This window comes from Aulonocara sp. 'chitande type north' Nkhata Bay, linkage group LG15, assembly GCF_057382095.1.
Source record: "Aulonocara sp. 'chitande type north' Nkhata Bay isolate Kocher_YH1m ecotype deep benthic linkage group LG15, A_spYH_male_GT1.1, whole genome shotgun sequence".
Classification (NCBI taxonomy): domain Eukaryota; kingdom Metazoa; phylum Chordata; class Actinopteri; order Cichliformes; family Cichlidae; genus Aulonocara; species Aulonocara sp. 'chitande type north' Nkhata Bay.
In genome coordinates, this window is record NC_141358.1 from 35,061,528 (window position 1) to 35,177,194 (window position 115,667).

At 40.8% G+C, this 115,667-nt stretch overlaps 7 protein-coding genes across 12 annotated transcripts; 3 read left to right on the top strand and 4 right to left on the bottom strand.

The window, feature by feature from the left end:
• Window positions 1–1,812: 1,812 nt before the first annotated feature.
• On the bottom strand, window positions 1,813–11,629 carry arrdc2 (arrestin domain containing 2). Of its 3 annotated transcripts, XM_086263109.1 has the most exons (8): window positions 11,521–11,629; window positions 10,445–10,699; window positions 4,739–4,956; window positions 4,538–4,640; window positions 4,200–4,456; window positions 3,948–4,110; window positions 3,453–3,613; window positions 1,813–3,182 (listed from the first exon to the last, which is right to left on the bottom strand). In XM_086263109.1, exons 2-8 carry the CDS (start codon window positions 10,695–10,697, stop codon window positions 3,129–3,131), a joined length of 1,209 nt encoding a protein of 402 aa, XP_086119235.1. In that variant the 5' UTR covers window positions 10,698–10,699; window positions 11,521–11,629; the 3' UTR covers window positions 1,813–3,128. The 3 variants fall into 3 exon arrangements, with proteins under 3 accessions (XP_086119235.1, XP_086119232.1, XP_086119233.1); XM_086263106.1 differs by lacking the exons at window positions 10,445–10,699; window positions 11,521–11,629 and adding an exon at window positions 6,288–6,738; XM_086263107.1 differs by lacking the exons at window positions 10,445–10,699; window positions 11,521–11,629 and adding an exon at window positions 6,297–6,736.
• A 6,437-nt stretch (window positions 11,630–18,066) lies between these two features.
• On the top strand, window positions 18,067–20,111 carry uba52 (ubiquitin A-52 residue ribosomal protein fusion product 1). The gene is made up of 5 exons (XM_086263110.1): window positions 18,067–18,201; window positions 18,630–18,741; window positions 19,131–19,217; window positions 19,525–19,627; window positions 19,950–20,111. Exons 2-5 carry the CDS (start codon window positions 18,639–18,641, stop codon window positions 20,041–20,043), a joined length of 387 nt encoding a protein of 128 aa, XP_086119236.1. The 5' UTR covers window positions 18,067–18,201; window positions 18,630–18,638; the 3' UTR covers window positions 20,044–20,111.
• Window positions 20,112–20,645: 534 nt separating this feature from the next.
• LOC147313509 (homer protein homolog 3-like) lies at window positions 20,646–74,335 on the bottom strand. Its single transcript, XM_086263111.1, has 11 exons — window positions 73,932–74,335; window positions 69,995–70,040; window positions 46,139–46,295; window positions 43,862–43,993; window positions 43,246–43,353; window positions 37,202–37,210; window positions 34,392–34,528; window positions 31,742–31,898; window positions 27,506–27,616; window positions 26,495–26,575; window positions 20,646–25,157 (listed from the first exon to the last, which is right to left on the bottom strand). Exons 2-11 carry the CDS (start codon window positions 70,015–70,017, stop codon window positions 24,972–24,974), a joined length of 1,101 nt encoding a protein of 366 aa, XP_086119237.1. The 5' UTR covers window positions 70,018–70,040; window positions 73,932–74,335; the 3' UTR covers window positions 20,646–24,971.
• Window positions 74,336–76,587: 2,252 nt separating this feature from the next.
• ddx49 (DEAD (Asp-Glu-Ala-Asp) box polypeptide 49) lies at window positions 76,588–84,814 on the top strand. Its single transcript, XM_086263116.1, has 13 exons — window positions 76,588–76,852; window positions 77,036–77,159; window positions 78,124–78,209; window positions 78,582–78,703; window positions 78,939–79,126; window positions 79,581–79,721; window positions 79,979–80,054; window positions 80,354–80,430; window positions 80,616–80,713; window positions 80,802–80,876; window positions 81,213–81,301; window positions 81,486–81,557; window positions 83,017–84,814. Exons 1-13 carry the CDS (start codon window positions 76,738–76,740, stop codon window positions 83,185–83,187), a joined length of 1,434 nt encoding a protein of 477 aa, XP_086119242.1. The 5' UTR covers window positions 76,588–76,737; the 3' UTR covers window positions 83,188–84,814.
• Window positions 83,272–97,395, bottom strand: LOC147313511 (regulator of nonsense transcripts 1). Of its 4 annotated transcripts, none has more exons than XM_086263113.1 (24): window positions 97,004–97,395; window positions 96,486–96,628; window positions 95,737–95,826; window positions 95,191–95,358; window positions 93,568–93,748; window positions 93,319–93,480; window positions 92,778–92,871; window positions 92,505–92,603; window positions 92,225–92,333; window positions 91,842–92,001; window positions 91,466–91,584; window positions 91,199–91,363; window positions 90,969–91,083; window positions 90,391–90,534; window positions 89,921–90,134; window positions 89,679–89,796; window positions 89,313–89,469; window positions 88,886–89,028; window positions 88,491–88,665; window positions 87,689–87,767; window positions 87,437–87,601; window positions 86,841–87,061; window positions 86,105–86,227; window positions 83,272–85,804 (listed from the first exon to the last, which is right to left on the bottom strand). In XM_086263113.1, exons 1-23 carry the CDS (start codon window positions 97,172–97,174, stop codon window positions 86,108–86,110), a joined length of 3,312 nt encoding a protein of 1,103 aa, XP_086119239.1. In that variant the 5' UTR covers window positions 97,175–97,395; the 3' UTR covers window positions 83,272–85,804; window positions 86,105–86,107. The 4 variants fall into 4 exon arrangements, with proteins under 4 accessions (XP_086119239.1, XP_086119241.1, XP_086119240.1 ...); XM_086263115.1 differs by lacking the exon at window positions 92,778–92,871 and adding an exon at window positions 92,904–92,988; XM_086263114.1 differs by lacking the exon at window positions 92,778–92,871 and adding an exon at window positions 92,901–92,988.
• A 1,772-nt stretch (window positions 97,396–99,167) lies between these two features.
• Window positions 99,168–107,774, bottom strand: LOC147313512 (pyroglutamyl-peptidase 1-like). Its single transcript, XM_086263117.1, has 5 exons — window positions 107,623–107,774; window positions 105,856–105,908; window positions 104,746–104,862; window positions 103,916–104,148; window positions 99,168–103,056 (listed from the first exon to the last, which is right to left on the bottom strand). The coding sequence occupies exons 1-5, from the start codon at window positions 107,654–107,656 to the stop codon at window positions 102,861–102,863; spliced, it is 633 nt and encodes a 210-aa protein (XP_086119243.1). The 5' UTR covers window positions 107,657–107,774; the 3' UTR covers window positions 99,168–102,860.
• Window positions 107,775–109,058: 1,284 nt separating this feature from the next.
• On the top strand, window positions 109,059–112,768 carry lsm4 (LSM4 homolog, U6 small nuclear RNA and mRNA degradation associated). The gene is made up of 5 exons (XM_086263118.1): window positions 109,059–109,202; window positions 109,728–109,769; window positions 110,130–110,228; window positions 110,708–110,888; window positions 111,887–112,768. The coding sequence occupies exons 1-5, from the start codon at window positions 109,200–109,202 to the stop codon at window positions 112,000–112,002; spliced, it is 441 nt and encodes a 146-aa protein (XP_086119244.1). The 5' UTR covers window positions 109,059–109,199; the 3' UTR covers window positions 112,003–112,768.
• The last annotated feature ends 2,899 nt before the right edge of the window (window positions 112,769–115,667 follow it).

A 115,667-nucleotide genomic window follows, 5' to 3' on the forward strand; every position in this document is an offset into this window, starting at 1 on the left:
TTTGATACAGCAGGTGCTGAAAATACTTTTAGTGACTCATCGAGACAAATGAGAACATTGACTCGCCTGAAACGATTTCAGGAAAACAGCGGACGGCACTTCTGTTTTCTGTGTGGAAGAGTTTGTTTAAAAAAACACGCGGGATCACCAAGAGGTCACTGCAGAACATCAGGAAGACATCTGCATGTCACATGCTTCAAATCATTTCAACCTCAAATACAAAAGGTCATTCTAACTTTTAATTTAAACTGTGTTTCTCTTCTGTTCTGCTTTACATTCTCCATGGATTCATATTTTAAAAGCCATTCCTGAATAAGTCCATCGAAATTAAGGTGAAAACATGGCTGAACTTATCTGTTTACAAGAATGAGATTTAAGTTTCCTCATGCTGGAAAAGGTTAAACAGTTAAATTCACAACATTTCGGAAACACCCTGTTTATATTCAGTCGTGTGTATTACAAGACTTCTGCTAGTAACTTCTTTCATTTACAGCTAGAAGATGTATGCGGCCAGTGCATCTTCTTTTCATCTTTCTTCTTTTTTTCCCAGCACAAAGTAAACTTGGTATCTGGATTAACTCTAGGCCTTCAAACATGTGTGGTGACGTATTGGGAGAGCTGAAATACATGTTATGCTTACAGCCTCAACTCTTATTTAAGTGAGTGAAATATAATTAAAGACAGGTGTCCAAGCAAAACATATCTGTGTACACAAGCTCGCTCAAACAGAACAAGCATTGTCTGTGCACACAACTATATTAATATTGCTGCTGTCACGAATCCTGCCTGTCTGGACTTTGAGCATGTGGTGCAAACATGAGAGGGGTATTTTTGTTTAAACTACTGCTTTATCTTCTGCTTTTTCATTAGGATTAGTGCTGAACGTAATCTTTGCATCCACTTGTAAGGTTGGTCTGATGTTTTGGTAAACTCGCGATTAGAAAATGGTTTTACTTTAATTCTACTCATTTGAAAAGTGTGAAGCTTTTCAGCCGCACTACTATCCTGCATCCACACCCATCTGACGTCCCTCTGTCCTTAATTGCTGTTTGCAGAAGAAACCCTTGAGAATTTCCTCTGATTTGGCTTTTAGCCATGATTATAGCTATGCTCGTTCGCTCCAATGTGTTACATGTTTATGTGGTGGAAAAAACAAACCAAAAAAAATAAAGCAAGAACTAATTATTTGTAAACAAATTACAAAGTGAAATCCGCAGTGTGGTGTGACTCCATTTTTATTTTGTGGAGCTCCAAAGGCACCGAGAAAAGTTCGATTGCATAAGTGCGCAATAGAATAAATGTCACTGGCTGAACTTCAGTCTGTAATTATCAATTTGAATCACTGAGCCTAGCTTGTTTCTCCACTGAACCCTGCCCTTGGCAGTAATATAGCTTTGACTCATGGTGTTGGAGATGCTTTTCCAATTCACTGGCACGCAACATTGCTAAACAGAGACTCTCTATTATTTTCTTTAAAAGAAGAAGAAAGAAGAAAAAAAGCGGGCGTCCTAGCACACGTACCAGTCAAGGCAGTCGTAGCGCCTAAGCTGTGGAATAATTTACCCCTACACATCAGACAGGCTCACACTGTCAATCCTTTTTAAATCTTATCTTAAAACGCATTTTTATTTATTGGCTTTTAATACAGCATGAGAGTTATTTGTTAATTCATATTTGGTGTTTGCTTTTAATACTCTAAGTTGTTTTATTATGTATGTTGTATTCTTGTACAGCACTTTGGTCAACGCTCCTGTTGTAATTAAATGTGCTATATAAATAATTAAACTATTAAGGAAACACTGAAGACAAACATCTGTTCAAAAATTGTTTATTAGAAAAAACAATTACAAAAATTTGGGCAATACTGTGAATCAACAATTGCACTTGTATAAAAAAATAATACATTCGTCGACTTCAGCCATTGTCACACAGCTGAACCTGAAGACTTCTGAAACTCCTTTTTTTTTGGAAGTTGAGGAGAAACATAATCCTTGAGAAGGTTTTTTTTTTTGGAATGTTCTTTGTCCCTATGTTTCAGTGGTATCTCCACCTAAAGGCTTGACCCACAGCACCGAGGCATCTGGCTCCCACCGAAAGATTCAGTCCACACAGCTCGGAGGTCTCCACTCCTCCTGTCCTTTTGTTTAGCAGCTGGGAGAGCTAATCTACGAGCCTTGTGCAGTTTTATAAGCAAACTGGAACCCCCTATTTTATTACCACTGCATTATAACACCATAGCCATCTAACACTTCAGTGCCTTAAGCCTTGTGTTAACACAACAAGGCTCTTGGAATACATCTACATACATGCTGACTGCTTCTTTTTTGTTCTAAGTTCTTGCAGGATACATTCAGCTCTATCCAGCTCTGTCCGAGAGAACAGCTCCCTGAAACTCTCATGCAAACTTCAACTGCAGATAATTAAGGCACACATATTTTTTTCCCTTTTACATATTGTTACCTGCATGCATAAAATACGTCTACATCTTCTTTTCTGACTTTTCTGCTCCACCGTCACACCTACAGATACAGTATGCGTTCGAGTAACAGAAATCACCGTAGGCACACAATGCATAGTGATGTGTGTTTTAAAAATCTCAGGCATAGGGAAAGTTGGAAACTGAGGGAAATAATTGCACTTCTCTCTTTACGCCACTCAAAGATGACAGTCGGCCATCTTATCAAGAGCGCCTTTTTCAGACATCTGAATGCCAGGTTCAGTTCCAACTTTCCGCCTGGTGAATATCAAGTGATCTCAACCCTTCCCAAAATGTCCCAAATTCCTTGAAAACACAAAAAAATATATAGATATCTTCACGTTAGGGAATCGTTGATTGGGAGGTATTTGTAGCTCACCACGCAGGGAACCAAAAGTCACTTGGGAAGAACAGGAACCAAAGCAGAGAAGTTGCTTTCCTTTCAGCCAGAACAGGAAAGCATCCACTTTACTGGACTGGAAAAAGTGGCACCTCCTCCACTAACATCCAGTTCCTGTGAGCTCCGTCTCCTGGCGCTCCAGTCAATCTGTTAGCAAGTGCTATTAATCAGAGAGACATAATCCGGGAGAAGACAAATCTCTTGATTTGTTTCGTTAATGAGGCTGCTTGAAGCTCAGGCAGGGCTCTTGGTTCAACATGTCATGCAGCGAGGTCTCATGTTGATGGGCTGAGGGTTGGGGTCAATCTGCAGGAAAGAAAAGAAAATCAAAATGCATCAGATGAAGGTTGGGCAAGCAGATAATCCAGTGTTTGAATAAAACACTCTTCAATTATGCTCAACCTACACTCTGCTTACACCCACAGATTTGTTTCCATTTAGCTATTGTTACACAACACAGCTGAGATCTCAAGGTTTTGGTAAGCAGGGAATAAAAGGCCTTTATATGTAAGCTTTTATATGTGCCACTCAATCGCAGTAAACAACAGGAGTCGCTTCCAGCCAATGGTGACTCACCTCGCTGTACATTGGCGGAGGTCTGAAGCGAAACTCTTGGACAAAAGCCATTAGGGGTCGCTCCAGGATCCCGCTCAGGTCTTCAGCCTGTTGTGAGGCCACGGCGTTGTGGCGCTGCTCGGCCTCCTCCTCGGTTACCACAGAGCTGTAATCCGGAGGAGCTGCAGGGAAAAAACACAGGCAGGATGAGTCCACTCGCGTGACACGACGGAACAGCACAGGTCCAAACATCGAGCTGCTGACTCATGACTTCATTTTGAAAGCCCACGTAACATTAAGCGCCTTTGGCAGTAACAAACACTGATCTGATCCAACATGAGTTTCTGTGGAACCAAAACCTTTGTTTGTACATCTGACTCATGCAGTATTTTGGCTTTCTTGTCAAAGAAAAAAGTGGCATGCTCTAAAAATAATACTGGCAAAAAGAAAGAAAAACTTGTTTGCCATATGGGGAGTTTTTCCTTTTCTTCCCATAAAGCAGTACGGGACACTTACGCTCTGGCTGCTCGGGGATGGCCATGCGCAGCCACTCCAGGTTGACGCTGTACTGGCTGCTGACGCTGGATGTTCGGCTGCCGAAGGGATGGAGGGGTATGGTGCCTATGACCAGAGGCAGCTCGAGACACAGCTTGGATGTTCCGGGTACATCAACACAAACCTGACGGGAGGAAAGAGAGTTTATAATGCTACCTGGACTGAGTGAGGACTCAGAACTGCAGCAGCGCCAATGTTAGGCCGGCAGCTTACCTTCAGCATGTACTCCACTTTGATGATGCGGCACTGCAGGATGGACGGACCTACAGGTGGGATTTTGATGGCGCGGCCGTGCCAGGTTTCCCGACGTTTGGCACCGACGATGTCACCGCAAAGCGTGGCCACGACGGAGCGCTTCTGCTTCATGGTGCCGCGGGCGATGAACGTCTGCGTCTGAATGATAAAAGCTTTGGGGACAACAGATCTGGAGGTAGAGTTGTCGAACTCGGCAAAGACCGGTATCACCTCGCCTGTGGAGAGAGAAAAAGCACGCTTAGAAAGATGAGACACTACAAAAGTTTGAGCACATGGGAAAAGCAGAATGTGCGTACCTGGTGTGTAGCCTTTGCGGTCAATCTTTGCAGTTACCGACACCTGCCCAAAGCTGCGGTACCACGCCCGCGCCATTTTATCCTTCGTACCCGCCTGTGGTGCCTGGAGATTATAAAAACCAGTGAGCAAATTCCATAAAACCCTCAAAATGCATAAATAAATAGATCCCAGCGATTAAAGGTGAAGTCTGAGGCACTTACCAGTAAGGCTGGTGTGTTAATGTCGATGGGCTCGATGACTGTAAATTCCTTCTTGATTTTCCTGACTGTGGCCCACGGCCTGTGTAGCTTAACTTTGACCCAGTAACGGATGCTGCCATGTTTTCCCTCGAAGGAGGTGACCAGAGTTTCTTCTGGCAGCTGGAAGCTGAATGGAAACTCGTGTTTGCCAGCAGGTAGGACTGTCACTTCACCGTTATCTGAAAGAAAGAGGGGGAAAAAATTCTAAGTCAGTCACCTGTTCTTTCATTTTTTTGTTAATTTCCCAAAACAATTTCTATAACAGAGGTGGTAGGAGGAAATTTTACAGCGCAGACGATCATGTAGCGCAGACTTTGTTTTATTTGATGATTTAATGGTATGTATAATGTATACTTCATATAACCTGCATCAGCTTTGCTTGACTGTGGAAATAAACCTCAACTTGACAGTAGAATGCGCTCTGATTACCTGAAAGCTTATTTATTTGGCAGCAAATACCCACTTTTAAAATTATGCATCACAACAGACACAAAAGTATTCTACATGAATAACGCTTGTTTCATAGGAACAGTCCCGTAAGCCTGTGTTTCTCTGCAATCACATGGTTGCTTTGCTTGCTCAGAGGGGCGGTTCCTTCTCTATTGTGCTGACTGAGAACATGTTTTCCTCGAGCGATATCACACAGCTCGTCTCAACTCTCCTGGGTTCTCTTCACTCTTGCAGCACAAATCCGGGGACTGGTGTTTTGGTTTTGGTGAACCTTTGTTAGATGAATACTCCGATTTCATTTAAACAACACCAACAACATGTCAACTTCACGGGTCAAGTAGGCTGCAACAAGAAAGCCTTTCTCGTGCTCATCAGCAAAATCCCCCAAAGCAGATTCAGCTGATATGTGCTGCATGATGTGTTTTCTCATTGCTGGCTGCAGGTTTTCACACAACATGCAGCCGAGCATAGAGGCTAAACTCGGCAGGAAAACAACAGAGAAATCGACAAAGCCCTTGGCTGCCCATTTCCTGCCTGTACTTTAAACCAAAAACAGCTCTGTGTCCAAATGAATGAAGCCAGAAACCTGAGGCAAAGTCAGCATGCAGAAAAGAAGGAAAAACAAGTCTGGATTTGCTTTCAATTTGGAAAAGCCAGTCTTACTTCTTTTATTTTTCCCCACAGACGTTTTGGGGGTGAGGAAGCAGCTGCTGCTCTATGTTCTTTATGTACATGCTCACGTATTCTTCTTCAAGGAAGTAAAAGAAATGAACCTGAATGGTTTTCTTTTTCATTGCCAGCGTTTACACGAGTTGCTGTTCTAGTTTACAAGTTTATAAATCATTCGTAACCAATGCAAAGTCTCCGATCTAAGGTTAACTACAGAAGTGGGGGCAGTTAGACTTTAACTCATCCCAGTCACCATCTACGCAAACATCCTGAAACACACTATTTTAAGTCTGCAGACAATCTGTCCCCACACAGATAAGCTGTTTTCACAGTTGTCTAGACCGCTCGATCACAGAGAGGACACTTTGGCTGCTTGAGTTGACAGACTTACTGGACTGACCTGCCTGCAGCAGCACCTCTCTGCGGTTCAGGTACTCCACTTCGTCGCCGTAGTTCTGGGTGTACGCGGTGCTGGAGCCCGCCGATCGGGACTCGGTCCAGTGCACTTTTGCAAAACCCTCAGCGTGAAGCTTCAGGGAGTCTACCCGACTCTCCCCGGACAGCTCCAGCACCACCCGCCCGGACACAACATCCCCACTGCTGTACACAGGAGGACAGTCCACCTCCGGAGAGTCGAAGACTATGTCAAACTTTTTCAGCTTGTCGAAAATCATTTTTTGCAGGTTTTGCGACTCCTCTCTGTTCTCAAACGAAAAGAAGTGAGAGATTCCTTTATTGTTCCTTCGCAGTGTGTTTAAAGGGTGCTGAGAGTGGCTCTCCAGGTTGCTGCCGCCTACTCTCGTGTGCTCGAAAGCTCGATATGATGTTCACTTTCGGACGGCAGCCTTTTTGCAGGCTGAGAAAGTGGGCGGAGTCTACGGATCGTTATGTAAGGCCTCAGGAGAGGGTTGAAGGCTGGGCGATGCTGCCTTCAGGAACTCCTCCTCGGCGCTGACCCTTCAGACTGCTGCTGTTGTTGTAAATAAGACATAGTCGAGACAGCTTCTTTACTCCGTCAACGTAAACAAGAAAACCTATCAGGTTTCAAAAAAGTGGACAGAACTTGAACTTCCCAGGATTCAAACAGCACATCTGGTAAACAGCAGGCTAAACCCACTTCAAATGCAAAAGAGAAACAAGTGGTGCGTCCGTGTTTTAGGGGGTTGTTGTTGGTCTAATTTGACCTCTTTTCTTTTTCTGCGTGTTTACAAGTTGACCTCCTGCTCCAGGAGGACGCAACAGGTATGAAACCACAGGGATACGTGCTCACAGCAGGGCCTACGAAATGATGTCAGAATTAACACGAGACTGTAATCATGATGAAAATGAAACTGAAAACAACAGCCGCTCATCTGGCCTGCTTATCAAATAAAAAGTCCCGGCATTACGTTCCATTTTGTCGGGCTGTTAAGGTGCAGCAATTCTCCCACACACAGGCACAGGCACACACACACACACACACACACACACACACACACACACACACACACACACACACACAAAAACGTCCACATTTCCAAACTAAGCCTGAAGGAAGCATAACAAACACGCAGGCTGGGTGTGGAGGCGGTAGAGGGGAAAACGGGGCCTGGGGATGATTGATGGTTACAGGTTCTTAGAAGAAAACAGGCTTACTGGGTATGCCTCGGTCTGGGAGAGACCCTGGGAGGCTCAGGGTAGTTTCAGTCGGTACCGAAGCTGTTTACTCCACTTCTCCCCTGTCTCTTTTAACATACTATTGCAATTCAGTACAAACACAAGCAGCAGTTATTAAAGAAAATAAAGAAAAGTCATAGATGAAACGCAAAGAAAAGCTCTGCGACAGTTTAATTATGTCATCAATAGAGACTTCTTTAAATTTAACATTCGGCTCCAAAAATGTCCGAACAGAGTGATCTGTGCGCAGAAGTGGGGGTTTTAATCCGCCACTTTTGCAGGTTCTCTTCATTCAGGTCTGCTCTGTGAAAAACAAACTTGTTTACGTCTTTGTTCCCGGGACGAAGAGTCAGCTCTCTACTGCCACTTACCGATCAGCTCAAGCCCAAATTTAACTTGTAGCAAACAAGTTGCATGCAAGGAGTTCCGATTTGGAGTAAAAGCAAAGCCAGCACGCCATCTGCTGGTAAGCAGGAGCAAAGCCGGCTGTAAAGTGCTCCATGCTTTAATGCAGAAGGCCATGTGGCTTTCTGCACATGCCTGATAGATCACCCCCACTGTGCAGATGACTCTGTATGATTACTCTCGGAGGGGGACCAAAGGGGCTCCTCTGTGTGTGGAGCTGCTCACTAAACAAATATACGAACTAAATTACGACACAGCAAATATCAGTTCTATAAAGTTCTGCGTTAATTCACAGACAACTGGAGAATAATGAGCCTTAAAGAACACTGCAAAAAGAATGGGGAACAGCAGCAGCTGACAGCACGGTAAAGAGGGCGGCGCCAAGGAGAGCCGTGGCTTGGTTTCCTTGTTGCCATAGTGACGTAGGCTGCATTTTTTAAAAACAGCCCCCCTCCACCCCACTCGTTCCCCCCTCTTCCTTCCTTTCTTTCTCCTGTCTTCTACCTCCTCCTCTTTTTTTTCTGCTTAGACCACATACAACATCCCACAGCTTTAATTAAATGTATATTTACTCCTGTTCTAAACTCACCAGGTATAAATAAATAAATAAATGTATAAAATCTAAAAAAGGAAATAGGATTTTGTTCTTGGGAAGATGTAGGACACATATCAGAAGGTTAAGGCTGTGCAAAAATAATTAGCGCTGCTATTTCCTGGAGAGGTCCTGCAAATGTCATTTACAGGACAAACCTCCCAGCGTCTGTGCCAGTGTAACATTATTCTGTACAAACCACACCAGTGCAAAATATACACGTACAACTCGTGCAATAAAGTTTTAAAAAACAAAATAAAACTGCATTTGTGTGACAACATTTATGAGACTTTTTTTTCTTTTCTGTGGCTATTAGCAAAGCTAAAGCTGTACCACCAGGTCCATCTTTCATACACAGGTTCTATGGCTCTACACCTTATTCACACTAAACAGTTTTTTTAGGCTTCACTGCTACAATGATCATTAGGACCAAAAATTGTCAAATCCTCACAAAACTATGTGATTTCACATAGTTTTGTGAGGATTTGACAGTTAAATTGCTTTAAATAGCACACTTCATTTCATGTAATAAGTATGGTGGGATTTAGAAGTTCAACATGATGAAATAACCACAGATAACTCTCCTGTTTGGCTAATTGTAAATAAATCAACAATAAAATAAAAAGTGTTCTTCCAAAATTGATGAATGAGATGAGGAAAACTACAATGAGTTCAATTGGAAACTTGTTCTTTTAGTGACATATATGACTGAGGTGCCTCCATAGTGTAGTGGTAAAAACAAATCTCTTGCGTTGTGTAAGGAAAGGCATCAGGTATAAAGTAGACAGTGATATATATGATTTAGGATTAAATGTAGGCTGTAGAATTAATATGAATGTAAAAAGCATGCTAAGTGCACCTTTAACCACAGAGCAGAAGGCGCAACTGTTGCAGCAGATAATGATGCACTGTCTGGAATTGCAATTTCAATTCAACTGCACTGCAGCCGCTGGAATCTAAAACTACTGGCATCTACTTATCTGCCCAAAATATGGAGTCAAACACAGCATCCTATGAAACATTAACCACTGTGTTTATTTACACTGCTACGATGGCCTGTGCTCTCTGCTTCTCGATGCTGTCTGTGCTCAGAGAATTCAACACGTTACAGTACCACGTCCAGTACAACGTCATACCCAGTGAACCAACTGCATATGTTTGGACTTTACACTAATGGGTTTGTGTTTAATGTCAAAGATTATGCTATCTGGCAGATATATCTGGTCGCTCACGCAGGTTTCCGCGCAACACATTTGGCCCAGGTGGCTCCAGTTTGCAAACTGCATCGACTACAAGATGCAGTGTTGACCAGCTGGCACACAAACAACAGATCAGCAGTTTAACACCACATTATTCGGCGCAGAGAGAACACTTTTCATCCACCAGGTGCAACATACACTGAAATACAGTTGTTACGTTTATATTTAGCAACAGAGCCGCAAACTGCAGAAACTTTATTGACAATAAGACTACACAGCTACATTATGGGACAGAAGAAGTAGAAAAAGAGTATGAGAATGGCATCAGGTTCAACACAAATAATACAAGTGTCTTTAAAAGTGCTGTCCTGCCCTTTCCAGCAGTCGCAATTAATAGTTTGTGTGTTCACCACTACTGTCACTGCATCGAGTGCATCACAAATTAACTCATTTGCTCACTCAGTTGTTTATTTTGTTAAATATAAAGAAGAATGGCAAAAAATCTACTTCTCACTTGCAACTTTTGCATTATGTGTGAGCCTAATAGTGTGTTTGTGTCTCAACAGAACCTTGAAAAAAAAGACTGTGGAAATTCACCTGGGGATATTTTACAGTCAGAGTGAACATTAACCACTGTACAAACAGAATACTAATTACTCCATGTCAGTAATATTATCTGCAATCTTTAATACTAACCTCTGATCAGATGCTGTCTCTTCCTAAAATAGGTGACTTTAGAGGTGTAGTCATTATAGACGGAGTTCATGCCACGGTTTTCCAGCCAGTGTGCTGTGGCTACTCCTCGTCCCAGCACCTTCATGGAGTGTACTCTGGTGGCCCTGCGCAGCTCCAGGACCACCTGGCCAGACACCACCTCCCCTCCAATGAACGCCGCATCAGCCGGACCATCCAGCTCTAGGGTGAAGGACTTTATGGAGCTCAGTGCCATTTCTACATGCGAGGACAGAAGAACAGCACATAATGTGCACACACTGTTCACCAAGGTTGAATAGGTTGCCACAGTAATGATGCAAAAGTGTGCAAAACTGTTTTTTGGGTGCTGTAAAAAATATAGGTCTACTGCAAATAGAAACAGTCAGGCAGAGTATATATACTGTAGCGTGTCAGCTGGAGACATGAATGCTTCTAAAGCTTCTGTAAACACTAGGGAACCATGACACAATGAAATTATGCATGATGTCCTACCTGCCATGTTTAAAGGCTGAATTTAAACGTGTACAATGCATTAAATAAAACTCGAATCGAACATACAGTACTGCAGTTTTTCTTTCAGAGTTATTTGTAGGGTGGGGTTTGGGTGGTCTTAATTAGGGTGTCGGCCAAGATAGCAACTATTATGCGGGCTGTTTCGGTTTACAAACATACTTCATAATAATAAAACGCTCCAGTGTTTCTGCTCTTTAAACACAAATCAGGCCTAATGGTTACTTGGATGGTTTTAGTTACCTGTTTGGCCACGATGCATTTAAATTCAGTCAGCAATATTACAAAAACATTTCCCTATATACACCAAAGCCACATCTGCTTTGTCGTGCTATAATACTGTAGTAACAACCAACACATGTTTTCTGTTTATCGTAATGCATTTGGATCAAGACAAGTTCAGCCTAATATTGTTTCCATTATGCGGCTGCTACGTTTCAAATTTATAAGTGTCCAGAAGAGCAGGTTAGAGTTAAGAACAGGAACTGCGTCTTATTAAAACAGCTGCGACCGCTGATGTGACGTTTAAAAGGCTCCTACTAACTCACCGACGGAAGATAAGAGACGTAGAGGTCCTCGCGAGGGTCGACGTGCTCAACTGCGCGTTCGCTCTGACTCAGTGAATGTTAAATGGGAGCCCGGGCTTTATGAACGGGGGCAGGTTTCAACGCCCAGATACAAGACAGCTCCGTGCTGTACTCCAATGAAGAAGAGTACATGCTCGCACATGCCCGCCCACTTTGCCGCTGAGGAGGAGGAGGAGGAGGAGGAAGCACCGCGTGGAGTGTGCTCGCTGTACATCAGTTAACAAGGTGATTTTTCCCCGCTGTATTTACACAGTTTGTAGCATACTTCACCCGTGTTTATGTCTGTATATAAACAAGGTTTAGGTTAAGGATAGAGAAGGGTTGACTGCAGGCTTTTATTTTGAAGGCCGTGTGTATTTTTCATTTGAACTATCAACGCTTAGTTCTCTTATTAGTTTTTCTATTTGCATTATAAATACCAAAAAGTGTGTATTAAACTTGAAATGTAAAAGCCTCTCTGTGACAGTTGTGAGGCAGACGTGCCTGGACGCATGTCAGGCGTTTAAAAAGGAGGAGAACAAGGGCAATGAAAAGTGTTTTCTTGTTTGCATCTCAGTCATGTGCCCCAGCTGAAAGATCTGCTCACATGTTGGTCTAAACTTGATTAAGTTGTGATATGATCATATTACTCACTCGGTTTTTTTGTGTTTGTAGAGTTTCGTCAATTAATGATAAAAATGTGATTATTAATAAATCAAATCAAATGTAAAAAATAAAAACATCCTTTTCAGCATTTTCTGTCTAATGTTGTATCAGCGCAATATGCTGTATATTCATTATTTTCATGTATTGGGCTTACATGTCTACAGCAGTTCAGATAAATCAGTGAAATCATAGTTGTCCTTTATAAGCACTCGTTAATATTAAACTTCTATGTCTTGAAAGCTTAATTATTAATCATTTCCATTTACTTTAAGTGCTGATATTTTCTAATCTGGTCATTCTGGAGTTTAATCTGATATTGCTCTGTCTCCCTGGCTGGCCTGCTAACTTTCCAGCCCGTAACTGGACTGTTGCCTTTAAATGGTAAATGGCCTGTATTTGTATAGCGCTTTTCTAGTCCCTAAGGACCCCAAAGCGCTTTACACAACCTGTCATCCACCCATTCACACACTGGTGATGGCAAGCTACAATGTAGCCACAGCCACCCTGGGGCGCACTGACAGAGGCTGCCGGACACTGGCGCCACCGGGCCCTCTGACCACCACCAGTAGGCAACGGGTGAAGTGTCTTGCCCAAGGACACAACGACCAAGACTGTCCAAGCCAGGGATCGAACCGGCAACCTTCCGATTACAAGGCGAACTCCCAACTCTTGAGCCACGATCGCCCCATAGCCACGATCGCCCCATTTAAGGTTGATGAACTCTATAGCGTCAGTTTGTTTACCCCTACTTGCTTCCATTGCAGGCTTCTTATTATTACTATTATTACTATTTTATCATCAGGGCCTGCTTCTCTGTGTCAAGGCTGTGTATTGCTACAACATGGATTGTTTTTATGGAGTTTTGTGGTCAGTCATGCTTGAAGGAGGGGATGAGAATATTTCTCCAAAACACACGGTAACCTTCTTCTTGGCAGTCAGCGTTGACAGTGTAAACAGGGTGGAAGCAGGACAGTCGGGTTCGAGGCCGCTTTAACTCTGCAAGATATTGCAGATGAGGCTAAAGGTTTATGTTTAAGCCATCTAACTGCTAAAGCCGCACTTGTACACTGACTCAACATTTCACACAGTGCTAGCCTGGGTAAACATTTATTTATTATGATCAGGCCAGCAAGTTCATGGGAATTCTTCTGCAGTTCTCTGAAAAACAAAAAACAAAAAAACACCTGAACTTAACAGATTTGTAATTTTTAAAGAACTCGAGGATCATGGCAAAAGATTAACACGAGGATACATTTGAACAACAGTACATGTTTGTTTTTTTGTAGAAGCTTGCAGAAAACGTAGTACCTGTGTTTGACCTTTTTAATCATTCACACTGCTACATGAAAACAGTTACGTGAAATTTTAAAACATGGATTTATTCATTTTTAGAAGCCTTTAAAGAAAAAACAATAACAATATCAGTAATAATCACATATTCTCTTTAACACTCTTTGTTAACAAAAAATGCTATTCTCAGTCACATGACGCCTAATGAGAGACGTGACTGCAGCCTGTGTGATGCAGGTTCAAGGGTTTGATTGCGTAGTCCTCACTGCTGGTGGTTCTGAAATGCTGCTGGACCAGTGGAAACCTGATGTTGCTCTATTTAAACAACAAAGATCAATAAACAGAATAATCAATATTATTTAATGATTCACAGGATAAGACAAAAATGGAAGGAAATAGAATGTATATAATTAGTGCAGTAGTCTTGCCACTAATATTATTTTTACTAATTTGGGAGCAGATATCACAATCCTGGCTCCTTCACACAATAAAGGGGAGAAATTAATTTTTGCACCGTGTTGATTGACCGATGCAGAGTTTTCCTGTTCGTCTTTAAAAGAAGGTAGTCGTACTTGGTGGTGCTGAGGCCCAACCCTTGTTCTGTCAGACACAATGAAAATGTTTAATATATTCACATATCTCTTTGAGCAAGAAAGAAAAAGAAAAGAAAAAGAAAAAATAGTAGTAGCATCAGATATAACACAGGAGGATCATTACATCAAGCTTAACATAGCAAAATACATCATCATCAAATGTAAGTCCAGGCTCTATGAGTCAAGTTAACCTGAAGTGAAAAACAACCATTCTTTATCTGTTAGTGAATGTTTAAAATACAAAACTAAGCAGGAGGTGTGCTATCTTACATCAGAGAAGGAGATTTTGTTGGTGGGGACTGACATCCTCTCAGCCATCCCTTGTGTAGAGAACTAACATTTTGTGCTTTTGAATCCTAACAACTGGAGCTTCTGGGAAATAAACAAAACAGATGAATCCAGGCAGATAAATGAAGACAGAATAATATAATAGCCTTGCATTTTTATCCTAATATCGTATCATAATACTTTTGATTTTAAAAGAAACTTTTAGTCGCACAGTCATCCTACAGATCATTCAGGTGAAAACCTGCATCAAACTGTAATCCATGACCTCACTCTAATTTTATTTTTTTTAGACTTTTTACTAAGACAGAAAGATTGGAAACATAATATACAAAAAAAACTCAAAAAGATAATCTGGTTTTAAACTTGTAGTCAAATATTAACATTTAAACACTGAGTATAGCAGATGAATGCAGACCATCATCAAGTAAAAGTGTTCCTGCTGAGTCATGTCTCCTCAAATTAGACAAAGAGTTCGTGTAACAATGAGCATAGCCTTTGGATGCCAGCCTCTTTCTTGGTATCCAAGGGCCATGAACTTTTGCTTAGCTTGATTTAATAATTCCGGTGTTGTGAATTATTAGTTACCAAGAATGAATACTAGGGAAAAAAAGCCTGTGTGGGCATGGAAGAATATTCTAACCCAGGTTGTGGTAACAAAAGTCCTCCCTAGCTGTGGAGGACCAGGAGTCGGTTGAAGCAGTGTTGTGCTTGCTCTTTCACCACAGGCTGCCTGTATCAAAAACATAGATAATTCATTTATTATTTGTGTAGTGGGGAGTCCAGAAACTAGTAATAATTTTCGTATTTTGCATCATTTTAAAATTACCTTTGAATCAACTGGATGTAAATGTTACTGTACATCTTAAATCTCAAGCAGGACTACTGCATCAAAAAAGAGCTATAAAGAGAGGCACCAGGCACTATGGCATTAATTGCTTCTACTATTTGACATCTTTGTGTATACAGCCGATCATGTGGAAGGGGTTTTCCAGTGAAGCAGAAAGGTTGCAGACCTGCAGACACCGGGCTGACTGAATGATGTAGCGTGGGTCGTCTGTCTTTCCACAATCTTGACACGATCAAACCCAAAGGCACTGAAGAGGTGTGCTGGAGGGAAACAAAACAACAGCCACCGTTATGATTTGTGTGCTGATAACACCCATGTCCTGGAAAACTTCATGAAAAGGTCAATACTCTTTTCACTTCTGCACATCTACTTTAAGTTGACACTCAAGGTCAGACTATGCACACAGCTGACAATAGACCTGAGAAAATGGGTTCCCTGGAGCAGATGAGGATTTACAGGGAAGACACTAAATTCAGTTATTAATCATGACCTGCAGTTATGGCATTGGGTGCAAATGTATGAGAAACCTGTGGGTAATACATTTATTGCATGTAGTTGAAAAGCTGTAGTCAGTGTTAGGTTATTTTACCTTTATATTATTTTATTGTTAATTTATTGCTAATTTTATTGTTAATTAATTACGACTTTTATGTGACCTAAATCAGGTATAAGGTTGAAAAGTTCAGTTGTGAGAATTTTGAGAATTTCAATTTTTTCATGGAAATTTCTATCAGAGTAAATATTTGTCCTACTAGAACAGTTTATATCAAGCAGTTCAGATTATCATCCCTGCCACGTCGTTATCAGAATATAAAGCTATCATTGCGATGTCTCATGACGTAAGAGATGCTGCACCCACTTTATTACCCGTTTCACTGATTGAGCAGCCCTGCTCCAAGTTCCCTGAAAGGTGTTGTTGTACTCGGAGACAAAGCTGTGATCACACACGTCCCCTTTATTTGTGGGACTCTGTCTTTTACAGAGAAATTAATGATTTTGTTAAACATTACATTCTCCTGGATTCATAGATGAGTGCTCACAATCACAAGAGGTCCCATACGTGTTATTTGTTACAAGGTGATGACATTGAAAGGACGGCATTTTGAAAAGGTTTACCTTCTTCTTGAGTGTAAACACCCAGATCTGATTAATATTCATGTCAGTCAAATGTCACTTTAGCAAGGAGTCCATTATCTAATGTGGATTTTTCAATTTTACCAGAAAATCCAAAACAATTAATCTGATTATATTTTAATTGTGTATATTTTACTAAGCTAGATGTTTAACTGTAGCTTTAACAAAAGGAGAGCCAGAGTGTGGAATGAAGCTCACTCGGATGGTGCTTTCCAGAAGCTTTTCCACATGCTGGATCCTAATGGTGGTGAATGTTGGTCGGATGGGTCTCTGAGGGAGTTGTAAGGAATGAGCCTGGAAATTCTGGGCATGCGTGGTGAGGTATTCAGCTATCCGAGAGTCTGTTTCCATCTTGAAGTTAGTTTTATGCATGGCACGTGGGATCAGGAGAATCTGTGGCAATGAGTGATGCTGGTAGGACACCGCTGTCTCTGTGAAGTACTCAGTGTACCCCAAGTCCTTGGCATGCCCCTGGGCTGGGACAGGGTGATGACATGGCTCTACCTTAAATTAAAATGCTGGAAGTCCTCTTGGAAACAGGTTGAGTATGCATCTGGAACGTTTCTGTACAAAAATGGGATGTTGGTCGATGGGAGCAGCTCTTTCCCCATTCGACGGGCTGAAATCAGTGTTTTCTCCAACAAGACAGTCATACTTAATACCACAACTGTCCTACTTGAGTTACTGTAAATTGCTTGTTTAGCATAAATATGATTCTGAAGCAGGTAAAGAAAATGCTGCAATGCTTCACCAGAGAAACGTCTGTGCTGTGGAACATGGTAATGTTGATACTGCTGCTTGCTGCTCCTGCAGAGAGAAAAATAAATACTGTGGTGTCCTGTTACCTGTCGAAGACAGTGAGTGGAGTGGACACAAAATTATTCAGCAGGAAGATGTATTTCCATAATAAGGATATGTAAAATGTCTGTGTTATTTTAGGTATGAGAATTTTCCAAAACAGAAAAATGCCTTGCTGAGGACACAGTAGACTCCTCTTTGCCTTTTCAAGGTGGCGTTAATTCTATAAAGTCTTGTCTATTGGTACCATAATACATAATCATAGATAATAAAAATGCATTTGGCACTTAACTCATTTTAAAAATATGGGCATAAGCTTAACGGTCTATGTTTTGAAATGATTAAAATATAAAACAAAATAATCCGTCTTTGTCACAAAATAAGCTAAAAAGTTTATTTTTCACAGCTGTAGATTACCTAAAATGTCCTTTTGCAATACAGCATGATCATTTCAACATTACAGTGGAACATAGGCTTTAGGGAGCATTTTAAATAACGAGAGCTCAATTAAAATACAGAATATATTTAAAAAGCTTTGATAAGACACAAAATTCAAGTTAGATATGGAAATGCATACATTTGAAAAAGCAGCCTCTTTTTGTTTCATTCATACGGGTTGTCGGTGATCGCAGTCACTTCCAGTTCTTCAACAGCAGGTGTCCGTCAAAGTTCATTTTTGACCACTCTGAATCTTCACAGGCTCATATAATTCACAATGAGAGTCGGCACTCTGTCAATCGTTATATTCGCTTATTTTATGCCGGTATTATTTAATTAACTGATTTGTATGAAGTGTCAGAGCGAATTACACTGCTTGCTCCAGTTGTCTGTTTATAAGCCTCCGTGGTGTACAGATCTGATTATTACAGCTAAATGAAAGGGGAAATATCTAAGATGTTTTCATAATGAAAAAATAAAGTTTTAAAAATGTAAACACTTTGACTTCAAATCACATTTTATTCTCAAAGAGACAGCAAATTAGGAAGTGACGTATTTCAGCGTCAGCCTCTTCCGCTCTCTTTTCGTTGAGGCTCAGCTAGCGGCCGGGTGGGTAGAACGTTTTGTTCAGCAATATTTAACGTTTTTAAGATTATAATAAATGTTTGAAGTTGAGTAAAACAATATCGCTTTCATCCTTTAATGACAGCATGTATGTTTGATGTAGTCTTACATTAGTTTCAACGAATAAAATTGACATAATTGTGATTAAATTCCGCGCTGACGATAAGCATGTGGCAAGGCCTGCAACGAGCCTCTTCTGCTAGCGCTTGCTAATGTAATGCTAACTTACCAAAAGCGCCGACAGTCGGCAAAATGATGAAAAGACTTTATTTATTAGGATAAAAGTTCCGAAATCTTTTATGATCTAGCTTTTTTATTCATCTCGCAGTCGATTCGGTTTTTACTGTGATCAGTCAGCGAGCTAAGTAGCTACACGGCTAAAAGTAAAGCTAACGTCATTTTTCTGTGAACAGCCTGCAAACATGCAGATCTTCGTGAAGACGTTGACGGGGAAGACCATCACCCTTGAGGTGGAGCCCAGTGACACTATTGAAAATGTCAAGGCAAAGATCCAGGACAAGGAAGGTGAGCTAACTCGTCTAAAGTGACGTTTGTGACTTCTTGAAAAATATTTGGCTGCTCAAGATGTAATTGGTCTACACCTTAAAAAGGGACAATTCGAGTGTGCCAGACTCTACATTTTAATACATGAAACTGCGAATTGGTAGATATTTAGTGTCCAGAACTCTAGTGGCTGTGGTTTTGAATTAGAAACGTGGGTTCTTTGCCTTTAAGACTGTTATGGTTTAGGGTACAAGTTGAAATAGGTTTGCACTCAAAATCACACATTAGACCACAAAGGTGACATAGATGGACTTGTTTGGAGCAACCTGTGAAGTGATTTAGCTTTAGATTCTGTTGTAGTTAATGTTCATGTTAAAGTGCAGATTGGTTGACTAGTGTTGTGTTTACAGGAATTCCCCCTGATCAGCAGCGTCTGATCTTTGCTGGCAAACAGCTGGAGGATGGCCGCACACTGTCCGACTACAACATCCAAAAAGGTAACGGCTGTGTTGTTTCTGAAATTGGCAGTAGCACACAGTAGACAAGCTGCCTATTATATAAGCGTTATGAGAAAGTACTCATTAAATTTGTTTTATATCACAAATGCACTTTGCTGCAGTTGCCAGTAGTTTGTATATAACACCATTTTGGATATGTAGCTATGGTATGGTGTCATTATTTCTGTGTTAAATGATTTTTGATTGACTTTTAAATAACCAAGGTGTGCATCAGTTTTCCTGGTAGAGTAGGCTTTCTGTTTAAATATAAATTTGACATTAACATGATGTATTTACTGTTCACCAGAGTCTACTCTCCATCTGGTTCTGCGTCTGCGTGGTGGCATCATTGAGCCCTCACTCAGGCAACTGGCCCAGAAATACAACTGCGACAAGATGATCTGCCGCAAGTAAGTCCAGTCCTAAGTATGAAAATTTGATTATCCTCAGGCCTGCTCTTATTTCTGTTGATATACATTTTAAATATATAATTCAGTGTTGGTAGAGGACCTTATAAACTACATTTGGAGGTCTTTGTATATATTTGAATTGAGAAATAATCAGGTAGATAGAATTACTTTGGTTTGGTTGCACAGTGCTTTAGTGTCACCTGAAATGGCAGTTGGGAACAGCTGACCTTAGTTTTTGGCTGAAGTGGGTTTTCTCAGGATCTTTTTCATTTCTAAACCCTGAATGTTTTTAAATTGGTACGCTGACCTTTTTGTTTTGCAGGTGCTATGCCCGTCTGCACCCCCGTGCTGTCAACTGCCGCAAGAAGAAGTGCGGACACACCAACAACCTTCGTCCCAAGAAGAAGCTGAAGTAAACATTTACAACTAAATTGGCACTTTGTGCTATTTTGTGTTAAAATAAATGTAGAAAAAAAACTGCTGCTTGTCTGATTTGTGTTATTTAATGAACATGTAAAGGTGTGTGTTTGTTAAATTCACTTGAAAAGTGACCATAAGGCTGTGCTGGCTAAATTAACAGCCAGGAAAAAGTAACCAGATTAACTGCAGTAAGGTGAAGCTGGTGTAATTGACTATTGGGATTTAACAAGAGCTTCCAATTAAGTCCTGGGATACTCATGAAACCTGCTTCTTGGATCTGGTTTAGGATTAAACTTAAGATCTGTTCCAAAACTAGATGATGATAATTTTGTGTAGTTTACAACAAAAGGTGTCAATTGACATCAATGTTGGGCAACAAAATACGCAGCTGGTGTAGTGATTTAGAAGTTAGTGTGCAGGTTTTATCTGGCTGATGATTAAATACAAGCTTTCTCACTGATTACTGTTCTAACCCAAGCAACATGAAGGGAATAGTGAACTTGAACTATTTCATAAATAAAAAAAGTGGAAATGTGAGGATTAACACCAGGTTTTTGGGGGGTTTTCATCACACAAGAACCACAGCAGTGACTTTGCATGACAGTTTTAATGTTTAAAACATTTATATACAAATCCCATACAAGCACCTGCTCTCCTCAGATTCAGTTTTCGTACCTTGTACTTCACAACACTTCAATGAGACTAACCTGAACTAAACTATTCTGAGGTATTTAGTCATACTGAAAGGTTAAATGTGTCAGAAAGCAATGAATGATGGGTAAAAGCTGACATGAGATGAAGATCAGTGTCACTCATAAATTGGCTGTTTGTCGATTCCAGTTGTGGCTTCTGTTGGACATCTTTGGTACTGCGATCTCTCAGAGCGGGCAACAGATGGTTTTTTTAAAAAGTCCTTATTCCACCGTATTTTCTGAGGGATCCACACTCAAGTTCAAAAATATATCCTTCAAACATCTGGTGATCTGCATTTCACAAAATGTATCGTGAGACTTTACAATAAGGGGTATCAAAGTGTATTATTAACTCTTCAGGACAGGCATATTTGAACAGAACCATAAAGTGCAGTAGTAAAACGTGGTTTATCATTGCAGCCACAGATGATGATGATAATAAAACACCAAATCTCTAAAAGGAGACAGAAGTGCAATTTAACTCAACAGGTCCTGAAATATGAGTTGGATTACTCCTTTCATGTTATGTAGCTACACAATAATACTGCACATTAGTCTGTTTTAAGACCACTGATTATATTTTGTATCATAATCACGTGTTGTGAAATGCTTAATTATCCTTATTCTAAAAGGAAAAAGTATTTAATCTCGCAGCACACAAGAACTACGCCTGTGTTAACACAGTATCATTGTGCAGCACTCAAACAGGAATAAGGCCGTTTGAAGTGTTTCTGATGTCATTCATGTGGAGCTTATTGAGAGGAGCTGCTAGCCTGTTTTCTTCATGCTTACTAAAGGCTGGTAGCAAATTCGCATAATCTGGTGGAGCGATGACAAAAAATGCGTGTATCAACTATTAACAGGCAATTAAGCTAGAATTTTTTTTATTGCTAATTTGTTAATTGTTGCATGTAGCAGCTGATGTTAGAAACCCCCAGACCTTTTGTAACTTGTCAAAGTGATGAAATATCAATCTTTATACCAAGTGTTAATGTGATAATAGCAATATAATGCAGAAATGTGTCATTATTAACATATTTAGTACATTCAGAATTAGAACTGCTGCAGCAATTCTTTTGATTATCTGCACTAAAACTTAAGAGAATCCTAAATCAGTATATCATACACACTGGCAGCTGAACATGCTATAACACTAACAAGGAAAGTAAGAGGGGGTAATAACGGGATGCTATTACCTTATATTGTAGTTTATTACATTAACACATTTCACAATTTGACATGTTACGATTCTGGCAGTCACTGCATCACCAGCTGCAAAGACCTGCACCTTATTTGTACCTAGACTATTACTGTCATACGAAGGAATCAATAACTCATTACAGGGCAAGAAGCAAAGATCGATAGATATTGTGCATCAGAAATTCTCATACAGCACTGACAGACAAGTCAATTAAGTACCAATTTACTAAAACTTATGCAGTTGTGCTTTTAACTGGAGCGGTCCGAGGTTACACGCACACATCCTCGCATGTTTCACCATTTATGTGAGGACACTCGTGCTTAGCAAAGCCTTAAGGGACATTTCACCTCAAAATAAGATACATCAATAGTTTTATTTATCCATCTAAATCTATTTGACCTCAGCTGTAGACATATCTACTTTCTCATCTTACTATAATACACAGATTTTATTATCATATGCAAAATTTGTTTCCTCCAGCTCCTCCTACACGACCAATACTTGAGCACCTAAAGTTGGCACACAGGTACATCCTAGGAAGGTTCTTATCCATATCACATGACAGCCACCTAGTAATGGGTTAAAACAACCTGTTTTTGTTTGTTTGTTTGTTTTTAGCATTTAACACCTTATAAAAGCATCAAATCTTATTATTTCATAACAATAGCATCTGATTTATATCCAAAAAGTTTCAGTTGTTTATGATATAGTATAGATTGCCTGGCAATCAACTAGCGACAGGCTTTTAAACTGACCTGATTTTAGACTTTACACACCTGTAACACAGCAAACAATCCTACAGCACAGGCATGTGCTAGTTAATATAACGGAACTAAAAGGCAGTTTTACCTTGTGAGCAGATTGATGTAAGATTTATATTCTTTCTACTTAACCAAGCCTATCAGCTGTATCACTGGATCTACCTGTAATGAGAAGTTTCTACTCATAACAGTGTGACAGCATGTAAACGTTAACAGCAGCCTCCTCAGCTCTGTTGTAAACTTGACTAGCTGCAATCTTCGTTTGGTTGGTGAGTGCAGTTGGGCAGAAAGAAACTAACTCCTACACAAACCTGCTCACACCAAAGTACCAGGGTCAAACGTTCTGCTATTTCTTTGATTTCAAATGCATTGTTTGTGTTTGTGGTCATTATGTTCAAGAGAATGCATAGATGCTTCTAATCGTCACCCTCACCAGAGCAAAAACATGTACATTTTGGGGGTAACTGTCCCTTTAAAGTACCCTTTAAAGTTGTTGGGGTCGTTCCAAATGTCCTCACATCAATGGTTTTGAACCAGTATTAGTAAACACACACACACAGCTTCACATTTCTTGGCAGGTATGGGGCTTCTGCAGAGCTCATGCAGGGCTCTTGTAGTGATCTACTCTGCAGCTCCACCGAGCCTCTCTCTAGGGTTATTACTATTATGGTAACTGATAGTGTTAAGCAACAAGGAAAAAGTACATTAAGCAGAATTGTTATATAACTTTGTGAACACGGACAAATGTAAACAAAATAAAACTTGGCACACACGTTGTGAAGTGCAATCTCAGTGTCCGGGTGGGAAAACGGCACGTGTACAGACCAGAGCTGCTGATATTACTCTCCATAACAAACTCAGTTCCTGCAGCTTGAATTTTGCAACATTTGTGGCCGTTTTCTCCATCCTAACTGCGAGTAACTCATCGATGAACATAAATAATAGAGTAAGTGGTGAGAAAGAGCAGTCCTTATAAAACATGAACAAAAACAGTTGTACGCTGGCGATGGAGGAGACAGAATGGGAGCAGGTTGTTGCATCTCTGAGTTTGTAGATGTTCGGGCTGGTGTCAGACCAGTCTAGGCTGATGATGGTGAACTGGAGCAGAGTTTATTCAGGGCCTTTGCTTCCAGAAGCTCTTACACAGCTCACACTTTTACCGGGTGCATCTCCACAGTATCAGCAGAGGATCGTCACTTTTTAAAAGCAGACATGACAAATACGTACATTTAAGAACTGAAAAAAGCGAAAACGCTTCTGCCAAAACTGCACTGAAATAAGCATTTATGGAAAGCCACTTTGTTTCTATGACCCAAATATGGAGGTTTATGAAAAGTTTTTTATGTTTAATGTAGCTATAAAATATAAAAGCAGATTATATTTGATTTCACAGCTCTCCCAAGGTTGATGAAACCCTTGCTCTTACAGCGCTGCAGTTTCATGGTTCGAGGGTTTCAGACTTCCTACTTTCCCTGTCAGGTAAAAATCTTCCTTCAATATCGGCCTTTGCAAAATTCTACGATAATCAACTCAGGGTGTTATGTACCATTAGGATGAAATGCTTCACCTCTCTTCTTTACTACTGAAAAATCACAAGGTCAGACTTTGACAAAATCCACTTTCGGACATGCACTTCTTTCCATTTACCGCACGGCATTTGAATGCATCGGTTTACATCCAAATGAACACTGCAGTAACTTTTCTATGTTGCGACTGCAATCCTACTAGGGTGGACCGAGTAACATTTACAGATCACTTTAGCATAGCAGAGGGAAAAAGAGGACAGGGCTCGCCAAGACGCGAGGTAATCTGAGGAATGCAATGTGGAGGGCGATGCAGGAGGCTCAGTACAAGATCTCTTTTTACTCAGTAATGTTTCAGCATTGGCAGAGTGTGTTTAAGTCACTAAAACTCTCCAATGCTCCATGTATTGCAAAGATTGCATCACTTTGTGGGTGCGTCTGAGGGAAGCTATAATGTAAATCTGACTCATGTCTGAATGAGGAGATAAAAAAGTCTGAAAAGTGCTCATTTTTATGGCACCAGCAACAGGACTTTTATATGAATGGTGTGAATGGCAAACAGCACAGGTGGTTTGCTCTGCACATAGCACCTTTAAGAGGTTTCCAATGCTGGACTGATGGTGAAAAACAAAGAAAGTTCAACTATAGTGTGTTTGCCTCCATGTTGCTCTGATCCCGTCTCTGCTGTTAGATCAGTTAAACTGGAGGGAACGAGACTGTGGAGATGCACCCCAGCTCCTGCTGTGGCTACTTGCTGACCAGTTTTGCCAGACTCTCTCTCAGGTTGTTCAGGTCACCGATTTTGATGTCCAGAACGTCAATGATCCGTCGTACCTCGACCTCCGCGTGCGCCTGCTCCTCCCGGTTGGAGGCCAGGGTTTTTTCTGAGCTTTGAACGCGATCCTCCAGCTCCACATTTCGTCTCTCCAGATCCTGCAGAAGCACGGTTATTAATTCAGGTTTTCATTTTTCTCTTTTCATTTAACCCAGTAATTGCTACCAAAAGTGCATCTTTGCCCACATTCTTATCCACAAAATGCCATAAATGTTAGTTTCTCCAGAATATGTTGACAAGATCGACAAGTTATGTTTTGGGAAAAACCAGATCACAATTAACCGAGTAGAAAAAGTACAGGCCTTTATGCCTTTATATTGTGTTTCTATACATTTAAACTTCAGAAAATATGCTGTAAAACAGATGTATTCCAGGGAGATACTGCGGCTGCCGACTGCTATAAAATTTGCTAAAAAACTCCTCTCGGAGCAATTCAGTTTAAACTGTTTATAATCCAAATTCAAATCTGCAGTTTCCTGTTTTATGGGGTAATTCTGTATGCGAAAAAGCAGAGATGAGTACTTTATGGAATAAATCCAAGGACAGCAAAGGTCAAATATGAATACAGATAATTCACAACTGACACCCCCGGTAAGAATGATAGAGGACCTAATAAAAGCTATGCAATATGCATCAAGTCTCATCTCAAGCATTAAGAAGGAAATTCAATCCAATTTGTTTTCTCCTTGAAGCCCTCAGTTCACCTTTGTAGATTCTTTGCCACACTTACTCTTGTCTGAACTGTACGGTCTCTTTTATAGCTGTCCCTGATTATTCATATGCCCTGGTTTGGGTAACAGCAAAAAGGACATTTATATGTAACAGATCATTAAAACTGCCAACTAAAAATAAACCCTTTTTAGGACTAGAGTGCTTTAGGTCAGTGTCATGCACTAACCTCTAAAGGTTATGCATAAGTATTTTAACAGTTTGTTAAAGAAAAAAAATCCCTTTTATGTCTGGTTGTTGTGGAAAATCACAACCGGTCAGCTAGCGGCGCCAATAATTTTCCATTTTGAAGACTTTGACACACATCAGTCAGCCTGGTGAGCATTTTCATTGCTTATCAGGTTGACGGATGTCACACTTGCAATCTAATATAGGGATCCATTATATTAACTATACACTAATCTGCTGATGACTTTCTAGAACGAGCGGTTACTTATTAGCCAACATGCCATCAGAAAACTGACAAATATAAAAGCATATTCTACCAACCTAAAAAGTGACATCATCAAATGTAATCTTTTGTACAGCAAAGAGTAAACAAGTCCTAAAATGTTCATTTTACTACAGCGTGAGGAAGAAAATCAGCAACTTCAGAACTGATAGTCGTTGAGCTATAAAAATGTGTGACATTTTCCACAAATGTGTTATTTGTGCAGCACGACAAAGTTGTCCAATTTGATGAGTCAGTCACAAAACTGCAGCTTACCTTGAGTCTCTGCATGGCCTCCTCCCTCTCCCTTTCTAGCTCGCCAACATCTGTTTTCTTGCTCTGTAGATTGTGAATTTCCTGAAAACACAGTAACTCCAAATAATTACAACACCATCTTTCCGATTCATGTACCTCAATGTCCCGAGGACAAGCAGCGTTCCTCATTAATTTTATAAAGGGGGTCAGTGATAAGATTTGGGACGCCTTCATCTTCTTGGGAAGGAGGGAGGGAAACATGCCACTGTGACCTTGCATGAATCCGGCTGCCAAAAGTGGACTGTGTTTAAACGACGGGACAGATGTGGTTATGTTAATGAAGCTGGCAGAGAGCAGCGGGCTGCTTTCAAAGGAGCATTTTGCTTTTATTTATCCTGAGGAAACGTTTCTTGGCTCAGCGTGTCCTGCGTGCATTAGCGGACATTGACTTTACCCACAGAAACATGCACCGTTTGACAAGATGATGTGTGTTTTAGAAAAGTTACAGATGCCATCAGAAATCTGTCATTCAGTACGGAGGAGGCGGTTCGGAACATCTACATCTCGAGTCTCGGCGTTGCTCGGTCGTGTTCCATAAGACTGTGACATTTTATCAAAGCACTCTTCAGCGTGATCAAAGCGACAGACACGACAGAGCCTCAAAGCTGAATCCAGATCTTAGCAGACAACAAATGAAAAAAGCCAGTGAACACATTCTTCTGTCGTTGTCTGCACGAACTCTGCAGCATTTTATCAAGTAGTTACCTTTTACACAAGTACAAGAAAATATTTCATTTAACGCGTTCAAGATGATTTAGAGAACAGATATTCAAAATGACACTTACTCTTTCAGAGTTTTTATGGCGTAATTGAATATCAGAAGAAGATTCAGGCTCACACATCCAAAAGACTGCTGGCAGTACATAATGTATGCTCTTGTAAATTAAGCTAGTGGTATACACCGAGCTTCCCTTTAAGGTGGCAAATAGATTTGGACAGTGTGCATTGCTGAGAGGAAATTTGGTGTCTTGCCTGGTCTTTGGCTCGCAGCAGGGCTTCCAACTCCTCCAGTGACCGGCTCAGCTCCTCTTTACCAGGCTGTCCAGCAGAAGGACGCCCCAGCTGGGCTTCAAGCTCGGCCACCTGGAACACACACAAACACACAATGAATAACATTAAAAACAACATTATAAGATAAGAAAAGCAAGACTACCATCTAAATCCACCTTCTAAAGGCTTCCATCCAAGGTGAGTTTTGAGAGATATCACAAATCTTAAAAAGACGGGGGCCTTTTAAATGTTGGAAGAGAAATCCAGAAATAGGGAGCGGTGACTGTCACTCCATGTTTAGCTTCACTAATCGAAAGAGAAGCATGGACGGGAACATGGGATCACAGATTCAGGCTTTTAATGTAACTCAGGCAGAACTAGTGCGATGCGAAATATTATACTGTAAACAGTAATCGAGCATGTATCAAACTGTGCAAAAAGAAGTCTCATTTGTAACCAGCATAGTTTTGAATCTGACTGATGAAAATCGACAGCAAACCAGAAGTATGGAAGCCAGGCAATTTCAATCTCATTTCCTGAGACGGTCTGATTTAGTTTTAGCTAAATCTAATTTAGTCTTGAAGCTAATCAGTCCAGTTTTCATGTTATTATGTTTTCACATAATCTTTCTCGTACACAGATATGACAAACAAGAATCAGCCTTACAAAAAGACCAAAGAATCCAAAGTATAATCCTAACGTGTGATATAATTTTCACAATGCACAGAATTAATTCATGCTATTAATGGAAACCAACATGACCACGGTCTATGCACAAACACTTTACTGTCCATCTATGTGCAGACAAACAGCAAGTGAAGTGATTTTCACAGCTAATAAAAGTCCATTTAGTGAAGAATTATCATGCACCACACTGCTGTGCAATTTATAAATGAATCAAGGACATTTTCTTTATTCATTGCCTCTCTCCTGACTCTGCTCCCCACCACACACACACACACGCACACACACGCACACACACACACACACACACACACACACACACACACACACACACACACACACACACACACTTAAAATGCTTCTGTGGAAAAAAGCTTTGCTGCCAATGGGCACAGCACTGAAGCCTCTCGCCTTGGAGACTTTTTTTTTAGCTGTTCGAGGGGGTTTGACCTTTTGAAAGATATTTTCCCAATCTGACCCACTTCCATGTGTTTAGCATATTAATGAAAAAGTCAAAGACCGTCAAGATTTGACAGACGGTTTGACGAAACAAGGACAAACTGTGCAGCATTTGAAGTCTGAACACGATGAGATTCAGCCGTCTTTTAGGCCTTTGTAGTTTAACAGACAGACCGAGGCACAAACAGTGACAGGGCTAGAGGTCACGATAACATATTTAATTTTGCTCCCCATTTGATTAAAGGAATAGCATTTGATAACGAGACACTTGAGCAATAACGAAAGGTTACCGTTTTACTCGAGATCACTTGACCATTTTAATCACTTTGCATTGTATTAAATTAAACGAGTGCGTGCCAATGGGGACTAAAACATGTGACTAGACTGCAGCTTCTATTTGATAATTCCTTAAAATGAAATGCATCACACAAAATTCTTCCAGTGAAACAATCAGCTCAGTAATTTTATTTAACATTTTGTGCAACCATGCAAGAAAATCTCTGGTTCCAGTTGTTTAAATGTGATTATTTACTCTTTACTGTTCTATGACAATAAATGTATCTGGGGTTTGACTGTTGATGGGAAATAAGAAGTGGGAAGATGTCCCCCACGTAGTTGAGATTTTTGATAAATTATGGCTTCAGTGTGAAAGTTCCTAAATAATACCAGTTTGTGCTTTAGAGTCCCATTTACGATGCATAATAGAGCAGAGCTCAAACAAATCTGAGAAAAAGAAATAGCCGTGGGATTCAAGCAAGCCCTTGATCTTCTACTTTCGGTTTATTTTAATGCCGGTGCTGCAGAAATGGACGACTTTTCATTTTCTCTCCTTTAAGCGTGTCCTCTGCATTTTAACAGGTAATTTCAAAGTGGCATTTTAAAGATGCCAAGGTACGCTACTCCAGCCAAGCCGAGCTTAACAAAAACCAATGCAGGCTGGGGATGGGGGATGGGGGCTTTGGTTTAACCTGGTCTGTGAGTGACAGCCATTGTCCCCAGAGGCAGTAGCTCCATCTCTCTGAACTCCACACAAATAGTGTAGCATGAGAAAAAGCCTGTAAGAACTGTGGTATCTGTAATATTCCCACTAAAGTTGAACTGTTTTAAATAACCGAGACGCATCTGCTTACAACAGCAATAGAGCGCTGACATAAACTTGTCAGTGTAGTTAATTTGATTAATTGTTAAATATTTATATGGTATGTGCCAATGAAACTCAAACTAGATTGGCAGAAGAACAAAATACACTAAAATGGAAAAATATACTATAAAAAAGAACCATTCAAATATCCTTAAATGCATACAAATTGCTGTCAGCCTCTCTGTGGTGGACAAACACAAACATGGCTGAAGCTGCTCAGAGTGGGACGAGGGAGGAGAGAGCCAGCCATCCTCTCTCCTTCTACTCCTGCAGTGATTTATCTTCTTCCACTAACTGGGGCACAGAGGGGGGAGGAGGTGGGCAGTATAGGGTGTCCTACCCTCACCCCCCTCCAGGAAAAAAAAGGAAAAAAACAAACAAAACCCTGCCACCCTGTTACCAAACCCTGGAGGCCTGCTCTACTTCCAGCCACCTGGTTGACTTTGCTACAGTGTGTGTGTGTGTGTGTGTGTGTGTGTGTGTGTGTGTGTGTGTGTGTGTGTGTGTGTGTGTGTGTGTGTGTTTGTGTTTTTTGGGGGGAGGTGTGTAACTTTCACCTGCACTCAGAAATAGATGAATTGAAGATAATAAAAAAAACGCAATCTGAAAAGAGGCAGTACTGTAAAGGTTATAGGGCAGACTGGGTTGCAGCAGCAGCATTTAATTCTGTTGCAATAAAGTTGTGTCGTTAAGCTCGACCAAGGGCAGAATTTCCTCTCCCTAAATTAAATATGAAATGTCTGCATTCTGGCCCTGCGACTATCACGGGAGCCCGTCAACAGAAAATATCCCAGGGAGGGGGGGCTGGATGAAAAATGCATCTGCAGTTTGGAGCAGGCCTTGTAGGGATTTTAATGTGATACTGACACATTTGTATAAATGAGTAAAACAAAGTTTTATAGAAGAAACTCGATAGATGCATTTGTGCTAGTTTAGGTTAACATCATACCCATAAATATAATTTCTAAACAGTTATCAACAACAACAACAATGCACAATGGGCTGCATATTCAGTTTACAAGTCCCCCATAGTGCTTACTGTAAATCACACAGTGTAGCATACAGCGCAGGAGCATAAAACAGGACACTTACTGTGTTTAAGTTTTTTGGACATTGGCTTTTCAGTCCAGCCTAAAAAAACAAGTCCGCTGTGGTCTTATTGGAAGGTGAAGAAGCTGTTCTTAAGGAAGGAAAATTGGGAGAAATGCTAAGATGTGCCAAAATACACAAGAAATGAACTGAAAAAAAATCAGTGGCAACAGGAGTGACGAATCCAAATGTGAGAGCTTTGGTTCAAATCATCATTAATATGTACAGAAGAGGTCAGGGGAGAGCTACAAAGAGCCCAAACACACTGCTAGTGTAGTTATAAAGCCTCCCCAGAGCCGGGATCTCAACAGTATTGACGCTGTGTTGAATATGCGTGGGATCATGTTGACAGGAAACAGAGCAAGAGGCAGCCAACATCCAAAGAAGAGCTTTGAATGTCCTTCGAGAAGCCTGGAGAATTAGTCCTGAAGACTACAGAAATGATAAGACTTCCTTAAGAAGTGCAAACTCATTAACGTTGTGATTTACTCATTTACTATATTTCCATGTATGTTTGGACATATTTCCATGAACTGCTGCATTTACTTCCCATTTTCCTAGAGAAATATAAACAAACGAGGAGTGGCTTAAGACTTTGATATGGCACTGTACTTTCTTTTAGATCAATAAGTCTCATTGGTCGTCTCATTATCGTGTTTCATAAAGTGACTTCAAATAAAATTCTGTATTAACAAGTCAATCAGGCCCCTATCGTTTTTCCCAAGACTGTGAAAGCATCTTCAGTGTCATCTTCAAAGTATAATGTGAATTTCTTCAAACACTGACTGAAAAAGACTCAACTTAAGCCTACTGTAATTACTCCTCTGTGCACTACATAAGGTCACCTGGTCTCGGAGGCGATCGGTCTCTTCCTGGTATTCAGCCAGCTGCTTCTTCCACTGTTCCACGCTGCTGTTAGCTTCCTGCAGTGCTGCCACCAGCTTGGCATTGCTGTCTTGAAGAGTGAAGAGTTCAGCTTCCAAGTTGATCTCACACATAGACCTGAGGACAAGTTCGCCACACACAGACTTCGTTAATTCTCCTGAAGAACTGGTACTCTGATTCTCTTTGTTCACCTGAACCAAATCAATCGAATGAACCAATCACAACTGTTAAATGATGCTACTTTAAACAGATAATGTTTGACACTGTTGGAACGAAACCTTGGAAAGGAGAAAGCAGAAGATACAGAGGTAATAGAGTGAAACATTTCTATTATCCTGCAGTAGCTGTGTGAGGAAGTCTATTGACATTTAATGAATTTAAGGAGACAGACGAGTTCTGCAAATTATGAACGTTATGATGACTTTATATCTTTTTTGGATAAGTGCTACTACAGTGAGCTTTTTTTATTATGCCTTTAAAAAGCTTCAGCAAATATTTTTTAGGAATTAAAGTGGACCAAGAAATGCAAAAATAATTATTATGGCATGCTAATTTTTCTTGGGTTTTTTAGAATCATTTTGTTCCAAATCTGCAACAGAGCAGAGCAACACTCACCTTCATCAGTGGGAAATTGTACCACAGGGTACTAAAAAACCCAAAACAACAGCGGTAATTTGTTCTGCTTTATTAAGTTGTGGGAAAGATTCAGTGTGCCGGTAAAGGTCATAATTCAGTGGGGATATTTAATAAAGCAGAGAGCTTCCTCTTTAGGAAGCAGAGTCTCCACCATAACGACTAAAACTGGCAACCATAATACCCCTCACCATAGCAACGGGAGAGAAGGGCCTGCATTGGCCTAAAACAATCATAAAATAAAACTGTTGGAATAATGGGCTGTAAAGCAGCTGAGAAGTGCTTCACTGGTCCCAGATGGAAGGTTGAGGGATCAATAATGACCGCTGTGATGATGATGATGATTACGAGCTGCAAAATTTAGCACCTTTCAGGCCTGGGTGGTTTTAAGTCATGGACACACATACAGATTAAAAAGAGCACAAACGTTATGGTTAGGCCTCAGGTGATGGTGTTTAATCTGCCTGCTACAGAAGAGGCACAGATATGCACACATACCACACTGCAGACCAGGGGAGAGTCCACCTGTAAAGAGCTCAGACCGACTCACTGCTGCTTTTCTAGGTAATTAGCTACAATGTTTGAGCTTATGTGTAAGGAGGGTTCATTTTCAGTCCTTGGCCATTCGCTCTTTTCAAAAAATAAATACATAAATAAAAACTGTATTTCTTGATTTTTAGTTCCTAGAATAAATCAAAACGAAATATTCCAGATGTGTGGTACCCACACGCAGAACTATATATATATATATCATCACTTGCTACTGTGCTAGCACTCAGTCTCATGTTTCATTTTAAAATTATGTGTTCTTATTGTAAACACTTTGAGGCATCTGTGATTTTGGATTACATAAATAAAAAATAAATAAAAATCACATATTTGCTTGACCTGCTTGACCCATTTAACTTCTGATTGGCTAAACACACCTGATTCCAGCCACTCAGGAGTAAAGCGAGGAAAGCTGGCCATAGCGGTGCTCGTTTCCCATGATGCAGCTCGATGCCACAGTGCAGAAATCACCTGAACGTTAAGTGAAATATGAACTAAAAAGGCACAATTCATTCCGGTTTCCACTGCATGTTCACTAATGATGTTAATCTGAAAAGAGAGCATACAGATGCAGAGTGAGCGCCACTTCTGCCTCCAGGATGACTAACGGTTTTCCTCATCTGTGGAATACATCCACGATACCATCACTACGCGCCAAAGAAGTCATGCGTTCAGTTTCTTTGAATGCAAAAGGCAGAGAAGTGTGACGCCTTAACAATGGCGTGCACTCTATAAAGGCTTTGCAATTTAATGGCTCGTAAGTCCGCCTCAGACAGGATACAGGGGACTTTTTACTCAGTGCTTTGAGTTCTTACATATGCTCGTGCAGCCAAGCTGGGGGTTAGACACTGCATTGTACGAGTGGGTACGTGAAACAAAAGATGGAGGATCCAAGTGATGAGCTTAATCAAAAGATAATCCAGTACTTCAATACGATCAAAATCTGGCAACATGCATATGAATACATTTAGGAGGAGAAACCTGATGTCACTGGTGAATAACAGGGAGTTTTCTTATAGTTAAAGCATTACTTTATCCATTCTTAGTACAGTATGTAAAAGGAGGGAGTGACAGATTTGTTTAAGATACTTTTGGATTTCCAGTGAAGAAAACAGTTGTACTGTGACTAAGCGATACAGAAAAGTTTTCTTGAGGTAGCAAGCTAAAGAGAATGCTTTCTAAAAGTTTCAGTACTCCCACATGCACATCTGACAGGGATAGCCCATGGCTGTTTGAAACCTATAAAATAATCTAGAACAGTTTATTGCTTTATTTTTATATAAAAACATAGCAATATGATATATTTTTGCTATGTCAGAAAAGACTGAAACATTTTCATTTTATGGCTTTCTTTCTGTCTGTATATGCATCTGTTGAGGGAGTTTTAAGCATTTCGGTGACTCGAGCAGAAACACAATCTGTCATTACCCTTCAGACAACATCTTCTTGACCCTTTCTTTCTCTGCTGTCAGCTCCACTTCAGCACTCTTGCTGCGAAACAGCTTTTCCTCCCCGGGCCCGTTGACTGACAGCAGCGGCGGTGAATGGCGGTCCTCCGACAGCTCCTAAAACAGACAGCGCACGGACCAACGGGGATAAGAATACAAACAGGATCTGAACACTGAAGAGATGACATGATGTCAAACCATCAGTTTCGTGTAGTACAAGAAAAAAGGCTAGATAAACCAGGACCTTTCATGGAAGCGTTATTGGAAAAAGGGGATTCTTCCTTGTTTGCGATTACGCCGTAAATCCTCAGGAGCTGCGCTGCAGTTTTCATATCAGACAACAAGAGTGCTCAAGCAGAAAGTGCACGATTAAGTGGCAAGAGCACTTCAACAGGGTACATTTCCAGTATTCTGCATTGTTATATTGAGTGTGTGGTAGAAATGACAGTGAATGCTTTGATAGACCAGCATGGCCAAATGCAGGCCAATAATTCTACATTTCTGTTGCTCTTTCTTCAAAGCATAGGTTTAAACTGGTGGCCCCTCCGTTAACATCCCTATACCCAAACCTGTCATCGGGACACAACAGACCAAACACAGTAGCAACAACACAGGACAGAGCTCAACATACCGGTGCTTGATATGTCCCATCTGGGCTTCTGTAAACAGGCTCTACACAAAGCGAGCAGCCATGTGTGGAGCCCAGCTGCTTTTATACAGCATCACAGATCTGATTGGACTCTGATTCAACAAGAAGTGACTAAGATACAGCTGCTCCTTCCAAGGGCTCATCTTTCCGTGTGTGTACAGAAAAAGTATGTGCATCGTGTCACCGTGTGTGCATTGGTTGAGAAATGACACATACCGCACATCTGGTAAGAGGCGAACTGGTAGCACAGGTTACATACTGGAGGGATTCAACGTTCATTTTGGAAGCTGGTTTAGGGTTTAGGAAAAATTAACTGTTAATTTCAGACTAGCTTGTGTCATAATAAAAGTAAATAACAGACATAAAAATCAACTTCAAACACCAACAGCTGTTCAACAGCTGTCTTCCACATCACATGATCCTCCTCAGCAGATGTCATGGAATATTTCACGTTCAGACTTTTATTCTGTCAAATATATAAGATTTATCACCTTAAATATGAAAGCCAAGCCTAATTTTTAGTCACTGCCTTTTTTGAATAAATATTCACTGGATGAACCAAAAATAATCATCCACACAGTCTCTTTGTCTTTGAATCAAGTGTTTTCAGCCCCATTGCCAAAGGCGTATAAAATCAAGCAAAAAACAAACATTTATGAAAGAACAGGTCATTTTAAAGAGTTTCCTAAATGCTAGAAGTTCCTCAATCAACCTTAAGTGTTATTATTGAAGAATGGACTGTAAACCCAGTAACTGACCTCCAAACCTCCTTTGATGTTAGCAAGGGACTAAATTTAAGATGGAATTATTAATAGGAGGCTACAGAAATATACCAAGACATCAATGTAAACTATTTGTTTTTTTCTGAAAACTAAATAACAGATGAATTATTGAAATAACAAGAGCCTTCATAAAATTAACCCACCGCTTCTTTACACATTATCTGAGCACAAATATTTGAGATATTTGTTAAGCTGAACACCATACCCATATTTTAGCCCAAGTATTTAGCTTAATCAAACTGAGCAACATAAAAAGAGACCTAAAATCTGACATTATACTTGGCTCGTCTAACCAATCTGCTTTGATATTTACATTCCCTGCTGCCCAGAAAACGGTTCATGCTTCCTGTCACACATTTTTGGGAACCACTCTGGTTAATCTGAGGCTGTTGGCTAAAAGGCAGCTCCACTTGCTTTTTAAAAGCATGCAGATGAATTAGCTCAGGCACATTTCTATACCACCCGTCGCCCTCTTTCTTTCTTCTTCTTCATGGAAACCCAAACCTGAATTCGTCAACGGCCCAGTCTCTCACTGGAGTATCGCAACCCTGCACTTACTGTAGAAAGAGCTTGTATTATTAATTTGAGTGAGCCTGACTCTGTTCCCCTGAGGACAACGGTTTATTATCTACAGCTCAGCAGCTCCGAGTCTATGCTTATGGATGGATATGGAAATAAAGCACACAGCTGACTCAATGTGGATGAGCTCTGTGTCCAAAGGAAGGAATGAGAGAGGAGGAAAATCAAAGCTAAAACAACTCCAGTCCGGACCCCCAAAGCCAACGAATCGACTATGTGTATTGCTGAATAATTCATAGCACAGATCATGTTTAAGTCATAAATGGGATTGCACATTTACAGCAGGTTCCCCCTTTTTTTAAATTTGGTGTGTTGTTTGCAAACAGACTGAGTGGAAACAAAACAGAGACGCTAAGAACACGGACTAATTAGCCAGAGTTCAAACAACTTCCAGTTTTTAAAGGATGTATTTGTGCATTTGTTTTCAGGAGATGTTGGGGAGAAAAAAGAAATCAATGAAATGTTTCCCCTGATGATGGGGGAGGCGTGATGAATTCAGTTTTCTGTAATACTTAAATTAAAAGAAAAAATACAGAGTCGATTACACTCTTTGTTGTTGTTGTTGTTGTAGCCATACTTAAAGATCGTTTTCCCTTTCGCGGCAAACGCTCGGTTTGTTCTGAAACTTTAATTTGCTCTCAAGTCGACTTTGATCAGACTCCAGATAAATTATTGAGCGCGAGTGTCCGTGCAACACCAAGTCTACGAGCAGCAGTTCCATCGACAAAACAGTCATCTTTGCTGTGTTTGTTGTAGGTTGGTGCTTGTGTTTTCACGCACCTGTGAAAGCTGAGATGGATGAGCGTGCGTCCCACGATGCATCAGCAAAAGAGAAAGAAGAGGAGAGAGAAAAAATGTTATTATATGATAAAAAAAAAACCCTCTTAAAGTGAAGACAAAGGCAGTTATCAGAGGCATGGCGAGGGATCTTTTTTTTTGCTTGTGGATTTCCTCTGCGTGTCACAGTGAAACAATTTCTTCGACATTTACAAGTGACTTTGGTCTCCTTTTAACAAAAACAGCCTTCACAGTAGTAGGAAACTGGTGCTACCCAGCAAGAGAACTTGTAAGTGCAGCTCGCAGATGCGGAGGGAAAGTTGAAGGTTACAGGCAAGCGGCCGAGGGACGAGACAAGAATTAATCTGCACATCACAGTAAATGATGCTTTCAAGGGCTTTCAAATCTGGCTTAAGCACAGTTATTTTAACTAAGCATATACTGTTTTCCAGACATTGCATGCCACTTGTTTGTGTGGAGTTACACAAGGTTATTGGCAGAAGCACTGACTCCAGCTGAAGGACGAACACACGGACAAACTGTACCAACAGATTAAGAGGCGCTCAGAAGTCCCGCCCACACAGACTGACGGACAGTCCATGGAAACAACAGCAAGGCGAGCTTAGCAACAAAGAAACATTAAGAGTAAATATAAAAGAAGAATAAACGCAGCACATATTTTTCCACTGTCATCATAAAAGAGAACATTCAGTTTGTGATGCCCAGCTCAGCAGGCACTCATACAATATAATGCACGTGCGTGTTGTTTTTTTAAACACATAAACAGCAACTTATAAACTTTTCAGGGTCCTGAGAGAATCCCGGCTTGATAATCGGTGGAATCCCAGAAACTGTAAATATTAAATTGCTTTCCTGAGAGCTTTCCTCATGACGGCTCCGCACCACTGTTTGTCTTAAGTACATCTACACTGTTTACTTATTTATCCCAGCCTCAGTCCATTTGCTTCCTTAGCTCTATAATGCCTCTCTTTCTCTCTCAGTTGTACTCCCCACTTGACTTATTCATGTCTCTATGCATCTGAAGGTACCTGCACGGGTTTCCCTTGAAGCACCTGTCCTTACCCACTGAACGACACACAGTAATGCATTCACTTTTCAGCTGCTTTTAATGTCAAGACAGGGGTTTAAAATATTGATAGCTGGCATTTCTGACTCGACATGCATAGAGTGAAGGAGACGAAGAGGAAAAGAAACAAATGTTTGCAGGCCATCAGAGGATGGTAACAGCTTCTGTAGCCTGCTGTGATCACGCTGAGAGAAACACGAATACATATGGACTGTTTCTGACATACATTTACTGTGCAGTCGTGTTTCAACTCATTTCAAACTGGATATTATTGTAATAAGAAAAGAAAATCCTTCTAGAAGCTAATTAATGCCAATAAAATACAGGAGTTTATCTGGGTTGGGGTTTTATTCTCACTGAGTATTAAAACCCTTAAATACAATGAAATATTCTTCCTAATTATTTCTCAGTTCCTTAAAACTATTATCCCAGTTACAGCTCTGTCTGTTTATCATTGTTCATTTATTTTATCTCGCCGGCTTCGCCGTCTCCTCTTCCATCTCATCTTTAAGCTCTGCAAATAAGCCAGAAAGCTGGAGCTCCGCTGCATGCAGATCCCCTGCTGCTATCCACACACACACGTAGAATATGTGCTCGGTAGAGCCTGAGGCTGCAAAGATACAGCTCTGCAATACCACAGGGCTTTTACTGACCAACTGTAGGTGATACAAGACCTATTGATGCACTGGCAGGAAAACAAAACAAGACAAAATAACGCAGCTTCTCTGCAGAACTGCACGCGGGGAAGTTAGGAAGACGTTTGTCGGTTTATTGTGCCTTTGCTCAAGTATTTTTGTATTTTTAATTTAAGAGCAATAAGTTTCTCAACAAACGCTTGCATAACGCTTTAAACTCCGCTCTGCACAACCGAGCGAGTTGCTGTCAGGCAGAATGTGCCCATGTGTTTGTAGAGAACTTTAAACAGTACTCACACATTGGCAACTGTTTACAAAAGCTTAACAGCCTTAATGGAGCTCTTGACTGGCATTACTGCCACACTGGAGCTGCCATCAATACTTGGCAGCGGCTCAAACCTGCCTCGTCCTCGTGTGCTCGCAGCCTATAACAACGTTGATTGGGTATTATTTCCACATTATACCGCCGCAGACAGTCAGCAGTATGCGCTGCGGTGAGCCAGAAGAGAGACGACGTGATAATAGCCACAGCGCCTCTGCGTTTACGGCCTGCCACAAAATCAATGACTGCTGTCTTATTGAGAAATCAGTCCAGCTTGTTCGCCTGCCTCTGACCTTGCAGTTCTAACCGGGTGACATTTCTCTGTGTGTGTCTGTGGTTGGCTTATTGAGACATATTCATGTGCTGAGAGAAGTCTTTTTCTTTTTCAAAATCAACCAGCCAACAAAACAGGTCTCTTGTTGCCATGGCGACTGCAAGTAACACATCTGCTCGTTATTATGTTACTAACCCTGACCTCTGACCTCCCAGTGATGCAGGCCTTTCACATTACACCAACTGACTGAGAGCTTAAAATCATATCTCTATGCCCAGTGTCCTTACTGCAAATGAAAATGTGTTTTATTTACTTCTTTTCTGGATTTTTCGAATTTGGGAACACTTTGGGAACGCATTTCAAAATTAATCAGGAAATCATATGTATAAAGATATGTTCATGGTTTTAAAGATCAAACTTTAAGCTTTCAAAATAGCTAATAGGGACACCGTAGCAACAGTAATTGTAAATTTTTGGTGTTTTCTGTGATACGTTAAGTTAGTTTGAAATAGCCATGCTTTAGCTGGATTGAGAGAAACTGTGGTGGCGTTCACAGATGCAGACAACACTTGGGAACAAGGTCCAAATTTTGCAAAGCATCATATGTGTCTGAACTTATCAATTCCTCTGCTAACGCCTGCATGTGCTGACAGTGCACACCGACTGCAAAGCAACAACGTCAAACATGTGTTAGAACTAGTGTTGCCATAAAAAAGGAGATGACAACAGAAGTAGTTATAAGCTCTGTAACATGATCATTTCAAATGGCGAAAGTCCAGCAACATGCCGAAACATCTTTCTACATAACATAGGATTCACTCCCAGGACTGTTGTATTTCATGCTCTATGTTTGTGCACCACAAGTGTTACTGCTACTGTTTCCCAGCTGAGCAGATCATCTGTACAGATGCTGAACACGGGTTTATTAGACTTAAATTAATGACAAAAAATATATTACCTCAATTTTTAGACGTTGACTGAGAGACTGATGACACATGTAGCACTAGGAAGTATTCTGTTTGGGATTTTAGATAATATAGCAAGTGTGCTGACACTGGAGTTGTTCATCGAGATGTCCCTTAATGAAGGAAATGTGGAAATTACTTTAATCAAAGTCAAATTTATTTTAATTGCACTCACCTACTGAATATTCCCTCTGATAAATACCCATAGTCTCATCAATTACAAACAGACTATGGGTATTTGCTGCGATTTATTTTGCAGCAAATCAGGACCAAGCATAAATATACTATGAACATATTTAGGCAATGTATTTCCTCAGATGTGAATGTACACTCACTGGCCACTTTATTAGGTATGGCTCAACTGCTTATTAGCCTAACTATCTAATCAGCCAATTACATGTTGCAAAGGAAGGTAGATATGGTCAAGACAACCTGTTGAAGTTCAAACAGAGAATCAGAGGATGAATGATTTTGGTGACTTTGAAGATTGCGTGGCTGTTGGTGCTACACAGCCTGGTCTGAATATTTCAGAAACTGTTGATCTACTGGGAATTTTCCCACTCAGCCATCTGTGGGGTTTACAGAGGATAGTCTGAAAAGGGAAAACAACCAGTGAGAAGCAGATCTCTGGGTGAAAATGCCTTTCTGTTGCTGTCAGAGGTCAGAGGAGAATGGTCCAAATTTGGCCTAAAAAGCACCTAACCGTGAATCCATCCCGTCTTGTATCAATGTTTCAGGAGGCTGGTGGTGGGAATATTTTCCTGGCACACTTTGGACTCCTAGGTTCCAACTCAGCATCGTTTAAATGCCACAGTCTTGACCAAAATCTCTGAGGAATGTTTCCACCGCCTTGCCGAATCTATCCAAGAAAGAATGAAGGCAAAAATGGTAAATGGCCTGTATTTGTATAGCGCTTTACTCAGTCCCTATGGACCCCAAAGCACTTTACACTACATTCAGTCATCCACCCATTCACACACACATTCACGGGGCTCGAACCGGCAACCTTCCGATTACAAGACAAACTGCCAACTCTTGAGCCACGATTGCCCAACACAACAGTAGCGAGGTGTACCTGATAAAGTGGACGGGGAAGTGGCGTAAGACTGTGGCACTCCAAACATTTCTATCAAAAACTGTGACTATAACCTCCTAAAGAGCAGATTGGGTCTGCAGCAGAACTTATCACCGTAATCTTGGCAGATTTGTGACAGTGGAGATTTTAACCTCAGCAAACATCACAAACCCGTTCACCTGGTTTCAGAACAGACCCTTCACATCAGCTTGTGTGCAGGTCTATTAGGTACCAGCACACAAATTTAACAAAGGTTTACCATTAACTGTCACATACTTTGATAAAATCCAGCTCTTTCCAGGAATTAATGCTCTGCTTTGCTGTATCCAGGAGTGTTTTCTCTCAGCCTCGACACACTATCAGCTCTTATCTGAGAGTCTCAGTGGTGAGGTTGTGGTTGGCAGCGTGACTCTGCAATCTCCCGTAGCTGCCGAGTGGCTCTTTGTTAAGACTTACGCTCAGTGCACACCCACAAAAGCATAAACAAGCACTTTACTCCGTTTTGAATCTGCATTGCTACAACATCCAAAGCCGCTCTCAACTCTAACACTTGGCAGAAATAAGCAATGTACAAAGGCTGGCAGAGCAACTCTGAGACTTCCAAATGTTTGCAAGAGATACTGTTTCCTCCATTTGAAAAAGAAAACAGCAACTAATAAATCACAACTTCTATAAATACCACTCTGTGCCTTAGGCTTTAGCACACAATGTCACAATGCAGCAGCTTTTGTGAGATGACGGACATAAAATTTCCACCACTGACAAACTTTCACTTCTCCACCTGAACCCCTGACTTATCGAGTTCACCAAGAAACTGCCTACTGTGGCAGGACAAAAGCTGCCCATTGTCCTGTCAGCAGCAGCCAGATTCTCTTCAATTATAGATGATTGAGCTCCCACCTCCATCCACCCTTCTTTATCCTCCGTACTTCGGATCTGTCATTCTTCTTCCTTTCTTTGAGTCCCAGCCATTACTGCCCCTCTGAACACCTTCAGCGCTCGCATTTCTTTTTGCCTCCATTTTTCATGCATGAAATCTTTTAATGGAGTTAGCCGGCGAGAGAATAATGGAGCAGCCAGATGGGGATCATATAATCCCTCGTGATTCTGTATATGTTTAAACTAGAAACAAAGGCATAGAGTTTGTCGGGATATTAGCGTTCTGCTGTCATATTGGGGCAAAGGCCACGGAGACCATCAAGTCTGTTTAAAAGACACACAGTAAGTCTACTACTTGAACCTGCTGTCCATGGTTTAATGTTCTCTCAGAGATTCTTATAGATGTGTGTTTAATGGTTTAAAATTGCTACCAACAGCTCTTAAATATGATGAAGAAAACAAATTATATCACATTTTCCTCATTTTATTGTAATGATTTATTAGTTGAAGTAAAACCACGCACACTATTGTTACATAGTGAGATCTCCACACCAGCAAGTAGAAAACCTTTTAAGCAGCGATTTGTGTTTTGTTTGGCAAGACTGCGTGCATCCCTCCCTCGTCGTATAGCTGAACGCTGATATGTCTTTGATGGTAATTCTCAGATCTGTTATGATTTTTAGCTGCTTTCACTTTGATTCTTGTGAGATACGGAGTTTTGATTTTCTCCCTCTAGGATGCTCCAATCAACCAGAGTAAGAGGATAACCTGTCTTTTTTAGAGATTTAAGCAAGTGCAGCATCGCTTTACCTGTGGAGCTGCGATGTTGAGTGCAGGGTTGGCCAGCTCAAACCTCTCCTGGGATTTCTCTCTGGCTAGACGGGCTGCCTCCTTCACCTCCTTAAACTGCTCAGCAAACTGCAGATTGAGGAAGAGAAAAGACAGAAATTACACTCGGTTTGAAAACGTCACAAAGTTTCCTCCTGGAGAATATCTAGAGTGTCCGATCAATTTATGTTCTGGCACTAAAGTTTCTCTGATCTCGCAATAAATTATCTACAGTGCTAAATCTAGTAAATTAAACTCCCTTTAATTCATTTCAGGTAAACAGAGAAATCTTGAAGATGAATGAACGTCACCAAAGGAAACACTGCGGTAAAATGAAAATGCACACGTGTGTTGTGGATGCATTTTAAATATAATCTGAAAGATGTTCAAAACCAAAGAGAAAACGCTGCCCTTGATCATCACAGGAGTGACCTCTACTGCTTCACAGTCCTCTTTCTTAAATCTCCTCTTTGTTTGCGACATCTAATAAATTAGCGACGCTCTGAAGTGTGTGTGTGTGTGTGTGTGTGTGTGTGTGTGTGTGTGTGTGTGTGTGTGTGTGTGTGTGTGTGTGTGTGTGTGTGTGTGTTGTGCTCACCTGCTGCAGCTGCTGCTCTGTGGAGAAGCCTAGACCGTAAACTGTGTTGGCCCGGCTGTCTGCCCACTGGCCAAACTTTTGGGAGGTTTTGGTGAAAGTCATGTTGGGGGTGACGGTGCTGTTGATGATGGCCTGGCGCCACAGAGAGTAAAAACAATAAATCACATGAATAAAGCGCAGAAAGATCCCTGAAGGAAAAGTGGGCTATTTTTTGTGATAAATGAAGCAATGCTGCCAGAAATGTAGGACATAAATAAGAAAGAGGCACAAAAAAGATGTTAAATATGTTGTATTTGATATGTAGACTGGAGCACATGCAGACTACATCTATAAAGCATACAGAGGACTTACAGATAAACATAAATCTGAGATATGAAGTATTTGGGTTTTTCTAATAAACCAATCAAGAGGTCAGGGGGGATGATCTTCACCATCATAATTAACTAGTGAGATGTTTGGCACTCGTCAAGTTATTTCAAAAGTCTGTTTTCCAAGATCCCTTTCGGGGATAAAAACGATTTTTCATTTGTACAAACTGAGCGAAAAGAGAGCATCTATTCACTGTAGCTCATCACAGCAAACTGGGCAGTGTGTGAGCAACAATCACAGCATCACCAAACGAATCATGTGACTATAATCCCTGACATTAAAAATAAATTTGCGTCACATACAGTTGCAATCAGAGACAAAAACAACCTATAACCAGGCCACGGAAAGCGAGCTACGTGAAAAAGCTCGTTCTGTTGTGTCTCTTCTGTAATATTCTCGAGTGAGCAGTCTGATGAGGTGAATTTGTTGCCAAATGATTTCTTTATTCTCTTCTCCAAAAGCCTCCAGTCTCAGGGTGGCAAATTGGCACAACTGGCTGAAAAACAACAAAGTGCAGCGTTTTCTCTGAATTTCTTTCACTAACAAGATATCCTGTTAGGGACTCCCAGGTGCTTCAGCGCTGCTGTGGAGGCTGCGTTACCAATGTGGGTGCGTTAGAGATTTTCTGCTGACGATGGGTGTGTTTGAGTAATGCAATCCCACCCAAAACAGCCACAAAGCAAACAGATCTTCTTCCAGTGCTTCAAAGAATCTCATTTGCTAAATAAAATGCAGGAGAGGAGAATATAATACTCCACAAACAGTGTCTCTACATCAGTGCTATACTAGTACCAGATGAGGAAACTGCAATTAAGATAAAAGTAAAGTAAAATTATATTTATACAGCACCTTTGAAGAGAAGTATCACAAAGTGCTTCACAACAAAAGTGGTGAGTTTTAGCTGCTTTTTATAAGAGCTGGTCTGAGGGCCACTGTTGCAAAATGTGTAGGAAAACATACAGTATGTGAGGGGAGGTGTGATAGAGACAACCCTAAAAATGCTAATTCACACAGTCCCACACGTCAGGCTTCCTGTATTTAATAGAAATGTTTTCAATAAATGCAGAAACAAATGTTCATAAAATTCATGGATGCTAAAAGAATTGAGAAAGTTTGTTTAGAAAGTGGTTTGCTTTCATCGTAAAAACCTGAGGACGATTCATTGTCTAATGTGCCTCAACTCCAGAGTTTGTGGTAACACGTGAATGACTCAAAAGTGACCCGATGAGGAATTATAAAAGCAAGCAGCAATTTCAGAGGATTAAAAATAAAATATGGCAAAAAACTGCAGTTCCTCTAATGGCCAAAAATACATCAACTGCATAGATTCCTGTAAAATATCCAAATTACATTGGCGTGTATGTAAAAATAGTCTATATAAGGACTTTCTCCTTTCTAACTACTGGCGGTCCTCTTTCACCAGTTGTGCCTTATTAAACTATTAGTTGCCAAGCTATGCTTTACCTCTGTGTTTGTGGTATTGTTGCCTTTTGAAGTTTTTTTAATGCATAAAATACAGCACATTTAAAAAGTCTGTGTTGAAATTTTATTTTTTAGTCTTATTAGATTTAGCAAAGCAGGTACCGGAGCATCCGTAGAGTCTATGGATGCAGCTAAAGGCTAGCAGCTGAAAAGTCCGCAAAGCACTGCATGATATGACAGCAGCTACCTCCATTGTTTACATACAGTCTATAATAAAACCCATTCATGCATCTGTGTTTGACACCACTCGGCCCGTACAGGATTCTTACAGCCCCCGTGCAGCTTTGCCTTATGCAGTAGAGCTGTGGTCAAATCTGTCCTGGCATTCCTAAAACTATTCCAGATCTGTGTTTCAGTGATGTGAACAGGCACAGATCTGAATACATGTGTACTCTCTGACTGGATTTAAGAGTCTTGGGCTCCTACCTTAGTTCCACCCACACTGATGATCCGGTACACATTCCGGGTGGCATCATAAAAGAAGGACACAGTGACGGCATGTTTGCTGGCCGGCAGCCAGTTGCGTTTGGTGGCCGGGTCGATCTGGAAGACATGAGCTCTGGCACTGAAGATGGGCTGCTCTCTTTAAAGGAAAAGACAGGAAAAAATTAACTTATGACTGTTTGGTGTCACGTTCATTAAAAAGCACAGTGGCACGTACACTTACGATTAAAGGGACTCCGTAAACAACTTGAGCATGTTCAAACGACATTTCTACATATCACATTAAAACATTTTTTTTTTTTTTACAAAAATGACAAGTTTAATAAGGTCATGATTATATTTGATGTCTGAATTCTGAAGAAAACAATCTTTGAAGCTGTCAACACATCTGTTCATAACTGGAGAATTTAAGAATTATTTATTGTCCAAATCTGCCTGCAATCTCTAGCTTCTTCATGTTTGAAGTGTTATCTGTAAGCCACATGCTTTGTTGCTTAAGGCCAGCAGGAGTTTATATTTACCAACATGTTGACAGAAACAAATTTGCAGTTATCTACATTTTCTTAAAATATATTTATACAGTAAGAGAAATGGCATGAGAGGAAGAAGAATACAAAATGTTATTTATTTTATGAGCAATACAGCATTTAGCATATGGACCATCAAATTAAATGAAAAATGTTTCGGCACTTATGCATATTTGCTCGAGTGCGCCTAATTTGTTTATGTATAGTGCAATCAATCATTTTGTAACAACACGTCACTTCTACCGGGAGGTAAATGTATCACCTTCAGCCTGAACTCTTTACTTGTCACTCAGCTCTATCACAGACAGAGAGGCTTGCCTGAGGTCAGCCGTTACATGCCTGATTTCTCAGGAGACTTAAATCTGTCTGCATGTGACGCTCTCGGCTGAGCCAGTTTTCACAGAGGAGAAACTCTTTAGGGGCTCTGAATATAAAGAGGAGTGATCTTTGGAGCATCACAGAGCAATGTTGGACCATCACTTTAAGTGGAACACAGGGTCTGTGTGTAGTAAGATACATATTTATATTTTTCACTCAAACTAGCTGTGGCTGTATTTGCACAGTTTCTGAGATATCCACATGGATATCTGACCTGACAGTTTTGACACTTCAGTCTTCCTGTCACTAATTTCATTCGCAGTTAAACTTGCTCTACATTTTATTTATTTATTTTTTTGGTTTGTTTTCTTTTGTTTTTACTTTTTAGGATAATAACACAGGAAGAAAACAATATAAACAAAGCACAGAAACCTTGTGAAATACTCACTCGAAGCATTTTATTTACATCATAGGTATCAACAGCAGGAGTCAGCAGTAACACCCATAACCCTCAAAACTCTCTTAAATGAACTGAAGTGAACGGATCAGGATCTCACTCAAGTAATATCAGATGTTTCTATCAAATTACCAGGATGCAACCTTATAGAATATAATTCTACCTTTTTCACTCAATTTTAATGAGCAGCTGGCTTGAAATTCTAACAGAGGCGGTGCTTTTGAGTCTTCCTGAAACTTGGGTGAAGCTAATTTTGGTTGGAGCAGGTTCTTTTTAGCTGGCAGTCGCTGTATAGATTAATGTTGGATGGAATAATTACAGACAAAATAAGGCAATTCTGTTAATAAGTGTTTGTTTTTTGCTTTTTCTGGAAAGACAACTGTAGTCTGAGTTCTTTTCTGATCTTTTTGAGCCATAGAGAAAATTGCAAATTGTACAACAGTTTTTAGCTCACTAATCTAAGACTATTCCACCTGTATCCACCAAAAACAGTGACTCAGTATCATTATTCTTTGATGTAAAACTGTCAGGATGCAAATCATCAACTAAAATACTCCAATCTCTAAATGTGCTTGTTTCTCTCACAGACCTTCAGGTCATTCATGCCTTCCTGGTGTAATGAGGCTATTGATGCAAATGAAGCTGAAGATTTGCTATGTGCTAGCGGTCCAATTAGCGTCCCGGCCTCTTTGAAGGCAATGACATAGACTCGCTGTGGGCTGGACAATAAGCGACTACACAGGATCTTTGGAGAATTCACGCAACACTACACAGCTAATAGAGTTTGCACAAAGTCAGTGTAGCCAATGAGCCATTCTCATGGAAAGTCAATTATATAGCAACAATAATGAGGATAATGTGCAACGTGAGTAGGCTTTGGTCCTTCTCCAAGCAGGAGAAACACGCATGTATATAGGTCAGCAATGACTATATGAAGAATTGTTCCTGCAGGATTTGCTTGGCATTACTCAACATTTGCATACAAACAATAGTTCTTAGTGTTTCAGCACAAATGCTGAAGTACAAGAGACAATAGACAATAGCAGCACCAGCAAGCGAGCAGATTTCTGTCCTTCAGGTCCAGGATGGCTGCAGCAACAGATATAAGGACTATCACTGACTTCTGATAGAAATGATAGTACCCAAAAGTGGATTCAATCAAAAAACAAGTAAGGAAATATCACATTAGTCCATGTACACACTGGATTTACTGGTTTCATTCCTATTCTAATAATATTCTGACAAGTCGCTTATACTTTTTTCACTGAGGCTAAAGAAACACTAACATTTTTTATCCATAAATGTTCCATCATAATGTCCCCAAAGACAGAAAAATGTGAGGCACTGATATTACACAAGCATTCAGAGAGCAGGAACTCCTTTAATAAAAACCTTTAGACCTCAGAGTTCAGTGCGAACTGCTTTGCTCACATTTTTGTGAGGGCCAAAAAAAAAAAAAATGAAGTGATTTGACTTTGCAGATTTGACATTGATTATTTTCTTTTTCCAACCATTCTGTTTTTTGTTTGGTGACTTGCTTGTTGTATAACCCAACCGGCAAAGCTTTAATTACTAGACAGATGGCCTCACATTCGTTTCTAGAGAAATGTGAGGCCAATTAAAGAGGCGTTGATGGTTGACTCGGTGACTGCACGGTGCCCAGGTCCTCTGGCTGCAAGTCTAAATCATCACCCCTCCACTACCATGTTTGGCAGCTGGTTTGGCTTTTCTGGTATCCTGTTTGTGGCACCAATTACTTAAAATCATGAAATAAAAAGCTGTGCAGTAATAGTTTTCCACTCTGCTACTATATTTGTTACTTAGTAAGTCACTTCAGAGCACTGATAACATTAGACATGGCTACACAAAGAGGAACATTCAGTCTCAACCCTTAATACTGCAACATTTAAGCTGCACTAGTAACAGTTAGTCACACTTCTACAGTTTTTTGTTTTATCAGTTTTTAATATCGTTTCTCCCTGGCAGTCCGTCACATTTGATCCGATTTCTGACGTTGAAGCTACAAAAAATAAATAAATAACCAAACAGCTTTTTTTGCAGCCATCTCTAAAACATGGTGGACGCTCCATCATAGTTTGAGGCTTTTCAGTCAGTGGCATTGAGGATCTAGTCAAATTGATGGAATGGTGAATTTAGAAAAGTACCTTTAGATTTTGAACCACCGTGAAATTTAATTTGTTATGCACCTAATTCCACACAGCTTTATTTTTCAATGATCCCAAACACACTGCCACTGTAGTAAAAGAAGAAAAACACACAGTGGAACACTATCAGTCAGAGACGGGCCTCCCCAGAGCTCAGACCTCAACATCTGAAGTAGTGCGGAATCATTTTGACAGAGAAGGTAACAAAAGTCTAAAAGTCAGTCAACATCCAAAGAAGAGCTTCGAAGGTCCTTCAAGAAGCCCGGAGAGCGATTCCTGGAGACTACTTTAAGATACGACATGAAAGTTTGCCCAACACAGTTCTGACTCTGTTGAAGAATGAAGATGGTCACAAGAAATATTGGCTTTCAAGCTCATTAGAATTAAATTACTTGTTTTAGACAACAATCGCTTTACACTCCGTTGTTTTACTTGGTTTTCACTGTCATTCACAATAAGTTGATAAGTTGAGACAAACATTTACAAATGTATTATTATCTGTGTCGTTACCACAGACCATTGCCCATTTCTGTAGGGAGAAATTCAGCGCTGTTCCTTCTTGTACACATCGTGATTTTTAATACAGTATCATTCATTCATGCCCTTTCCCCCTTCTTGCTGGAGTCAGTGCTTGCCCAAACAAATTACAAGCTCATGTAATGCTTTTATTTTGACATTTAACAGGTCATGAAAACAGATAGTAATTCATTTTACACCAAGCATTTTCCTACTGAAAATGGATAGGTGTGAAATCTATTTTCAATCAAGCAAGACTTTTGTTTTGTGTATACTGCACTGCCCTACTTCAGCATGAAAACTGTGAAAACTACGTAGGTTTGACGAGAATTAGCAGAGAAACCGATCAAACGATGAATTGATTCTAGCACACTGAAGTTCCAGCTCTTCTTTCATATGCGATCCACTCCTAATTACGATTCTCCATGTGATACTTGAAGGCAGCAGAAGTTTGGACAAATCTTTAAACTTTAATGCAATGCAGAGAATAATATCACACACGCTTAAACTCCATATCTGATGGTCTTGGAGGTGGAGATTTCAAAATAATTGCTTTCATTCCATTGTTACTTCATCACTGTCAGTTTAAATTTATCTGGGATGTGATTTTCCTCCTAACGGAGGTAATGAACCGTTATCGGAGATGTCTGAGCAGTAATTTGAAACTGAGCACAAATGGCTGCAAAGTGAAAACAGCCACGTAGGTCAGCTGAGGTGTATTAAAGCCGTCTTTTTCGCTGATGGCTTCACTCTATAGAGCATTGGCACTGTATCTATTACCCATCACCCAGATGTAGCTATCAGGTGCCTCTGTTTATGGCCTCTGCTGCACACAGTAGCCAAGTAATATTTTTCTGTCGCTGCGAGGAATGATTTCATTGGTGAGAAAAAGCTTGAAGGAGACAGACTGCAGAGATCTGTTTTTCTTCTTTTTGGCTCAGTGAAACGTTCGATAAGATCTCTCATTCTGTATGTGCACCCTTATCCTTGAAATTCATATGAATGTTTCTTGGGAATTAATTTATTATGAAGGTGGAGTGTAGCGGCTGGCCTCAGGACTGAGTGCCCCCTTCTCCATGTGGTGTCAGAGCTGGAAGTTCATGTTGTGGATTAAAAGAAACTTTAAATTTCATTCAAGAGCTCAGACACAGCTGCTTTACTCTTCCATCCTCTGACAATGGCGGGAAATAAAGATTTAAGGCAAACTTCAAGTGACTTTATTGTGGCAAGGTGTAATTCCTACGCTACTATTTTTGGCTGTGCATCAAAATCACCATCCAATTCAGAAGCTGCAGACTTGTGCAGTGCATGGATACAGAGATCTGCAGAAGGAAAGATAAAATGTCCCAGAAAGGCATGAACAGTGATTGTGCCATTCAGGTTTGAATGGCACTCGAGAATTCAGCCTTGTAGCTCTGCTGGCTGACGTCCCAGCAGTGCTTTCTCTCCCGTATCTGCCAGGTTTTGCCTGTCTGTGTTTTTCCTGACTCTCCACTCTGACCCTGAATACATAAAAAAAACAAAACAAAAAAAAAAACAAACAAGAAATGCAGTAGCTGCTTTTATAACAGAGTATATCAGAGTATCCCCAACAAAACAGTCCTTCAAAGACTCCCGGATACTCTTTACTGCCATTAAGACATTATTTTATAATTATTTATTGTAATAGATTATTCCCATTATAGCTGAAAGAACTACTTAAATCAGTTCAACGACAAATATTTCAGTAGTAATTTTTTTTGTTACTGAGTATTGATAATAAGTTATAAAGGGATTTGTACGTTTCTGTTCTTATATGTGTTGCATGAAAATTGCGTTGCACTAGCTCTGCTTGTGTACTGACAATAAACTGAAGTGAACTAAATTAAGAGTCTTAAAAATAGCTGTAATTATCACCAGTGCTGTGTAAGTTCAAGCTTTGCAACAGCTGCCCCAAAGTTCAGTTCATTTGGGAGTTGAGGAAGAACATCATTATTCTGAAAACCCCAATTAACTCAAGTCAGAGAGAGAAATTAAATAAAATACAAGGTGTGGCCGAATCAATAATCTGCATCATTCTTAAACAGAATTCTAGGCTGGAGTGAAAGACCACAGAAGATACCGTATTTCCACACTATAAGGGGAACTTAAAATCCTTTAATTTTCTCAAAAATCGACAGTGCACCTTATGTATGAATTCTGGTTGTGCTTACGGACCTCAAACGGATTTTATGTGGTACACGGCGCTCAAAAATCTGTCAAAAAATGTTTTAGTACGACTTTGATAAGCTACGCTTGATGGATTGTCTAAGCATTATGGCTACCGTAGTCAGGAGCCTCTGGGGCCAAAACTCGGTCTGCTTCAGGCCCCAAAGTCAAACAAACGCTGCAGCATCACTGAGAGTTACAACTGTCTAAGTTCTTCCATCTTTAATAAAATGATCAGCTTTGCTGCTTTACCAGGTGTAACAAGTAAGTTTAACATCCAGGTGCGCCTCATGGTTCGAAAAATACGGTAACTAAAGTGGCAGAATTTCCCTGGTTAAGAAAAACAAATTCATAAGAGCACTATTAAGGAGGTAGGTGCATCATTGTCAAGGTCTACAGTCCGAGCAGGCGGCAGAGGAGCCTTCATGAATGGAAATACAAAACGTTTACAACAACATGCATAGGCATTCATTGTCAAACACGGTGGAGGTAGCATTATGGCATGGGCATGTAGGGCTGCCAGTAGGAAAAGTCCTTAGTGTTTATTGAGGGCTGCTGACAGAAGTAGCAGGATTAATTCTGGAGTGTACATGGCCGTACTCTCTGCTCACATTGAGTCAGCTGCTGTCAACTGCTCATCACAGTGCAAATGGATAATGGGATATTCTTCAATGTGCACATCAGTCACCTGAATGCACCCCAAAAGAGCAGCTTTTTAGTTATTAAAATACAAAACTCAAAGCAGAGAGACCCACAACTGAAGGCAGCTGCGGTGAAAGCTCCAGCAAAGCAACTCAGGGGAGGAAACAGTATTTGATGATGTCCATGAGTGCTAGCCTGCAAAAGGATTTTAATCTGAGTATTAAAATTAATCCTTATATTTAAAATGATATTAGTTTGTCCAATCATGCAGGACTGTTTTGTTTTGTTTCTAAAACCACTTCAATTGCAGTTGAAAGTCTGCACTTTAATCACATCTGGATTGTTTGATTTGAAATCCAGTGTGGTGGTGTAGAAGCAAAACTACAAAAAAAAGAAAGAAAAAAAATCTTTATAGACCTAAATGTCTCTTCATGAACTTTTTGCAGCTCATTGTCAGACCTTTTGTTAATGATATCTAATAACTTCATAAAAATGTCACATTTTTGCCAATATGGCATTTTTATTCATTTTTAAAGACGTGTTGGGTATGGTTAGCATCAAAAGGTGAAATTATTTATATCACAAGACTAAATGGATAAATATTTTTAGTTCATTTGGTTAGTTTTGTTTGATTACACTAACTAAACAAACCAAAGTACTGTCCACTTCACTCTTTACGTGAACATTACAGCTTTCATCGGCCACTAACAGCTCTGCACAGCTAAGTAGGATAGATAACCCAAACACATTGCCTAGCATATCATTAAATAATGCAAGTTACCAAAGCTATTTCTCAGAAGCTATTGCTCATCCATTATTTACACACACATGCCAAATAAAATCTTAGTAGTACAGTAGGATCTGCAGATTCTTTGTTTTTTTTCCCCTTCATGAATGATATATATTCAGTTCACCAGTGGGTACATGCCTCATAGACTAAAACCCACTAGTTTATGTCCACATCGTGTGGTAATGACAGTGTGCACACATTACATTAAGCAGACGTGCATTATAGTGGATTTAGTTAAACTGTAAAATTCTCAGTGGAATAAGATGGTGTGCAAAACAACTACGTGCGATTTGTGGATAACATTTGTGTTTAGTGTTTTGTGAAAAGTTTTACGTGTGCATCGTAAAATGCATTCACAGAGTGTAAAATACAGCAGAAGGCTGAATGCTAAAGACTATTTTCAGAGCAGAGTCAGTAATGTAGGATTTCTTTTCTTGCTGTTGACTTACGATTTTATTTTATAGTCTTATTTTTTTTTTTGTATTATTTTGTCCGTATCCTTCTATCCACTTCTAATAGTCACAAACAAAAATCGTACAAAGGGTTTGTTTTTTGATTTGTATTTGCATTTTAGTGCCATATGAAAATTTCACTGTACAATAAAAACATGATCTGACATGAAAATCTGCACTCATCACAAAGTGCTTCAGATTCAGCAGATTTGAATAGCTTCTGATGACTGCTTTAGAATCTTTTATTGAAGTATACATTTATTTAGACAGTATTTAGACATTGGATCAGCATGCTTCTCGAATTAAAGCAACAGAGGGAACAATAATTATATACATGAATTTATTTGTGCTTAAATATATTTTTAAGCATCTATATTTCATAGCCCAACTCTAATTCACACATAAAGAACAAAACTATATTATATTGTATGAAATATGATGAACAGTGTGCCATCCATCCATCATTCATCCACTCACACTCATTCACGCCTATGGCCAGTGTTGAATTGCCAGTTAATCTGTTAAACTGTGGGAAGCTCATTTTTTGATGTATGTAACACACATAAATTTGAGGTCTTACATACTTAATTTTCTTATTTATTTACTTTTTGGCATTCTATTGCCGGCATAAATAGAGATGCATACAGGAAATGAAGGTTATTTCATAAGCATCCCTCTGAACCAAACGTACTGGCCCCCCAGTACCATTTTTGGTGATATCAAATTTAATAGCAGGAAATTAAGTGGGCATATATTCTTTTCTTTCTCTCTTTTTGCCATATTTCAAATAACCTTTATTTGACAACAGCATGATAATACAGCAAACACCATTTTTTTGGTTTGTCACACCAATATTTTTAGTGGCCCCCATATGGCCACCCCATGAATAAATTCTGGAGGCACCCCTGGAACCAAACCTTGAAATGCAGCCCCACATTTGAACCAGAATCTGATCTAGGTCAAGGCAACGCTACTGCAGACCTTCATACATTACCCCAAACACAATTTTTCATCCAAGGACATTGCCACTTCAAAAATGACTTGCCCCATGACCATTTGTTCCTCTGCTAAACTGGGGTGAAGCCTCAAGCCCTAGGAGAGCTTTTTATGTTTTCAGTTTCCTTTGTTTGTCAGCACGATTACTCGGCTGAATTTTAGAAAATGCAGTGAAGTAGAGCTTAAGCACAGAGAGTGCCCATTATATTCCACCGTGGAGCCAGAAATGTCTTTAAAATTGCAGTCCTTTTCTTCTTGCCTTCATGGGTCTTAAAATATTGCACAATTCCTGATTGTTCCTCAGCACTAAAGGAGTGCATGAGGACTCTTGTGTTTACTCTGGCAGGCAGCAGCAGAACATTTAATACGCTTTGCCTGCGGTTGAGACATTTTAGCCAGAGAAGCTGCAAGGCAACTGCTCTTATTTCAAGGGCATGGCAATTTTACAGCTCGATAGCCTTGTGTAAATGTTTTACATAGTGATGTCATTGATGAAGTCATTGAAGAATAGTGGTCAACTTAAAATAAAGGTTTCATGTGTTTCAGAATCTGTTTTCCCTGCAGGAGAATCAATACATCTTGCTGTGGACTTTGGAGTTTGTAAGGACATGAAAAACCCTCGAAAGTATAATTTGGGCTTAAGATGCTTTACAGACATAAAGACTGACTAAACAGTGGTTTTGATATTTAACAAAAGGTGTAATGCACCTGGAAGACTGACAATAAATATAACATAAGCATCAGCAAGAAAAGAGGATGTTAAAATAGGCCCAATCAGCATGTGTTTACTTGACTTTCACAAAAGTTGTCCACGTCTAATGATTCATGTAAACTGTGCAGAGTACAAGTCGGTACAGCACATGCAGACATGTGCTGTACCGTGTTTTGTGAGGGTGTGAGGCTCTTTACTACACTACATTAGTTCAGACGAGGCTTCCCTGACTGCCAAGCTGCCGTGCGGTGTTTTTGTTCATTCACCTCAGGAGGAATTTAATCCTGTTTTAATCTGCTCATATCATCAAACTTCAACGTGACGCATCCTGTCTGAGCTGATTAGCTTGACAGGCTTTTCACGGAGCGGAGTCAAGGCGGGCCAAATGAACGACGCGACATTAATTTGTGTGTGATCTGCTGTGACGGCTGTGAGCTGACAAGCAGTCACTCATCATTTCTCATTAAGATGAAAATATGATAGAAGGGAAATCCCAACAGAAGCTGCTTTGCTTTGATGTTAATTCTTATTTATTTTGGCTTATTGGTTTATTGCATTTAACATCCCGAGTATCCATTATGGAGCCAGATAATTCGTTTTTATTGAGTCTAATTAAGTACTTTCATGGTGCTGTTAATTTTCTTGATCCATATCTGATGTTTTGAGCAGGATTTTATCTTTTGACGGTGAGAATATAAATATTATTGTCTGCCATAAACATTAGATTAGAGTCGCCCAACTGAAAGCTGTTGGCAGATTGTTTCATATAATAAAGATGAGGAGATGGTTGCTCCTTGAGATACGTAAAATGTAAATGACAAGATAATGCAGAGATGAGATTAACATAATGCCAAATGTTGAAACTGAGATATTTATATATGCTTCTGTAAAAACAAACAAACTTCTTCTGTAGTTTTCCATATCTCAGCTGTTTCTTGACAGCCGCCCTTCCACTGAGCCCACTTCTGATGATGGATCAACTGAATGATTAGGTCTTTGCTACACTTCCTATTTCTTATGAATATTTCAGCTACTTTTCCACTGAAGTTTTGTTTTTTAGGCCTTCCACTTGTCCAGTTTCCTCAATTTTTTAAAAAAAGCAGCCAATGTTTAAAGAAAAGACCTCAAGAAAGCCGACTGCTACTCAAGAGCACTTCAAAAAATTACCAGCAGGTCATGGAAGCAAAATGTAAAGAAATGATGGGTAGCTTAAGATTCTTGTATTGCACTGTAGGTAAGGAAGCTTTGTTAACAAGTAGTGTCAGTTCAAAATGTAAAATATTTAACTATGAAATATTCCACTATATTGGATATAAATAAATGTGATCTAGCCGTGATGTGACATTTTAAACTGCACTGTTAATGTCAAAGATTGTTCTTTAGTATGGATTTTTCCCATCAGCAAGTCTAAATAGTTCAGCAAAGTTTGCATAAAGTCAACCAGAGGTCCTTCGTGCACTTGGTAAACTTAGTGTATATCATGCTAGAAACATTGAAATACTTTCATCCTGATATCTTCTTTGTGCATAAACTTATAACTGTGGACTTTAGCTTAGACTTTTTAAAAAGAATTTCTTATTCAGTCTTGATCTGCCACACACACACACACACACACACACACACACACACACACACACACACACACACACACACACACACACACACACACACACACTATGGCTTTGCTGTGTGAGCTTCACCCCAAGTCATCACTTTCTAATCCTCTCTCGCTGTTTTCTCCATCTCTCTTCTTAACCTCAGTACCCATTCTGTACCCTGATCTGTTAAACAGGAGCTGCACCCTCCTGTTTGGCCCTGCAGTCAAACATGACCAGTTGCCCATTGAGAAAATACTCCTCTAACTGGCAATAATGAAGCCTTTAAGCTGTAGGGGCTGTAAATAGCCTGAGGGAAGTGGAAAGCTGATGAAGTCACTGCCAGAAATCGTATTGGTTGTGCTTAAAAGCCAGTGTTCAAATCTGAAAAGGAAAAGAGGAGAAAGCTTGCAGGAGGTCCAGTAGAGGCGGAGAAGAACAGGAGGTTAAGAAAGGGTCAAAAAAGGAGCATTTACACATTGTGTAGAACAAACACTCCTTGCTGTAAACAGCTGAAAAACGAACTACATTAACACAGAAGCATGGACCGTCATGCAAACAGTTTACAAGCGAGAGTCTGTGATGGCAGCGACTGTGAGATCTGTAGAAGCCCTGTTAATGCCGAACGTTTCTCAAAGAAGAAAAATTATGTTTTAGTAACATTTACCCCAGCCAAGGTGGCAAAGTTTTAAGAAAGGAGAATATAATTTATGACTATGGGAAGCTTTTAAAGACATATTCACTCCTAAGAGGAAGAGAAAGTTTGTTATGAATACTAACGACCGCTGTGAGTAGCCGTTTCCCTCTTGTGCTAACTCAGCAAGAAAAAAAAAGACAGAAGTACAGTTTCATTCATTGCACCACACAGAGTGCTGTATCAATCATTCATGGAAAATTATTACTTACATCCAAATTATGTAAGTAATAATCCAAATTATTATGTAAATGATATTTTTCTCTGTTTTTCCTAAATAGTCGATTCAAATGACAGTCAGCATAATTTTCGAGTCATCAACCAATAGAGCATAATTCAAATGTTACTGAACAAAACTCCCAATGAAAACAGTATGTTTTTCAAAAATAAAAAACTTAAAAAGTACTGTTCCAATTTATTACGCACACAGAGTTTCAAAAGATTTTATAGGTTGTAGAGAATTGAAAATGGTCATTTGTTGAATTTGCAGCATTAGTACAGGGTGGGCCATTTATATGGATACACCGTAATAACATGGGAATGGTTGGTGATATTAAAGTCCTGTTTGTGGCACATTAGTATATGTGAGGGGGCAAACTCCTCAAGATGGGTGGTGACCATGGTGGCCATTTAGAAGTCGGCCATCTTGGATACAACTTTTGTTTTTCCAATAGGAAGAGGGCCATGTGACACATCAAACTTATTGGTAATGTCACAAGAAAAACAATGGTCTGCTTGGTTTCAATGTAACTTTATTCTTTCATGAGTTATTTACAAGTTTCTCTTTGTTCACAGCCATTGACATGTCGAAGAAGTTAACACGTGAGGAGCGGATTGAAATCGTGTTGATATCTGGTGAACGCAGTAACCGGGTCATTGCAGCAGATTTCAATGCAAGACACCCAATGAGACCACCCATCTCCCATGCTACAGTTAGCAAACTGCTTGCCAAGTTTCGTGAAACTGGTTCAGTGTTGGATTTGCCAAAATGTGGACGCAAGAAAACTGTTACTAATGAAGAAACATCAGTGGCTGTCCTAGCTTCATTCAGCAAGAGCCCACAGCGTAGCACTCGCCGCATGTCACTGGAGAGTGGACTTAGTCGAACATCCCTTCGGCGGATATTAGCTACTCACAAATGGCACCCTTACAAACTCCAGCTACTACAGCATCTCAATGAGGATAACCCAGATCGGCGCACAGAATTTGCAGAATGGGCAAAACAAAAATTGGAACAGGACCCTCAGTTCACGCAGAAGATTGTGTTCAGTGATGAGGAAAACTTTTATGTGAATGATGAAGTTAACAAACAAAACCACCGCTATTGGTCTGACACTAACCCACATTGGATGGATCACTCCAAGACTGTTGGAACAACAAAAGTGATGGTTTGGTGTGGTATATGGGGTACAACGATAGTGGGTCCATTCTTCATCAATGGAAACCTCAAGGCCACTGGATATTTGAAATTGCTACATGATGATGTGTTTCCCTCTCTATGCACTGAAGCTGGCACGTTCCCTGAGTTTTTCCAGCAAGATGGTGCACCACCACATTATGGGTGCCAGGTCCGAGCATTCCCAGATGAACAGTTTCCTGGAAAGTGGATTGGTCGTCGTGGACCAGTTGAATGGCCCCCAAGGCCTCCCGATCTGACCCCCTTAGACTTTTATCTTTGGGGTCATCTGAAGGCAATTGTCTATGGTGTGAAGATACGAGATGTGCAGCACCTGAAACTACGGATACTGGATGCCTGTGCTGGCATTTCTCCTGCGGTGTTGCTATCAGTGTGTGAACAGTGGGAGAAGAGGGTTGCATTGACAATTCAACACAATGGGCAGCACATTGAACACATTTTATACGTGGTCAGAAACTTGTAAATAACTCATGAAAGAATAAAGTTACGTTGAAACCAAGCACACCATTGTTTTTCTTGTGACATTACCAATAAGTCTGATGTGTCACATGGCCCTCTTCCTATTGAAAAAACAAAAGTTGTATCCAAGATGGCTAACTTCCAAATGGCCACCATGGTCACCACCCATCTTGAGGAGTTTGCCCCCTCACATATACTAATGTGCCACAAACAGGACTTTAATATCACCAACCATTCCCATGTTATTACGGTGTATCCATATAAATGGCCCACCCTGTAGATCAATTTCACTGAAATCAAAAGCTATTTCAATCAAAAACATCTTAACAGTTCAAGTTACATATTAACATAGGAGCCCTTATTTGATAGCAGTTTTACAATTCTTGCATCCATGGAACTTGTAAGCTTTTGGAAAGTTTCTACTTGAATGTCTTTGCAGGATGTCAGAATAGCCTCCCAGAGCTGTTGTTTGGATGTGAACTGCCTCCCACCCTCATAGTTTTTTGCTTGAGGATGCTCCAAAGGTTCCCAATAGGATTTAAGTCAGGGAAGAATGGGGACCACACCATGAGTTCCTCTTCTTTTATGCCGATAGCAGCCAATGATGTAGAGGTGTTCCTTGTAGCATGAGATGATGCATTGTCTTGCATGAAGATGGTTGTGTTGCAGAAGGCACAGTTCTTCTCTTTCTACCATGGAAGAAAGTGGTTGGTCAGAAACTACACATACTTTGCAGAGGTCATTTTCACACCTTCAGGGACCCTAAAGGGGCCGACCAGCTTTCTCCCCATGATTCCGGCTCAAAACATGACTCCACCACCTCCTTGCTGACGACGCAGCCTTGTTGGGACATGGTGGCCGTCCACCAACTATCCACCACTGCATCCATCTGGACCATCCAGGGTTGCACTGCACTCATCATTGACCAAGACTGTTTGAAAATTAGCCTTCATGTCGTTCTGGGCCCACTGCAGCCGTTTCTTCTTGTGAGCATTGGTTAGGGGTGGCCGAATAGAAGGTTTATGCACAACTGCAAGTCTCTGGAGGATCCTACACCTTGTTGTTCGCAGGGCTCCAGAGGCACCAGCAGCTTCAAATATTTGTTTGCTGCTTTGTTTGCTGATGTATTTGTCTGGCAGAAACCTTCATCATTGTGCCTTTATCTGCACAAACCCATGTGTGCTCTGACTCAGCCACAAATTAACATTATGGTTATCACGCTTAAATTTTCGTGAAATATTTAAGGTTTTCATTACGTGTCCAAGGCATTAAACTATTTCACGCTTTTCAGCAGGAGAGATACTTTTTCCTTCCTATATTGCTTGAAAATGGTGGTCTGCTTAATAATGTGGAACATCCTTCTTTAGTAGTTTTTCCCTTTAATCGGGCTCGCCTGGCAAATATTGATCATAGGTGTCTGAGATTGATTTCAGTGATACAAAGAGTCCTGAGACACAATTCCATCCATGGGTTTAATTGAAAAACAACTTATTTAATCTTTATGAAATTTAAACACAATTTGCATAATAATTTGGAATGCGGTTGTTAATGGAAAATTGTATTTAGTAGTCAGTATAATCTTTTAGTGATATAAGTTTGCATATGGTAGAATACTGCATGTAGTTATTTGTATTAGGAAATATTCAACCATGTATACTTAGAGGCATATAATTAATTGTGTGTGATCTCTAGCAGGCTGCAGGCTTGGCGTGCACCTCAGGAATGCACCCCCACGTCCTGGGAGAACGAGAGAGCTTGTACCTGGTTTTATTGTTTTATGGTAGGATTAACGTAGTTACGTCTGTTTTAGTCTAAGTGCTTTAACTGCTTGACTTCCTCACCAATGTTATCTAGGGTGAGGGAGGTCTACCCTCTTCCTGACCAAGGATGTGCCTTTTATGACCCTTTGATCAGCAGGACACACACGCGCGCACACACGCACGCGCGCGCACACACACATTGAAGTATAAATAAAGACCGGGGCAGTTTCTAAGCGCGAGTCTCAGTCTGGAGGCTGCCCTTGCTAGCAAGAAGTTCTGTGTGTTTCTCTTCTCTGAGTCTTTGCTGAAGAAGTGTTTTAGAACATTTTCCCTAACAGCGGTGTACACTCATTGGCCACTTCAATGGGTACACATTCATGGTGTTGAACCTCATTTTGCTTTGAAGATTGCCTGCATTTTTTGTAATATAGATTATATTCCTCAAAGGTTTTACCCCATGTTGACATGACAGCATCACAGAGTCGAAGGTTTGTTGGCTGCACATTCATGATATGAATCTATCCACGCAATCCCAAAGGCACTCTATTGGATTGAGATCTGGAAGCAGCCATCAGAAGATGGATACAGCGTGGTCAGAAAACGATGAACATGGTCAGCAATGATACTCTGGTAGGCTGTGATGGCTAAATGATGCCACACCAAAACATCACCAGCCTGAACCACTGAAGCAAGGCAGGATGGATCCATAATTTCATGTTATTTACACCAAACTCTGACTCTATTATCTGCCACAGTAGAAAACTCAAACTAAACTCAAGTTTTTCTAGTCTTATGTTATCCAGTCTTTTTTTAAGTGTTTTTGATGAGCCCATGTGCACTGTAGCCTCAGTTTCCTGTCCTTAGCTGACGTGGTCTTCTGCTGCTGCAGAGGTTTGATACATTTTGTTACAGTGGTTACAGTTACATTCCTAACACTCCTTTGATATTTCTACCCTTTTTCAGACCATCCTCTAAAATCTGGTGTGGGAAAATCCCAGCACATCTGAAATACTCAGACATGCCTGTCTGGAAAAAACAAATATGTCACATTCAAAGTCACTTAAATCATCATCCTTTTGTTTGGTTTGAACTTCAGCAGGTCTATGTGCATTTATGCACCGAGTTGCTACCATGTGACTGGCTGGATAGACAGTTGAATTAATGAGCCATTCAACATGTGTACCTAACAGTGTCCTGTGAGAGTAGTTTTCCTATAATCAGAATATAAATGAACCCAGTTTTATAGTCAAGTCTACTTTACCTATCCGGTTGTTAAGTGATGACGTGACGAATCCTACTTCCGGGCCTAAAGTAGTCTGTGTTTAATATGGCTTTTGTGTTGTTAACATGTTTAATGTTTTGTATTTTCTTCTATTTAATCTCAAAAAGCTCCTAAAACAGTCAGTGATCACTGTTGACCTCCCTCGGCTTTTATTACCGCTAATTATTTATTTAAGCTCAGTTTTTAAAACCTTAGGATGTAACTACAGCCCAGCCCGTGCAGCAGTATATGAATGACTAACCTCGTATTGTGGATGGATTATCTCAGTTGTTCTCCTGGCTGAAGTTTGGTCCTTTTACAGCATCCTGCCATGCGATTACATTTGTTCCTGACCACCGAGAACACTCACGTTAACTTTTATTGAGTGGAAAAAAAGTTAGCTTGTTTATATTATGCTAACATAGCTGTGTCGCTAGCGGTCATGTAGCACATCATTATATACCAGCTAGCCAAACTTCAGTAACCCTACAAACGTCACTGCTGTTTAGTTTTCTGTCTTCATTTATGTTGGAAGTGATAACAGAGCTGTACGTTTTAATTTGTTTCCAGAGCCCCGCAGTCAGGACATGCTATATTGTATTTAGATAGAAGCTAGCGAGCTAACTTCTAACTCCGTTAAATGTCATAAATTCCGTTTTCATGGATGCCTGGATGTTAAACTCAATTGTTACACCTGGTAGGCAAGGCAAGGCAAGTTTATTTGTATAGCACAATTCAACAACAAGGTGATTCAAAGTGCTTTACAGAGACATTAGAAACAAAAACAAATAAGAGCAGAACGCTGGTAGAGCAGAACGCTGATCATTTTATTAAAGATGAAAGACTTTAGACAGTTTTTCAACTCTCAGTAATGCCATAGTGCTCGTTTGATATATGGACCTGCAGCAGAGTTTAGGCCCAGACACGGCTAGTGACGTCAGACTGAACAACCGGATTCTAAAAAAACCCTGTGTTTGTCAGAGTTCGTCTACAGATCAGTCAGCTAGATGACAGCTTCACCTTCTCCAGTCTGATGTATTAGAGCACCATGTGCCCAACATCAAGTCAGTTTCATTTATAAAGCCCAGTATTGAAAAAAAAAATCCCAAATGTGCTCAAGTGGCTTTACAGATTTTAGAGCATGGACCTTCGATTTGTGGAAATGTACCCTGATTCATGTGGGAGAGAAAATATTTCAAAAGACTGAAAAAAAAAACTGTGTGTGAATTTTAAAAAATGCTGTCAGCTTTGCTACAGCAGGAGATGTGATTGCAAAGACTGCAGATGGTCTAAGGCCATGTCCACATGAATACATTTTCATTTTAAAATAGAATCTTGATGCAAACGACCTCTTTCCAGAAGAGTGTTTCACATTCATACCATTCATGTCCGTCTGCCTGAAAATGCACCATTCAAGTAGACCGAGTGTACCTCCTGTGCATTTAGGCAGGATTGTCATGAAAGAATGCAGAATTTCCCTGCACAATTATCACAACACAAGGTCACCGACACCTGCATTTGATTTTAAATTCAATACTGCTAGCCAAGCCAGAGATGTCTTTTTTTCCTTCCACAAAAAAGTTATGGGGTAGAAGCATGGTGCATAAAGGAAGGATAAGTAGTGACTGATCAGACACGATCCAGAAGTATCTTAAAGTTTCAGTTTCAGGCTGTGCAGAAAATGAAAATGGGTCAGCAGTGTTTCCAAATGCTTCTGCTTTAGGGGTCCTAAAACAGCAGAGAGGTGGGGGATGCTAGTGGCTGCTGATGAGTGAGGTTTTGACCCACAAACATGGATTTGTCCTAATTTCTGCATCCATCTGAAAAGGGTTAAATTCACTCTAAACGAGCACATCAACTGAGCATCACTGTTCACCATCTGTGAATTAAGACAACAAACAACAGGCAGCCTGCTGTGGCTTTGCACCCTCTGGGAGCGTCGGGATTACCAAAACAGGAAAATGTTTTTGCTTCTCTTTGTTCTTCTGACAGTACTTCTCCTTTAAAGGGTCTGCTTCCTCCGACCTCTGAGAGCCAGTAGCCCCGCGTCCACCTTTCCTGAGCCAGCGAAAGTGCCTGGCATGTCGGGCAACATGACACGCTACAACTACATACCAAAATAGCACAGCTAAGTGAAACACCAGCTCATATTGTAGCTGCAAAACAAGTCCCCATATCTGTCCAAATTTCCAACTCTGGCACAAAGTAAGGAAAGCTTTGGAGGTTTATGGTTGTCACTTTAGATTTTCTTTGATTAGAAGAAGTTGAACAACTCATCAAGCAGCTCCACGGTTCACTGATTTCACTTTAACTGGAAAAACGCCCTAACGTGAACTCCAGCTCTGCTAAACAGCAGCACTGCACTTATGTGAAGGTCAGCTCCTCTTGCAGGAGGCTGACTGTTGTCACGATTTGTGTAGGTGACACAAAGCCAGAGTGTTTTCTGTATTCAGGGCATGAAAGACAGGTAGAAACACAAAGAAAGAGCTGATTTTTTCCCCCCATCGTTTCACTTTTATGTACTTTCAAGACAGCAAAATGAGGTAAGATGAATAGAAGTGAGTCAAGATGACTGGTTATTGATATTCAATTATGCATGTCTCAAGAACAGCAATTAAGAGGTTATTCTCCCCACAGAGCAGCTGGTTTTGTCCTTGACCAGAGCGAGGACACAGATAATCCACTTTACTATCATTATACTGAGGGTAAACTGAACATGTTCAAAGTGTAGACACCCTGTACGATGCACATGGAGGCTGCTCTGTGACGTTACAAAACATTTCAACAGTAAATGAGCTTATATTGGTCTGAAATATCTTAATCCTTTCCTATGACTCCACAGTAATTAATCATCATTAATCATAATCATACTCTGCCACATGCTGTGCTGTATAACCATGAATTCAGACAACAACAAACTCCAATCCTCTAATGCGCATTTATGTAAAAGCTTCAATTTTTAGATGAGAAACTGATAGCCAGGAGCTTAGCTTCTCATAACGACAGGAAGCAAGACAACAGCTAGTTTCAGTTGCCTACAGGAAACAGCTTTGATGCACTTATTTCCACAGACTGTATATATACGATGGATGTAGCATGGAGGGTGTCTCGAAAGTGAAGCAAATTCAGAAATACCTTAAATCTGCATTCTCACTAAGCTTTCTCATTGGCTAATTTCAAGTCTTCACAGGTTCATTTCCTCTGGTCCACACAGAGAAAACTAAGAAAACTGTGGTCAAACCACAAATGTGTCACATTCAGTCCACTTATTGGCCAGATATGGAAATAGAAATAGCTCTGGTAGCTGATGGAAGTCATCTTAAAGAAACTGCTTTGTAGTTCTCTTGGACCCAGACCAAAACCATCTCTTCCAAAGGGGTCTTGGTGTGAATGTTTTGGTGTGCACCGAATTGTGATTAGGATCTTCACAACTGCTTTTCCAAAATTAAAATAGGCAATAAAACGTTGGTGTGTTTTAGCTGGGCTCAGGCTGAGGCTCCCTTATGATTGACAAATCACTATTGTATGACCATGAAGTTACCTCGGTTTCTCAATCCTTTACTCATTCAGTGTTTGAACAAAAAAAAAAAAAAAAAAAAACAACTCCTTCTTATGCGGAATTTTGAGAAATTAACTGGCCACTCCTTCTCCAAAGAGTCTACTGTTTAGTTTTTCCAGCCAGTGGCTGTTTTCTTGGAAGCCTGTTTTTCACTTGGCACATCTAGCATCACAAATGTCATTGCAGTGAATAAAAGGATGCACATTCCTAATCCAGCTAGTTAGCTAGCATTGACCTAGTGGGGCAAAAAAGTATTTAGTCAGCCACCGATTGTGCAAGTTCCCCCACCTAAAATGATGACAGAGGTCAGTAATTTGCACCAGAGGTACACTTCAACTGTGAGAGACAGAATGTGAAAAAAAAAAAATCCATGAATCCACATGGTAGGATTTGTAAAGAATTTATTCGTAAATCAGGGTGGAAAATAAGTATTTGGTCAATAACAAAAATACAACTCAATACTTTGTAACATAACCTTTGTTGGCAATAACAGAGGTCAAACATTTACTATAGGTCTTTACCAGGTTTGCACACACAGTAGCTGGTATTTTGGCCCATTCCTCCATGCAGATCTTCTCGAGAGCAGTGATGTTTTGGGGCTGTCGCCGAGCAACACGGACTTTCAACTCCCGCCACAGATTTTCTATGGGGTTGAGGTCTGGAGACTGGCTAGGCCACTCCAGGACTTTCAAATGCTTCTTACGGAGCCACTCCTTTGTTGCCCGGGCGCTGTGTTTTGGATCATTGTCATGTTGGAAGACCCAGCCTCGTTTCATCTTCAAAGTTCTCACTGATGGAAGGAGGTTTTGGCTCAAAATCTCACGATTCATGGCCCCATTCATTCTGTCCTTAACACGGATCAGTCGTCCTGTCCCCTTGGCAGAAAAACAGGCCCATAGCATGATGTTTCCACCCCCATGCTTCACAGTAGGTATGGTGTTCTTGGGATGCAACTCAGTATTCTTCTTCCTCCAAACAGGCCGAGTTGAGTTTATACCAAAAAGTTCTACTTTGGTTTCATCTGACCACATGACATTCTCCCAATCCTCTGCTGTATCATCCATGTGCTCTCTGGCAAACTTCAGACGGGCCTGGACATGCACTGGCTTCAGCAGCGGAACACGTCTGGCACTGCGGGATTTGATTCCCTGCCGTTGTAGTGTGTTACTGATGGTGACCTTTGTTACTTTGGTCCCAGCTCTCTGCAGGTCATTCACCAGGTCCCCCCGTGTGGTTCTGGGATCTTTGCTCACCGTTCTCATGATCATTTTGACCCCACGGGATGAGATCTTGCGTGGAGCCCCAGATCGAGGGAGATTATCAGTGGTCTTGTATGTCTTCCATTTTCTGATGATTGCTCCCACAGTTGATTTTTTCACACCAAGCTGCTTGCCTATTGTAGATTCACTCTTCCCAGTCTGGTGCAGGTCTACAATACCTTTCCTGGTGTCCTTCGAAAGCTCTTTGGTCTTGGCCATGGCGGAGTTTGGAGTCTGAATGTTTGCGGCTGTGGACAGGTATCTTTTATACAGATGATGAGTTCAAACAGGTGCCATTCATACAGGTAACGAGTGGGGGACAGAAAAGCTTCTTACAGAAGACGTTACAGGTCTGTGAGAGCCAGAGATTTTCCTTGTTTGAGGTGACCAAATACTTATTTTCCACCCTAATTTACGAATAAATTCTTTACAAATCCTACCATGTGAATTCATGGATGTTTTTTTCACATTCTGTCTCTCACAGTTGAAGTGTACCTCTGGTGCAAATTACTGACCTCTGTCATCATTTTAAGTGGGGGAACTTGCACAATCGGTGGCTGACTAAATACTTTTTTGCCCCACTGTAGCTAGCTGATCAGCTCCATCCTCATCAAACTATATATTCATGTACGCTGGCTATATCCATCTTACATTAATTACAGCAGTTATCGCCACCTTAAACAACAAATGTAGATGGCTCCACATTTCTGTATAAAAGGATAAAGAAGCATGATACATGTATTGAAATTGTCTTCATGAGCTAGCTAAATCCAGACCTGCTGCATCTAACTGCTTTTTCAATTTCACAAAACACTAAAACAATAAAATCCCACAAGCTAAAAAAAAAAAATCAGAGTTTGCTTTACTCAACTAACAGTTAAAAAGAAAAAAATGATGAAGCTGACACCAGCACCTCATTATTTTTATGATTTAAACATACAACTGATTGTCAAGGCCTAGAAGAGAAGAGAGGACTCAACTTTTGTTTCTTTTAAGAGTCCATTATTTGTCAGTGAAGCTTTCATGTGCCTGAGGCCTTTTATACTGACTGTGTTCACTGAGTGGGCAGAGTTGTGTTCAGCCAACCAACAACAGGTTTCTGTGAATGAGGAATGCTGAAAAATATTTCAGTAAAAACAAATTTCCCACACGAGGGACTAATAAAGGTTATCTTATCTTATCTTAAATGTGAAACTCCATGTTTTAAGCTACAAGCACTAAATTGCTCAAAGAAAGTGTTTCACACAACCCCCCCCCTCCCACCCAAAAAACAGAGCAAAAAAACAATGAGTTTAACTTGAGTCAAGAATATCCACAGTATATTTTTACACCACAACATTTTTTTAACATTTGTAGTTATTTTAAACACCAAGGCTTAACATGCAAAACATGCCAAGAGCTCGTACAACACGATGCACTTGCAAGACAATCCAGCAGCGCATGGAACAGCTGAGCCGCGACAAAGTGTGTGACAGGACGACAGCGTGATAAAAGGGACACCAGGTGATGACAGCGAGGGCAGCACAACATGCTGACAACATTTGCACATCACGACAAGCATGAAACCTCCACTCTGCGAATCACATCTTACAGCTTGTTACAGTTTCCACAGATACCGAGCAGAGGATTAACACGATGGGGAGGATGAGATGAGGGTGGATTTTGTTCAAAGGCAAATAAATATTTAATGAAGCAGGGATGGGAGAATTGATCCCCAATGTATTAATACCTGATGTCTTATTTTGGAGAATCAAAAAAAAAAAAACCTAACTGTAAAAATTCACAATTTCATGATGTAATGGTGACATTTCCATTAATAGCTGCCCTACTTTAAATTTTACAAGCGTCCCTATATTCATACTGAGCTACTTTTTACACTTTTTTTTTTAAACCAAATAATATTAATAGATACCAAACTTATACGCTTTGAATACCCCAGGCGTTTGTAATTAAGCAGCTTCTGCTGAGTGAAAGGTACACACAGTGACCTAAAGCTCAGCATTAATTGGTAGGAGGTATCACCCATCCCTATCAGACAGAGCAACAACACAGAGACAGCGGTGTGTTTGTACCTCTCTCGGTGTAGCGGGTACATTTTACAGCTGGCAGACCACTCCTCTGCAGCAGAACAAGAAGGAGATAGTTCAAGTTATAAGGTGAAGCATAAAACCTGCTGATCTTACCAGCCACTGCTTCAGGGGGTCCACATCAAGAGGTTGGGACATTGTGTAAAATGTCAGTGAAAGCAGAATACCGTGATCCGCAGATCTCATAAACCCATGTTTTATTCACAACAGACATTTTACTATTTCAGGAAAAATATTAGCTCATTTTGAATTTGATGGCAGCGACACGTCAATAAGTTGGGACAGGGCCATGTTTACCACTGTGTAGCATGCCCTCTTCTTTTAACAACAGTCTGTAAATGTCTAGGAACTGAGGAGGAATGTTGTCCCATTCTTGTCTGATACAGGACTTCTCAAAGTGTCTTCTTTCTTGTATTTTTGGTTTCAAGATGCTCTAATTGTTCTCAGTTGGTGAAATTTGGTCTCTACTGCAGGCAGCTCAGACTTCTACTATAAAGCAATGCTGTAATAGATGCAGTGTGTCGTTTAGTATTGTCTTAATGAAATATGCAAGGCCTTCCTTGAGAAAGACATGTGGATGGGAGCATTATATTGCATGTACACTTTTCAGCATTATTTGATGCCTTTCCAGATGCACATGCTGCCAATTCCGTAGGCACTGATGTAGTGATGAGTGTTGATAACAAGCCGGATAGTCCTTCTCCTCTTAAATCCAGAACAATGTCCATGTTTTCCCAGAAGAATTTAAAATTTTGATTTGTCTGACCACAGAACATTTTCCCAGTTTTCCTCTATCCATTTTTAGTGAGCTTTGCCCAGAGAAAATGGCAGCATTTCTGGATTATGTTGACATATGCCTCTTCTTTGCATCATAGACCTTTAACTTGCATTTGTGCATGCAGACAGTGATTTCTGGAAGTGTTGCTGAACCCATGCAGCGATTTCCATGAAAGAATCATATCTGTTTTTAATGCAATGCTGTATGAGGGACAGAAGATCATAGGCGCCCTGTATTGATTTTCAGCCTAGTCCCTTGTGCACAGCGATTTCTCCAGACACTGAATATTTTTGAATTATATTATGTACTGTAAATGAGGAGACATTTAAAAGTCTTCATATTTTTTCATTAAATGCAGACCTGTTGCCAAATGTCATTATGGCAAAATGTTGTTTCCTTTCAGTAACACTTACTTTTTCAGCATTTTGTTGCCCCGATCCAACGTTTATGAGATGTTTTGCTGCCAATAAATTCAAAATGAGCTAACATTTTCCATGGAAGAGTAAAAGTGTTACAATTATTTGGAACTGGGGAGGTTGTTGTACTTATCAACAGTACCAAGAGAACATGATCATATCCTGCACAAAACACTTCAAGGATCATAAATAAGATAAGATAACCTTTATTAGTCCCACACGTGGGAAATTTGTTTGTGGTAAAAACAAAGAATTTCATTTAGGTTAGACCTGCTTAAAAACACACATGAAAAAGACTTACACTTAAGACCACAGCTCCATTTAAAAATAGTACTTATACATAGTTCTTGTGTCATTAACACACAATAAACCCATTCATTAGGCTCCTCCAAATGCTGCCCGAAAATGCAGATTTTCTGAACCATTTTTAATGTATTGCTGTTGCCGAGCATTGATGTTGAATTAATAGAAACTGGTCATAAACTTCACCCTGTCTAAATCTGCAGCCTGTTACCTCAAGCTAGAAGGTGTTCATTATATCAAGACTGCATCTCCATCCATTTCCAGGCTACCCATGTCAGAGGATAAGAACAAGAACTCCAAGACAAGCAGCACGGCTTGAAAGCACCTGTGTGAAAATTCATTTGGTTTATGGACCTGAAGCGACTCTTAATCAAGACTCTGCTCCATCTGTCAAGTGTGCAGAAGAGCTGCAGGCCGTCTCTGGATATTATGAGTTCTGCAGACTCCTGTTTGAGAGTACACGGTGGCCCAGTGACTAAATCTAGCTTTTTTTCTCCTTTTTTGCCATTTGGCCCAGGTGACTGAATCCTGCTGCCTCTCTGCTGCTCAGAGGGATGAAGCAGAGTTGATGCCTGGCTTAAGCTCTGACAGTGAAAATGCATCAAACACAGGCCATCGGAGCAGATGTTTGCTTGTTTGTTACTGTCAGAGGACCATTTCCCCGCTGGCATCAACAGAGTGGATACAGTCTACTTTAAGCTTTTAGCGTTGACACTGTGGCACAATGCCACGCTGACTGGGGTTGGGTATTTAGTTCCTAATCTGACTTTTATTGACAGTAACACATTCCAGTGCACCCTCTCCATCTCACACATGGAAAACACGACAGCAAAAGAAACATTTGTGGTTTCAAAGCCCTGAAACCACAAATATTTCCATGACTTTGAAACCTCGAACCTTCAAACCTAAGAATTGAATGCGTGGGTGCTTTACAGCAGTTTGCAATCACTTTGTAAAAGTACTCCAATCACTGCACTAACACAAGTGAAATATTACAATTCATACTGGAATTTCAGGTATGTATAGCTACTTGTTGTTGGCCAGTTTACTTTATTTATTTTTTTAATGGTAATTGTAAACAAAAAAAGAAAAGGTGCCGCTCAGGTGCGTCCTCGGACTATGCCCCGCCACATAAATGTTAACCTGACCAACTCAATTTTGGCCCTGGATCCAACCAAATAAATAAAAGAAAATATTAAGCTCAATGAAAAACTGTTCAAATCTGAGTTTCCTGGATGACAGTTGTCTTACAGTGCAGATTTCTAGTCTTTTCCATTATCACATATTTTCCATCCATCTTCTTCTGACTATCTGGATCCGGGGTCACAGGGCAGCACTTTTAGCAGATATGCCCAAAAGTCCCTCTCCTCTCTCCAGACACCTCTTCAAGCTCGACCCTGAGGCATTTCCAAGCCAAATATTTTGCTGGCAAGAAAATAAATGTTCTTGAAATGTATTTTAGATCACATTTTAGCTGTATAGGAGCACACGTTTTAGGAAACGGGGTCTAATCTGAGCAGTAAACGGGTAAATATCGGCACTGTTGCATTACTGTGCACTGAGAACGATTACATTAAGTAGTTTAGACTGCAAATAAATAGAATGTAAAACCACAATAATGCAATAATGCAGTGAAATCGGATCCTCCTGCGGGTGCCAGCTTATCGTGGCGCATCAGTGAAATCACATTAAAGATAAAAGATGATGCTCTCGTGCTTTGCATTCATTTAAGGAGCATCTTAAAGCGCCATATAAGTCTCCCAGAGGTTGGAAGCTAACAGCTTGGACTCTGGTAGTGGGAAGAGGGTTCAGGTGTATCTGAAGCCTAGCTGGAGACCTGCACGTATAATTGAACACACGCAAACACACTGACAGAGTTAATGAGATTGAGCGCAGCATGACACCAACAGCATCCCAATAAAAGCCACCCAGGATCCCCTGCAACAGAATCAGCCTGCAGACTCGCTCTTCAGTGAGGAGGAACAGAATAGAGGAAGTCTCAGCAGTTGGAGCATTTAAATGACCTCCGTGTGCGTCATCATAAAAAATTACCATTACTTTTAAACAAACCGCCAGCGTGACAGCCAGACGGTTACATGTAATGCGATTATCTTCGTTGGCACAGCGGTCAAAAAAATAAGAGTTTTGATCAAAATAAGTTGGGATCTACGTTTCAAATTAAAGACTCCTTTCTCGCTCAGCAGCTACCGGGATGTAAACAAAGAAAACAGCAGACTGTCACGTGTGAACTAACGGTAGAATTGCTCCAAAAGCTTGTACAAGATGCCGTCCAACGGAATCAAAAACCCACGTCGTCAGAAACGAAACTACTTCGTCACAAAGTTCACATTCAGCTTTTCTTTTTTTTCTTTTTTTAAATCAACACTTGAAGAGAAAAGATTTCAGACACAAAACCACAACTTACCCCATGCTCCGAGGATTTAGATGTTATTTTGGAGGTTAAATCCACTCCTAATTTCCCTCTCGCCAAAAAGATTTTTCCTTTCCTAAAACCCTGGACGTAAGTTACATTTCTGAAAAAAAAAAGACAAATCACTTCCGACTCCAGATTCCTCCAGTTTCCCCTCCAACAGTACTCCTCTCCGCTCAAGTCAGTTGCACTCCAGCCCGCCTGCCCTTCTTTCTCCGCGGGGTTTCCACAGCCAAGAACACCGCGAAACTGTCGTATCCGTGCGTAATTACGCACCGCGAACGTTTGGCTCTGCTTTGCGGCTCGGACAGACGGACGAATGTCGATGAAAAGTCGGGCAGCACAGTGCTCTTGGCTCAAACCTCCTCCAGGACTTGTGTGCTGCGCTCCCCTCCTACCACTGTGCCAGATCACACTGGGATTCCATTCAACTATTTCTGTGGGACCGCGGGGTCTCCACAGTGCCATCTAACGGGCTCCGTGGAAATGACTCCTCATTATTCCGACTGTTCATTTATATGCCAGAATAAGAACTATGTCAAAATGACATAGTTATAGCCTTAAATCCCCCGCCCCGATAGCTATTTACGACAAAAGCTTAAGCAAACAATCAGTCATGATGCGCACTGCTGCACTTGATGTGTTAATCTCATGTCAAACCAGATTATGGTGAGTATGGAGATGTTTATAAAGAGCTATATGGTAATCCCAATTATTTCAAATCAGTATAGAAATGTACAAATATATGCCAGATTAGATTAGAGCTTTTTTGTTTTGTTTTTTAAACTCAGATGCAGGCATTAAGCCTCTGAAAACTGAGAGCAATTGCTGTAGTTTTTATAGCCATATTGGATCTCCTGAGACTAAGTCTATTCACGCCCTCCTTTGTTGTATTTTTCCATTTCATAATTTGCCAAATGCTTTCAGTGCATCGCCGATCTGGGATATAGACAGGTCGGTTAAGTGCTACACAGTCGGTTTCTTTTTGGAAAAGCAAAACTTGTTTGCACCATTTTGCTTTCTTGTTAAAGTTCTATATTTCCCCCTAAAAGTGCTGGAAATATTTCTGTGTGCTTAGAAAGAGTCTCCACTGATTTATCTGCATGAATATAGGCTGAACATGGGAGACTGGAGCCTCAAGTGTGGTGGAAGAGCAATGGGAGCGCTAATCATGTTGCTCAGTGGGCTGTTACAGCGATGCAGCTGACTGCGCCTCTGTGCTGCAGGGAGGCAGCAGGGAACATCGGATCCTCGCCTTTGCATTCAAGCAATTTTCCTTTTAATTTAGAGAGACACTTTTCACTCGGTCCAAGGCAGTTTGCAGCACAGCTGGACGGTCTGGACAGGATGGAGCTAAACCTTCAGGCCTTTGCCTTTAACACACAGGGCATTAATCACCTCTGGCAGCCCGGTGTACAGACACAGATGGGTTTTTCTTGGTGAAGCTTCTTCTGCCTCTCTAGTCAAGCAGTAACTGAATTAACTCACACTGTCCTTCGCAAGCCCACAGTGGCAGGTGAAGAAAATACTCGCATGATCATCTGCAAGACATTAACAAATAAATCTATGCAGAGAATCAAATCTTGGATTTTGAAAGGAGATTCTGGAGTTTTCCATGTGAGACTGCTGCAGTTCTGCGCAGCGCAGAAGCACAGAGAGCCAGGAAAAAGTCAAGGTTTAAGTTCAAGGTTTATGCCCAAGCAGATCAGGATACGTGGCTGACTGCAAAGCCTCTAAAACCCACACGGACCACCTTCTGATAATAAAAAACATTTTCTGACTGATGTGAAATTTAACAAGTTCTGACCAGAGAAAGTGTATTTTTATGATGCCTGTGAAAGATTCCCTTCATCTTGCTGGTCATTAATCACACGTGACAATACACCACGAAGCGATCAGTCTGACACAATCTGCCACATAGAGAAAATAACAGGTTTTTATCGATCTGAAACTTTGTCTCACTTCATCATTGTGACGTGAATGGCGAGAACTTTACGACAGGTGATCTCTCAGAACCCTGAAGGCTTGTGTTTCACAATAAAAACAAAATCTTAGAAATCCGGGTAAATATATATATTACTGTAAAGATTGGGGATTTACAGATAGGCACATTTTATTCAATATTTCCTTTAAATGTGCGCTGCAAAGACAAAGTAGAGACAGCCCAGCTCTACAATGAAAATACTGAGGCTCTGGCAGGTTCAGAGGTCAATACAAATCTGTAGTGCTGGACACAAAGAACTCGAAACCTGGCAAAGCGTCAAGCTCCACTACGTGTGCATATTTCTTTGTGAATATGCAACGTTTAATTAAACTGAGTCTTACAAAGGGGGCCCAAGGTCTCATATATAGTTTCATTACATTACATCATTATTTAGGCACATAAGAACGCTCTGCATGTTCCTGCTTTAATTTTAATGCGTTAAAAACGCTGAATGATGCGCATGTCACAGAGAAACAGCTCATATATGAAGGGTCAGCTTTAGCATCGTTCCAGAATAGATGAGATTGGATTTCTGTGGGGACAGAAATAAATTAACCGATCTATCAACTTTTTTTTTTTTTTTGCTCCACTCTCTGCTTTCAGTGTCGTTCGCTACACCGACCAGGAGATGGCAGCAACGCGCACTTTCCTCCAGTGAAGAAGACGCATTCTTGTTACGTAATCAGAAAGCGCCCGCGGACCTGATACACGAGGATGTGTTAGTGTTTACTGAAATAAGAGTATTTTAGCGATTCTTTTATCAAAACGCGTCCACAGCTGATCTCACCGAGCTTCAGAGGACGAGGTAAATCAGAAATGGGCGACTTTTCCTCCCTCGGTCTGTCAGACTGGCTGGTTAAACAGTGTAAACAGCTGGGAATCAACAAACCCACTCCAGTCCAGGAAAACTGCATGCCAGCTATCCTCCAAGGTAAGACGGGGCGGGGATACTGTCACATATATGCTTGTAATACCTGCCGGAGGATCTCTGAGTAACTGTTAAGCTGGTGTTGAGGATGTCTGGAAGACTTTCTCTGTTATTTACACAGCGGAGGTGGACTTCCTCGGCAGCTCTACATTTGCTCCATCACTATTGAGGTGTTTCTTTCCACAGGTCGGGATTGTATGGGCTGTGCCAAGACCGGCAGTGGGAAAACAGCAGCGTTCGTGTTGCCAGTGCTGCAGAAACTCTCAGAGGACCCGTACGGCATCTTCTGCCTGGTGCTCACTCCTACCAGGTCAGTGCAGGGGACAGATGTGAGCATCCAGAGTCTCAGTAATGCCTCATCAGACAAGCTGTAATAATGTTTTTTACCAAGGATATTTCCTCCATGTTTGTATTTTATTTTAGTTCGTTTTCAAGTTCACAAAGTCATTTTAATTAGTTTACATTTTTCCAAAAGTCTAGCTAAATTTAGGTAACTAACTTCTTTCATATCTAGTTTTATTATACATTATAATAACCTCGATGTACATTCAAGATTCATGGTGATAATTGAGAATCACTGGGTTGGTGCATAAATACTATTTTGTGCTGTGTTATCTTCATTTTCACAGATTTAACTAAAGAAATGGGAAAAAATGTGTTTTTAATTACAGGCAGCTGGTAACAAAGTGCTTAAAGATTCGGTTTAAAATTGCTTCGTTGATCAGCCTGTTGTGTGTAGTGTTGGGCTCGTAGTTTTAAAAAAGCAGTACACGTTGCTCTTTGCTTCTCTTAAAAGTAATGCAGTACTTTGCTTAGTTGCACGTCAGAGAAAGTAATTTGGTAAACTGCTTTTTTTCTCACAGGCAAGTTACTCTGTAGTAATTATAACTGCAATATGATTACTGAATTTATTAGAGTTACTAAGTTACTGAAAAATCTAATGTTATTACATTAACACGTTACTTTGGAGCGTGTTATTCTAATACTGGTTCATCCTTTGAGCTAAGTGTCTCCTTTATCCTTGAATGAGTCATAGGTCAGTGTTGGCTTAACAAACCAAAAACATTCATCTGAAAATGATCAGTTACAAGGACTAGAGTGAAAATGAGTGAAAAGCAGGCCAATGAGTAACTCTGAAAGACCTTCAGAAAGCCCAAAGAACTATTGTTTAAGACCACTTAAAAAAAAAAAAGAAATACGAGAAAGTCTGATCCTTGGAAACAAAATATAAAGAAATGAGGGGTCGTTCAAGATTTTTACACACATTTTTACAGGGAGCTGGCCTATCAGATTGCAGAGCAGTTCCGAGTCCTGGGGAAACCTTTGGGTCTGAAAGAATGCATCATCGTCGGTGGAATGGGTAACTACTTTCTTATTTCTGGGTTGAGGTTTTTGTTTTTTTGTTTTTTGCAACAACAAAAAAAAGAAAAGAATAAACATCAGAGATTCTTTCTCCCTGAAATCTCTCATCAGTATTTTTGAAGCAAATAATTGAGCAGCTGACCTTTAATCAGAGTGTAAAAATGTGCCAGATTTACCTGTTTCTGTTGTGCTTTGAGTGAATTTATTCCACCTGTGCAGAATTCACAGTTCACCGTTAAAGGTGGGAGTCCTGCTCAAAATGTGATGATGCTCAGCTGCAGGAACCAAACAGTGTTGCCATTTTCCATGAACTTGGTTTGCTTTTGTCTGATACTCGTGCTCTGTGCTGACTCTGCTGTGTTGTGGGCAGACATGGTGACCCAGGCCCTGGAGCTGTCCAACCAACCACATGTAGTCGTAGCAACGCCAGGCCGACTAGCCGATCACATCCGCAGCTCCAACACCTTCAGCATGAAGAGGATCCAGTTCTTGGTGAGTTCACCGAAACTCCAGATCCAATGATAAGATTATTGTTATTACATAAACTTCTGTTTATATGAAGTACTTATGTCACGTACAAGTTGTAATCTTTCACCAGTGTGCACACTGTTTAGTATTTTTCCACCTTGTGGAGCCACAGTTAGATGTTCAGTAACTGTGATGTAATTGGATATAATATCTCCTGGTTTTAGTGACTGTTTGTGTGTCTCCTTTTTGTCTGTGGCAGATTTTGGATGAAGCAGACCGGCTGCTGGAGCAGGGCTGTACCGACTTCACCAAAGACCTGGAGGTGATCCTGGAGATCCTGCCGGCCAAGCGTCAGACAATGCTGTTCAGCGCCACATTGACCGACACCCTGCAGGAGCTGAAGAGCATCGCCATGAACGAACCGTTCTTCTGGGAGAGCAAATCGGAGTGAGTGACCTGCATCTGTCTCGCGATTTGCAGGTTATTCATGGTCCAGTGAGAAATCGAATAAAACTGTTAGCAGGGTTCAGATTGGGAAACGGCGTGTGCAGATTTTCACCGGATACGTTCACAGAAAACTAAAAGAAACGATGTAAAATGTGAAAGTGTGTACAGAATAAAACAGCAGCTCAGCAGCTGAGCTTTATGTTCTCTGTTCAGCTTTACATGTTTTCTCCTCCTGGTGAGGTTAAATCTGTTTTCTGATCTCGGTGGGCAGAAAAAGGTAATAGAATCTAACTGTGCATGAGCGCTGTGTCACAGAGGCTCCACAGTGTTCAGTTGTTTCATCACCTGATGTTTCTGAAGCCCCGTCACCTTCAGCGATGCTGTCTGTTATATTTTTGAAATATCAAATCTAATCAGTGGTCAGTGATTTATCTTTTGTTATTGATGTTGTCAGAACACGAACGGTAGAGGAGCTGGACCAGAGATACATCCTCACTCCAGAGAAGGTGAAGGACGCCTACCTGGTTCATCTGATCCAGACATTCACCGATGAGCATGATGATTGGTCCATCATCATTTTTACCAACACGTGCAAGTAAGAAGCCACGAGGGGTTCAGCATCCTGTGTGCACATTTACAGATTAAAGCAAGGCGGTGCTGTTTTATGAAGCACAGTCTGGACTGTGATCATTAATTTTCCACATGTTATAACATATATTTGATTTAGAAGAGGAAAAAAACGATCATATGAATGATGTAAAACTTCTGCATGCAGGTCTTTGAGTGTTCTCGCCTTTTTGTAGCTGTGGTTATGCTCACGTCGCACTGAATACATTTTCTTGACCAATTCAGGAGCTGTCAGATCCTCACCATGATGCTGCGGGAGTTTAACTTTCCAACCATCTCTCTGCACTCCATGATGAAACAGGTGAGGCTTGTGTGAACAGCAGCAAGGGCACAAACTGACATCAGCAGGGGGCCTGCTGAGACATTTTAAGGGCAGCTTCTTTGCAATGACAGCTGAGTGAGGTGCAGTCAATTAACTTTGCACCTACAAAGCATTTGACTTTGCTTTCTGTGTTGGAGATTTCACAATTCCTCAGAGGTCCTCTACAAATATCTGGGAATTATATTTGTGTCATTAAAGGGACAAAGAGTCTGTTGAAAAGCTTTTTATAGCAGATAAATGAACCCGCAGAATAACAGACTGTGCTTTTTGTTCTTCAGAAACAACGATTTGCAAACCTCGCCAAGTTCAAAGCCAGCGTCTACAAAATCCTGATAGCGACTGATGTAGCTGCCAGGTGAGAATGCACGCAGAGCATTGGAAAGAAATGAAAAGGCCACATTTTTATGACTCTAATCAACAAATCTGACACAAACATTATGTAGTGTGAGCCTGTTTAAGGCTTCTGTCACTCCTCAATGGAGACACCACAAAGCATTTCAATGCAGAAACATGCGTTTTCCTGTTACTTCCCACCCACAGGGGTTTGGATATCCCAACTGTCCAGGTCGTCATTAATCACAACACCCCCGGCCTTCCCAAGATCTACATCCACAGAGTCGGGCGAACAGCCAGAGCAGGTTTTGTTTCTGGTTCTTTTTTTCTTCTGAAATCGTCTTCCTCGCGACATAAACACCACTCATACACTGTGATGTTTTCCTCCTGCAGGGAGGAACGGAGTGTCCATCACGCTGGTCACGCAGTACGACATCCACCTGATTCACTCCATCGAAGAACAGATTCGTAAGTCGCATCTAGGGCTCAGTTTAAAGACCTGTGAATAAAGCTGGTAGGAAAGCTGCACCTCAGGATAGATTGTAGTCCATCGGTAACATTAATAAGTAAAACATGTAAAACTTTTGACTTTTAGAGATTGTATTTTATCTTAAACTTGGATGTTTGCACAATTTCTGATTGCAAAAGAGATTAGATAATGATTTTTGCTTTTTGAGATCTACAGCTCATCACCATCTTGTAAATATCACAAAGTGTGTGTGTGTGTGTGTGTGTGTGTGTGTGTGTGTGTGTGTGTGTGTGTGTGTGTGTGTGTTTAAACACTGGCCTCTCGTCTTCTTACAGAAACCAAGCTGAAGGAATATCCTGTGGAGGAGAAGGAAGTCCTGAAGATCCTCACCCAGGTCAACGTGACCCGGCGGGAGTGTGAGATAGTACGGATGTTTTATCACTTATGCTCACCTCTTGCTTTTCACTGTGCTGAATCCAGTTAAAGTGGAACATCGCTGTTGTTTCACACGATGACTGACAGTCTGAAAATTGTCCCGTTAGTCAGGGATGCCTGTTTTGAACCTGCCTCACCAGTTAAGTGTTTTCACTGTAAACTCCATGTTGCAGAAACTCGAGTCAACAGACTTTGATGAGAAAAAAGAGATCAACAAGAGGAAACAGCTGATCCTGGAGGGGAAGGTGAGTGCAGCCTCTTAGTGAACTATTTAAACATTATTCTGTTTTTGATTAGAAGCATCATTATTATATTTTTAAGTCGAGTTGAACGTCTGAACAACAGTGAGGCGTTATTTTCCAGATCTCGGGGTGACTGCTACTTATGCAGAAGTGACAAAATAATTTTAATAGTTTGATATAAATATAAATAGTAAAACTAGACTAGAGTCTATGAAAGGTCTGTAAAAAAATAAACAGCTTCTTATAAACTCTGAAATTTTTATGAGTCATGCTTGATGCCTTTTACTTCACATTTAAGGTTGATTGAAGATCATAAACATTCAGAACAGCAGCGTTACACATCAACTCGCCAAAACTATGAATACGAGACAAATTAAATGTTATCCAGTATTTGACCGTCTCCTGATGACATCACCTACTCCTGAAGGGTGAACGGCAAAGCAAGATTAATGACTCGGTGAGCTCTTTTTACCGGGCTAAATCGCCATGGTAACTTATGCTGAATACATCACCTGTGCACGATGTTTTAGCCAAGTTTTAGTTTAAAATGAGCTGGATCTTTTTTTTAATTATTATTTTTCATTTATTTACAGGATACTGTGTGATATAGATTATGAAGGAATAATATATGCAACTAAAATTAGAGCTAGCTATAAAGTTCCACCAGTGCAAACTGTGTGTAAGTCTTTTATAGTGCTGTAATTGCAGCTGCTGGAGCAAAATTGACGATGGCATTTGTCACAGCACACAATATTTTGCTGCGAGGCTGTCGGAAAGTAACCTGTGACTAAATACATCCAGTTTAAAGTTTCGGAGCTCTGATGTTCACCTGACATAAAGAAGTGAAGCGCAGGATTCAAGTAAATTAAATCAAGTTGAAATGTTTTTATTTGACGAGTCTGCCTTGCAGCAGTGTTGCATTTAACTGTTACATTTTTTTTTGTTCTTTCATCACCGTTGTGATGACAACGTAATGTAACAGTAATGAGAGCCCACACAGAGCATGAAGCAGAGAACATTTAATAACCACTCTGTCATCTCTGATTGGGGTTCTGTATCTTGTCAAGCCAGCGACTACAACACAGCTGTGGTCGCTGAGGGTCAAAGGTTACGCTGCTCACACTCACAGGCAGTAGCTTTTTGTGGCCATGTCTACTTTTAGTATGGATTCTCTACAAGAGAAAATCTATCATAAGTGTCCAGCGCCCTTCTGCAGCGGAGAACTGATGGAATAACCAGTACGTGTTATTACGACCATGTGCATAACTAGCCTGTGTGAAACAAGCCTTTAGTTGCAGTGTGATGTTTTGGCTGCACAGGTGTAATGAATATGGACACACATGATAGCAGCAGGCACCTCTCTATTCACCGTGTTTTAAATAGAGTGCCTAAAATACCTGGTACCTGCCCTACGGTGAGTTTGGCATTCTGGTATTCAAGAAGTCATTTCCTGCCATTTCAGGATCCAGAGCTGGAGGCCAAAAGGAAAGCTGAGCTGGAGAAGATCAGGAGCCAGAAGAAGAAGTTCAAACAGAAAATCCAGGAGAGCATTCAGAAACAGAAACAGCTAAAAAAGAAACTGATGAAGAGAAGACAGACGAAAAAGAAAGAGGCGGCGCAGGCAACTGCATGAAAACCGCCTCATGTATATACTGCACACTGTATAATAACCTGTAATATTTGTACCTGCAAATAAAATTCAAGCCACAGAAACAACTGAAGTTGACAGCGTTTATTGATTCAGTTTAACAAGAGAATCAGCATCTTGTGATGAAACGTCACTGCAAATAAGACTGTTTCAAATATGTATTTACATCACATTGAGACTTTATTTCATGAATTAAATCTTGGCCTAATGACGTGGTGAATGAACGCTCTGTGTGGAACAGAATCACATCTTCAATGATTGCTGCACATGTTGGAATTGACTGGAGCTCAGAAGATGGGAGGAAAAAAATATTACGGCAACATTTTTTTAAAGCTCTAACACATTAGGATTCACCGGAACAAGTTGATATGCTAAAATGTCAACTATTTCTAACTCAAACATAACAATGTAAAGCGCAACATGATTGTCACGTGTGTGCAGAAATAAGAAGCAGGTGAGAAACAACGGTGCAGTACATTCTTGCTGTGTTCAGAAAGTGTCATTCCTGGAAGAAGTTACAAAACTACAATCCTTCGGACAGTTTGAAGAGAAGATACAAAAAAAAAGAAAGAAAGGAAACGGCGTCCCGCTCATTCCTGTACTCAGCAAGTTGCTACGAAAAAAATAGATATATCCCATATTTCAGTAAAACTACACAACGAAACGATGCACACGGCAGCAAAATGTCTGACGAAAGCAAAGTGGATCAACTCAGGAGGAACTGCTCAGCACAAATCAAACAGCCACAGAAGGGGAAAATAAAATCTAACAACCTCCATTTTTACCTCACAGAGAAGGAAGGTGGCTTTTGTATCCCCTGCCCCTCAATCAGCCCAGCTGCTAGACTCACTCGCATTTTATTCAAACAATAAAAATATATAAATAAAACAAGTCCTTTTCTGTGGGTTTCTTAAGCCCTCTGGTGTCAGAAAGTTTGTTGGAAATGCTGGTCGTTTGACTGGAACTACATTCATGCTTGTGCTGCGGCTGTTTATCTGAGGGTGAGCGGTTATAGGCACTGATTCTGGTCTCATTCGCTGTTTATTTCATCTCTCTGCCACCACCCGATCAGTACTGGGTGGCATTTTCTGCTGTGAGTGACTGGGGGTTAATAACAGAACAATTTGAATCCACAGGAACCAAAAGTCTTTCGGGTCAAGTTCATTTCTGAATTTCAAACACTTCTTTTCAACCTGATTAGCTTTCGTTGTATTTGGGTGGTCAACGTGACCTTTAATATGGCTTCATTAAGGTGGAAAACACAGTGGCATCTGGTATGAAAAAGTCCACTCTTTCCCCTAAAACTTTGACTTTAACATGTTTCCTTCTCTGCCTCAGCCACCTTCCTTTTCTTCTACTTTCTTGCGGTTGATTGATCGCCACGACTGCCTGTTAGCCTCATCTAAATGTCCCCGTTTAGTTTCTCTTACCTTAAGCAGGGATTCACGTGATGAGTGTGGACAGTCCACAATCCCCTGAGGAAATCACTCAGAGCAAAAGCATTCAAGCATTTGCCAATGTAAGCGTACACAGGGTGTTTTAAAAAGACAGCGGGACGTCAAAGACGCCGTCGTCTGAAAGATTAAAATAAGAGGGGAAAAAAAAAAAAAAAGCCTTTGCTGAAACATCAAATGACGCCGAGCTGAATATTCAATGCTGGTCACGTTTGATAGTTTCAATGACTTTTTTGCAATTTTGTGCTCTGTGGTAAGAAAGGTAAACTGTCCCATGATGATCGCGACATCGTCGGGATTCGCGTCTCATGTCTTGAAAACGAAGGAGAAAAAAAAAAGTCTGAAATCCCCATGCCCCTCCACCACTGACGGGTGGTCGAAACCACCCCACTGCAGACCTTGTGAACGAGCCAGTGGTTCTCAAGGCAAATGAAAGGCCTTTCAATATCAGACTCAGACACAGAAACAGAGTTTGTCGTTCCCCTCTGAGAGGGTCCGTCGACTGCCGCTTTCTTTAGAGGCTGCTGAGGTTTGGAGGGTCCAGTAGAAGACAGTAGGTAGCACGCTTCTCCCATGTCAAACCTAATTTTAAAAACAGTCCAGGGCACTGCACAGGTTGATAGTCAACCAGCTTTTAAGCATGGGGAAGCAGAACGGCAACCAGGTCGTGAAACCAGGTTTCTTCAAATTCTGCTGAAAATCTACGATCTTCACCTGAAGACGAGCGTATAAACTTTTCTCAGACGCTGTGGATGGGAAGGTGTTGGGAAGATTATTTTATTTGGAGCTCAACCTCATTTGGATTCCCATGAGAGACCGTTTGGACCTCTCGTGTTTCCCTCAGCAGCCCGACCACAAGCCGCCATCTTTTCGACCTCCCTCCTTCACGGGCATTGGTTCCTGCCTCTCACTTGTTCACTCGGCCTCTTATGCCATCTCCCTGCCTGTCTGTTCGTGCTCTCTTCTTCTACCCTCTTTGTTTCTCTCGCTGGTCATTGGTTTGGTTTCGCTATCCCGTCGCTTTCACTTGGTGGTGCTTCGGTTGTAGCAGAGGAAAACAGGTATCCATTTTATGTTTTTATTATTTCCCAGATTAAAAAGCTGATGAACTAAGCTCAGCTCAAGCCTAGCTCCCTTCTTTGGGTAACCTGCAAGACAACACGGATGAGAAAAGTTGAGCTGGTTAGAGCTTTTGCATAACATGTTTTATATGCCTGATGTGATTTTAGCTCATCCACAAGTCAATTATTATATAACATTTCCAGTGGATGATTCCTGAGGTTTCAGGCACTTTCACAAAGTTTTATGTGAAACTGGACTTAAAATATATTATAAGTTAGCCAAGATCAGTGAGACACCTGAAGCTTGTGGCAATCAGTCATGAGATCAGCTTTCCTCTGAATACTTTGACACTACACTGCAGCTAAAGACATAGTTCATGTACTTACACTTCAGTACTGCGACAGTCCAGTCACGCCGCCATGCTGGTACGCACGTTCACCCTGGTAGGTCGAGTCCTGGGACAAAGCCACGTCGATTTGGGACTTGAACTCGTCACCCAGGTAGCTGTCCTGGAGGACATAACGGTACACAAATCAGTTGTTTTTCCATCCAAGATTGTTCAAGTTTGTCCACCGACGCCTTCAGAGTTTAACCGATAAGTGTTGAGAGTCATCCAGACGTTTTCAAGGGACACTCAGACGTACCTGCCCCTGAGCAAGCAGTTTTATCTCCCCTGAAAACAGCCCTGAATGAACTGCTGCAGAACTTTTGCAAAGTGAGAACACACAATGGCGAATCAAAAAGCGCCTGGTAGTTCCTGAGGTGGAAAACACTGCAAAGTGTTTAGACAGGAAACTTTTTCTTTAACCTTTTCTAATTCAATCTTAGTAATGCTTTTATTTATTTATTTAAATTGAATGAATCTGGATTAGAATACAGTTTCTCTGGTCTAGATAGGAGACTGGTATTTATAATGATTTTAAAAGATATGTAGCAACTCATCATTCCAGGTTAATTTCAAAACAAAAATTCTCAGAGGATTAATGCATGATCACAACCCAAGAGATTATTAATGAAACAGCAACACTGATGATATTTATGGCAGCAGTTAAACTTGGTTGTCATTAAATTAGCGTTACTCTCTGCTGCATCTCCTTTCTTTAAGCAACAGTGACGCGTTACCTGGGAGAGCTCCGGCTGGGAGAGGCCAGGCTGGCTCATCTGTGAGGGCTGGCTCATGGAGATGTAGCCTTGTGTCAGTGGCCCCTGGGAGAAGGATTGGGAGGCTCCATCCTGGCTGGCCTGACTGTTGGGTCCATTACCCTGACAGGCACCCTGGTGTGCTGAACCACGGACCCTCTGCCGCCCACCACGCCCAGGCTTACCTTTCATTGCTCCACGCCCTTTAAGGAGGGGGAGGAAGGAAAAAATAAATAAATAAAATCACAACCTGTCAAGTCATTATGCTGGGTAGGTATAAGGCATGAGAAGTGACAGTTATCAAATATCATTGAAGGACTTTGAATTATGCCCTCAGTGAGCAGCAATTTTTTGGAATCACTGAACATTAAAAAACAAACAAAAAAAACAACACATCCAGAATAACCCGTCTGCGTGCCGTTATTAAGGTAGTCTGAGGTGGGACTAGTCCGAGCAATGCTGGAGGAGGTCTATCAACTTTCCCTCTCCCCCTTTTTTTTTTTCTCCTTCTTAGGTTTAGATTTGCAGTTTCAATGAAAAACAAACTTTCCTCACTTCTCCTTTTGCTGTTATCGTACCTGCAGCAGGGCCATTGGGCTGACCTAGATAGCTAGGTGGAGCCATTGGTGGCATCACCAAGTTGAAGGGTATAGGAATATTCATAGCAGCCATGGGACCTGGGCCTGCACCAATCATCCCAATCTGGTCATGTGTTTGGAAGTACATATTAGATGGACGTCCACCTGAAAGAGATCATCAGTATCGATAAGACATGACATGCATGATTTAAAAAAAAAAAAAAAAAAAAAAAAAAAAAGCTGACATATTACCATTGCTCCGGTCGTATGCAGAACCAGGGATGAGAGCCTCACGGGCATCGTACATTGCAGTGCTCATAAAACGTCCTCCCTGGAAAACACCGGTGATGTTTAGAACAGATTGGACTGATTTGCACTAACCAGCTTAAAAAACAACAACAACAAAACCACTGCTGCCTTCAGTTTACTTCCTGTGACAGCTGACTGGATGCATGCAGCCTTTACATTCATGGCACAAGTTTTGGGAGACCCCCTCGTGTCAAAGCTGGTGTGAATGTTGACACCTTTAATCAGACTCTCCTCAACTTGCTAAGCACAACACTCCTCATCAGAAGAGGAACAAGACACATTTAAAAACAAATAGACAGCAAAGACACAAAAACACCTTGTGGCCAAAAGGTTGAGCCCCTTTTCCATTAGTACCTACTCTGATCGATTCGCCACCTGATACCAGGTACTAAAATGTGAGGATGTCAAACTGTGCATGCCACCGATTAGCAGGTCAATGGCGTCACTCAATGAGTCACGAGCATCTTGTTCACAAAAACACATCTTGTTGGATACTAATTTACGTCACAGGACGCTTGGCCGCGTTGCTGTGACGACGACCATGCACATTAGGTTGTAATGGAATGCCAGTCGAACAGAGTCAAGTCAATCCAAGCAGGTAGTAATGGAAAGGTATCACGATCCTAAACTACTTTTTAACTCATCTTCCACTGTTACTCAGGTGCCAATTCCCAGTATTAGTTTGGATTCATACATCATTTAAAAAATTAAAAAAAAAAAAAAATGTATGACGCGTCCTACTCACAGGGTTGATGGTGTTGACCAGTTTGCGGGGCTTGCTGAACTGCATGAGGCTCTCCCTCAGGTTGTTTAGGGGCCCCTCCACGAGGACCTTTTGCTCCTTGTAGTTGTTCAGCAGGTTGTTCCACAGTGGCTGCTTGGAGAGCGCCTTGGGGTTGCCCACAATGATCACACCATACCTTCAGACATAAGACAACTGATGAGGGGTAGGTTGCAGCTTACACAAATCACACAGTGTGAAATGTTGTGTGCGCAGAACAGAGTCAATCTAGTGTGTGTTCATATAGCCTGATCGTTAAAATGAAGCTAAATTTGACACATGAGTCATTCAAATCAGAAACGCACGATCGATTGAGCCGTGCTTCATCTGTCCACTGTGATTATTTTAACAGTTCTTACTTGGCCCTGGTCAGCGCCACGTTGAGACGGCGAGGGTCGTTCAGGAAGCCAATTCCCTGGTGCTCGTTGGCTCGAACACAAGACAGGATGATGAAGTCCTTCTCTCTGCCCTGAAAGGCGTCCACGCTGGCAATTTCCACTTGCTATAATGAATCACGATAAAAGGTGAAATTGCATTGTAAAAACAGAGGACCAAATCTGAGTGGTCGTGTGCTAAACTTTAAACAATAACTTCATGTTGGTCTACTCTCAACTCTGGCTCTCCAGTTGTTCACTTTCTTTTTTGTCCATCTCCTCTGTGGAGGAGACGGGACGTCCTACTCCTAACTGCTCCATGTTGATGTTGTCCTGGTATATCTCCTAATGTGTGTAACTATAAAGTGTTTGCTGGAAAAGGGTATTTTTGCATTTGTGTTATAAGTGATACCTGATAGAGTTTGGTGTGCAGGGAGCCGCTGAACTGCATGTATTGGACCAGGTAGGAGCGCTGACCCTCGTACGGGGTGATGATGCCGATCTGATCGGGTTTGGCTCCCGCCTTCAGCAGCCTGGTGGTGATTTTCTCCACGTTGGCAGCTTCAGTCCTGAAAAAACAGTCAATCGTATCAATATTGGGACAATCATTTAAAGTTAACTATGGCAAACTGATGCAAAATAAAAAAATAAAAAAATTAAAAAAAGCAATCACGTCCACAGTTGCTTTAAACCAGGGGCCAAAACAAATTACGTCAGCAAATTTAAGTAGGATTGAAGTGAAATGCCACCAAGTAACAAACAAAATGTGAGAACTTACCTGTTAAGGTACGAGGTTCCAGAGCTGGCAATCTCCTCCTGACCTTGAGTAACGTAAAAGAACATGGGCTTGTCTGGTTGTGGCCACTGGAAATCAAAGCCCTTCTTGATGCGGTCAGCTGAGGAGAACAGGACGGTCTAATTATTGTTAAGTTATAAGTTGGTGGATCTTCTACTAATCAGTGTGGAAATCAATTTGCTCCTTCATCAAACCAGATAGTGAACTGCCGGATCGTAACAAACCTGCAGTGACGCCATTCTGCAGGGATCCCTCGTAGAAAATGTTAGAGGGGAAGGCACTGAGAGCCGGGTGCATACGGTACTGGACCTGCAGGCGGATCGGCCGGATCCCCAGGACCACTAGGCGCTCAAACAGGGACTGCGACAGACCTGCTTTAGCCGCCTTCTTACACATCACCACAGGACCCAACTGGCAGTGGTCACCCACCAGAATAAGCTGTGTGGAGGAAGAAGAGCCACATAAGTGTGACGCTTTGGTTAGTTTAACAACACAAGACAAGATATTAATGTTCAGACTGTTGAAAGTTTTAATACTTGACAGTAGCTGCTACTACAGTTTAAATGACAAAGCTTTACATTTTTAGTTGACATGTGCCAAAGTATTTCTTCATTTACTGTTAATGCAAAAAAACGACAGAAACCAAAGCAAACAGCAGCAGCTGGGAACTGATGCAGCTGTTTGGGTTTTGTACCTGCTTTGCTCCCAACACCACGGGCACCATACACTCGGGCTCAGTGGCTTGGGTGCTCTCATCGATCAGGATCGAACGGAACTGCATCTTGGCCAGACGAGGGTCTCCAGCTCCGACACAAGTGCAGCAGATTACGTCAGCATTCTGGACAACAAAGAGGAAATTATGATCATTATCTGCATCTCAGGTTGAAGAAGCTATTGAATCATCTTAATGGACTGGTACAGACAGCCAGTTGAAATGGGATATTTTCTTCTCCTGTACTGTCATGTGCTGACTGGCTGAGGCCAGTGGAGTTGCAGGATTTAGCTACACAGTAGTGTAGCAGCAACTGTCTATAATAGGGAGAGGCAACTAAGGATGTGGACAACTAATGTGGTGGATGTTTAAATGCTGCTGCCCTCAGTGATCAGCACCACAACTTGTAGTTAAAAATTAAATGTATAAATTAGGCCACTGCTTCTGCAGAATAATTCTCAGAGGCAAACAACATTTGACTGAAATCACTTGTTGCACCAAGAATGCCTGAAATCGCCGACTTCCAGCCGCATTTAAAGTGAAAACCAACACCTCCTCACCATGAGCAGCTCCCTCTCAGCAGTGCGCTTCAGAGCCCTGTAGCGTTTCTCATCAGCAGACGACAGCTCGCCAGTCTCATCTTTTAGCTGCTGTAGTTTCTGAAGCTCCGGCATACTGTGGAGACAAAGACACATCAGATTATTTACACCAGTACATTACAACACCAAATCTGTGATATAACATGGTCACACCTGGAAAATGAAGGACTATTTCCCCTCATGCTACTGACCTGTCCATGTTGCTGATCTGGTTGTGTAAAGCAAGGAAAGACACAGGGGACTCGATGGCCTCCCTGCTCTTGGCACACAGCCTGACAACCTTCAGTCCAGTCTTATCGATCTTCTCAGTCAGCTGGTCCACAGCAATGTTACTGGGAGCACACACCAAAACTGGTCTACAGGACACATGCACCACAGAGAGAAAGGGAACAAGAATTACACGACTGGAATAATAACACGCTTCAAGTATAAAAGGGTTAACTCAATTTTTGCCTCACCCGTTGCCCTGTCGGGACAAGTGGTACACAATCGTGGCAGAGGTGACGGTCTTCCCAGTGCCAGGAGGCCCCTGGATCAGACTAAGAGGTCTCTGAAGCACCGTCTTCACAGCATACACCTGAACATGCAAGAAACAAAATAAATCAACTGGATACTTAAAACAAACGCAGTTTGCCAAAAACACAAAACACTTTTTGCCGATCATAACAGAAATCTTTTCTTATTCTTTGAGTTTTCTAAATTAATTTACAAAGATGAATGTCTTTGTTGCACTAATGTACAGTAAATAAATCAACTAAAATTACACTATGTCCTACACTGAGATTATGGCCATCTAAAAGTTTTCTCGTATGAGTTACGATGTCCAAGTCTGACCTGTGAGTGATTGAGGTCAGGAAGGCCTGGGGCAGTGAAGCGCTTTGGCAGCTGGCACTTAATGGTGACATCCTCAACTTCATGCCCCAGGAGTTTGTGGTAAATGTAGCCAGACACTGAGGTCTCATCCACCGCAAACGTCTTCAGGGCGCTTTGCATCCTGCAGCAGGACATAAACAACTAAGTCAGCCGTTACTGCCAAAAATAGCTTACCAAATGCATTTAAATTAAGCTGAAATCTTTACAACTGGTAGTCAAATCAAAAAAAAGAAAAGACAAGACACAATGAATCTACTGAAAACATGAGGTGGAAATGAAAGGAAAGGAAGAAAAGACCTTTTGGTACGCCATGTCGCTAAATGCTCTGGCATAAAACAGCTTACCTATCAAAGGAAGTCGACTTCCACACAAAGTCCACCTGGAAGTTGTGGGGGATTTCCACAGGTGCTCCAACACTGCTCCGCAACTCAATGGCAATTTCATCTCCATAGTCTTTAAACACGGGCTATTAAGGAAATCCAGCATTATCTGTAACATACTTCTAGTGGGTGAGTGTGGGCTTTGCTGTCTGTACTTCTCGGTTAGGACAGTCACTGCTGCCGTAAAGGGCCACGCTGGAAGGCAACATTAAGAAACAGATCATATCAGCTGTGCAAAGGATACTGTCTGGGACCTTGATGACATGACCGATGCCCTTCCACAGCGGGGCCAGGTCTCCCTTGTACCGCAGACAAATCTCATCACCTTGCATCAGCCGCATATCTGGGGTCAAGTGAAAGGACACAAGTTAGAAACTTGCATACAGAAGTATTTAAGGACAGGGCTAAGTTTATGAAAACACATGATACAATACCGTGCCCTCATCTAACCCCACAACACAAAACAGAGGTAAGAGGAGAAAAAAACAAAACAAAAAAACAAAAACAAAACACGCACACATGCCACCAAAAGATGCAGGGATGGGGGAGGTTGCGTGCAAGGCCTGAGGGGGGGGGAGTAGGATGGGAGCTACATCTGTACCACAGAACCACTGGGAGGAAGGAAAGTTTAGAGAATTACCACCTGAATCCGTCTTAGGAAGAGTGAAATAGGCAATCCGCTTTTTGTTCAGCCCCAGATCCCACCTAACTGTTATATTATCTTGAGTCTGAAAAAGGAGGAAAAAATGATCAAAACATCAGGAATAATAATACAGATATCACAGCTATGACAATATTGCAGAAAATAAAGTAAAAACACCTGATCAGAAAAGTGCCTTATGCCACAAAAACACATTTCAGATCGCATCTGTAGTCAGGAAAATCTATCATCACATCCTGCTTCAGCATGAAAATAAAATAATCCTCACCATACCATTAAAATCATTAAATGATTAAAGGCTTTTTAAAGATTAAAAACTTTAGCCATGTACATTTCTGGAAGTAAAACACCAGTAACCACATTCCAGGCACCTCTGTGTGGAACCATGTTCAGGTACCTGTGACTCCTTAAGCTTCTTGTCGTAGTCAGCTTCCAATTTGACCAAAGGGCCAAATATATTTTGGTATTGATAAGCATCCTCGTAACGCAGCAGTACATGCTGGGGCTCCTCATCTACTCCAGGTTTCTCCAGGTCTTCCAAGGTGGCAGTGGGATTGTCCTGTAGGAAAACCACAAAAAACAATAAAAACAAAGTCAACACTCTTACAAGCCCTGAAAGAGCAAAAGGCATACAAGTGGATCGTACCTTCCAGAGTTCCTCCAACTTGTTGATTTGCTGGGCCGTGATCTGACGGGCTCTAAGCTGCTCCTGTTCTGATGGGATCTTCACCAGCCAGGACAGAAAGCATCGGTCCTGGATCAGCGGCTGCCACTGCGAGCTGTCCCAGTTGATGTCCTTCAGGCTGCTTTGGCTGGCACAGGGCTGCCTGAATGGAGGCACAAAATTCAAGCCAAGTATTGGAGGTTTCAAACTAATCGAACTACTGTTAAATCACAGTACTTCTTACTGCAAGTCCATGAGGCCATACAGAGGGTTATGTTTACTGTCAGAGCCGCAAGCTCTATTTCAAGCTTAATGCACATTAGTAGGGCGGTCCAGAGACAACAGCTGCAGACTCTATAGCTGACTGCCTGTTCACTACTTTGATTGATAGTGCATATTATGTGCTATAGTCAGAACACTGGCTCTGTCTTCGCTGAACACATTGGTGTTTGTGTGACAGAAAAATCCACGCTGGGGACTTTATTTCCCACTTCCAGCACAAACAGAAAGTAACAGTCCAGAAGTGTTGTAGCTCTATTCATCTGCCATAGTACATAATGTATGTACACACACAGCTCTGTGTCTGTGCTGAACTCTGTTGATCAGAGGGCAAAAGCAGAGAGTTTCTCACACTTCCACCATGAAGAGAAAGTATCACGAGAGCAGCAAGTTCCATTAACCTCCTTCACAAACAGCAATGAACAATTAATCCTAATAATAATAATAATAATGGATTGGATTTATATAGTGCTTTTCAAGGCACCCAAAGCGCTTTACAGTACCACTATTCATTCACTCTCACATTCATACACTGGTGGAGGCAAGCTACGGTTGTAGCCACAGCTGCCCTGGGGCAGACTGACAGAAGCGAGGCTGCCATATCGCGCCATCGGCCCCTCTGGCCAACACCAGTAGGCAAGTAGGGTAAAGTGTCTTGCCCAGGGACACAACGACCAGGACAGAGAGCCCAGGGATCGAACCGGCAACCTTCCGGTTACAGATGCGATTCCCAACCCCCTGAGCCACGGTCGCTAAGTCAGTCTAAGCAGACCACTGAAGGTAAAAAATATAAAACCATAACATTTATGCAAAGCCTGCCCAGTTCTTTTTATTAACTTGAAAAAAAAAACAAAACCATAAAAAACCTAGAACATCTTCTTGACTGTTCTGAGTCTCTTTTGAGCTGCTTTAATATGTCTGAAAACAAATATGAGCCTATGTGGGGGGGCTGCAATACACAGGTCAATTAAAAATTTCTAAATACGTGTTTCATATAAATTTCTGACAAGATTATTTACCCTAAATTATTCCATTTTGCAAAAGAAGAGCTCTCTTTAGCAAAAATACATTAAAATAAAAAGGTTCATCAATTTTGTTCATGAACCTTCATCTGTTGGCCATTTTTTCCTGTCTATCTCATTATTCAGGCATCTCAAGGCCTCTTTACCAGTGTCCTAAAGTCTAAAGTAAGGGGGAGAAACCTAAATAACTGAGAAGAAAAGAACTTTATCATAAACTTCCAGAGTCAAATGTAAATATTCAGATCAAGCTTCACAGAGGTAGAATATTGTCCTGCTTCAATCAGGACAGTCCCCAGCAACATACCTGCAGAGTAGCACCACCACAGAATCAGCCTTTGCTGGGATGAAGCCCAGGAGAAAGACGTTGCGACAGCCGCAGTTGTAACATTCCAGCACGGTTTCGCCCAGCGGCCCATCTTTATGCAGAGTCACTTCTTTGCATTTCGCTCTCACCAAATGGTTCACAATATGGCTGCGAGGCAGACAATGGAAGTCAAACCAAACAGAAAATTAAAAAACTGACACTGAGCCCGAGAGCAAAAGTGGGAAACGGCCCACTTCACAGTTATGAACAAAGGCTGTGAATAGGATACGATTCCTATTACACTGCTTGGTAGCATCTACAGTAAATAAACCTGAACACGCCCTCTGTTCAACCAATGCAAATACAAGAGTTGCCATCTACTTCTCACAGATCTCTCATTACACACATGCCACATGACCTGTCTGTCAAAATATGGCTGGTGTTGGCAGAAGTGTGTGAAAATTTCATTGTTATCGTTTCAGGTTATTAGTAGTTTCACTTTCCGATTCCTACATGCAATTAAATAAAGACAAGCTGACGACGCACCTGCCGGATGTATTGCCACGCCCATTACAGAACCACTTCTTGCTGGTATTGCAGTACACCACACACGCTGGATCGTGGATACCACAGTAGCTGTAAGGAACAACCACAGCAGTGTTCAGAGCAAACACAACAAGAGCAAAAGACCAACTGTACACACATGATATCGGATGTCAAAGGAGTCAGCATATTATACGGACCCTGTCAAATGCTACATGCTCACATGCCTCAAACACAAATATGAAATGTCATGGGAATATGTTGCCGCCATACATGCAGGACTCTTGAAGCTAATTCATATTCAATAGGTGTCAAAAACATGTACAGTATTTCATAAGTTTCAACAAGAATGCACACAAACACTCCCAGAAAGCCAATTTAAGAGAGTTAAATACATTTAAATTGCATATTTAACTGCCAATTCTTATTAAAAGCTTTTACCTAAATTGCACTGTCAATTTAATGTTTAGTATTCTTACAGGATTATGAAAGTAAACAGGAATGAGATTCAAGCAGTAATGTGAAAAGTATTAAAGCTGGTTGACATTTCATCAGGGCCACGTGAATCGTATCGTAGCACTAAAATTATAAACCTCTGATAGTGCACTACAATTCAACCATTGTGAGTAGCTAAAAATTGTACAGCATACTAGCGATGTAGATGACGATCACTAACTAATGTACTGCAATCAGTTCATCGGTAACGCACAGTCTGCTGACATCCTGCCACGGTGCGATTTTTTCCAGCGTACCTGCACGCGTGCAAGGGCAGGTCTTTGGTGTAGTACGTGTCCTCTTCATCCTCCTCAAAGTTCAGCTCGGCCAACAGTTGGCTGGCTTTGGCCACGGAATCATCCACTCCACCGTTGTGAAGACCCTCATCGGGACCATTTACCTGCAGCACAACACCTGCTTTACTGAACAAACTCACCGCTAACGATTAGCAGCCAGGCACACAGCGCTGAGAGAGCCACTAAATTATAAGTTGACAGGTTGTCAGCGCTCATGAATTTTCTCTATGATTTTTACAGTTACGCTCACGAGTTTAGTTTACCTAACACAGTTCAAAATAAAGATAAAAATACAATTACTGTTACTTCAGAAGTTTAGTTAGGGGGCTTGCTAACGCTGCAACCCAGCTAACACTGAGCTAAGTAATGCTATCCAATTTAGCGGGCTAACAGGTAGCGCTGGGTCAGCTAGCTAACTACAGCTAGCGTCAGTAAAGCGCGCTTTCTCGTGCCTTCCTGTGAAATTGAAAACCTCAGACCTGGCTGTCCAGCTGGCTCTGTGTCTGCCCTTGAGTTTGCGTCTGACTGGGAAGGGTGAAGTCGGTGAAGTCATACTCCGAGCCCTGGGTGTCCGCTCCGAGCAACTCCGCTTCCTCGGTGTCCAGGAAGGTGAGGGTCTGGGAGCTCGGCCCGTACGCCTCCACGCTCATCTCGACTCTCTCAACTTTCGCTTTACTGACGGGTTTCCGGGATTAGTATAAAGACAGTTAAAATCCAAAGCGTTTTCGTTGATCGACAATTGGTTTAGAGCCCGACGTTAACAGTCTCAGTTTGAACCTAAATAAAAAAAAATGGAACCGATCGGAACCTCGAAAGCTGCAGCAGGTCCAACAGCCGCGGTGACGGACTTCCCCAACGTGTGACGTTCACCGGAGGCTGGAGCTCAGCTCACAGACAGGTCTCTACAGGGAAGAGCTCTCACTCTGATCCCATATCCGGGTCTCAAAGCAACGTCACGAAACGCTGTGAGGAAATCCATTAAAAATAGCAATACTAATACATATAATACTCCTAGCTCTTTTGACAGTTTTTTCAGTAGGTTTTGTTTTAATTTTTTTTTATACAAATTGCATGATTCCCAATTTGTGTCCAAATCTGGTTTAAAAAAAAAAATTTAATCTAATCGTGTTTTTAGTATGTTTTGTATGGATAGCAACGAGTAAAAACTCGGTCCCACGAGTTTATCATTGAGTTTTAGGTAATTACGTTAACAGCAAAATTGTTTAAAATAGTATCAACCAAGGCAGGGTCTGCTTAAGTAACTTAAATGTGAGCATTTAGATGGCTCCTATGCCAAAATGTATTTTAAAGAATTCAATCAAATGAGAGGTCTACGAGAGCACTAAGATATGAAGGTATGTACCAAAGAGGAATGAACGTTAATAGGAGTGAGCCATGCCTGTGAATGAGAGAGGCAGGTGGAAAGGTCAAGATGCAATGAGGAGGTGGGTGAGTTGAAATACTTGGGGTCAACCATGCAAAGCAATGGACAGAGAGGTGAGAAAGAGTTAACATAGGATAAAGATGAATGTCAGGTGATTTTTCCACAGGTAATAGGTCTTGAATAATCAGGTCCTAACTTGTCTTAAAGATCTCACAGTACCATACCGCATAAATAGAGAATTTGTGGTTCTACTAGAGTTTCTAAAAGTGGAATGGGAAGAAGAGCCTTCATCTTTCAGGCCCCTCCACTATAGAATCAACTCCCTGTTTGGATTCAGGAGACAGACACTCTCTCTACTTTGAATATTAAGCTTAAAACTGATTTTTTAAAAGGGTTATAATTAGGGCTGTATCAGGCAACCCTGAAATTTCCCTTAGTTATGCCACAAAAGGCCTAGACTGCAGGGAGCTTCCCATCATACATTGTTTCTTCTTCAATCACCTCATTTTCACTTTTTGTGTTTATGCACCACTTTGCATTCAATCATAAGTTATTATTAATCTCTGGCTCTCTTCCACATTAGGTTTTTTGTCCCTTCTTCCTCTTCTTACCCCCAACTGGTCACAGGAGATGGCCACCTCTCCCTGAGCGTTTCTACCTGTTAAAGGGAGTTTTTCCTTTCTACTGTTGCCAAGTGTTTGCCCAGAGGGCGTTGTATGATTGTTGGGGATTTATTCCAGGGTCTTTATCTTCCAATATAATATTCCAATGCTTTTTTGAATTGGTGCTATATAAATAAAACAGAATCAAATGGAATTGGTGACAGGAGGATAGCAGCAAGAATGAAACGGGAGGGGAAAAAAAGACAGGAGGCAGAAGTGGAGGTGACAAAGTTAAAGTTAGTGACCAAGAGAAGGAGGCACAGCTTAGGCTGAATAGTTTGGAGACAAAGTTAGAGAAAAAGGCTGGGTATATTAGGATAGACCACAGAGAAGGATCATGGATGTAGTGATGGGCATGTGTGACTGAAGAGGATGCTAGAGATCTGATCTGATTAAGATATAGGCAACCTAACTTCTTCATAATATTGTGAGTTGTGACCCGTGTTTTGTGATGGTGAGTCACAATCATGTAGATGTCATTAACAATAGAGTGGAGCCTCGTGGTAATAACTGTGACAGGCCTTTCATGGTCATTGTACCAACATGTCAATTACAAGGTTTCAATAGGAGTGAGTACTGAATGGAAAAGCACAAACATCACTTGTACTTCTTTTATTTCAAAGCCTTTCCTTTACAAAGCCAGGATTACTTACTGTAACAGTGCTTTGTTAATGAAGCTGAAGAGCATACCTTTCAGAGGATACTCCCAAAACACAGGTAGAGCACACACTGATATTAAAAAAAAAAGAAAAAAAAAAAGTACTTTTTGAGGTAGCCACAAGGACAGCATCAGTACTACATCTCTGACCTGACCCACTGAGAATTAGTAAGGCCTTTTCATAAAACACATACCCAACAGCAAGGCACAGGAGGGAGTTTGGGGTCAGAGGTCACCTCATGTAAATTTGAGGCTTTAACTTTTGTGAGAAGAAATTCTGTTCTTACACAACTCTTTTTTTTTTTAAACTTCTCTGCACACACAAAGTCACAAGGTAAAATATCAGCACCTAAAACAACATCAGAGATTTCTGAAACACCACAACCAAGAAATGAGCTGTGATAAAAAAGTTTAGGTCTGAGATGGAATTCAGTTATGTTCAGCTCCGTGCTTCACTTTGTGATGTACAGAACAGCATTAAAACAAAATACAAAGCTAAAAACGGCAATTTACTCAAATTTAATGGCACCAACTTGCTTAATTATTACTGAAGCACTACACAGTGTCAGGTATTATGACATAGATACAGTGGTGTGAAAAAGTGTTTGTCCCCTTCCTGATTTCCAAGTGTTTTACATATTTGTTATACTTGTCACCTATTAAACCAAGATAACCTGAGTAAATGCAAAATGCAGTTTTTACATGATGATTTCACTGATTAAGAGAGAGAAATTATCCAAAAGTAGTTGCCCTATGTGTTAATCATGAATTTACTGCGATTAACCACATTTTTTGGAAAGCTGAGTTCAGTTTCACTAAATAGACTCCGGCCTGACTACTGGCAGACCTGTTGAATCAAAAAAAAATCCTTAACTATAATCTGTCTGACAAAGTGAAGCAGGTTAAAATATCTCAAAAAGCAACACATCATGCCACAATCTAAAGAAACACCTGAGCAATAAAGTCTGGGAAGGAATGCAAAGCCATGTCTAAGGCTGTGGGCCTCCAGTGAACCACAGTGAAAGTCATTATGTCATATGGAGTAGACTTGGAACAGTGGTGACGTTTCCCAGGAGTGACTGGCCCACCAAAATGACTCCAAGTGAACAGCAAGGACTCATCCAGGAGGTCACAATAGAATCCAGAATAAAATTAAAGAATCACAGACTTGTCTAGTTAAGGCCACAGCTCATGATTCAACAATAAGAACCAGACTGGGCAAAAATGGCATCCATGGGAGAGTTCCAGGAGAAAACTACTGCTGACCAAAAACAAGAGAAAGACTCATCTCACATCTGCCAAAAACATCTTGATCATCCCCAAGAGAGCTAGGAAAATGTTCTGTGCAGCATTTCAGAAAAGGAACATCATACCAACAGTAAAATATGGTGGTGGGCTGTTTTGGTGCCTCTGGGTCTGGAAGACTCGCTGTGCTAAATGAAACCAGGAATTCTGCCGTCTGCCAAAACATCCTGAAGGAGAATGTCCGGCCATCTGCTTGTGACCTTAAGCTGAAGCGCACTTGGGTTCTGAAGCAGGACAATGATCCAAAACACACCAGCAAGTCCAACTCTGAATGGCTTTGGAGTGGCCTAGGCAAAGTTAAAAAAGCAGTTTCTGCTCTAAAACCCTCCAGTGTGGTTGAATTACAACAATTCTATAAAGATGAGTGGGACAAAACTCCTCCACAGCACTGTAAAAGTCTCATTGCCAGTTATTGCAAACGCTTGATTGCAGTTGTTTCTAGTAATGGTGGCCCAAACAGTTACTAGGTTTGGGTGGCAATCACTTTTCCCACACAGGGCCATGTAGGTTCCCCTAAATAATAAACACTTTCATTTAGAAACTGCATCTTGCATTTACTTGGGTCATCTATGCCTAATATTTAAATTTGTCTGATGATCTGAAACATTTAAGTGTGACAAACATACAAAAAAAAAAGGAAGCGAGCAAACACGTTTTCACACCACTGCAGATCTATCGTTGGGGCATGAACACTGTATTTAGCAGTATATAAATGATTACAGGCCAAAATTACTTGAACTGAAGCTGTGTTAGGTGTAGGCAGTCAGATTCTCAGGAGCCAGGGAGTGATCGAGATGACAAAACACAACACAATCCAATTTTTAAAAAAAGAAAAGAAAAAAAGAGCATTTACTCTGGGAGTGTTACTGCCATCGCCATGCATTCCTGCTCTACGTCATAATCACCGTGAGGAAAAGGGTTGACAATGGAGGTCTAGAAAGCTACACAAGTTAAAGTGACAGAAAATAAAAACAAAACAGAAGCTTTCACATTGCTTGAGAAATGCTGTCCAAATTCCAGATCAAGTAAAACTGAAATACACAAGAAAAGAAAGAAACCAAGTGCTACAGAAAAGACAGGAGGCCCAATTCTGACTGAAAGCCAAGTCCAACTTCATCAAATCAGATTCTCAGATAAAATAAGCAGCTACACCTGATTTAATGACAGGAACGACAGAAAGTTAATCAAGGAAACAGTTAGAGCTGCACAACCACAAAAGAATGATTTCCAAAAGGTTTAAGATAAAATATGCAATGTCAAAGCCAGCAGGCATCCTCAGACACAAATCACAGCAAGTGTCACTATTTCACCATCCAGTGAGTCTGGGAGAGTCATGCCCAAAGTGCGCTTTAACAACAAGGCTACATGATATGAACTACTTCACTCTATATAACTCATCTGTTACAGTTTAATACAGACTTTCTACAGTTAAAATCCAGTTGTGCAGCCTTGATGTATGACATAATTATCCCACTGAATCAATGAATGAGATCTGTGAAGTAACATTGCACATCCCGGGGCCAGATCTCAGTGGGGGTGGGGGGTGGAAAGAAGGGGGTGTTTCTGTCAGAACTGGGTCGACAAACTGGGGAAATGTGAGCTGGAACCAACCCGTTCCCTGATTTAAATAACCTTTGTCAAAGAAGGCAAATTTACAACTTCTTATAAAGAAAAAGGACTCAAGAAAACAATTCAATATAAATGAGAAAAGCACAGATAAGCTTTAGAATACAGAGAGGAGAATATGTGAAGGAAAATAAAATGAGCAGTTTACTGCTGGATGTTTCATATTAATCCATAATGCAGACTTTTATGTGTGCTACGTGAAACCTATTGTGACCAAGTAAGAAAAAAAAATCAGAGAAAGAACCATTATGATTACAGTTTCCCCCAAATGTGTCTTCTATAATAATTTTAATAACCCTACCCCTATAAGGTGCATTATTAGGAGTCACATTTGGGGTTACAGGTTATAATATCTGCCACATTAGAGACCACTTGCTGCGTCCGCATGTGAACACCACAAGCAGCATTTTGCTCCTGTGTTTATCTGGTTTTTCCTCACATTTTGCTACAATGTCAGAATGCTTCCAGTTCTTTTAAAGCTTACGTTACAATGAGACTGTAACAGAATCAGGCCTAGCAAAGCAAGAAGCAAAGAAGCAAGACAAACTTTGAAAGCAGATTATACTGTGAAGTGTCATTATTACCAATTAAAGATACAGTTTAAAAAAAAGGGGGGGGGGGGAGGTTTGGCTACTTGTGATTAAGTGCAATTTCTCTTGTGTGGTAAGAGCTGGAGAGGCTAGTTGGTATATGGAGGTCACTTAGTGGAAGTGTTGTTGGCAGTGAATCTTCCCCTCAGCTTGGTCCATAAGCTCCAGCATCTCCTGGATGACGGCCTGCAGTGCACGACCCAGGTCTTCTTTACTGTAAGGCTTTCCAAGAGGAGGCACATGAATAAAGGCAGAGCGGCCGTGGCTCAGGTACAGAGAGGTGTAGTAGGTAAAATCACAGAGATACCTGTCAAAGAAGGGAGCACGGTATTTAATAAATGAAGAGACTGACTCCATAACACAAACAAACAATAAAACAGCATTTCCATGACGCAAACTCGCCTCTCAGCTGAGCCACTCAACCGTGCACATACCTTCAAAGGGCCCTGATCACTACCTGTCACACTGAAGCATTGTTATGTCACTGCTAGACCTTGACAGCAGTAAACATATTTTGCCTTTTCCCAAAGGCCAAACTGCATAACGTGACTACTGTTTATATCATTACTATAGCCTGACAGCTGTCAGTATATCAGAAACACTGCTGTTTGTGGCCTAGCAGAACAATTTCAGGCTGCCTCTGAAATCTAAAGCTTAAAGCTTCAGTCAAAACTTCTAGATTCAACTAAGACAGACTTTACTTCAAGTAAAGCATCAGTTTAGCAGCTTAAGTGCATTTATCACTGCAACTAGCAACTAGCTAATTTGTCAGCCTAGTGTAGAAACTTTCAAAAAGCCTAAATTCAAACCATGAGAAAATATAAAAATAAACTCCAGAAAGCTCAGATTCAAGTCAAAGTTCTCTGTCTGTTCATCACTGGGAACTTTGTTTTCGATCTCTCATTATAGTAAAAATAGTGATTACAGTTTCTTTCAAACATTTGCCTCAAAAAACAAAATAAAATATTAGTCAGGCTCCAAAAATTGAACTTCAGCAGAAAACGCTGATAAGGTCTCAGTATTTACAATCATAGCAACATATCTGTGCCGAGTTCTGAGCTAGCCATCTCTATTTAAAAGTACCGCCATGTGAGCAGTACATGCAACAGTTGGACGGATAAAGATACACAACTTGGTAAAAGAGAAAAAACACATTAAATAATGACCTCCCGGCATCTCTGGAGACAGACACGGCTACTCCCAGCCCTGATGCATTCACTCTTTTGCAGACCGATTCCATGTCAATGATCGAGTTGATGCAGTCTGGGCCTCCAACAACGCAGCACTGTGAATCGGGGCAGAAGCTGCTGTTGTCCAGGCCCTTGTAACCATGATTTCTTCCACACTTCTCCAGCGTGACAGTTGTGGCCATACCCGAAACTCCAACATGAACTACCAACTGTCCAACAAAGAAAACAATAAAAACACAAAGTCAGAATGACTAGACTATTGTAGGCTTCCCTTACACCTGAGGCATCCATGCTCTCGAAACAGGGCCTAGGATTATTTTACTGAAACAAAAAAAAAGCAAGGAAACTCAAGATAAAAGCTCAAGCAGAATTTTACAATGTAGCCCCTTCATAGCGAGCTTTTAACAAAGGCACTTTCAAGCCCATAATTCATTGTATTGTTCATCGGGGCTTCTAACTCTTAAAGCAGCGGTCCCCGACCCCCGGACCAGTTGTTTGGTACCGGGCCGCAAGAGTTGAGGCTCGGGTGTGAAATTCATGATTTTAGTTTTTAGCACTATTTTTTTTTTTTTTTAATAGTTTTTATGGTTAAGTCTGTGTCCCTGGGTCTTTTCCCGTGTGTTACGAATACATCTTTTTTGGTACTGGTACTGGTTTTATTTTGTTGTATTTATCTGCAACACCTTAAAGGCCGGTCCGTGAAAATACTGTTGGACATAAACCGGTCCGTGGCGCAAAAAAAGGTTGGGGGACGGCAGTCTTAAAGTGCAATAATGCTGTCAGGTTAAATTAGGCTCTCCTCTTACCCGTGGATGATACTGCTTCCATAATGAAGGAACCAAACTCTGGACTTGTTGGTACTCAACAGGAACCTCGTGTACATGCAGATTCACATCACTGCCCAGCCCGAGCTTCTTCAGTTCCTGTCAGAGTAAAATTAAAACCTGAAGTTTAGAAATCATTCCACATGTTGAAACAGCAGTTTCAGCTTCTTCAGTTAAATTTAGATAATTTACAAAACTTGCAGTAGATAAGCCATGAAATGCATTCGTCATGCGGCGCTACGCGCTGTGGCGACCCCTTGTGAATAAAAGAGCAGCTGAAAGTAGTTTTACAGGATACTGTAGGCTGCCTCCTTTGCCTATGCTCTTATCATTTTTACTTCATGCTCACTGACATCACTGACTTCATGCTCTCTTAATGCTTTGCCATTCCCAAATGGTATAATTTTACAGTCAACTTGGCAAACAGAATGAACAAATACTTCAACCCCAAACTCAGGCTTCTTCAAAAGCAAAATCAAGAAATAAAATATGCCAAACACCGACTTCACATATAAAAACAAACAAATCTGTATCAAATTCAAAGCCAGTAACCCAACAGCTCCCCCAGTCTCCCTGCAGGACAAATAGCCCTGGACACTGACCTCCCAGCTGTATTGAAAGGAGGCTTATTTGACCACGTCTGTAACCCTGCCACAATGTGCCCTTTTGTTTGCCTTTAATATCCTTATCAAGTCCGTCTAGACACCCTGACAACCACCATCATCCCCCCCCACAAAACCTCTGACTAACACTGCTACATAGTACGAAGCCGGCTGTCAGCATCGCAGAACTGCCGCACAAACATCTTCCAAGTGTCGGCAAAAACCACATGACAACCTTCAAGACTTTTGAAAAGCATTTTTGGAGCTAGTATAAATAAATAAATAAATAAATAAATAAATAAATAAATAAATAAATAAATAAATAAATAAAAATAACACCGTCACACACTTTAACTGTATGGCACATTAACTTGTATCAAATAGACTTTTCCAAAAGTCATTTAAGTGTAAATACCAATTCTGCAAATTATTACCTCTTTATTAGATGCTAAAAAAATGAAACAAACAAACAAAGAAAGCCAATAAATACCTGTACTGCTACCCAGCTAGCGTTGACAGTGTGCTCTCCAAATGGCCCGAAACCTGCAAAAGATGTCAGCTGCTGAATTAATGTGGATTATGTTTGTGGTGTCTGCAAAAACAGACTTTTTTATAAGATTTATTTATTTGTTTAAATGCTTCTACTGATATGACCTTAAAGGTAGTTTCTAATGGAAAAAGGGGGCCGTTAAAGATTTGGGTTGACTGAAATGCTGATTTGCAATATAAAGGTATACATTTCGTCTTTTATGTCAAATGCAACATCCTTTTCAGTAGCATGACTGAGATGTAATTACCTGTTCTTTGAAATTATAAACTGTTGTTTTGAAGAATGCACCTCATTATTAATAAAATAAAGACCCGCTGATGCACAACTGCAAATGAAAAACGGTAAAATCTCAGCAGCCCATGGAAATTCACTCGGGGCTGTTTATATAAGGCTCTACCACGGATTCCCCCGCCCCACTGTCTATCCTAGGGTCACTGGGTCCCTGGGGGTTGGGTGGAGAGGGGATCAGTCAGTCTGACAGGCTGATGAAAAGGAGCAGAGTGAGGGGCCGGCAGCTGCCAGCCAGCCTGCTATTGTGAAGGTGCTGTTCCCAGGCAATCTACACTTCTCCTATCAGCTGGGGAGACACGTTTCTGCACCCCTTTGTGTCTATAAACAGCAAATTAATGTGTCTGTTCTGCCAAACGTCACCATTTAACACTGCTGTTTGCACTAACGAAAATATGTTCATATAGCTGGACTTGAAATTGCATCGGAGTGTGATTTAGATAAACAAATATGTGCATACACAGTACTTGTTATATTAACAAGTATTATAAATTGGTGATTATTACATAGGGATGTAACTTTGAATCGCAAGTGATGCAAAATAAGTTTTCTGAAATACAACACAGAGACTGGTTGATGAACAGCAGCTCTAAGTCTACACTAGATTACCATAATGCAAAATAATGAGACTAAACAGGATGAACTAGCATAAAGAAACTCATTCAATAACTTATCAATAGTGGAACCTAGTCACCATCTGGGAATAGGATATGTATTTTTAGCCACAGATCTATAAAGGCATCACACACAACAACTGGACAGAGGAAGATACGAATAATTCAAAGCAATAAAGAATAAAAAACAATAATTTAGGCTAAACGGTTCATTATTAAAATCTCTCTGTATTGTGTTTTCACCTTTATCTTTTGTTCATCTATCTATATTTTGTCGATTACTGACATAACTCCTATGATATCAGTTTTTTTAAACTGAAATAATTTCAATAATGTCCCAAGTCACAACTAACAACATCTAATATTTATGAAAATATATGCATTATTACCTTTGCTGCCATATGGTATTGTGCTCAGTATTAGTGACTAATACTTCAGATGAACACGAGCTATTTGAAAGCATTTAGAAACAAATATGATACCGTAGCCATAGAGCAAAACAAATGTGTAGACAACACAAAAGGCGCTTGTTTTTGGAGGAGTAATTTGTTTACTGTCTGCGGCCTTTCAGCTGAAGTCATCTAAAACAATGGTGAGACCACCGAACCGGCCTGTAGCGTCAATAATGCATCCCCCCCAAAACTCTAAAGGGTCAAAACTCCCACAAAACAACTCGTTCCTTTCTGTACAGTTGCAACAGAGTGGAGCAGGAACGACCTGACGCCATTAATGGAGCAGCTTTAGTCTCCTCAACTTTTCCTCAACAGACAAAAGAGACAACGACAGCGGATAAAAGAGCCCAAACCTGTAACGACCACAGCCCGTTTACTGTTATCCATCTCCCGTCCCGTTCACGAGGAACCGTTGCCTCTTTTTCTCGGTCTTTACTTTGAACAGGGTTAGAACGAGAGTCTACCCCGCAGAGCTGACGGCTCCTTCTCCCACACACAGACCAAACCGGAGGTACTCCCTCCTTCCGCAGGCAGCCTAAGACGTGACGTGATTACGTCAGCAAACCCCCCGAAAAGCTACAAAAATGTATACAAAGGCAGTATACATTTTTGAAAGATTTTTTTAAATTGCTCATTTATTTATTTGTTTAATTGAAAAATATAAATCCATTCATTGCCTGCGCTGAAGATGTAACTTCAAAAATGAATATTATTTTCATTTTCTATTAAACTATTTACATTACTGTGCAAAGGTCTTGAGCTACCCGTTTTTCTTTATATTTTGCAAGTAAAATGGGAAATAGGTGCAGATATATATCGAAGCATGTGCAAACATACATGAAAATACAGAATATAAAGCAAAAAACAGAGTCTATACAATTCTAACCAGCATGAAAGTCAATATTTACCTTTATTCTTTTATTCTTCAACACAACTTGAACTCTATTAAGCTTTCTCGTGACCTTTTTTAATATGGCTGTTTTATACTTAAATGATATAGGTCAGTGTAAGTGGTATAAGAAAGAAAGAAAAAAACAAAAAGCATTTCTCTGAAAATGGTCAACTATTAGGATGGACTGTAAATGAGTTAAAAAGCAATGAATTTCTAAGGAAAAACTTTGAAAGACCTTCAGAAAGCCTGGAGAGCTGTTGCTAATAACTGCTTTAAAATAAGAAGAAAGTGGTTATGGTTGTATTCTACATTATAATGATGAACAATGTGTTGAACTCAGTGTGTTTTTGGCTGTTGACCTGCTTTTGGATTTCATGTAAATCCTGTGTCTCATATCTGAAAACTTTTCAGTTATTTGGATCATTCGCCTCCATTTCCCAGTGTATTTGTTGACTTTAACGATCAGTAGTTTCAAACAATTGGTAAGGGACTAAAAATGTAAGAAGAAAGAAGAATAAAATTCTTTAAATAACTAATCTAACTGTTTGCTCACCACCAGAACGCCATACAGTCTCCGGTTATCAGTTTTAAAATCTGGGAGAAAACATGGTTCAGATAAAGGGGATTCTCTGCTAAATTAAACACCCACTAGTAAACTATCTTTATAAATAAAACAAAATAAGTATACCTTAAGTATATCTTGGGAATAGGAGAGATGCAGCTAAAATAAAATAAAAAATGCAATTTTAATATTTGATCTGATTATTTTGATGATATTTTTTACTTTACTTATTCTTATTCCTATCCCTTTAAAGTGGCAAACACGAAAAGAGATGCACATTTTAATCTTCGCACCTTTCATTTGTGCTCATTTGATATTGGAAATGCGTGTTTCTGACAGTAGGGGGCAGCATCATATAATACAGCCATGAATGCGCCTCGCCACACCGGAAGACAAAGAGTAAAAGTAGGTGGGAAAATCGTGTTAGCAAGTAAGACACTAAAAGAAAAAAAAGAAACAATCAAGAAACCATCAAAATGGTGAGTTGTTAAAACTTTTATTCTCTTCAGTGGCGCTGAGTGCTAGATTTTCAGCTAGCATTTTCAGTGCTAGCAGCATCGCCTTGCCTCTCTATACTCGGTCCGTTAGCTATGGGAAGTTAGCTTAGCAGCTAAATTAAGCATCGTTTACGTAAACTAGTCGTTTTTAATAAGCATATATATCCAGACTTAACACACAGCTTTGGAAAGCTTTTAGGTCGTGCTCCACTTGCTGAGGCGGGGATTTATTATCTCGTTTAGCTCCATACTCTTGCAGCTGTAAGGTTACTGACAGTTCAGTGGAGTCGGTGAGTAAACGACGTAGACATAAAGGCACTCTTAAAAAACCTGAACATAAAATCACCTTCATGTCTTTACGCCAAACACCGCGGCTATGGAGACGTTTTCTCTGGAATAAAACACTCCTGGCTGTTTTATGCACTCTCGCTTCAGTGCTCACTTCGGTAAATGCTGTTGATTACACATCTTTTGCCATGTTTGACCTGCTTCTCTGTTGTTTTGCAGCTTCCCCTGTCTCTGCTGAAGACTGCCCAGAACCACCCTATGGTGAGACTAACCTGGACCGTGTATACAATTTTATATAACAGGCTGTAAAATAATAATAGTCATGAGGAGAGAAAGTGACATCTCAAGATTTCTTACATGTAGAAAGCAGTGAATTGTAAATGTGTGAGCAGAAAATGATTCAGGTTTCTTTTGAAATTTATACTGTATATAATTGTGGATTCAGCTCTGACTGTCTCATTTTATTTTGCTAAACTATCGCCCGTCCTAATTTCTTTTTAGAACTTTAATTGGCACAAGTTCAGTTTAGTTTTTGTAGTGAGTATTGAAACTTTTAATACAGCTGTGAATTCTGAAAACATTGTAAGACAAGCTTTCCCCCCTCGTCTTTTCTCTCTGTAGTTGGTGGAGCTGAAGAATGGAGAGACGTACAACGGTCACCTGGTCAGTTGTGATAACTGGATGAACATCAACCTGAGAGAAGTCATCTGCACATCCAGGGTAACACTGACCTTGCTCTTACATTAAACTCTAGATTAATGACTGATGGTTAAAAAAGACAGTTTTCAGTGATTACTTGAAGCTTTCATTGTTGTGTGCAGAGTTATCATTTTATATTAAGGCTGAGTAAGTTATTTACACTTTTTGGTGGATACACCTGCTGGCTGTCTGCGCTCTGGTGTTTGTGCACAGCCCTGCTTTTCTCTAACTGTTCCAAAAACACTGATTTGGAATGAGCCACACATTAGTCTAGATAAATAGGTACAGGGAATTTTGAATGGAATGAGAGTGAACTTTTGGATTTTTTTCCCCCCCTTTTGCTGTAAATACACTACTAAAGTATTGTTTCAGTACAGATATTTCTATATATGTAGCTGTTCGGTCTTATGAGAGAGTGCTTTTTTTTTTTTTTTTTTTTAATCTTGAGTTAATTGTTAAGCCAATTTGATGAACCGAAAGCCCCACTCCACCTCTCACAGGATGGAGATAAGTTCTGGAGAATGCCTGAGTGCTACATCCGAGGAAGCACCATCAAATATCTACGAATCCCAGATGAAATCATCGATATGGTGAAGGAGGAGGTGGTGTCGAAGGGGCGTGGACGTGGAGGCGCCCAGCAGAACAAACAGCAGGGCAAAGGAAGAGGAGCAGGTGGCCGAGGTGAGAGGAAGCAGCTTTTGTTGTTCGTGCTGGATGTCTTAATAAACATGGGAGAGTACTGAGTATCGTTTCCACATTTCTGTCAGTTCTTTCCAGAGTGTTCATAAGTTAACAAATTTACACCTGATAAGTGTAAAAATAAATTATCTAAGTTCAACTTTAATTTCACTGAGGTTAAAAAATTATCGAATCCCTAACCAATCTAGGAACCCATGACTATTATCGTAATCATAGCTGAAATTTCTGACAGCTTCTACCACATACAATTATGCAGGATTTGACCAACAGGAGCCTCATAACTTTTTCTTATAAGTGTTTCATTTAAAGTCTTTTCATATCTACTACCTTCTTTTTTTTGTTCACATGAGAGGATTTTGGCTGCTTCACATCAAAACCTGATGATTTGTAAAATATATCAAACAGATCTTTCCAGTTGGGCAGCACGGTGGTGTGGTAGTTAAAAATGTGGCCTCTCAGAATAAAGGTCCTGGGTTTGATTGCATTGTGGTTTCTGTAGGCCCCCAAATCTGCTCGCAAAGTTGGACATCCACAAATATTTTGGGGATTTGAAGGATCTATGTTAACTTAAGATACACTCTTGAAAGTCCGTACTGCTAAAGCAGTAGTACCAGATATTTCCCTATTTCCCTAGACCTAGCTAAGGTACTTTTCTTAGAAAATGAAGTTTTGATTCCCAAGTGCATCTTTCACCCCCGATTTTCTTTTTCCTCTGACAAACCTGTGATAGTCAGGTGTGAGGCATTTCCAGTTATTAAACATATATTGGTCTTTACTTGGTGTTGGTGGCAGGTTCTTTATAACTTTAAATTTTTTCTGTTTTCAATGTCATATACCAATTCTCCTTAACTGCATTATTAATTCTATTTATTTTTTTTCTATCAATTTTAAATATTAAGATTTGGTCATGTTTACAGGGGAATGGGGATACTTTCTGTTACCTGCTCTAACACAGACTTTCTCTTGTATCTTCTCTGTAGGTCTGTTTGGCAGCCGTGGCCGAGGGATGACTGGCCCCGGTCGGGGTCAGCAGCAGCAGCAGCAGCAGTCGGATAAGAAACCAGGAAAACCACAGGGAATGAAGAACCAGCACTGAAGGACGACGCTGCACCTCTGACAACATCCTGTTAATCAGTGATTCTTCCTTCGGCACATGAAGAAAAAAAGTCTCTGTGGTGTGTTTTTTCTGCTGTGATCTTTGTTAGGACTGATTGTCACAGAAATCTCACTGTGAGACGTTAAGAGAAGCCGTGCTTTTGCACTGAATTTTGTTTTTTAACATCTGGAAGTTGATATTAACATTTTTTTATGAAAATGCCAGTGTATCGGCCAGAGCTGGCAGACTCCTCCTTTAGCATCAGTTTGTATATCGTTATAACAAGAACATTTTGTATCATAAACCACATTATCTAAATTCCACTTTGCATCTGTTGGTACACTGGGAAAATGTTTTTACTTTTAGTTTTTGACGGTTGTCTCCTCAGGTGTGGTTTTCATGGTGTAGTGGCCCATCTTCTGTTGCAAGAATACTTTGTTTTCCTCGTTGTTTGTGAAGTTTTGTGGTTTGAGACCTTTCTTCTTTTTTTGTCTGCTTGCTCCGCTGTGGGGTCAGTCACAGCAGGTGAACAGCAGACTGATAACCAGGAGACACAAATTCAGTCCCTGTAAATTAACACTTCTGTTAAAACGTTTGTAAGACAACCAGTTAGGATATACAGACAAAAAGATTCTCATATTCTTAAGTCTGAAATGGATAGTCCAACATGTGACGTGTTGGTTGGGTTTCATTTTATTTTTGTAACAAAAGACGATATTGTAATTTATTTACAGGAGAACATGAGAATAAAACAGCTTTTGTTAAAGGAGTTGTAATTATTAAGTACTCATGTCTGAGTCTCAGTTTGCTGTTCAGGGTCTTGTTCAATATTGTGGTGAATTAAGTGGTGCTGATATCAAGCTTTTCTAGTCTGAACAGTCAAAGTGCATTAATTCATACACTGATTTATTCTGTGCCTTTTGGGGCTTTTAAAGTAATGGACACACACACACATTCTGAGCCATAGGTACCACCACCTAGATATATACAGGTGAAACTCTAAAAATTAGAATATCATGCAAAAGTTCATTTAAGTAATTCAACTCAAAAGGTGAAACTAATATATGATATAGACTCAGTACATGCAAAGCAATATATTTCAAGCCTTAATTTGTTATAATTTTGATGATTGTGGCTTATAGTTTATGAAAACCCCAAATTCAGAAGCTCAGAAAATTATAATATTGTAAGAAGGTTTAATGTTGTAGGCTCAAAGTGTCACACTAATCAGTTAATGAATCCAAAACGCCTGCAAAGGCTTCCCGAGCCTTTAATTGTCCATTAGGCTGGTTCAGTTCAGTAGGAATCTCAATCGTGGGGAAAACTGCTGACCTGACAGTTGTGCAGAAAACCATCATTGGCAGCCTCCATAAGGAGGGAAGGTAACAAAAGGTCATTTCAGAAGAAGGTGGATGTTCCCAAAGTGCTGTATCAAAGCCCATTAATAGAAAGTTATGTGGAAGAGAAAGGTGCAAAAGAAAAAGGCGCACAAGCATCAGGGATGACCGCAGCCTGAAGAAGATTGTCAGGGAAAGGCCATTCAAAAGTGTGAAGGACCTTCAGAAGGAGTGGACTGAGGCTGGAGTTAGTGCATCAAGACCTGCCACACAGACACAGATCCTGGACATGGGCTTTGTATTCCTCTTGTCAAGCTGCTCCTAAAGAACAAACAACAGAATCGCCTCACCTGGGCTAAAAGAAAAAAAAGAACTAGTTTGTTGCTCAGTGGTCCAAAGTCCTCTTCTGATGAGAGCAAATTTTGCATCTCATTTGGAAACCAAGGTCCCAGAGTCTGGAGGAAGAATGGGGAGGCACACAATTCAAGATGCTTGAAGTCCAGTGTGAAGTTTCCACAGTCTGTGTTGATTTGGGGAGCTGTGTCGTCTACCGGTGTTGATCTACTGTGCTTTGTTAAGTCCAGAGCCAACGCAGCCGTCTAACAGGACATTTCTTCATGCTTCCTTCCACAGACCAGCTTTATGGAGATGCTGACTTCATTTTCCAGCAGGACTTGGCACCTGCCCACACTGCAAAAGATACCAAAACCTAGTTCAATGACCATGGGGCAACTGTGCTTGATTGGCCAGCAAACTCGCCTGACCTGAACCCCATAGACAATTTATGGGGCATTGCCAAGAGAAAGATGAGAGACATGAGACTGAACAATACATAAGAGCTGAAGGCTGCTATTGAAGCATCCTGGTCTCCCATAACACCTCAGCAGTGCCACAGGCTGATAGCATGCATGCCATGCTGCATCGAGGCAGTAATTCATGCAAAAGGGGCCCAAACCAAGTACTGAGTACATATGTATGATTATACTTTTTAGAGGTCCAAAATTTCTCTCTTTAAAATCCTTGTTTTATTGATCTCATGTAATATTCAAATTTTCCGAGATTTTGAAATTGGGGTTTTCATAAGCTGTAATGATCAACAAAATCATAAAAAGTAAAGGCTTTTAATATCTTGCTTTACATGTAATTAGTCTCTGGCATATATTAGTTTGACCTTTTAAGTTGAATTAGTGAAATAAATGAACTTTTGCATGATATTCTAATTTTTTTGAGTTTCACTTGTATAAAGTAAATGCTGAGTCTGTACAATTCTAATAAGCTTGGAAGTCAGTATTTGGTATGATCACCTTTATCCTTCAACACAGCCTGAAATGAACACCATCCACACAGATACAGCAGCCAGGGAAGAAGAAGAATATCATATGAAAAAGGCCCGGAGTAAATGTGGTTATCCTAGCTGGAATTTTGTCAAAGCTGGGAAGACACCTAAAAAAGGCTCAAGGAGAGCAGGACAACTGTTGCCTAAGCAGAAACCTCTACTGGTCCCTTATGTGTCAGGAGTATCGGAACAGCTGAGATACATTTACTCTAAACACCACGTCTGCGTGACTTTAAAACCCAAAAACACGCTGCACCAAAAATTAGTTCACCCAAAGATCTGGTCCACTGACACAAACAGAGTAATATAGTGTACACTGTTAAGTGCCAGGAGGATTGCCATGATTTATACATTGTAGAGACCAAACAACCTCTGGCTAAGTAGATGCCACAACACAGAAGAGCTAACTCGTCAGGCCAGGACTCTGCAGTCTATTTACACCTACAGGCCGGTGGACACTCTTTCAATGATGAAGATGTACACATCCTGGACAGGGAGGAATGCTGGTTTGAGCGTTTGGAGTCAAGGAGGCTATTTACATGAAAAGGGAAAGAGGAGGAGCCGTAGGGATACATCTTTCACCATCTTGCAATGCTGTGATTGGAGACATTCTCCAAATCTATGTGACTTGTATTCATGGCCATTGATCAGTGGTCATTACAATTTGCATGTTAATGATCAGGAAACTGACCTCATAGCCTGGTTGCGGGGGTGGGGGGTGGGGTCTATCCCAGCCATTCTATTGTATCTCTTGCTTCGTGTTTAAGGTCACTGTCTGCTGGAAGGTGAGTCTCCTTCCCAGTCTCAAGTCCTTTGCAGCCTCCAACAGGTTTTCTTCCAGGACCTTCCAGGATTTTCTTCCAGGTTCTTCCAGCTCCATCCATCTTCCCATCAACTCTGACCAGCTTCACTGTCCCTGCTGAAGAAAAGCATCCCCACAGCATGATGCTGCAACCACCATGTTTCACAGTGGGGATGGTGTGTTCAGGGTG

Excerpts from the sequence above, each read along its gene's own strand:
- ddx49 (XM_086263116.1), top strand. The coding sequence starts at position 76,738 with ATGGGCGACTTTTCCTCCCTCGGTCTGTCAGACTGGCTGGTTAAACAG. Across the intron at positions 79,722-79,978 it reads ATTTTTACCAACACGTGCAA|GAGCTGTCAGATCCTCACCA; the intron begins GTAAGAAGCCAC and ends TGACCAATTCAG. Across the intron at positions 80,431-80,615 it reads GCGACTGATGTAGCTGCCAG|GGGTTTGGATATCCCAACTG; the intron begins GTGAGAATGCAC and ends TCCCACCCACAG.
- lsm4 (XM_086263118.1), top strand. Across the intron at positions 109,770-110,129 it reads CTGCCCAGAACCACCCTATG|TTGGTGGAGCTGAAGAATGG; the intron begins GTGAGACTAACC and ends TTCTCTCTGTAG. Across the intron at positions 110,889-111,886 it reads AAGAGGAGCAGGTGGCCGAG|GTCTGTTTGGCAGCCGTGGC; the intron begins GTGAGAGGAAGC and ends TCTTCTCTGTAG.
- LOC147313509 (XM_086263111.1), bottom strand. The coding sequence starts at position 70,017 with ATGTACCCGCTACACCGAGAGAG. Across the intron at positions 43,994-46,138 it reads TCAGTGTGGGTGGAACTAAG|GCCATCATCAACAGCACCGT; the intron begins GTAGGAGCCCAA and ends CTGTGGCGCCAG. Across the intron at positions 31,899-34,391 it reads AAGAAGATGTTGTCTGAAGG|GTCTATGTGTGAGATCAACT; the intron begins GTAATGACAGAT and ends ACTTGTCCTCAG.
- arrdc2 (XM_086263106.1), bottom strand. The coding sequence starts at position 6,570 with ATGATTTTCGACAAGCTGAAAAAGTTTGACATAGTCTTCGACTCTCCG. Across the intron at positions 4,957-6,287 it reads GCTGCAGGCAGGTCAGTCCA|ATAACGGTGAAGTGACAGTC; the intron begins GTAAGTCTGTCA and ends TCTTTCTTTCAG. Across the intron at positions 3,614-3,947 it reads CATCCCCGAGCAGCCAGAGC|CTCCTCCGGATTACAGCTCT; the intron begins GTAAGTGTCCCG and ends TTTTCCCTGCAG.
- LOC147313511 (XM_086263112.1), bottom strand. The coding sequence starts at position 97,174 with ATGAGCGTGGAGGCGTACGGGCCGAGCTCCCAGACCCTCACCTTCCTG. Across the intron at positions 95,827-96,485 it reads CTGCCCTTGCACGCGTGCAG|CTACTGTGGTATCCACGATC; the intron begins GTACGCTGGAAA and ends TGTTCCTTACAG. Across the intron at positions 92,989-93,318 it reads AGAAGCTTAAGGAGTCACAG|ACTCAAGATAATATAACAGT; the intron begins GTACCTGAACAT and ends CTCCTTTTTCAG.
- LOC147313512 (XM_086263117.1), bottom strand. The coding sequence starts at position 107,656 with ATGGATAACAGTAAACGGGCTGTGGTCGTTACAG. Across the intron at positions 105,909-107,622 it reads ACGGGCTGTGGTCGTTACAG|GTTTCGGGCCATTTGGAGAG; the intron begins GTTTGGGCTCTT and ends CATCTTTTGCAG. Across the intron at positions 104,149-104,745 it reads GGAAGCAGTATCATCCACGG|TTGGTAGTTCATGTTGGAGT; the intron begins GTAAGAGGAGAG and ends TTTGTTGGACAG.
- uba52 (XM_086263110.1), top strand. The coding sequence starts at position 18,639 with ATGCAGATCTTCGTGAAGACGTTGACGGGGAAGACCATCACCCTTGAG. Across the intron at positions 18,742-19,130 it reads AAAGATCCAGGACAAGGAAG|GAATTCCCCCTGATCAGCAG; the intron begins GTGAGCTAACTC and ends TTGTGTTTACAG. Across the intron at positions 19,628-19,949 it reads GACAAGATGATCTGCCGCAA|GTGCTATGCCCGTCTGCACC; the intron begins GTAAGTCCAGTC and ends TTTGTTTTGCAG.